The 144,179-nt window shown below is 36.1% G+C and overlaps 1 pseudogene; it reads left to right on the top strand.

Moving 5' to 3' along the window:
• The first annotated feature begins 65,711 nt into the window (after window positions 1–65,711).
• Window positions 65,712–122,483, top strand: LOC144378927 (anaphase-promoting complex subunit 11 pseudogene; annotated as a pseudogene).
• The last annotated feature ends 21,696 nt before the right edge of the window (window positions 122,484–144,179 follow it).

The raw sequence follows: 144,179 nt of genomic DNA, 5'->3' as shown, positions 1-144,179 counted from the left end.
CTTCTTCCTACTTTCTTTGTATTTGGAAAAAAAAAAAAGCTGTACTTTTCTCAATTCTTGATTTAGGCATTTTAGTCATTGAGTTTTAGCTTTCTTCTCTAAAATATAAATTAAAAGTTTCAAATTCCTATCCATGTAGGTAATAGCTGAATATTATAGGTTTTGACATCATCTTTCCTTTGTCTTTCAGTTTTGATTTACACAGTGATTTTGTATTTAGTTTATTTGTTTGCTTATTTGTTTTTAAATAATTGTTTCTTAACTGTGTAATATTTGAGAACTTTCTTGTTATTCTTATAATTGATTTCTAGCTTAATTTTTCAGTGTTCAGAAGAATATGCTATATATGAGTTCAATCCACTGAAATTTGTTGAGACTCACTTTGTAGTGCAACAGTGGTCAATTTTGGTAACTATTGCATGTACACTTGGAAAAAAAGTGCATTTTGTACTTCTAAGAGAGAGTTCTACATATGACTAAGTTTTAGTTGTGCTCAACTATTCAAATTTTCTTGATTTTTTGGAGGTTTTTCAGATAAGTTATTAAGGTTAGTATATTTAAATCTCTTGATATCATTATGGCTTTGTGTTTATTTCTCCTTTTAGTTCTATAAGTATTTCTTTTTATTTTGAAGCTATGTTAGTAAGTACCTACATATTTAGAAATGGTGTATTTTTCTGCTGCATTGTCACTTTCATCATCCCTGACATTATCATTCATAATATTTGTCTTAAGGTCTACTACTAATGTTGCTACATCAGGCTAATTTTGTTTGTTTTTTCCATCTATATACTCTCAAACATTCCACATATTTTAGATGACAGCTATTATTTTTTTAAACCTCATCTTGGAATCTTTGTCTTTTAGTTAGCATATTTATATTATTGACATGTGGGTTAATTATTTGATGTTTCACTTTACCACCTTCAGCTTTCATTTGTCCTAACTATCCTATGTATTTATTCTTTCTTTGTCCTTTTTTGGTTAAGTAACATTTTTCAAAAGATTTTTATTCATTCATTTTAGAGAGAGAGAGAGAGTGAGTGGGGAGGGGCAGAGGGAGAGGGAGAAAGAATCTGAAGCAGACTCTGCACTGAGCACAAAGCCTGATGCACGTTCTTGATCACACAACGGCAAGATCCTGATCTGAGCCAAAACTAGGAGTTGGATGCTTAACCCACTGAGCCACCCAGGCACCCAATTTTGTTGTTGTTTTTGTTATTGTTACTTTTGCTCTGTTAATAGCTTGTGATACATTATTTTACTATTTTGCAATAGTTAACCTAAAGATGATTATAGTTATCTTTTCCTTAAAGATTAAATTAAGGTAATTGACATTTGCCAATCACCAAACAAAGCTAAAAACTTAAAACATTAATTCAATTTATCCCTCCAGGTTTTTGTCCTATTTTTGTCAAGTATTTTAATTCCCTATAAGCTTAAGCACTGTAAGATATTACATTATTGTTTCATATAATCAATATTCATTTAGAGTTGCCCAAGTGTTTTTCCTAGATGTTGCTCCTTGTTCTTTTCTACATCTTTTCTATCTGGAATGATTTTTCATCTGTCTCCTTTATTTCCTTTAATACTAGTATACTACTGCCAAATTCTCTTAGATTTTATTTGTCTCAGAAGTGTCTTTCATTCACCTTAATTTTTAAAGTGACAATAACCAAGAAATTTCCAAAACAGACTAAAGCCCTTCAGCTACAGATAAAAGAAACATTAAAAACCTGAATATAACAAATATAAATAAAAACACATCTAGGCATCAAAATTGGATTGCTGAAAACCAAAACTAAACTTGCTTCTGCCTTCTTCTTTTACTCTTCTATTTCTGACCCTCAAATTAAATGTATGTTATGCCTTTTGCTATTTTCTGTATGTCTTTAATGAACCTTTCCATGTTTTTAATTTCTTAGTCCTTTTGTCCTTCAGTTTTAACATGTGGTTCTGACCTGTCTACCAGTTCCTAAATTTTGTCTTCAGTTTGTCTAATCTCTCTTAAATCTATTTGGAGAATTTTCAAATTGCTGTCATTTTAATTTTAATTTCTAGAATTTCCATTTCAGTATTTTTATAGTTTTAAATTATGTGCCAAATTTCTTTATCTGGTCATTTAAATTTCTGAACCTATTAATCAACTTATTTTGAAGCCCATGTCTGATGATTACAGTGTGCTTTATATCCTGTGTTTTTATTCTGTTTTTCCTTTTGCTGGTTTTTTTTTTTTTGTAAGTTGTTTTCTTTCTGTATGCCGGTGACACTGTGAATGAAAAATTTTAGAAATAATTCAAGGCTTTAAATAATATAGTTTTTCACAAAGATTTACATTTGATTTTAGAAGGAAGTCTATTTGGGGACAATCACCTTATTTCAGTCATGGGTGAGGTCATTCAAAATTAAATTTCTTTTGAGGAATGGTTTGTTCTGTCCTCTTGGTGAACCCTAAACTTTAATTTTTGTTTTCCCTTGCCCTTAAGGCTGCCAAAAGTTATGCTCCATTTCCTAGTTCTTTGTTTTGTCTTTTACTTTTGAAATTGGCAATCACCTTAAGGGGAAAACATTATTATACATGCTCATCTTACTCACTTATCTTCCTTCTTCAAAATCTTGACCCTATAAATTCTTACAGTCTTTGTTGCTCTCTAATACCTAAAGCCAGGTGGTTTTCCCCCATTATTTATTTATATTTTATTCAGATTTTCTAGTTTTCAGAGTAATCATAAAACAAGTCAGTCATTCTAGGAAACTGGTCTCCAATATCTGTGTTTTTAGCCAAATACTCTAGATGTTTCTGACTTAGAATTATCATTAAACCAATATATAAAACATTAAGTTCCATTTTTTAAATTTTGCATATGAAAATGGGAAATGGATTAGGTGTTGGCTTGAAGTTTGGAATATTAGTAAAAGGAACTAAATGTGTTGGCAAGATTGTGGTTGAGGAATTTAATCAACATTTAGCATGATAGCAAAAAGCCTACACACTCACACACATACACATCACATTTAAGCCAATGTGAATCTTTTAAGGTAAAAATTGTTCTCTTTTACAGATAAGGAAACTGAAATTCAGGTAGAATAAATAATGTGTCACAAATAGAATTCACTTTTTTGATGATTTTATACATTTATGCATATATATTCTAATTTACCATCATATGTTCATTTTATTCAGACAAAAATCCATGAAAATTTGTAACATATTTTAGAAAGCTTTTTTTATTATCTATTTATTTATTTATTTTTAAAAGATTTTATTTATTTATTTGTCAGAGAGAGAGAGAGCACAAGCAGGAGGAGTGGCAGGCAGAAGGAGAAACAGTGTCCCCACTGAGCAAGGAGCCTGATGTGGGACTTGATCCTAGGACCCTGGGATCATGACTTGAGCTGAAGGCAGGTGCTTAACCAACTGCACCATCCAGGTGTCCCTAGAAAGCTTTTAAAATGTTTTTTAAGGGTATTTTTTTTCTAGTAGATGTAATTCTTTAAATAATGTTTAAATTATCTAGAAAATTTATTTATGTAAGACAGGTAATTCTATAATGTAGGAAACTAAAAGAAATACCCTGCATGGCAATGTTTACAAAAAATGTACTTGTTGAAAAAAATGATGCAAAATAAATCCATCTTTCCTTTTCCATGGTAACTCAGATGCTATTATAAATTTAGTATCCTTACTTGTTTATACAATTGAGCTCTTGCAAAGTGATATTTTTTCAATTCTTTTATAAATCACATTTGCCTTGGAGATATTTAAAACACACACACACACACACACACACACACACAAGAACAACACAACCAACTAGTGATATAATTCTGTAATTTACACACATTTGTTTTACCATGATCAAATCTCATTTTTTATTAAGGGGAAATACCTAGTGAATTTTATGCTGTGGTGGCTCATGATTAAATAAGTTAGCTTTACTATATTCAAAGTCATCATAGATAATATAAGAAATATTGGATACTGCTTAAAAGTTCAAGAGTCACCAGCTTTTTTGAATTCTTTTTGTGAGTTTAACATATTTGGCTATTATGAATCTTGTTCTCTTTTTGGGTGAAAAATATTAACAGTACATGCAAACTACAGTCCTCATTGATTTTCCTTCTGGCCCATGGCATATCCCAGGAAAAGAGCCAATTTCAATAAAATAAATAAAATTGCTTTTTATAACACTTTACAAAATGTTTCTCTGTACACATTATTTACATCTCAAGGAAATTCTGAAACATAGCTATTATTATTTGAGTTTAAAAGTTGAAGAAATTGAAGTTAGAGAGGTTTAATATGCTGTCCAAGTTTTTAAAATTTGTATGTTTTTGGATAAAGTTCAGCATGTTTTGATAATACAGAACAGAACGTAAAGAGTGTGGTATAAAACTTACTAGACTCAGCCAATGACAATACAAAATGTTAATTCAGCATATCCAGGGCAACATATAAAGGTCAGAAAAATTACTGTGGAGAATCAGGTAAGGTAACAATGAGAGAACTGTGGAATGATTGCATTCTTGTAACCAAGTGAGTCAGATGAGCCAAAAAGACATTTGGAGCGTGAGCAATAGAACAGAGCCCATCTGGCTGCTAAGGCCTTTCCATGGCTTCCATTCCTGTGTCAGCCTAACCAGTAAAACTCAGAATCCTTAATAGCTAGACAATATTTGAGTAAGTAGATAACAGTCCCTATCTTTTTGTTTGTTTGTTTCACCCATTCAACACATATTTGTTAAAAGCCTATGTTGTATCAGGCACTACTCTAGATAATGGGGATATAGCAATGAACAAAACAGAAAAATTCCTGCCTTTGTGGAGCATACATCCTCAACAGAGCAATTAAATCATTTGTCTGTAAGGAGTTAGTATGTACAATGGAGGCAAAAGTAGAGCAGGGAAAAATGGGCATGGAGACGTGTGAATGGGTGACACAGCTTGAAACAGTTAAACTAACCTGCACTGAGAGGGTTTACTCTGAAGGAGATGAGCCCTCTGGCTCTCTGGGGAAGAGCATTTCAGGCTGCGTGCCAAACCATGATGTGGAAGTGTGCCTATTGTGTTGTAGGGAGAGCAAGGAGGTCAAAGTAGCTTGAGACAGAGGTGGGGGAAGGACAGCGCCTGAACTTAAACGTGTCACTGGGCAGCCGAGCCTGCTGGCCCTTTCCATTTACTGAGTGAAAGGGTGAATCTGCGGCAGCTTTTGAGAAGATGAGTAGCATAATTTTACTGATAAACTAACAGTGTCATATTAGCTGCTGTTTTGAGAATTGCCTAGGAAAGTAAGGATAGAAAAAGGGGAAACAAGTTAGAAGGCTTTGGCAAAAATCTGCATAAGAGATACCTGTGGCTTGGATGAGGATGATTGCAATAATGTTTATGAGAAGTGGTCATGGTCTAGATACATTTATGATAATAGGCCAATGAAATGGATTTTTGGACTATTATTTCTTAAAACATTTACATTCCATTTTTTGTTAAATCACTTGCATACATATTTGTTAAGGATGGTTGCATATTTTAATTTCTGTGTCAAATGGTGGTATTGTGGGTAATCTGTGAAGAACTTGTGAGATAAACTTTTGTGGTTATTTAAAGGTTAATGGAGGGCTTTTAAGAGAGATTGCAGAGGATCCACTATGATATGAATAAAGGCATAAAGCCATCAGTCTGTGATAATTCTATCTATTTTCTGATTATGGGTAGTGTGTTTATAAAATATAGAAATGGAAGCACGTGGGAGTAGTCAATAGATACAATGGATTATGGATTATGAGGCCAAAGCCTCTATGCCCATCTGAAAATTGTTCATTAATATTATGTCCTCCCTTCCCCTATGCTCCTCTGTGTCTTGTTTCTTAAATTCGTCATATCAGTGAGATCATATGATACTTGTCTTTCTCTGATTGACTTATTTTGCTTAGCATAATACCCTCTAGTTCCATCCACACTGTTGCCAATGGCAAGATTTCAGGGGTTTTTTTGATGGCTGCATAATATTCCTCTGTGTGTGTGTGTGTGTGTGTGTGTGTGTGTGTGTGTGTGTGTGTACACACCACATCTTCTTCATCCATTCATCTGTTGATGGACATCTTGGCTCTTTCCATAGTTTGGCTATTGTGGACATTGCTGCTATAAACATTGGGGTGCATGTAACCCTTTGGATCACTACATTTGTATCTTTGGGGTAAATACCCAATAGTGCAATTGCTGGGTCATAGGGTAGCTCTATTTTCAACTTTTTGAGGAACCTCCTTATGAGGAATCATAAATAATGATTGATAATATCAAAAATAATTATCATAAATTATCATAACCACAAAGTTATCTACAAGTGGCTGCACCAGCTTGCATTCCCACCAACAGTGTAAGAGGGTTCCCCTTTCTCCGCATCCTCGCCAACACTATGGCTTTTTGTAGTTTATTCCAGTTTTCCATAATCATGGGAAATTGGATAAAAAAACAAAAACAAAAACAATGAGATGTTCAACTCCATTTTGTCATTTTAAAGTCAACATTTTTTTTTTTCTGAATTAATCTTGGTATGGTCATAAAATAACTTGATATTTAAAAAAGTTATGTAATATAGGAAAAATGCAATGCTTGATAAGCTCCTCTGGATTAATAGAAATCTTTATATTGAACAACTGTGTCTACGACTTTCCATAAGGTTCCAATGGTGTCAAAACCAAGGAGTGGGTTGGGAGGGAATGCTTCCTCTTGCACATAATTTCTATCATCCCCTCCCACCCCAAGCACTAAAATGTAATCTATAAGCTTAGTAAAAACAGCTTGTCTGCTGTGCAAATATAACTTCAAAAAATGTTCCTTCTCCCAGCTTTCTAAACTAATTACCTCTCCAGCCTCCTTCTATATAGATTAGACTTCCAATAATCCTAACTTGCTATAATTCTTCTGATTTGGAAAGAATATGTCTTAGAGCTGGTCCATGACCATCTTTATTATAGGGATTTGGGGAGACTTGTCTCAGATGGTTCTTAAAAGTAATTTACAAGTGGCCTTTGATTGTTATTTCCAACAGAGGAGACCGGGTATTTCCTGCTTTAAATTAATAAGAGAAAAGGTCAGATTTGCTGTTTCAAGCTTCCCTTCTCTTCTTCTGCTTCTTTTAGAACTTTATTATCAACCATAAAGATAAAGAAAAGTACTGTAGTCTGATGACACAAGTCTGTGTAAAATCTCCACACTTTTTTTTCTGCCTGCTGAACTCTAAAGTTTAGCTCTATATTATTTAAAACCAGATGTTTCCTCTACCCTTTTTTGTAGGTGTTTTCTAGAGAACCTGATATTTTGTTCAAAACATTTTCTTTCACTTTTGTACAAAACATAGAAACATTTTAAAGCCCGAATGCCTCTATTTGACAATATATACTAACTATAAATTATTCTCTGCCCTTGTGCTAGGCACCAGAGGTTATTAATATTTAAGAAATTATTTAACATCAAAGTTCGAATAAAAGAAAATATCTTAAGGCAAAGATTCATAGAGTAAATAAGGGATACAGGCATATAGGGTAGGGGAAATCACAGGAGAAGAGTAGAATTTTCAGAGTTCAGTTTTAAATTGGCCCTAAGACCTGAGTTATCTACAAGGCAATTTCTTCATGTCAAACTCAGTGGAGGCCAAAGCCCACTCTTAATAGGAAATTTTTTTTTTATTAGTCTCATGGAGCAATAATTGATATCTATCATTGTATGAGGTAAATTATGCAATGATACTTTGATTTACATATGTTGGAAAATGATTACCACAATAGTTTCAGCCAACACCCATCTCTTCATATAGATACAACAAAAAGAAAGGAAAGAAAAAAGAAAAAAGTTCTCCTTGTCATGAGAACTCTTAGGATTTACTCTCTTGACAACTTTTCTATGTATCATATAGCAACTATAGCTACAGTCATCATGCTGGACGTCACATTCCCTAGTACAGTTGACCCTTGAACAGCATGGGTTTGAACTGTGGAAGTCCACTTACAGAAGGAGTTTTTTTATTGACAGTCCAGCACTGTAAATCTATTCTCTTCCTTATGTTTTCTTAATGACATTTTCTTCTCTCTAGCTTACTCTATTGTAAGAATACAGTATGTAATACGTATACCATACAAAATATGTGTTAATTGACTATATTATCAGTAAAACTTCTGGTGAACAATAGGCTATTAATAGTTAAGTTTTTTGGGAGTTAAAAGTTATATGCAGATGTTTGTGTGGGGGGTTGACACACCTAACCCCCACGTTGTTCAAGGGTCAACTGTACTTAATTTATCTTATAAATGGACATTTGTACCTTTTGACCACCTTCCTCCATTTCCCTGTCCCCGCATCCTCTGCCTTTGGTAACCACAAGTCTGATCTCTTTTTCTATGAGGTTGTTTCTTTTTTTTTTTTTGCATTCTATATATAAGTGAAATCATACAGTATTTGTCTTTTCTCTGTCTGACTTATGTCACTTAGCATAATGCCTTCAAGGTCTATCAATGTTGTAGCAGCATGGTAGGATTTCCTTGAGGAACCTATTTTTGATGGTCACCTAAAATTTATAATTTTGTTCTATAATTCTGTGATTTCTCCTCCTGGAGGAACAATCTATGTTCCCTTTATCATATCCATAGAAGAGACTGGGGTCAGTTTCAACCCTGCATTGCATCTCATGCATATGCTTTGAGAATATTAAATAGTTACCTTCTACAGAACATAAAAAAAAAAAAAGTTAACGCCTGCCACTTTAGTCAAAGAAACACAAACCATAGCAGTAGCTAGAATTTTATATTCCAGATGGTGATGAATCATTGATGGAACCCCTGGGGTCTAATTGTACAACTTCCCTAGATACCTATAAAACATCAATTATGCAAAACAAGTGTTTTCTCTTAATTGTTTCTCCCAGGAATTTTTAATATAAATAGAAACATTATAAAACAAGCTTTGTTTTGAATCTAAAAACTCTTTAATTGTGGCTAAATATTTGTATCTGTATCTATATATCTATAACTCTCCTCTCTCTCTTTCTTATAGACTATTTGGAATGCTGCTATAGAACTATTCAGCAAAATTGAAAATTTTGTAGCCTTAGGTTTCTACATTGTAATATTGAAAAAAATTATTACCAATTGTATATCTAGGTTATGCAATCTAGGACAAATTTAATGCTTTATAAGTTCTGCATATATATTTTATTTCATACAATGTTAGAATAAAATAATTCCTACTTGTATCAAAAGCTGTTATGATAGTCTCTTCTATATCATATCTCCTAGTGTTTCCCTGACAAAACATCGTAATGAAACATTTTAACTTTGTAGACAGTGAGAGCAAAAGCATCAAAATTAGAATCAAAAGATCTCTAAGCCCTAATAAAATATGCACACCATCCAAACTCTACATTAATTTCTTCTCTCCTCCTGTTACAGTGGAGGAAGTAACTCTGCCATTTAAGTTCAACTTTTACAAGAAGACATTCAGGAGGCATTCAGTAAACATTATTTAGATAGATAAATTATTAGGTAAATGAATGAGTGAATGAGTGAATGAATATTCTTTTATTTTAAAGAAACTTACATTATCAACTGTCCCTTAACTCTCTTGTAAGTCCATCCCTCTGTTTCTTTTTGCTCCCTTCCATTAGCATTTGTTGAATCTTTAAGATTCTAAGAGGGAAGGAAAATCAAAACCATACCGAAACAAAACAATCTTTTGTCCATGTACACATCTGTTAACAGCTCTCTTTCTTCTCCATCAAAATAAAAATTCTCAAGTGTTTTCCATGTTCTTACATTTGACTCACTTCCCAGACTATACCAATGTGGTTCCTGTCCTCAATTCTCTGTTGAAGGCATTTTTCCAAAGGTTGACAATATATAACCAAATAACAAATATAGCCAAATTAAACACTCCCTTTCACTGGTCATTATACTTGATCACTCTGCAAATATTTGACATTGATGATTTACTAAGAAATACATACTCTTATCCATGATACTACATTGTATTCAATTCTTCATCTCTTTGGCTGCTCCTTTACCACATCTTTTATTTAATCAAAACCATTAAAGGGGCACCTGGGTGGCTCAGTGTTAAGTGTCCAACTCTTGATTTCAGCTCAGGTCATAATCTTAGGTTCGTGAGACGGAGACCCGTGTAGGGCTCTGTGCTCAGCACAGAGTCTGCTTAAGATTCTTTTCCTCTTTCCCTCTGCTCCTCCCCCTGCTTGTGCTCTTGAGTGTGCTCTCTAAATCAGTCAATAAATAAAATCTTTAAAAAAATGTTAAATATGGGAAAGTCTCAGGGCTCTATCCTCGATTATCTTTCTTCTTAGACTCTGCTGTTTCTCTAGGTGAGGGTTCTCAATCTTGGCACTATTAACATTTTGAACTAGATAGTTATTTTTTTGTGGGGGGCTGTTCTGTGTATTTGAGGATGTTTAGCAGCCCTGTCTTCCCCCCTACTTGTGATAACTAAAAACATCTACTTTGTCAAATGTGTTCTCAGAGGCAAAATCACCCCAGTGGAGAACCACTGTTCTAGGTGATCTCATTGTTTCCATGGTTTCTCTTGACTTGTGTCCATCCTATATTCAATTCTCAAGACATTTAGTCAAACACCATCTCAGCCACCTTATTGGTAGGCATCATATTTAATTATTTAAAAGGTTTGAAATTAAGCTAATTACTCCCCACCATCATACTTGCTCCTCTTTATTTGTGAGCCTCACCAAAGGAGCCCATCTAAGTACTTGTGGCAGAAACATTGGATTCAATGCCTGATTAAAAAGTAATCACAACATGGATGGACCTGGTGGGTATGCTAAGTGAAATGAGTCAGGAGTCAGAATGAGAAAGCCAAACATCATATGATTTTACTTATGTGTGGAATCTAAAAAATAAAACAAATGAAAAACCAAAAAAAAAAAAAAAAAAAGGAAGGAAGGAAAGAAAGAAAGAAAGAAAAAGGAAAGAAAGGAACCAGACTCTTCCAAGAGAACAGACTGATGGGTTGCTGGAGTAGAGGTGGATAGAGGGATGGGTGAAATAGATAAAGGGGATTAAGAAGTACAAACTTCCATTTATAAAATAAATAAGTTATGGAGATTTAAAGTACAACATAGGGAATATAATCAATAATATTGTAATAACATTGTTTGGTGATAGATGATGATCACACTATTGTGGTGAGCACTGAGTAATGTATAGAACTGTTGAATCAATGGGTTGTACACTTGAAACTAATATAATATTGTATATTGATTATACCTCAGTAAAAAGATGTTCTAAATAAAAAAAAAAATACTGTTTCCTGTTGATTGTCACTCTAAAATCTCTCTCAAACCCAACCAGTTCTCTCTCTCTTTCTATTGACACCTCTCTTATCCAGGCCACTATCTTATCTAGCTTCAGACACTACAGCAGTCCCTTTAGACCTTCCTCTGCCTTTTTTATTTTTTAAAAAGATTTTATTAATTTGAGGGAGAGAGAGAGAGTGAGAAACAGCATGAGAGGGGAGAGGGTTAGAGGGAGATTTAAAGTAACTTTAAAGTTACTTACTTTAAAGAAAGTAAACTTTCTTTAAAACAGAGATCCCAGGACTCTGGGATCATGACCTGAGCTGAAGGCAGTTGCTTAACCAACTGAGCCACTCAGGTGCCCCATTCCTCTGCCTTTTAAATCCATTCTCCCTGTTAAGTCAAAACAGTCTTCTAAAAACAAATATAATTATGCCACTCTGCTGCATAAATTTATTCTTAGTTTTCCTATTATCTATAAAATAAAAATCATGAACTATTTCTAAGCCAGTAGGATGTGGTCCCTGCTAACTTCTCATCCTCATTTTCCCTACTCTCCCACTTACTGTCTGCTTGAGCTTTATTGTCCTTCTATCATTTTACTGAATGTACCATATTCTTTCTTGGCTCAGGAATATTTTCAAAAATGTCATTCTACTCCCAACTTTGAGCCAACTAATGATCTCAAGTAACTACTTGATTCACCTGTGTGGTAGGCAGACTAGGGTCTCCCCATAAGGGCCACATCCTAATTACCAAAACCTATGAATATGCTAGTATTATGGCAACAGGGAATTAAGGTTGCTAATCAGCTGACCCTAGCTAAGGAGAGTACCCTTGAGTATCCAGGTGAACCTGATGTAATCATGATCCTATAAAAGTAGAAGGAGGAAAACAGGCTCAGAGTTATTGTGAGAAGATCTCAGGCCGCCATTGCTGGGCTTGCAAAATGAAGGGAACTATAAACCAAGGAATGTAGGTAGCCCTTAGAAGATGGAGAAAGCAAGAAAAGGAGTTCTCCCTTAGAGCCTCCTGAAGGAGTGGAGTCCTGCCAACATCTTGATTTCAGCTCCTGAGATCCACAGGAGAAGTCTGACCTACAAAACTGTAAGATAACAAATTTTTATTTTTTTTAACCATTAAGTTTGTCATGATTTGTTACAAAACTACTAGGAAACAAATGCAACTTGTTTATCATAATTTGTTTTTCTTCACAGTCGCTTTATGCTTTTAGTTACATATTCATTGGACTCTGTTTTGCCAGACCGTGTGCTAGTGAAACCATTTTGTTCTTGTTCACTGATATTTCTGAAACGTTTGTGCACTTGGTGAATATTTATAGAATGAAGAAACAAATGAAGGAATAATTTGGTTTATGGCCTCATTTTGCCACTAATTCATATCATGTAAATTTCTGTCTCTTACATTTCATTGACTTATGGAAAAAAACAAAACAAAACCATGTTCTAGCTTTCTATCACTATTATTTGGAACACTTATTTTGTTCTCTGTAAAAATTAGTTTTAAGATTATTTGAAAATTGATTTAAGAAACCTATCTTTTATAAATGGGCTTTCAAGACAGGAAAATGTTAGGGCAAACTTGATTTGTATTATTTTAACAGAATTTCTGAGTTAAAAACTGTTAAGCCAGATACTGGAGAACTGAAGAGTCTAAAAGGAAAAACTCTGGTGTCTCTGAGGTAATAACTGCAGATAGCAGCTACAGCACCCAGGACTGGCAGAACAAATAGAAGTGGTTGGGATTAGAATTAAGAAACTTGGAGGAAAAGACTCCTGGAGATGACCTCCGACCCATGGGGAGGGTCTTGGGTGGTGTGGGGTCTCTCAGGTTGGAGAAGGGACTGTGGGGTTGGACCCGGACCTCTGAGGCAGGGTTGCTGAATGGCTGATGCTGATCTCTAAGGGAGCACGAGGATACTGGTTCTGGGATTGTTGGAAAACAGTGAAACTAGAGTCTGCTGCTACTGGCCCAGTTACTGTTGCCTGGGTGGGGAAGTATTTCTGGGGAGTCACTGATGGAAACAGGAAGGAGCCAGTCCCTCCCCATCTGTGTGCCACACTCCAGCTACCCATCTTGTCAGAGCCCGGCATAGAGGCTCTGTTTTTATGGCAAAATCCTGCTAGGCAGTTAACTCCAACGTCACAGAGGTTATAAAACGCTGGATCTGACAATGGCTTAATAAGCAGGAGAACAATTTCTAGGTACAAGTAAATCAGAGAACGAGTGCGATAAGATTCTAGATATTCTCTCGATGTAATTCTGATAGTTTGTTAGGGAACCTATGAAACCCTCTGCTACAACACGTACGCTCCTGTGCTGTAATGGACAGTTTGGCCAGGCATGGAGTGCTCACCACAGGTGCGCCTTTCTGAAGTCTGTGTTTACTGTTACCACGAATGCTCTGAGGCAGTGCAGCTGCCATGTTTGGCTGGGGGTTAAAAAAATTTTTTCCCCACTGTTGGTCCTAAATTTTGTCCCTTTTCTCTTTATTCCTTGAATGTTCAGTAGTAGTTTTTTTTTTTTTTAGTGGGAGAAAATAAGTATGAGAGGTTATTGATTTATTTTTTTTTTTACACTGTTTTAGTTTGGTGTCTAAAGCACTGGCTGCCATAGCAACTATTCTGAATCCAGAGTCCGCTCTTCCTACAAGATACTGGACTTTGCCTTACTGTGGGCAAATGTTCTCATTTCGTTCTCTTCAGGTTCTGTGTTTCCTTGTGGAAAATCTTAGTTAACCATATTTCAAAACTATAACTGTCCATTCTTATAACAAATATCTTTATGCTGTAAGTCTTAGCCCTTTTAAATTTATTTCCTTAGGATAAGTCTCTTAGAGCTTTAAGTTTTGTTGACCGTTTTAAAAACTTCTATACTCCTGCCATTTTAATTTTCATGTGCTTTTTCTCTTATTTTTTTCCTGTATTTGTCTTGTTTCTACCTTTTTTTTTTTCTTTGAATTTCATAGATGGGACACAGCGTATAGGGTTTTTTTTTTTTTTTTTTTTTTTACAAACAATTGTACTAAGTATGAAGGACTAAGTTGGCTGTACTCACAGGAGTAACTCCTATCCCATGACCCCCAACCCCAGAGAATAATACCCTTGCTGTCTTATTCTTTCCTTCCATGAACAGTCCTCCCTTTTTCCTGGGTGCCTCATTTCCTTTTGTTGCCTGCTCCTCACAATGCCGGAGCCACTCAATCTAGTCCCATTAGCACCTCAGGTGACCCTCATCAGAAGATTCAGCTGGACTCTTTGATCTCCTCAGTGGCATAGGGACTAATGAAGGGGTGTTCTGACTTCAAGGGAGGATGATTATGTCAAAGGTCACTATATGAGGTGAAATCACCTGTGTTCAAAATGATCCTGGAAAATTCTTCAGGAATTCAGGAAGAATTGGTAGAGATGAATTAACATATCTCCAATATAGTCATTGGTTGGTTTCTTCTGATGACAGACATCACTGTTAACTCAGTTGAACACGAGTAAAAGGATTAGGCATGAGGCATGCAGTTAGAAACCTTGCAACATTTAAAAATACTTATCTTAAACAATGGCATTGCAATCTGTATGTCAAAATGATCACACCATGAGAGCCATGCAGTGAACTGACCATTGAAATTAATTAATTAAATTCAATTAGCCAACATACAGTACATCATTAGTTTTTGATAGTGTTCAATGATTCATTAGTTGCATATAACACCCAGTGCTCGTCACATCACATGCCCTCCTTAATGCCCATCACCCAGTTACCCCACCCCTCCACCCACCTCCCCTTCCACAGCCCTCAGTTTCCGAGTCAAGAGTCTCTCATGGTTTGTCTCCCTCTCTGATTTCTTCCTATTCAGTTTTCCCTCCCTTCTACTATGATCCTCTGTGGTATTTCTTATATTCCATATGAGTGAAACCATATGATAATTGTTTTTCTCTGATTGACTTATTTCACTTAGCATAAATGAGCATATGATCCATAATAGTATGTATGAACAAAATGATATCTTCACAGTTATTTACAGTAAGGCTTGATGTCCAGTGGTCCAATATATCCAGAGGTTTTTTCATCCTTTGGAAAGGGCTATGCTAACCTCTAAATGAGATGGAGTTATCAGGTATTATGAGCCTGGGGCAGTACAGGAGTCTTTTGACAATTGAGTCACCTGCACTCCCCACCTATTCAGAGATTAAGTGGTGGGTTAGAATAGTCCTTGGCTTCCTTTGCTCCTGCTCTAGCATGGTTTTCTAATAGGCTGTTGACTTCCCAGTTACTAAGTGCAGAGAGGTAGGAGTCTGATTCCAGGATGATGGGAAATCTAGAACTTCATTAGGCAGTTACTTGGACTTCCTCAAGTTAAAAACACACACCTGAGCTCCTTAACCACCATCGGTTTCCCAAAGGGTTCTAAGGACTTTGGAGAGAAGCACAGAGCACCAAATAATTTCATCTCTCGAGGATTCTAGATAAGTCAAAAGTGCAGAGACTGCACGAACTTTGGCTGCTTTCCCTGAAGTTTGCCAGAGCCACCACCTGTGATAATCTTGAAGCAGCTGCTGTTCTTGTCTTATCCACACTGAAGTCACAGTATAGCTGATAGGGTATTTCAGTGAAAAGCTGAGACTTAGCAGCAGCTGGGGCAGGTAGATTAGTCCTGGTTTGACTTTTATTACAGAAAATCTTTTCAACACTTAGTTTTTACTCCAATCTCCTCATTGCTACCCTCCCCCACCCTGAAATCATCAATTTAAGCTGATTCTCTGGAATCAAAGACAACTGGAACTATAGATAGTCACGTTCTGAGGTTTCCAGGGAAAAGTCTCTTGGGCAGGGAAAGGGCCTCTCTAGAATGGGAAGGGGGTTTGAAACTTTAGGAAGCAAATGGGAAAGAGGAGCTATGGCTATTCAACTTCCTCACATAAACTTTTCCATGAATAAGGCCTATTAAACTGACTGGATCTTGAAAAGGCCCCTTTCACTCTTTTTTTATGGCTTCCTTTCACAAAGAGCAAATGCCACAGACAAACCAACAAAACGCTGGGTTGGTTATTACCTTTAAAGGTCATTCGAAGTAGAGTACCATATTACTCAAAACTAAAGTGACCTATTCACCTTAATGCTCCAGGGAAATGTCAAGCACAAAGAGTCAGTATACAGATACTCGAGCTATTATCTTTGCAATTTTTTAAACAACAACGTGTATTTAAAAAATAACCCATCAAGGAACAAAAAATGTAAAGTCATTCTCTACTTGGGATATAAGAATTTGGCAGTGGTGATGGCATGGTGGGGGCTGGGGAGTGGGAGGGGCCAGTAATGCTTGCTTGAAGTAATTGTAACCTTTAGGAACTTAATGTCAGATAACAGTGGGAATTGAAAGGAAATAAAAAGAACCTCACTTGGAAAAAAATTTATATATATACACACACATGTACATATGTATATATATATATAAATCTTGTAGACCTTTAAAATTATTCTTTATGTCAAGATGACTATTTACTTTATTTTAGCCGTCTGTGGACAATATCGGGGAATGAATGAGATTCATATTTGTTTTCCTCCTGTTAGCTTCTTGTTCTAGACAAGCTCTTTGGGTCATGAATTCCCCACCAAAATTTAGCTACCCGTTCCTATGAAAATGAGAAATGTAACTGGTAAGATTTCTGCACTCAAAACTTTGCCATTTCCAGTAGGATTTATAGTCAGTTATTCATGCAGTACATTAAAAATGCATGCACTTCTCAGTACTCATACGTTCATTTTTATCGATGCCATTAGGCTTCAGTAGTGTCATTAATGGCTATTGCAAATAATCCAAGACATTGTAGTTTTTACTTCTGACCTAAAGTGAAATGATGTCTTATAACCTTATACTTTTGAGGTCTAAAAAAGTGGGAAATGGAATTTCATTGGGGGGAAGAAAAAGGAGGGGGAGAAGAATTTATTCAAATGGCAATGGTTTTATAGTTAAGACAAAATGAAATAAAGACCTATAAATTTCCTCGTTTCATTTTGATGAAAGGTTAACGATTCCTATTTGATGGAAGACAATATTTGAAACAGTATGGTAGTCATATTTGAAGTTATTTATTGAGGTCTTATAGGACATCTTGCTAATGACAGTGTTAGCACCTCATTTCTTGAGCTCTTACTATGTGTCAGATGCTGCACTAAGTACTTGTGGGTTGGGCAGGTAGGCAAGGCAAGGCCCAGCCCTCACTCTAGTGTAATCAACCTTATGGTGATAAATTCTGGAGCATTGTCACTTCTATTCAGAGTAAATTAATTGACAGCTTTCGGGCTGAAGGCAAGATCTGACCTGGCTAGTGATCTCTCTCCTACAGCCCTCCTGAGGACAGCTGCCCCAGGCCTGTGACTCACAGCAATGCTCTGACTCCCCCACCCCCCACGCTGGCTTGCCTGCTCTTAGGCTCTGGCTCACTTGTGCCTGGAGGATCTCTGCTTGTCAGGTAACTGTGTACCACCTGCAGCCTGGACTAACCAGTGAAGTTATCTGCCATATGAAGGATGGTTATTATATCATCTTCAATTATGTCTGAACTTTGTCTTGTTAAATAGGGACTATCAGGGCTCCTGGGTGGCTCAGTCGTTAAGCGTCTGCCTTCGGCTCGGGTCATGATCCCAGGGTCCTGGGATCGAGTCCCACATCAGGCTCCCTGCTCGGCAGGAGACCTGCTTCTCCCTCTCCCACTCCCCCTGCTTGTGTTCCCTCTCTCGCTGTATCTTTCTCTGTCAAATAAATAAATAAAAATCTTTAAAAAAAAAAATAGGGACTATCATTCCAGTTTCCTTTTCCTTGGTTACTCTCTCTCAGCAGTAGAGTATTTGTTAGAGTTCTCTTTACGTTTTATAGAGTGCTTTATTATTGTAACTTATTTTTTATATTAAACACTTCCTGTTTATTCTTAGAGTATGCACGGGAGGGAGGGCAGCAGAGGGAGAGGGAGATGAGAATCTCAAACAGACTTCCTGCTGAGCAGGGAGCCCTAGGTGGGGTTCAGTCCCACAACCCTGAGATCATGTCCTGAGTGGAAATCAGTAGTTGGTTGCTTAACCCGCTGAGCCACACAGGCACCCCTAAACATTTCCTGTTTAGGTTGCCATGTGGTTTTTGTCTATTGTATGTAGATTGATACAGATGGCCAACAGGAAGCAAATAACGTGGTTAACAAATTATAACAATTCCACAATTTCCCATATTTCTCATCATCTACCACGTGTTACTACAGAAATATGAATGCCCTTAAATTTGACTTGTTTTTCTTTAGAAAAGTTATGAGATGTCACTTCTTCCTAAAATTTCAGTGGAATCAATTTCATATAAGAAACTAAATTCTAATAGAGAGTAAATGGATAAAAACTAGATTTCTTACATCTGTTTTTATCTTAGTTATTTTCGTGAGTGGAGACTACTTTTATAGAATGAAAAAATCATAGTGGGGTTTCCTTTTAAATAGGTAGTATGAAAAGTTGATAGACAAGTTGGTGTATAGTATAACTCAAATAGGAAATAATATAGCAGCTATTTCCATTAAGTTAAAAGCTGGATAATGAAATGCCTGGTCTCAGAAACCAAGAATTTATTTCAGTGTAGTAGAAGTGAAATCAGGATGACAGGATATGAAGCTAATTCAGGGGTTCTAGATAATTATAACAAGCTGGATTTTTTGTAGTTTGGGCAATGTTGATTTAGATATGCTTAGTAGACCTAGAAGAGGAGATTTATATAGGCAATAGATATCCAATAAAGGAATTCAACAGAAATGTCACGAATGAAGATTATAATTTGGGGTTTATTGTATACAGACAGTTTAAAGTCATGGAATTGATTGCTAAGTTACTTAGGGAGAGGGTCAAGGTATAAAAAAAATATAATAGCATGGAACAGAGCTGTGGGAAGCTCTAATTCTTAGACATCAAGCATAAGAGTTAGAACCAGCAAGGAAAAAGAAAGTGAAAGGGTGGACACAAGAGAGGAGGAAATCAGGAGAGGAAACATCTTCACGAGAAGGAAAACTTTGAGAAGGAAGAAATCAACAATGCTTATACTGTCCAGAGAAAAATAATGTGAGGTCAGAAGTGGGAACATTTTTTTCGTTGACATTTTATCACAGAAATAAGATGGTTGCTAAAGAAGAAGGTAAAAGCAAAGGGAATTTTAAATGGAAAATACTAGAATATTTGTGTAAAGTTGGGAATAATTCAGAAGAGTGGGAGAACATTGTGACTCAGAAGAAAGAGGGCAGGGCACCTGCGTGGCTCAGTCGTTAAGCGTCTGCCTTTGGCTCAGGTCGTGGTCCCCAGGTCCTGGGATCAGCCCCACATCGGGCTCCCTGCTCGGTGGGGAGTCTGCTTCTCCCTCTCCCACTCCCCCTGCTTGTGTTCCCTCTCTCGCTGTCTCTCTCTGTGAAATACATAAATAAAATCTCTAAAAGAGGGCAGAATTGATGAAGGAAATTGCTGGAAAAAATGAGAGGAAACCTGAGAAAAAGGGGAAAGCTGGCTGTTTGAGAAGATCAGGGACACTTTATTCTAACATAAGGGAAGGCAGAGGTTAAAAGCATAAGAAGGTATAGGGATATGAGACCTGCCATGTGATGGCTTCTATTATAGAAAGCAAGAGTTTTAGGGGAACACGCTAGAGGAGTTTTGTAGGAAAAAAAAAAAACAACTTGGAAACTGGGAAGCAAAAGAAAGAAGCATGAGTAAGTTTGTGTTAAAATGTGTGCATATTTTAACAATTTTAATTGCCTGAGTGGCAGTGCAGAGTAGGTGACTAGTATGTTTAACAAGATTAGATTTTGTTTTTTTTCAGATGAGTAAAATGTAGAGAGAAGGGAACAATGAAATTAAAGCTAATTTGAAGGGAGGAGTATAATGGATCTAAACTTTGTAAGGGGGAGGGTGAGGACATGTAGAGGTAAGGTCAATAAATGTGCTATCCTTGAAGATGAAGAACTGCTCAAATAGGAGTGTTCATTTGAGTGAACTAAAAAGGATAGAAGTAGCATTCCAGAAGCTAGATTCTTGAAATTAAAATGTTAGAAGTAGGTTTGGTGTTAATAAGATATGGTAATAGTGTAGTACATGACTGAACTAAGATGAAAGAAAAGCCCTTAGAAGGTGAGGAGGTCAAGAACTCAAAGGGCAATCTGCTGGATGTATTGAAAATCCTAATAAGATACAGAAACACAGTATGAATTTGTTCTATTGGGCGGGATTTTGTTTGTGTTTATGGGAAGAAGGTGGAGAATAATAGGTTTTTCAGGTGAATATAGGATAGCAGGAAGACCTTCAAGTTCAGGCACTATGAAGTAGGGAAATGACAAGAGATTCATTTATTACCACTCAATTTTTATATTGAGACAGCATACCCAGAAGTCTGCTCTAACAGTGCTCTACCCACCGTGGGAACAAATATTGATAGCTTTTCCTTCCCCACTAATTATTTTCTACCAGAGTTTTTCTGGTGGATTAATAAACACACACACAATATAAATCTTTGAAAAGTCACTTTTATAGCTCCATATAATAGTGATTGCTGTTCTTTGTTGTTAAAGGAACAATGTGTGCAACCTGAAGTAGAATAATTGGGGAGGTTGGGACCTTATTTCTACAGTTAGAGTCTTTGGCTAGTTTCCATATTAGAAGGAAATACATCAACTTCTGACTGAACATTTTCCTTAGAGATCAATAAAATAATCGGCAAACACATAGCCATTAAAAGATTGAATTTGCCATGAAAATGCAGCATGTTGACAGGCTGGCCTTCAAGTCCCTTGGCTCCAGTCGGCATATCCAGGGCACTAGCACTGCAACTAGTAACAAGATGATAAGCTGGGTTAGAGGTGGTGGTGGTGGTTGTGTTATCTCTCTCTCTGAGCTAAGGGCTGTCCTGAATGGTTTTATTTGTGTTGTTTCAAGCTTCTTTCTATATTGCTTGCAGAAACCTCTGTGAAGGGGTGGATAACAATTAGAAGAGAAATTAGTCATGTGTCAGAGTCACTGCTCTTAAACACTACAATATAATCTCTACTGCTAATTCCAGTCTAGCTTTTAGTGATTCCAGAAATTTAGTCTCACTCAGCAACTTTAATGAGTTTCTTCAACATGTCATGCCGAAGTGGCCTCATATGAATGGTCTCTGTCACTTTAACAGCATCATCTTCCATTATCTTCCTCCCCCCCCCCCCCCCCGCCCAAATTCTATGGAGTCGGCTTAGGTTTATTATACTCCTACAGCATCCTGCTTATTCCTGCCTTGGGGCTTTTGCTCAGACCATTCTGTCTGCCTGATTCCCTCATTTCTTTTACCTAATTTTTTTCTCCTCTTCATATATCATCTCGATGTCTCTCTTCCAGGGAAGCCTCCCCCATGACCAACAGAAATACACACATGCAAAGGCTGAATAAAACTCTACTCTCCTGTTTACTGTATAGAAAGGCATGCAGTGAGTTAGTTTAAAATAATCTTATGTGCTCATCTGTTAGAATCTAAGGTTGAAAAGTAACATTTATGTTTCTGAGGATACTGAACATGTTTCTTTCACTTTTTTTCTCTCACCCGAAGCCCACCAAGGTGGCACGTAGAACTCAGTGAAAAATTGGACTATATTATCTGCCACATTCTTATTTGCCTTATCTCTAATTCTTAGATTACTCCAGCCTGCACTAATTAGCAATTATTTACTCTCATAGATACAAATGTAATTCTTATTACAATTAATAACCAGTTACTGAGCTCTAATCAAATGATTAAATTAATAGCTGAGAGTATCTGAATGCTACCTGGTTTCCATAAGTAGCATTTTGATCAATAATAAAAATCAGAGACTGGAAGAAGGGAGAGAATAGTTTGAGGTGAGACCCAAAAGCAAAAATGAGCAACTATGTGCAGGGCGGCAGTACCTAGGCCATTCTATTCAGGGCAGAAATTTTGGATAGGTAAGTATAAAGATATAACTTTGGTGGGTGATAGTTGAGCCAATCTAGATGAAATACGCTTGAAAGTCCGTCAGTTCTGAATCCATTTTTCCCTAATATTTTGAACATCTTTCTAGATAATTAAAATTTGTCTATAGCAAAAGTCTCATATTTGTATTTATCTAAAGGAACAATATCTACAGAGGTCAATATATGCTGCTAAGGTCAGTCTCTGCATAAGGACTGAACGGGTCACTAGATAGTGGTGTGGTATCATCTCAGGCAATGAGCAGAAATCGTGGATGTTGGTACCAAAGATATTAGAAAAAAAGATAACGGGAAAGTGTATGAATTCTCTGGATCCTTCTTGCAGAAGGAAGGGAATTTTGCTCTAAAAATTCTGTGATGGGAATTAAAAACCTGGGGTCTTTAAAGAGGATTATGTGATATACAGTTGGCATTAAAGCTTGAGTTACAAGTTAATTAAGCATGGCTTCGATGCTGGGCTTATGTTCAAAGAAATCTCATGTAAAGTCATTAGTACAATGAAAAACCAAGACTAGCTTGTTAAATGTTGTTTCTTGTGTTAGCAAACATAATATTATAAGCTGGAAACTTTACATTCTGAAACCAGTGGACTATGAATAAATTGTGAATCAAGAGTATACACCTAGGATGCTTAAGAGGGAAATGTGACTCCATTGTTGGCAAAAATTCAGAGGAAACTATTTAACTTAAATACAGACTTGTTTTAAAAATAACATTCCTCTACTGGAGTGGGGTGAGGTGGGAGGGATGGGGTGGCTGGTGATAGACATTGGGGAGGATATGTGCTATGGTGAGCGCTGTGAATTGTGTAAGACTGTTGAATCACAGACCTGTACTTCTGAAACAAATACATTATATGTTAAAAAAAAAAAAAAAAAAGATAGCAGGAAGGGAAAAATGAAGGGGGGGAATCGGGCGGGGGACGAACCATGAGAGACTATGGACTCTGAGAAACAAACTGAGGGTTCTAGAGGGGAGGAGGATGGTAGGATGGGCTAGCCTGGTGATGGGTATTAAAGAGGGCACGTACTGAATGGAGCACCGGGTGTTATACGCAAGCAACGAGTCATGGAACACTACATCAAAAACTAATGATGTATGGTGATTAACATAACATAATAAAATTAAAAAAAACTAAAAAAAATTCCTTTAGATTTAAAAATCTTGTTGGAATTTTGATATTTTAAAAGAACACCTCCACTTTCAGTATATGATTGGATTTTTTTTCTTCCTAATACAGAAAAAAATCTGTATTAAAAGTAAGAAATGAAGCATGTGATTGATGTCTGGATTGTCTTATTTTGGGAACTATCCTGATACTGTAAATCTATTTTTGATATTGCTTCTAAGGGTGATTTTCTTCAAGTGTAAATGTTTACTGGCCATTGTATATGGTATATGCCAAGCACCTAGAATGCAGAGTCCAACAGGTCTAGATGCAAAATGTAACTTTTCTATTAAGCCATGAAATACTGGACCTTTCTCTAGGGTCTCTGAATCTTTGTCTCATCATAGAATATTTCTACCTTCTATGTACGAGATTGAATAAGTATAATGCAGAAGACTTAGGGTATCAACTGGTAAATAGTAGTTGCTTGATAAATAACTGTTATTTGTGATTTTACCACAGTAGTAATATTTATATTTAGAGAACCAGATTGTTATGTGTGAATCCAATATGTCCCTTTGAGGAAGTAGTTGAGGGGCCATTTAAAAGGGACAGAAGTATGTGTGCTACTCCAAAGAACATATAGAAGACATTGATTGGTTTTTGGCTGACTAAGATCCATGCACTCAACTTCCAATAATTCGGCAATATACCCTTCTCTCTCCCTATGTTCAGTCCATGAGGTTTGAATACATTTCTTACTGCTATTCCTGGGATATGGCATGAAATGACCCACACTTGGCCCTCTTAATATATTGCATCTTCTTTAGCTACAGTGATGGACTTAGGCTGGGCGTTTAGACCAACCTGAGCCATTGAGATGAAATTAAGCTTTTGTTGGAATTCATGGAGGAAAAACTCTTGCTCTTTCCCACAGAATTTGAAACTAGAAAGACAGGGTTAGGAGGTATTGTAGTCATCTTGTATCTACCAGAGGTTTTCTGTCTGAGATAAAGTCAGCATGGAGAAGAGTAGAGACTGGAATCAAAGACACTGGGTCCTCATGATCATTATTTGAACCACTGATCAAATCATGTGTTAAAAGTATTGTCTAGATCATAAGGAATAGATGAAGGAACCAAGGGACAGAACCGAGTTCCTAAAGTCAGAGCATAAGAAGAATAACATGTTACCCCTTTGCAAGTGGTGACTTAAGAATTATACCTTGGAAGGATTCTTCTAGTGGTGAGCCTAGCTTCTCTTCAATGATCTTATTTTATTTTTTGATGAAAAATACGTATCTCTGACTTATAATTGGAAGTTTATATCTTTTGACTCCCTTTACCCCTTTTTCCTACCCTTTAACCTCTGCCTCTGGCAATCACCAGTCTGCTCTATAATTATGAACTTTTTTTTTTTAAGATTCCACATATAAGAGATTGTATGATATTTGTCCAGTGATTTTAAAATGAGAGAATGTGCTTATTTTTTTTAAGTCAGAGTATTTAGCACACAATATTAGTTTCAAGGATATGAGCTAGTGACTGGACAAATTTATGTTGTGCTATGCTCACCACAAGTGTAGTTACTTGTCAGCTATCACCGTACAATACCATCGACTATATTCCTTATGTTGTACCTTTTATTCCCATAACTTATTCATTCCATAACAGGAAGCCTGTGTTTCACACTCCCCTTCACCCATTTTGCCATCCCTCTATTCTCCTCCCCTCTGGCAACCATCTCTGTATTTATGGGTCTATTTCTGCTTTTGGTATGTTTGGTTTGTTTTACTTTTAATAAGTGATTAAAATAGCCGATTAGGAAATAGAATGTTTATTATGTAGATTTTTCACTCATAAAAGGTTTTGCTTATGAATTTTCAAATTATGAATCTCAGATACAAAAAAAGCTTACAGAGCAAAATATAACCATTATCATCTAGCATCTATAGATGGTTTTAGCAGATACTAGTACATAGTGTCACCTTGAATAGTGGACCTAGATGTGGCCTTGCAGAACCTCAACTATTCATAAGTAGATACACTTCTCTAATAAGGTATTAACATCCAAGGTAAGAATAGGCTTTAAAAAAAGTGCTTTATTTTTTTTTTTTTTAAGGGGAAGGGGTCAAAACCATGGCTGAAAAAGTTTTCAATTCAAAATCATGGGAATAAGAAACAAGACCATACCCTTAGATAAAATAAGATGATTTTTTAAAAACTGATCAATATTTGCTAGCTATTTTCCTTAACCACTTAATTACCTAATTTTTTTGAGTAGGGAAAGAATTTGGTGATAGAATAATTTGATTCAGAACTCAATCTCTTCACTAAATTAACTTTTAAAAAGTTTAACACAATTTTCAAAGAAACAGAATTATTGAATAGCTATGTTAACAAATTTTAAAATTTTGCATTTGAAGCATAATACACAAAGAGAAATATACATAAATGTATTGCTGAATATTTACAACTGAACACATTCCTGCAGTTAACTCTCTTATGGGGTTTTGGCCATAATCTGTTTCTTAATCTCTCCTTATTCTCCATTCCACTCTCTTTGACTTCTAAAATGCAGATTAGTTTAGACTATTTCTATATTTTATCTAAGTAGAGTCCTATCATACATACTCTTCTGTGTCTGGCTTTTGCTCAACATTGTGACATCCATCCATAATGTTGGACCTTCGGCTAACACCATTAAAACCATTAGAAATAGTTTCACTATGAACATCTTTTGGTGAGCATACATATGAATTTTTGTTTGTTATTGCCTAAGAGAGAAATTTTTGGGTCATAATGAGTTGCTTGAGTCAGTATTTCAAGGCAGTTGTACCAATTTAGTTGTACCAGGAGTGCATGAGAGCTGTAGTTGTTCCACATTCTCACCAACACTTGGTATTTTCCATGGTTTAAATTTTGGCCATTTTGATGGGCATGTGCTGTACCTTAAGACTTTAATTTGCATTTTCCTGATGAGTACATCTTTGTTTATTGGTTCTTTGGTCATCTTTTGTGAAGTGTAAGTTCAAAGTCTTCTGTAGAGTGACAATGTTTTTTATAATACTTAATCTGGGAGAGGCTATAATGTTTGAAATCAGTTTTCATTTTCAAATGGAAGCTCAAAGGTCATTCAAGTTCACATATGCCTCTGTTTACCTCAAAGGGTATATTGTCTGACAAAAAAATTGATTTTTTATTTTTCTCTTCTAGGTACTAAGAGAAGGAATTTGTGTGTTCTGAGGGAAAGATTCTGATTTGAAAATTCTGATTCAAGGAAAAGTTATTCTTTTGAAATTTCTCTTAATATTGATTTAAATATTAGAAGTCCTCTGAAGTTTTCTAATTTACCTGAGAATTCTAAAACTACATTACTTTTTTTCCATCCATATAATAATGTGATGAAGTTCCTCTATTTTAAGTAGTTATCTTGTTAGAGCCAAAGTTGCCAAATGAATAATCAATTATTTCAACAATTTTTAACTTGATTTGCCATTATTCGTTTGTAGTTAATATATTTTGCTGCTCCTATTTTTTTTTTTTTTTTGGTGCTATGTTTAATCTATTACATGTATTCTCCAACTTAATATTCACAATAAATGTTGCTGACAAGACTTGGATTATCATCATTCCGGAGATAAGAAAATGGAGGCTTAGAGAAGCTATAAATTTACCCCAAATCACAGACCTCACAAGAGGTAGAGGCAGAATTCAAAGATAGCTTTAAGGTACCAAAATCAATGCTTTTAAACTATACCTTGTTATCCTGTATGACTTACATAGTTTATAGCTTCTCAGATCCTATAAACCATAAAAACACATAAGCTTTATTTGGGTCTCACTAATTCAACTTTGATCTCTACTTTGCTAGATCTAATAGACATTGTTTTGCTCTCATCTTCTTTTACATCCTAGTAACACTCAGGATTATTGACCATTTTATTTCCTTGAAATACTACCATCCTTTGGTTTCCATGAAATAGCACTCTCCACCTATTGCTCTTTTTTCTAGTGACTACTTACCCTCCCTCTATAGGATTATTTCTTTTCAGACATTCATAGCCCAGATTCCCTTATTATAAGCTTCTCTATCAGTAAGGACTTCTAATTTGGATGTTTGTGTCTATCTGGTTGAAAGACATAATTTTAGCCTCAACCTACTCTCAGTAATTTCTTTATCCTATTAACATATCTTTGTTAAATTTTCCTAATAGAACTGCCCTTGGCTGCTCTTCCTTATCCTTCTGAGGTTCTTATCCAATTTGGGTTACCTTATTCCTTGCTAGGGTCCCAAACCCTCATTTTTTAAGTGACACATCCTAGGTGTTGGCAAGCACTAGTGGTTCTGGCACCTTAGATTTGACCCCAGAAATTATTACAGTTCAGCTCAAGTATGACTTTTTTCCATAATTGATTTGATTTATGATGAGCATTTGTTTCACTTTTGTCAAACGAGAACTCCTTTATATAAAATAAAATGTTGTGTGCCAGAAGGCAAAAGGTACTCTTGGCAAATGGAAAGTTCCCTCTGTGAGCTTGCATCAGCACAAAGTATCTTTCTTTTATATTCTGTGAATATTTTTAAGATGGGCTCTTATTTAACTTCTGCAATAAACAAAGAAGTAGGAAAATGGATCAACATGAGCTAGAATGGACTTGGATTATTATAAAGTGAATAAAGAAACAGCAGAAACTAGAAATGGTTTTATATACTGAAGTGTTTTGAGATGCTAGTCATGACATCTATGTTTTTTGTTAGAGACCTTGTTAATGGTTAAATTGTTTGTTATCCTCTTACTCAGCACAAAGAATAGGAGTACCTGAAAATAGTCTGACTCATTGAAAGTAGTCTCTATTAGAAAGTGAGAACTAGAGGGTCATCTGAATCTACTGTAGCTATATTTAGAAGTATAGAGGGACGAGAACTCTAGGAAAAGTGGATAATATTAGAATGCTTTGTAATCTGAGGATGTTGTTGGAAATGCTTCCTAAGCCCTAAAGTACTCCCAGGGGAATAAGAAGGAAGATGGTGTTTTCTTTCACAAGGGTAAGTATCTGAACCAAATCTGAAAGGACATCCTGGGACTAATGCATAATCCCTGGAGGTGAATCTGCATACAAATTAAGAATGGTTGGATAAGGATATATTCCCTGTAAATATGGACACCTTCCACTGCACTGGTGCCTGCTGTAGACTAAGTATTTGTACCCCCTCCCCCCGCACCCTGAGATTGATACGTTGACATCTAATCCCCAATGTGATGGTATTAGAGTATTTGGGAGATGATTAGGTCATGAGGGTGGAGCCCTCATGAATGGAATTAATTTATGAAAATGACCCCAGCAAGCTCCCTCATCCCTTTCTGCCATGTGAGGATGTAGTGAGAAGACAGCCATCTATGAACCAGGAAGCAGACCCTCACCAAACACTGAATCTGCTGGCACATTGATCTTGAACTCCCCCAGCCTCCAGATTTGTGAGAAAGGACATTCTGTCTACAGAATTAATAGCAGCCTGAATGGACTAAAGTATGAACCTCTCCCCCTGTGCTTCTCCATGTGCCCTAAATCCTTTGCTTAATATGTAGGGTAAATTCTACCAACTTCTATATACTGGGCAGGAATCAGCCAGACTAGCCTCTACTCCGTGCCAGTATTCTTCCTCAGGCTATCACTGGGGTGACTATGTTTTCCTTGGCCAGTCATGGTTTATGCTGGAGGTCCTTCTCTATGCCCTGCCCAATTTAGCAAATGCCCTATATTTATTTTCACTTTTAAAAAAATTGAGATATATTTGAAATAACATAGTTTTAGGTGTACAACACAATGATGTTTGTATACATTGTGAAATGATTACAATAAATCTAGTTACCATCCATCCCCACAGTTAAAATTTTTCTTTTGAGGTCTTTTAAGAGTCACCATTTGCAACTTACAAATATGATACAGTATCAGCTATAGTCACCATGCTATATATTACATCCCCATAACTTACTTTATAACTGGAAATTTGTACCTTGGGTTCCAACCCTTTACCTGTTTTATCAACCCCAAAACTCCTCCCCTCTGGCAACTGCCAATATGTTCTCTAAATCCATGAGTTTGGTTTCACTTTTTATTTTTCAGATTTCATATATAAGTGAGGTCATGAAGTATTTGTCTTTCTGACTTATTTATCTTCATTTTAGAGTACTAATTAAAATACATTGGGGTGGGTTTTGTAGGCTTCTACTTTAATCTGTCAATTCTGCCATGGTCTCAGCTAGTAATACAGGCAGCAAAGTTAATGGTTTGACACCTGGTTAAATCTGAAAATAGCAGTATCCCATCTTTCTTACTGATTCTTCACAGACCACTTAAGACCTACTCAACACGGGGCACCTGGGTGGCTCAGTTGGTTAAGCGACTGCCTTCGGCTCAGGTCATGATCCTGGAGTCCCTGGATCGAGTCCCGCATCGGGCTCCCTGCTCGGCAGGGAGTCTGCTTCTCCCTCTGACCCTCCCCACTCTCATGTGCTCTCTCTCATTCTCTTTCTCTCAAATAAATAAATAAAATCTTAAAAAAAAAAAAAAGACCTACTCAACACTTTTTTTAAGGGCAGCATTCAAAGTGTCTGCTGATAAAGTTAAGTGCTTTTTGGATATTAGCAACTGAAGACTACTAGTTCTTCCTGCTCTTAGGTTGTATTAGCCAAGTATTTAAACTGCTATCTTTGCTGTTCACTAGGTATTCCAGCCAGTTACGTCATTGCCCTTGCTACTGAAAGATACACAAAGCCACTAGAAGCCAGTTGGTGGGGGTGAGTGAAAATTACATGTGCACATGTATACACATGTGTGAGCAGGAAATAGAAGCTGAGTAGTTCAATCATCAGTGTGTATGATACAGCCCAAACTTTCTTTTTAAAATGGTATTACCATTTTGGGCATAGTACAAATCTAATTGGTTGTTTGATAACACTAGTTTGTTTTGCAGTTAATACCTGACAGCAATGATTTAAAAATAGGAGTGAATATATCATGAAGTCAAATACTGAATTTGTTTTCAAGAAACTAGATATGCTTACCTTGTACAAAAGGTGGTCAGCATTCACTATCTGCTATGAGTACCATAACATTTCTTATCTTATGAAAGCACAAAGACACTAATCTGATAAAGAATCAGGATCTACCTCAAAAGTTAGGAGTTATTTTAAGAACATTGTGTTCAAAGACAACAATATTACATGTACAGCAAAACATGGTTTTTTATACCACTTTTGAAACATTTTTCACTTAAGTGAATGATTTAAACTAATTTTTCTGAGTTTTAATATAAATTTTCTTTGTAGAGAAAGTAAAACAATAGCCATTAATATATTACTCAATTAGCTGAAAAATAACTTCACAAATAGAGCATCTGATGACTGATTTAGAACTGACAACATTTCCCTATCAGTTAATTCCAAAAAGGCAGCTATTTAACTTTAGATATTCCAATTAGCAATTACAGAGACCTCATCATAAATGCCATCATAAATTAAGTAGAAGTTCAAAATTGGTAAGGTTTTTTAAACAATAATATGAACACAAATTGTTTTGGCATAATTCTGTGCTCAAAATTGTGTTCTAACTAAAACCCAGGGAGCAGAGATATACTTCATTTATGTTCATATATAATTCATAATTTAAACAAACGAATATCCTACCAATAGAAATAAAAATAGTTCTCAAGATTTAAAAATATTAGATATAAACATAATAACTAAAGTACAAAGCATTTTTGTGAAGGCTGATGTTGAAAACAAAATTTGCCTAAGGATTCCACCCCCCCATCAAGTGGATTTTAGAAATGCATGGGCCTTTGGAGTGTTACTTTCAAGATCAACCTAGGTGTACAACAAAGATTTTAAATTTGAGTCCACTATTTTATTGTATTTTGTTCAAAATCAATTTTTATAAAATTCTAATCAAAATATTCATTAATAGGGCCAGAAAAAATAATCCTATGAAGCTTATAGCTAATTGATTAAAAACAATGCTTGCAAGCAGCAAGGCATACAAATTTAATCCAGAAAAGCAAGGTTAAATTGAACAAACTAAACAGTGAAAGCTCAAATAATACACTAGACTTAATTTTGGTAATGTATTTTGAAACATCTTGAATTGTAGAATTATTTAGGATTACTATTTTTAATTGGATATATTTATATTACCCTAATAGAACACAATTGAGAACATCTAAATTTTACATCTAAATGTGTGTGTGTGTGTTGGTGTGTGTGTACACAAACATATAATAAAATACTACTCAGCCATAAAAAATCTTGCCTTTGTGACAACATGGATGGAACTTCGGTACTGTGCTAAGTTGGAGAAAGACCTATGTACAGCACGATTTCACTTATATGTGGAATCTAAAGAGTAACAAAAGAGAATCTAGACTCACAGAACAGATTAGTGGCTGCTAGAGGGGATTAGAGTTGTGGGGTAAACTGGATGAAGGGGATTAAGAAGTACAAACTTCCAATTATAAAACAAGGCATGGGGATCTAATATACAGCATGGGGAATATTAATAATTTTGTAAGGTGACACACAGTAACTAGTCTTATTGTGGTGACCATTTGGCAATATATACAAATGTCAATTCATTAAGTTATACACCTGAGACCAATGTGTCAGTTATACCTCAAATAAAACAAAAAACCTACAACCTACTTGACTTTTTCCTTTGAAATGAAACAGGAATGGATGATACATATGTTTGTGTCTGTAAACCTATACATGACTGAGAAGATGTGCTTAGACTTTCTGCTCTTATATATGGGTAGATACTGGGTAGGGTTGGAGAAGACTCAAACATTGATGCTTTGATGACAACAGGGGGCACACTTTTTACACACTAAACTATCTGCATCCCTTTTAGAGATTCTTCCCATACAGTTTGACATGTAAAAAATGTTTCATTTTAGTAGCAGAGTATCAGCGCGCGCACACACACACACCCACCCACCCACCCACCCACCCACCCACCCAGAAGGGAACTTAGAGTTGACAGCAAGTGGCAGAAATGGAAAAACAATGGTATCTAATTTCAGTTAAGTCTATTCAGTTGCCATATGCCACACAGGTTAGACCCTGTAAGTAAACACAGTGGTCATATGATTTGAGAAACACTAAGATTTTTTTTATAACCTGATCACACATGTCTTTATTCTCTCCAAACCTAGTATCACCAAATTAATCTTATAAGGAATTAAAATTTTTACTATAATGCAATCTCCTATAAGTCCCTTTACAGAAAGACTCTAACACACAACATGGTTGGTAGGGATTCTGGGAAATATTTCCCAGGCCCCCAAGCAGTTGTGAAAAGGAGAGAGCATAGATGGTTGAAAATATGAGTTGCCCATAGATAATTGCTACAGAAGCTTTCATATTTTTTTTAAAAAAATCAAATACTGTGTTATTCACAGATGCGCACACTCATTTTTAGGAAAACTCATCATGAAATGGAAAACACAATTTCAAGAGAATAGTTATCCATGAGGAGGGAGGGAGGCTTTGACTTCGTATTTCTCTAGAAATCCTAAGCTGTGAAGCAAATGTGTGAAAATGTTAACGTTTGTATAATTTAGATGGTAGCTGCATGTTTGCCTGTATTTTTCTAAATTTTTAAATACTCCATGATTTAATTTCTTGAACAAAGGACCAGCAATGCAATAAAGATAAACCAGAATAAATAAAGCAGAAGCAATAAAAATGTTAAACTCTTTGAAAGTTTTTCTTTCAAAACTTTTCTCAGTCCTAAAGATGCTTGTTGTGGGGGGGGGGGGCGGTGTTTCTCCAACCACACATGATTGTTACAATGATATAGTCTTAGCAGTCTAAGCTATAGAAACCTTCACAACACAGGAGTGGATCATATTCTTATTTTAGATCCTTGTGGCAAATATCTTTACTAAATGTCTTTGGAAAATGTTTATGGCAGGAGTTGTACAACATGGTTGAGCTTATCTTAATAATTAAAGGATAAATGGTTTTATGAATTTTTATGTCCATTATAATACCTGGTCCTAATAACACTGAAGGTAAAAAGGGAGCCATTATTATCTCTTGTTAAAGACTAGCAACCAAGTTTCCTCCTCCTTGGTCACCCTATGGGCACATTATCACACAGCTAGTATATAGTAGAACAAGTGTTAACATTCAGGTTTTCTAACTTCCAGTGATTTAACACCTTTTTAGAACATTTTGCACCTCCCCCTTATTGGATGTCTTCCAGTGCTGTAACTCTTATCAAATTACCATTTTTTTTTTTTTTAGTAAGAGTAACTATACTCATATAGTAAAGAGTTTAGTTATGTTAACATTATAATGAGATTCCTATATTAGAAGGGCTTCCAGATGAAGAGAGAGAGTCTCAAGTAGACTCTGTGCTGAGTGAGGAGCTCAATGCAGGGTTTCATCTCATGACCCTGAGATCATGACCTGAAGGAAATCAAGAGTTGTACGCTCAATGGACTGAGCCTCCCATGTGCCCTCCTTGACTTTTCTTTTATAGCATAGAGAAAGCCAATCTTCTCATATTTCTCTTAAATTTACCTTCTATGTTCTTATTTTTTTTAATGTGTATATATTTAAGGTATACAACTTGACTTGATATACACACAGTAAAATAACTACAGGCAAGCTAATTAACATACCAATCATATAATTACCATTTTTGTGTATGTCTGTGATGAGAGCACCTGAAGTCTACTCTTACCAAATTTCCAGTGTTTAATACAGTACTTCTAACTTTAGTCATCAAGCTGTACATTAGATCTCTAGACTTATTTATTCTATATAACTGCCACTTTGAACACTTTGACCAACATATCCTCATTCCTCTACCTCCCCGCCCCTGGTACTCATTGTTCTGTTCTATGTATTTGACTCTTTTAGATCCCACCTATAAATGTTATTATGCAGTTATTCCTTTCTGCGTCTGGTTTATTTCACTCAGCATAATGCCCTCCAGGTTCATCCATGTTGTTGCAAATTTGTCCATCTGCAGTAGATATGTGAAGATGTCAAAATTTTCAGTTTTGTTGTTCATGCTCTACTTTGCCCCAAGTTGCCTACATATATTTCTCCATCTCTTTCAAAATGTCGAACTTCCTTTAGTTTTTGCTGTTATTGATGTGTCATTAATATATCTCCTGGTTCTTATGCCAAGAGATAGGTCATGGGGAAATCTTCCATGAGAGGAAAAAAAAAAGCAGAGACTGAAACAAGGCTAACTTTCTTATGTTAATTGGCTCTAAAAAAATGAGTAAAAGGAGGACTGACTTATGGACTGTGGCTATATTAGCTTGAGGAAAAGCACTTAAAGACCATGAATAACGTTGTGATAACATAGGATGAATTGCAAAATCAATGCATTTGTTTTATTAGTGGTCTCTATTATTGCTTATTCTTGCAGCAAACATAACTAGAACTTGCTTTCAACTAAGCAGTTTCCTTAGATGATTACATAATCCATAGAAACAATGCTTGATTTGTCTAGCAAACAAAAATTATTTCTAATAAATTTAAGACCACAAATGCTGTTTCTAACCTTACTCAATGTACTAGGCCTCACTTCTAGTGAAAAATCAGTCAACTCTTTGTCAAGTAATTCCTACTTAATTATACAAAAAGCTATACTTTTCAAAAAAACAGAACAAAACTAGCTTCTATTCCTGACCTTTTTTACCTCATTCTCTGACCCATCTAGGTAACCATCATATTAGTTTGTTTTTTATCTTCTAAGATTTCTTTATTACATACATGACACTCAAGAAACTATTATAGAAACATCAATGACCTATTTTTTTGAAGACTTCAAAGACTTCATATGATTTTTTCATTAATATATTTTCACATAGCTTATATAGGTATATGTATACTTTTCATAAATATTTTTACAGAGTTGGTATACCTTATCAAGGAATTTGGCCTTTATAAATCAAAGTCGTCCAAACAATAAAAATCATAATTATTTAGATACTAGAAAAAACTATTTTTTTTCTGTGACTAATATGGAGCTTGACTTTAAAGAATGTAAGTTGTAGGGTAGGAACTTTGATACCTTTTTTGTTTGTGATGATATTTTAAAGGATCTAAAAATATAGTAGGAACTAAAAAATGTTTCCTTGATATGTCAGTGTTCTTTGGTGATCCTCTTCTCCCTGCTTGAGACTATGCTTTTATTGGTAGGGAAGGAGAGCTTCTATCTTAATCTTGGCATCTCTCCCTTACTATGCCCTGAGAACTTTTTTTTATTTTTAATTAGTGATTTAAATGAAGCCAGATGGGGCACTTCCAACCCTTACATTCTATTATATAGTGATGATCTCAGAGGTGGCATTTGGAATTAAGATTGATAGGTAGATAATCAGTGGTCAGAATGACAACCATATCTACGAAGAAACAGGGAAGGAGGCCTATACATGGGGGGGAAAAAGGAGCTGACACTGCAGAGAAGAATAAAGATGAAAGGGACCATGTGGCCCTGTTCATCCAGCAGAACATACTTTACCTTGGTGTTATACTAGCTGCTTGGGAAAATTAATAAACCTAACAGTTATGACCCATGTCTTCTGAGAGCTTAAGTTCACAGTGAGATGGGCACAATAGGTACATAATAAATATATATACTCATATAGTAAATACATAATAGAAATTCTCTGAAGAGCCAAGAAAGCAAAAACACTTGAAGTGTAACAAGGGGAAATATTTCAGATGGGAGGAAGTTGGGAAGGACAGAACTCTTCTGAAAAAGTGCCCTTTAAGCTAATAGAAGTGCTTAGAGAAGAACATGTACTCTGACTGCCACAGGTCTCTTGAGGGCTGTCCAGGCTCTGGTTCAGCTCCTTCACAGGGTCCAGGTGCATTCCCTGCCATTGTGTTTTGGGAGTTGCTTCTGTTACTTGAAACCAAAGAACTTTAACTAATGCAAATTGGAAAGTTGAGTTGATATGGAGATGAGTCTTTATGTGATAGTAAGCATAAGATGTCTGTCAACAGATGAATGGATAAAGAAGATGTGGTATATATACACAATGGAATATTATGCAGCCATCAAAAAAACCCACAAAATCTTGCCATTTGTGACGACATGGATGGAACTGGAGGGTATTGTGCTAAGCGAAATAAGTCACTTAGAGAAAGACATGTATCATATGATGTCACTGATATGAGGAATTCTTAATCCCAGGAAACAAACTGAGGGTTGCTGGAGTGGTGGGAGGTGGGAGGGATGGGGTGCCTGGGTGATGGACATTGAGGAGGGTATGTGCTAAGGGGAGTGCTGTGAATTGTGTAAGACTGTTGAATCACAGACCTGTACCTCTGAAAAAAATAACACATTATATGTTAAAAAAAAAAAAAATAGTAGGAAGGGAAAAATGAAGGGAAATCAGAGGGGGAGATGAGCCATGAGAGACTATGGACTCTGAGAAACTGAGGGTTCTGGAGGGGGGTGGGGGGAGAGGTTAGCCTGGTGATGGGTATTAAAGAGGGCACATATTGGATGGAGCACTGGGTGTTATACACAAACAATGAATCGGAACATTACATCAAAAACTAATGATGTAATGTATGGTGATTAACATAACATAATAAAATAAAATTTTTAAAAATGCATTGTTTTGGTCTTTGATCTTCTTGAAATTGACACAAACAGTTATGTCAATAAATTTAAACAAAAAACTGAATATGCTTATATTTTAATAGCCTTATTTCCTCAAAAATAGTTATCTGAAATGTTGATTTTTGTAATCAGTTATAAACTTGTAGAATTTCTGGAAGCAGAAAGACCTTAGGGAGGTTGTCTCAATTTAAAGATATAAAAGCAGAAAAAGATCCAGGCATGAGGTCAGACTGTAGAACTAATTTATAGCATAACCAGGATTAAGCATAGAAGTCTGACTGCCATTTTAAAGCTTTCTTCAAAAGTACTGGTCAAGTCACTCTCTAGAAACATAGATGTGCCTAAAATACTAATGACTCCTTGATCATATTCTAGCTTTTGACAGAAGAACAAATGATCCACAAATGAACATCTACTATAACAAAAAATGGTGGTGGTGGGGGGGATCTGTTGGCAGATTCCTCACAACATTGCTGGAATCTAATTTTGATTTCAATTTTCTCTACTACTATTTAGAGTCAGTTCATGCAGGACTGGGAATGCCAGCAATCATTATCTAGACCAATTTTTAAATGTGTGTACCTAGCAGCAGTGTACTTAGGACACCACAATGCATTAAAATACATCATGGATGCCCCCAGGGCCAAATGATGGTAAAAACTGATTATATCATTCTTTGGCAGTAAAAGCTGAAGGACCTTGATCACTGCAGCAATGCCCAGTGCCAAGACCTGGACCAACAACTTACTGGCCTCTTTCAATCTCTTCTAAAGGTATAACCCAAGAAAACTGGAATACCAGTTAAAATGGTTAAATATAATATTCATCATTATTGGGGGGAAAAGCCCTCAATATGCCAATTAGCAAATACTTAGTAGAATTAAAAGATTTAAGCAAATATTGTTTAAAAAACATATTCAAACAGGAAAATCTGTTTTGAATATTATAGTGTTTATGATAGGTGAAGATTTCTCATTTTTTTTTTTCTCTTAAGTATCTAAACCTGGAAGTTTTTCAACCAGCTGACTATTTATCAATTTACTACTGACTTGACCAGTAGTAGGGATCAGTAGTTTCCTTAGACACCTAAATCAGAGCAAGTTGAGGCCAGAAGTTAGTAAGAAGTAAATACAGGACTCGTTTTCTCTGGGCATAAAACTACTTCTCAGCTCCATATGTATCAAAACACTCATTTTAGTAATATTTATACTTGTGATCCCAGACTAGTGCTCTCTAATTTGAGGCGTTCAACTCCTAATCTTAGGGCTGCACAGCAGATAATTGAGTAGACCTGTTGTGACTTTGTCTTGTCTCTGTCAAACTTAATAACCTGTTTCTTCTTTCAAGTTGCAAAATAATATACATAATCACACAGAGACCTCAGGTAGAACAAAGTCTAATGTTCTCTTATAGTCTGTGCTCAGTCTCTTTATGCAGAATGCATGTGAATTTTTATATATCTGCAAAATGATCTTTCAAGCTTCTCATTTCCACATAATCAAAGCAGAATACTAGAAGATTAAAATAATTATTCTTTTAAAATATATGTGGTTCAAGGATCTTGGAAGCATCCATCACTTGCCTGACAATGTCAAAATACTTTTTTCTTGTTAGCTGTCCTAGGAATTCTGAATCACACTAGGAGTGAAGACCAGCAATCTCAGTGTTCATCTTCTAATTGAATTTTTTTTTTTTTAAAGATTTTTTTTTTTTAATTTATTTATTTGAGAGAGAGAGAATGAGAGAGAGGAAGCACATGAGAGGGGGGAGGGTCAGAGGGAGAAGCAGACTCCCTGCCGAGCAGGGAGCCCGATGCGGGACTTGATCCAGGGACTCCAGGATCATGACCTGAGCCGAAGGCAGTCGCTTAACCAACTGAGCCACCCAGGCGCCCTTCTAATTGAATTTTAAGAGCTCTTTATATATTTTGGATAACAATCCTTAATCAGATGTCTCTTAGAAATATTTTCTCCCAGTTTGTGGCTTGTTTTCCAATTTTTATATTGTCTTTCACCTAACAAAAGTTCTTAATTTTAATGAAGTCTAGTTTATCAATTCTTTTATAGATCATGTCTTTGATACTATGTCTGTAAAGGAATCACCATACCCAAGATCATCTAGTTTTCACCTATTTTTTTTCTAGTTTTCTAGTTTTTGTATCCTGTGTAATTAGGGATGAGCCACAGTTTCTACAAACAAGTTATTCCAATATGACAAATGGACTTTAACTAATTCTTCCACTATCATCAGTTTGTAGTTACTACCTGGATTGCTCTGTTGACATAGCTTCTGAAGCCAAGACTGGTGCTGGTGATACTGAGATGGAAGTAGAAAGTGGTGGTAGTATGCTTTGCTTGCACTTGCTATTCCTATGTTAGATGTGGCCCTTTTCATTGGCCTGGAGTAGACTATTAGAGCAGCTGGTGATTTCTGCCTTGATAGGGTCTAGCCCTTTCCATTTCTGCTGTTCAGACAATGGGTGTACTTTAATTGCATCCATCAACACAGTTGAGACAGCGGCAGCTCCTGGTAAAATGTAGGAAAATACTTAGGATTAGATGGTGGAAAGATTTCAAATTTCATTCGAGAGAGATTGTATGCTCCATGTATTAGACTTTCATGGGGTCTCTGTAAGAGTAGTTTTGAGTTCTTCATGAGTCTCCAAAACATCCTTTATAAATTTTGTCTAGAAGTAATAGCTACTGAGTGAGACTACCCTAAAAGATATCGGGTATGGGGTGAAGATTAGTCACATGAGTAAAAAGATAAATGGAAGAAAGCTTTTGATAGGTCTGTTAAACACAGAATAAAACGCTAGCCTATTAATTTTGGGATTGGTGGTTTTTAATGTAAGAGAAGCATTTGTAAATATTTTGCTTTTTGGTATCTGAAATGTCCAATAAACAGACAAAAATGGTTTATTTATAGATCTTTATTATAAAGGAAAACAAATGATTCAGAGAACTGAAGTAAAAAAAAAAAATTTGAAATAAGAGTGATGTGAATCAACAGATCAAGAAAGGAAGATGAGATAATCACCAGAGGTTGTGATATTCAAATACTAACCCTCCCTTCATATACACATTTTGAGTTTCCCAAGAAACTTGTCCAAACCTATCCAAACATAACTCTCCCAAAGCCACAGATAAAATGACAGGATAAAGTCAGTTCTTGTTTTTATTATTGACATGTTCTGTTCTGCACAGTCATTTGGACGGAACACTGTACCTTCTTTGCTGATTCCACATCCAGACTTCTACACTTTCACGTCATGTCATCCTTCTTGAGGTCCAGGGTTATAGCTCTCTTGGTTTTTAATAGAGTCACTTCCTAGAGGCAAATCATTTCCAGAAACCTGGCTCTACTTCATTTCCCATTTTTCCTACTTTCTAGCACTCCTTCCTTCCCAGTGGAAGATACAGGGTATTTGTTTTAGGAGAGAAACACAATTCTGCCTTACATCTTTTTCCTGGAATCAAGGTATCCTCTTCAAACCTACCTTTCCAAGGGAGATGACATTTATGTTTCCAAAGTACATTTATATCCCTGCCTATGCTGTGATAGATCTGGCCCTTTAATTGATAAGAAAAGGTTGTCCCATGGAAGGAACACACCAAAAACAGTTAATATTTCATATCAATTTCTATCCTAAGTTATAAAGGGTTTTAAAAGTCTCTTAAATATATCACTTTAACAAGGAAAACTTAGCAATTACGTAAATGCTGTTGGGAAATATGGGAACAACTTTCTGTCCTTGATATTAGTACTGAGAATTAAAATATCAGAATACATTCTTAGAAAATGAAGATTCTACATTTAAAAAAAAAAGACTTCATAATCATCTAATACTTCGAAATCTATCATTCTAGGAGCATTGCATAATTTCAAAAGCAATTACCTGAGGCAAAATTTGGAGGTAATGAGAATTTGATCTTTACGATCATTGCTCACCCTCTTTCCTTCAGAGAGGCCTCTTCATCTTCATTCCTAAGTCACACTATCCTGTGTCTCTGGGGGCTTACCCTGTGTTTTATACTCCATTTATATTGTGTCTGTGGTCTCACTTCAGTGTTCTAATGAAGTTTTCAAATGCTACCACTCTCAGGTATTAACACCCTTATGAGGTGTTTGACAAAATTTTGAGATTCAGTGAAATCACCATAAAATAGAGGACAGATGTGAGATATCTTTAGACTGCATGAAATAGCTTAGCATGAATTTCTGTGATGGGGAACAGTTGAACTCTTAAAACAAGAACAGCTCTGATTCTAAAACTTATAATACTATGTAGGTAAGGATGACAATTGTTAACTCCTCCTGCATGATTAAAAAAATTCAGTTTCAAATACAGCTATTTGTGATGAAAATGATAACACATGTTATTAGTTTATTAGCATTCACATGACAGTGAAAATGGATTTTGGCCAGAAGTTAATCTAAGTGAAGAACCTCAAATTTTAAATATACTTGGATGTTAATATAGACTTAAATCCACAAAGTTATAACCATTTATACTGTTGGAACTAAACACATTAACTGGCGGTTCTCACTATTAACTAATATTTAGTGGCCTAAAAGTAGTAACTGTTACATTCACGTAATATAGATCTTTAGATATTATTACACATAGCAGTGAAAAACTAAGAAAGATAGCAATTGTAGCTTTTTTTTTTATTTTTTGGAAAATAGCTTTTAAATTACCTTTGTCTTATGGTGAAATGTCTTTTAATTAAACTTGTAAATCACCATTTCACAATATTAAAAATAATGAAACTTGAATTCCATAAGACTTATTTATCTTAAATTCTTACCTTGAGAAATCAGTTGCATTATATAGCTTCATTGTCTGTTTATCAAGAATTACCATAATGGGATTTCTTTGGAGGGCATGAATAAACCAAATACCAACTATGAATTATAACACTATATACACATTTCATGGCTTTCTTGTTCTGATATGGAAGACACCTTGCATTAGGTTGGTGGATATCTTTTGAATAGATCCTAAAACTGCACCCCAAAATTCACAAAACTGCAATTAAAAAGGCACCCAAAACCTTGAACTTAAATTCCCTCAGGAAGAAATATTTTAAAGTTTGAAAGTCACTAAATATGTACTACCATTTCAATCTCATTTTCATTTTTGATTAGGAAGAAACACATAGAATTCCCTAAACCTAGGCATTTGTTCAAAAAACATCATATATATTGAAACTAAAAGGGGGGTTTAGTAAATTTAAGCAGAACTTAAAGAACACTCTGCCTACTCCTGTTACTTTAACCTCAGTCTCTCTCTTGCTATAACCTCACACTTAGAAGGAAGGGTGGTCTATGAAAACATGAGTCCTTTTAAACTACATAAATTAAGGAAGTTTCAAGGATGGAAGTCTGATGTCTGGTTACTAAGTGAGCACTGTCAATTTTATATCTTTATAAGTTATATTTAGGTATAAATGGGTAAACTATTAAGAATCTTTAGCCTGCTTTTAAAAACTTTATACACAAGAATGGGCATACACTAGTTATGCTGTAAAATATAGAGGTAGCCAAGGGACTAGGTGACTAACATTATTTAAAACAACAAAGCAAAAAACCCTTAGCACCTATTAAACCTTGAGACTGTTCTTCAGAAGCCAGCCTAAGCTGCAACCAGCGCTGCCACCATCTTCAAACGTCAGAGTGCCCAGAGAATAGAACCAGCAACCAGGAGTTGGCATAGACTGAAGACCCAGTTGGGGTGGGAGTGGCGCTGGAGAATGTGCTCTGTGTAAGACCTGCAGGATCCTAAGTGTCCAAGACTGAACTTTCCACCATCTCAGAGGGCTGAGGCCTTAGAATCAGATGGAGTTTGATGTAATAAAAAATAAAATATAGGGGCGCCTGGGTGGCTCAGTCAGTTAAGCGTCTGCCTTCGGCTCAGGTCATTGATCCTGGGGTCCTGGGATCGAGCCCCGCATCGGGCTCCCTGCTCCATGGGGAGCCTGCTTCTCCCTCTCCCACTCCCCCTGCTTGTGTTCCCTCTCTCGCTGTGTCTCTCTCTGTCAAATAAATAAATAAAATCTTTAAAAAAAATAAAATATACTTTCTGCACATGTGAGCGCTTTGAATATTCAAATCCTTATTTAAATATCTGTAAGTTGATTCAGATATAGAAATAGATAAAATAGGGATGGTAGATATCTGTCAATTTGGATATAAATTAAATCTAGATATATTCGCTTATCTCCTATGCCTAAGTGTCTTTAAAGGTCAGTCTTTAAAATGAAAGGAATGGCATATAGGCTGTAAGTCTTAATATTACCTATTAATGTGCATTTAATAAGCTGCTCTAGAGGCCCTGAAATTATAAAATTTAAGTGGTTGTGATTGCCCCATAAGGCTTCCCACTTAATTTTGTCCTGCTGTTTCCCTCTCATTCCAGCTGGCTTAGAGAGTATGACTAATGTGCCAAGTTTCCCTAAGAATAGCCTGTGTTTCTCTGGTTTATGTGGGACGTGGGGTCCAAAGGACATGACCCAAGAGCAAGTCCAGGCACAAACCTATGCCTCAATGACACAAGTTCTCAAGTTACCTTCCCTAGTTTTACAGGTCTCTTACTGTTATATAGAATTCTTATAAGCTGACTCTTGTTAGGTGTATAATTTCTCCTCTTTAAGCAAACTATCCCTGACTTACATTTTTTTTCTCTTTCATCCAAGTTAAATTAAAACAAATATTTTGGCCAATTTGTCTTGGAAATGGAGCCCTAGTATAGTGGAAAGTATACTAAGCAAACAGTTCTGCAATTTGTTCTTTAGCCCCAGCTCTGCTATATGCTAAATTTATGATCTTGGATAAATTACTTAGCTTTCTGAGACTCAGCTTCCAAATCAATAAACTGCCATACAAAGGTGAGTTATTATCATCATTACCTTGTATTGCCATCCATTTTCAAATATAAACTAATTCCAACCATAGATTCTTGAGTTCTGAATCTCAGGTACAAGCGTAGACTTGACATTTGTAGCTGCATCTTAACAGAGAGAACTTAAGTCTCTTTTAAAGCCTAATAATTATTTTAAATCAATTTGTAGTTTTAAAATTTCTGGTAGTGTTCTGAGGCCCACCTTGTCTTACAGATACATTGCAGCAGTGTTTTCTTATCTGCAAGAAGTGTTTTACTATATTTGTGGGGAAAAATAACACTAAATTTCATTGAGGAAGGAACAGAACAGTTATCCAACAGCCGTGCCTAAATAAAGCTAATTTGTTAACCTAAAGATATGAATATATCTTTATATATATATATATATATATACACACACACACACACACCTAGAAATGGTTCATAACCATCAAAGAAGTTTAGATCAAATAAATTGAAATGACTTTAATTTGCATGCATAAAAATGGACTTTTTTACAATTGAGATATTAAATGTTCTTAAACATCACCAAAGTTATCAAAGCCAATAGGTAAAAACTGATGAACAGGAATGGAAAAAAATTGCTCCAAAATTACATTAGGTGCATACATAGCAGTAATAGAGGCCATTATTGGCTGGTGACTGATACTATAAAAGCACTTTACAAGATGTGAAGTGATTAAAAAAAAATACATTTATTGGATAAAGGAAACCATAATGCTGAAGTTAATGAGCACCTTTGAATTACTGCTGCTCTACATAATTTTTCCTGCACTTTGCATTTGCAAATATCTAATGTGACCGTCTTCACATATAAACTTAGGTCACAACCATAGCAAACAGTACAGGAGAGTCTTTTTTGCCAACCTGGCATTGCTGAGTTATTACTTTTAGAATCCTCTCCATAATTTCTGCAGCATCTAGCGCTGCCTTGGGTAAAACTGTGTCCTATTTTACAAATGCACTCAAAATACTTTGAGTATTTTTCAAAATTACTGAAATATTCACATTAAAATTTGCACCTAAAAATGTACAGCTCATGGAATCTTCACAAACAGTGAACTAAGCACCAGATCAAAAAACAGATCATTCCCAGGCGCCTGGGTGGCTCCGATGGTTAAGCATCTGCCTTTGGCTCAGGTCATGATCCCAGAGTCCTGGGATCGAGTTCCGCATCAGGCTCCCTGCTCAGCGGGGAGCCTGCTTCTCCCTCTGCCCCTGCCGATGAATAAATAAATTAAAATCTTAAAAAAAAAAAAAAAAAATGATCCCCCACACACCAGCAGTGCTCTAGTGACCTCCTTCAGTTACTACCTAACCTAAACAAGGGTAATCAGTCTATAGACTCCTGATGTCTAGATTAGTTTTGACTGTTTTTGTACTTTATAAAACCAAAATCCTACTGTATGTCCTTCTCACTGAGTTCTTCTCATCAAAATATCTTTGATTCATCTGTATAGTTGTAAACCATATTCTCATTGTTTTATAACAGTCAACTGTATGAATAGATCACTCTATTCTGTTGAGCATTTGATTAGGTTCCAACATGGGTCTGTCTACCTAAAGCGATCTAAAAGTAACATTTGGTGAATGTACAGAAACATTTTGAGTATATGAATCATGTGAAATGGCTACTTTTGTAAATCACAACTGAATATTGAAAATGATAGAATATAATCTAGGAATAGAATTGTTGGGTCACATTGAACACGTTTTGTTTAGTAGATGTTGTCAGAGTTTGCTAAAATTGCACCAATTACCTGATTCCCATCACATTGTTGCATAATATTTCTAATTTGGTCTATTCTTTAAGTATTCCTTTTTTTTTTTTAAGATTTTATTTATCTGACAGAGATAGCGAGCTAGAGCAGGAACACAAGCAGGGGGAGTGGGAGAGGGAAAAGCAGGCCTCCCGCTGAGCAGGGAGCCGGATGTGGGGCTCAATCCCAGGACCCTGGGATCATGACCTGAGCTGAAGGCAGACGCTTAACGACTGAGCCACCCAGGTGCCCCTATTCTTTAAGTATTCTGATAGGTGTATTATAATCTCACTGAGGTTATAATTTGCATTTCATAATGAAATTAAGCCCCTTTTATGGGTTATTGACAATTTGGATATCTCCCAACCACTACCCCTGCTTTTTTACCATTTTTCATTGGGTTATCTCTTTGTTTGGATTTTTGAGTTTATGATGTAGGAGCATACATACATGTGTGTTCTAAACACACAGAGTGCTTTGTCAGAAATAAATAGGAAAAAAATACCCTCTCCAGCTGTATAAGTTGCCTTTTCAGTTGCTTAATGATGTTTAATATAGTCTTATTTATCACTTATTTTTCTCCTATGCTTAGCCTTTCCAGGTCTGACTTAGGAAGTTTTTGCCCACTCAAAAGTCACTGGATGTTCATCTATCTTTTCTTCCAATAGCTCTAATTTTGTTGACATTTAAATCTTTGATTCATGTGGAATTAATTTTTATGTATAAAATGATATAGGGGCCCATATACATTTTTTTCAATATGGATATCTAGAATCACTTATTCAGTATGGATATCTAGAATCACTCATATCCACTTATTCATTTATCTGAATTGCAGTGTTGTCTTTAACATAAACCATATATATTGGACTATCAGTGACACTTATTTTATTTTTATTTTTTATCTTTTTAAAGATTTTATTTATTTATTTGACAGAGAGACAGACAGCGAGAGAGGGAGCACAAGCAGGGGGAACGGGAGAGGGAGAAGCAGGCTTCCCGCGGAGCAGGGAGCCTGATGCGGGGCTCGATCCCAGGACCCTGGGATCATGACCTGAGCCAAAGGCATACGCTTAACGACTGAGCCACCAAAGCGCCCCTCAGTGACACTATTTTAAATGTCATAAATGGAGTGAGACTTCATTCTGTGGGAATAGACTTGGTATTTGTAAAGACTCAAATTTGTTAGTTATCTATGTCTAGGATAGGTTCCTATGAGCAAACTAGATAAAAAATAGAAATATAATTTCTTAAAGTGTCAGATTAATATAGGGTATGGTGTATAAACCTCTGAAGAAACAAATGAAGTTTCAAAATTATTCAAGTACTATGATTGTCATTGAACTAGCATGCAAAGATGACATTAGGTTGGTCTAGGATTCCGTGTTTTGCAGCTATATTATGTTGACAGCTCTCAAAGCTTTTTCTGTTTCAACATTAGTAGCAATTCAAGTAATCTATAAACCAAACTTATAGTGCTATTTGAAATAGTTCTAAGTCTATCCTATATATAGAATACTGCATTTATTAAATATTGCTCTATATTAGCTCATTTGAGTGTTGGAGACTTCTTATAATAAACATGTGTTTTTAGTTTCCTTATGTTTTACTTGCCACAGACTTGAGTCAGTCCTTGATTTTTATCTCATTCTTTACCACTAGCTGCTTTTTCATTTTTCTTTCTTACTGTAACTTTATATTCCCACACTCACCAGAAGCTCTGTGGTTGCAATCAGTAGCAATAAATAAGAATTTATGTCGGCTTAACCTCAGGGTTGACTTTTAAAGTATTGAATTTTAGAATCCTATATTTTATGAAAAGAACAGGAAAACACCTGTTCAAACATCAAAGTGGAGAGGGAGAAGGCGGGGGGGAGGGAAGAGATATATTAGGTCTTTATAAAAATTGTGTTATGAGACAGAGTTGCTAGGAAAGATTCCCCGCCCCCCACCCCGGTCTCTCACTTTCAAAACCTTTTCCACATTTCTTGAAAGTCCTGCCAAGTCCTTTCTTTGAATTGGGATATTGAAAGCCTTCATTTGCCATATTTCAACTTTCTTCCTGAATTCCATAGAGTAGTCTGAAACACTCAGGTTCAACAAGGAAAGGTTCCATACATAATGAAGAAGAAGCTTTATGAGAATAAGACAGCATGTAATCATGATAGGGCCCCTCTATAAAGAATCTGGGTTGGAGGAGGAAAGATGTTTTGAGTGTTGTAAGAAATCTAAGTGTGTTATAAAATAACAGATACTCAGACAGGCACAGAGATGTTTAAAACACATTCATCTTCACTGGCCTAAAATCTGTTCTTGCAAGGAGAATGAACATACTCAAACACTTGGAGAGACAAAAATTAGCCATTTGTTTCTCCTTCAGGCATGAAGGATCCTTCTGTATTTGGTGCACATGGGGACATGTAAGTGATACAGTTCTTTGACATTTTATGGTGATTTTCACCAGCTTCATCTTGAGAGAAACTCAATGGAATTAAAACATTGATAACATTTTTGTTTACATAATTATTTGCTCAGATAAAGAACACTCAGGATTACTGTATGTTGTGTTTTAAAGCCCTACCCAGTAACTCAAAATGAATGTATTTGGTTCAATCTTTACCTATCAACAGAGTCAATGAACTGATATGACTAGAATTAGTCCTCCCCATCCCCCTCTTCACCTGTGCAAACTTAATAGATCAAAGGAGTCCAGCTATTAGACTTAAATTATCCTCTGAATTTTATCTGCTTTTCTAATAAATTAGAAAATAAAAATAAAGTGCTAGACATTGACAATGACACAAGAAAAGGTAGTGGAGGACATTATGTTAACTGAAAAAAGCCAGACCTAGAAAGAAAACTGTACGATTTCACTACATGTGAAATCGGAAAAAAAAAAAAGGCAAATACATTGAAGCAAGAATACAATGGTGGTTACCTGGGACAGGGAGGTGGGGGAAACTGGGAGATGTTGGCCAAAGGGCACAAGTCACATCATCTAGATACCTACTGTACAACATGACTATAGTTAATACTTTATTGAAAACTAGAAATTTGCTAAGAATGTAGATTTTAGGTGTTCTTATACCACACACACACACACAAACACAAACATACACACGGTAAGTGTGAGAGGATTAATGTTTTGACTGTAATTTTTTCACCAGGTATATATCAAATCATGTGTACACATTAAAATATGACCTTTATTTAAAATATAAAGCACCAATCTCCTTTGGAGGAAAAAAAAAATCTTACCTCCCATGTTACTTTGGAAGTTTCATTGAAGACATTAAAATTGTGGAGAGAAATTACCTTGTAGTGTCATCTAAACTTAATGATAAGTATAACAAATTTAAATTTTCTAAAAATTATTATTTTTTTAAAGATTTTATTTATTTGATAGAGACACAGTGAGAGAGGGAACACAAGCAGGGGGAGTGAGAGAGGGAGAAGCAGGCTTCCCGCCGACCAGGGGGCCCGATGCGGGGCTCGATCCCAGGACCCTGGGATCATGACCTGAGCCAAAGGCAGACGCTTAACAACTGAGCCACCCAGGCGCCCCTCTAAAAATTATTAAAATTATAATTATTATGACTCTGTAATCAGAATCCAAAAGTAAGAATCAATGAAATGATAAAAAATTAATGAATTATTTATCATCATGATAAGTGTACTCTAATCCCCATCCCCTCTTTCCGCTATCCCCCCCAGCCAACCTTCCCTCTGGTAACCATCATTTTTTTCTCTATAGTTAGGAATCCATGTCTTGGTGTCTCTCATTCTTTTCCTTTCCTCCCCCCCCCTTTTTTTCCCTTAAATTCCACATGTGAGTGAGATCATATGGCATTTGTCTTTATGTGACTGACTTATTTAGCTTAGCATTTTACTTTCTAGCTCTATCCATGTTGTTGCAAATGGCAAGATTTCATTTTTTATAGATGAATAATATTTTATATATACACACACCATATCTTCATTCATCCACCAATTGACACTTGGGCTGCTTCCATAGTTTGGTTATTGTAAATAATGGTGCAATAAACGTAAGAATATATATATCCCATTGAATGTGTTTTTGTATTTTGGGGGTAAATACCCAGTAGTGTAATTCCTGGATAGTAGGGTAGTTCTATTTTTTATTTTTTGAGGAAAGCTCCATACTGTTTTCCACAGTGGCTGTACCAGTTTCCCACCAACCATGCAAGAGGGTTCCTTTTTTTCCACATACTTGTCAACACTTGTTTCTTCTGTTTTTGATTTTAGCTGTGCTCACAGGCATGGGGTGATATTTCATTGTAGTTTTGATTTGCATTTCCCTGATGATGAGTGATGTTGAGCATTTTTGCATGTGTCTGTTTTTCATCTGTATGTCGTCTTTGGGGAAATGTCTGTTCATAATCTTCTGCCCGTTTTTTAATTCATTGATTTCTGAAGGACTCGGATGAGTTTCATATCTACATCAGAACTAAAGGCCAAGGAGTGCATTTCACTTATCCTTCAAAATAGTCTTCCTCATGTTCTATATCAAACTTGAAAGGTGCCCCTTAACACAATTTTAGGATAAAATTTTTCTTACAAAAATGAAAAAAGTATACTTTAAATAGTATCTTCTTATACAAAGTCAAATTTCAACTAAATTCTTAGGCCATTTTTAGTAAATACTGGTTGGTAATATTGCAGTATTAGAAGTTGCTAAGACCTTGTCCTGGTTTCTTCTCTGCCTCTAGCTTGGTTTAATTTCATGACTTCACGACTTCTAGGGAATAAAATGAGTGAAAATAATGGATCATGATTATTTACACATTTATTAATAAAACTATTTAAACAATTTTATTTTTATCTTTGAAAGACCAAAGTAACAATAGGACCCAATTAAAATTCAGGAGCTCCACCATTATCCTCTCTGCTGCCTTCAAGGAACTTTCTGGTATACCCAAGTTTTCTGAACAATGCAGTCTGAAAGTTGATGAAGCACTGAATTGGTCTCACAAACTTTTTTTAGTAGAAAAGTTACACAGTACTAGATATAATTCAAACATTGCATTTAGATATTTTTAGCTTCAATTGATTCACTAGGACTACACTAAGAAGAAATTGTCTTATAAATGATCAAATTGAGGTCTTTTATTCACAATGTTCAGTTACCACAATGTGCCTTTTCTAGTTTCAACATAGTGGGAAGCTGTATCAATAAGTATAAGGTCTGAGAGGTGAGCATGGTTTTTTTTTTTTTTTTTTAATACTACTAGGGGCTGATCTCTAGAAAGGATGTCCCACCACCATCTATTATGTAGAGCCTCTCAGTAAGAATATATATTCTTAGGTCCCTCCTATCTGCAAAATCCTCCAGATACATGGACAAATTTTTGAAGTCTCTCTCTACCACTTTTCTAGATATCTCCCAAAGTAAATTCCTTTGTTTTTATTTGCTATTACCACTCTATTCTCCAGTATGACCCATTTCCAAATAATCAGCTCAAATTAGCAAATATTTGAATGCCTACTATATGTGTGTTTCTTTGCTGAACACTATGAAGAATTTTTAAAAGATTAATATATCATCTCTTACATCAATGAACTTAGTCACATTATAATTGTTTCAGGTAAATATGGGTCCTATTTTATTGACTTCATTTCAAAGAAATTGGAGATTCTGATAACAGCAGTAATGGTAAGGGTTGCTAGACTAATTTTTAAATATAGTTAACATATAATGTTACATTAGTTTCAGGTATACAACATAGTGACTTGACAATTCTATATGTTATACAATGCTCACTGTGGTGAGTAGTTGCCATCTGTCAGCATACATTTTAATTTAGAAAATGTTTTATTAATACTGTATTTTTATTTTTATTTATTTATTTATTTTTTAAAGATTTTATTTATTTATTTGACAGAGAGATAGCAAGAGCAGGAACACAAGCAGCGGGAGTGGGAGAAGGAGAAGCAGGCCTCCCCTTGAGGAGGGAGCCTGATATGGGACTCGATCCCAGGACCCTGGGATCATGACCTGAGCAGAAGGCAGACGCCTAATGACTGAGCCACCCAGGCGCCCAATACTGTATTTTTAGAAGAGTTTTAGATTTACAGAAATGTTGAACAGGTAGTAGAGTTTCCAAATATACCCCATACAGTTTCCTCTAATACTTTTATGATGTTTAGGACAATTAACCAATATTCATGCATTATGAGTAGCAAAAGTTTATGCTTTATTCGGATTTCCTCAATTTTTATCTAATGACCTTTTGTGTTCCAGGAATTCATCTAGGGTACTACATTTAGTAGGCATGTCTCCTTAGGCTCCTCTTGGCAGTGACAATTTTGCAGACTTTCCTTGTTTAGGATAAAGCAATATTGTAGGATGCCTATTGACATTTGTCTTTCTCATAATTATACTGGGATCATGAATTTTGAGGAAGATCACAGGTGAACTTCCAATCTCATCACATCATTTCAAGAGAGTATGGTATTAACATGACTTCTAGCCATTGTTGACCTTAATCACCTGCCTGAAGTAGTGCTTATAAAACTTTTCCCATTGTCACATTAATCTTTATTTCCTTTTCATACTATAGGCTTTGGATAGAAGTTATTATGCACCACTCACTTAAGGAGTAGGGATTTATGCTTTGCCTCTTTAAGATAGAGTATCTGTATACTTTCTTTGGAATTCTCCATTGGATATTTCCCTGCTTATTAATTTATTTGGCCATTTGTTATTAGTGTAGACATGAGGGTCATAGTTCAATACTCCTGTACTTATATTCTCAATCAAATAGCTCTAGGTTTGGCCATTGGCATCTCTTTTGGTTGGTTCCTGTGTCCCTTTGAAATACCTCACTATCGTGTGTTGTGGACTTTTTGTTTTTGTTTTTAGAATTCCTTACTTTCTGTCACTGTAAGATGCTCCAGTCTCCTCTTACATATGTCCTAATTTTCCGCCCTCGTTCTAGAATTAGCATTTCTCCAAGGACCCCTGGTTCCTTTTAATGGAAAGTGGAAATCAGGGTTTGGGTTTCAGGTAGGTTAATTGTTATTGGTGTCTCATTTTTTTTTAGGCCTGCTACCAGTTAGAGCAAAGAAATATATGTTACCCGTAATTACACACATATTTATAAATATTTCTAATTGTAATTATCTGTATGTTCAGTGACTTGAATATGAGTTCTGTTTCCAATTTACTCATTACCACATAGATCATTCTAGTCCCCTTCTCCTGGTTATCTGTAGATTCCCACTCCAACAGTGAGAAACCTTGTTCTCACTGTTCGCTAATTACTTAATTGTTCAATTCTACTATATATGAATAGCAGTATCAGAATTTTTAATCCCTTATCCCAGTGGGAAATGATGTTATCAACTAGAGTATAGTACTCATGTGCAATTATTTTTCCCTGTAGTCTTACTCCATTTTTTTTTTTCAAGTTACTTAGGTTAGCACTGTTTCCCCATCACCTTCAGGCGAGGTTTTTTCATATAATTGTGATATAGTTATATTTCCTGATTAATCTGCATTTTTTTTTTTCTGGGATCCTTCTGCCTTCCAATTATTTAAATATTTACATACTCTAAGGTTCGTTTTTTAGGTTGGAAAGTTTTATAGGTTTTGAGAAATGAATAATGTCATACATTTACTGTACAGTACCATAGAGAATAGTTGCTTTGCTGTATAAATCCCCTCTGCTTCACCTACTTCCCACTTACCTGGATTCCCTCACAACCATTCATCTATGATTTTGAGTTAATTTTGGTGAAATAGGTAAAGTCTGGGTCTGGATTGACTTTTTCCCTTGCATAAGGATACCCAGTATTTCTAGCATCATTTGTAGGAAAGCTTATCTTCACTGGATTGTCTTGGCAAAGATCAGTTAGACTATATTTGTGTGGGTGTATTTCTGAGCCCTTTATATTGTTCCACTGACAATTCTATTGTGCGTCTATTTTCTTTTGTTTTTGGTGCCTATTGTTTTGATAATACCATGATGTTTTCATTACAGTAGCTTTACAATAAGTCTTCAGATCAGATAGTGTCAGTTCTCAAACTTTGTTTTCTTCAGCATTGTGTTGGCTATTCTTGGTATTTTGCCTTTCCAAGTAAATTTTATAATCCCTTTGTCAATATCCACAAAATAATTTGATTGGGATTGTATTAAATGGATAGATAAATTTGTGAAGAATTGGTATTACAAAAATCCTGAGTCTTCCAATCCATGGACATGAAATGTCTCTTTACTTAAATCTTTAGTTTATTTCATCATATTTAGTTAGCTACATATAGGTATTACATTTATTCCTTAAATATCTCATATATTTGCAGTTAATGTATATGGTATCTTTAATTTCAAAATTACTCACTGTTGGTATATAGAAAGCAAATGACTTTTGTTTATTAACCTTGTATCCTATGACCTTGCTATAATTGCTTATGAGAACCAAGAGATTTTTGTCAATTCTTTGGGCTTTCTACATAGATAATAACGCTATATGTGAACAAAGGCAGTGTTTTTACTTCCTGCCCAATCTGTATACATTTTACCTATTGTCTTATTGCACTAGCTAGGTCTTCCAGGATGATGTTGACTAAAAGTAGTAAGATGGTGTGTTCTTGCCTCATTCCCAATGTTAGGAGAAAAACATTCAATTTCTCATTATTAACAATAAGTTTTTGGTAAGTACTCTCTATTAAGTTGAGGAAGTCCCCCGCCCCCCCATTCCTAGTTTGATAATTTTTATCATGAATGAGTGTTGAATTTTGTTAAATGATTTCTTTGCATTAATTGATAAAATCTTTTTTTTTTTTGCCAGTAGATACAGTGAATTACATTAATGGATTTTTGAATGTTGAACCAGCCTTGAAACCTGAAATCCTACTTGGTCGTGGTGTATAATTCTACTTATATATTATGGATTCTTTTCTAATACTTTGTTGAGGATTTTTACAACTGTAGTCATAGTCTGTTCTTTTTCTTTTCTTTCTTTCAATTCCTTTTTTTTTCTGGCTTTGATATCAGAGTAATTATGGCTTCCATTTTCTGCAAGATAGTGTAGAGAATTGGTATAATTTCTTCCTTAAATATTTGGTACAATTTACCAGTGAACCCAGCTGGGTATGATGTTCAGGAAGATGTTAATTATTGATTAAATTTATTTAATAAGTGTAGGACTAATATTTACTTTTTGTGTGCATTTTGGTAGTTTTTGAATTTCAAGGATTGGTCCATTTCACCCAAGTTACCAAATTTGAGTTCATAATAATTTCTTTAATGCCCATGGATTTCTGACATTAATTTGTATTTTCTGTATTTTTTATTATGACCTTTCAATTTTGTTATTTTTCTCTATTGATTTCACATTTGCGATTTGATTTCTTCTTTTATTTCATCTAACTTTTATTCCGCTTGCTTTAGGTTTAAATTGATGCTCTTTGTATCATTTCCCAAGATGGAAGCCTAGAGTATTGCTTTTAGACTTTTTTCTTTATAAATACATACCCAGTGTTATAAATTTTCCTCTAAGTACTGCTTTTGCTGTATCCTACATATGTTGTGATGTATTTTCATTTTAATTCAAAATATTTTTTTAAATGGTTAAGGCTTCTTTCTGACTCATGCATTGTTTAAAAATGTGTTTAATCTCCAAATAATTTGGGATTTTTTTCAGCTTTCAAAAATGAATTTTTATCTAAAAATTCCTCGGTTCTAATAACATTTTATATGATTTCTATTTTAAAATTATTTTAGCTGTGTTTTGTGGCCTATAATGTGGTTAATCTTGCTAAATAATCCATGTGACCTTAAGAGAAGTGCATATGCAGTTGCTGTTTGAAGAATTTTGTAAATGTCATTTAGGTCCAGTTTATTGATGGTGCTATACGGTTCAACCATATCCTTTGAGATTTTTATGCCTGTTAAAGTCTATCAATTATTTAAAGGAGGGCTTTGAATGTTCCAATAATGTTCTCTGTAATAGTGGACTTGTCTATTTCTTTTTGTAGTTTTATCAGTTTTGACATTGAGTTATTTCACAAATTGTCCATTAATACTTGTGTATTTTTAGAGAATTGGCCATTCTGTAATACAACCCTCTTTACCCCTGATAATTTTCTTTGTTCTGAAATCTGTTTTGTCTGAATTTAAAATATTACTACAGCTTTATTTTGCTTTTTTTATTTTCATGGTATATTCTTCATTCCTTCACTTTTAACCTTTGTCTTTACATTTAAAGTGAGCTTCTGGTAGACAACATAAAGTTGAGTCTTCAAAAAAAAAAATCCACTTTGTCAGTCTATCTTTTAATTGATGTATGTAGACCATTCACATTGAAGATTTTTGTTGATATAGTTAATGTCTACCATGTATGTGACTGTTTCTATTCGTTACACTTGGTTTTTGTTTATCTTCTTTCTGCTTTTTCTGGTTTTGAGACTTTTATGATTCCATTTTGTCTAAGTATATTAATCATACCTTGTTAAAAATTATGGCTGCCCTATATTTTACAATAAACATTTAAAATTAATCTAAATCCACTTTCAAACAACACTGTATGTTTTGTGGGTGGTAAAGATACCGTATTCATAACTTCTCACTCCAGTCCCTTAAAATATTGTCATTTCACTTATACATATATACACACACTACAATCATGAATAGTATTACTATTACTTTAAACAGTTACATATTTCACCAATTAATAATTTAAAAATTCATGATCAATGATCAATAAAGTAAAAAATTCTATTTTGACAAAAATAGTGATTTGGACCAGACTATGAAAATAAATATGTAGAAATGAAAAGTTACTGGGTTCACTTAGATTTCAAATGGGTAACTTGTTCTCTTTGAAGGTTTAAAAATTTTACATATTTAGGGGTGCCTGGGTGGCTCAGTCAGTTAAGTGTCTGCCTTCTGCTCAAGTCATGATCCCAGGGTCCTGGGATAGAGCCCCACATTGGGCTTCATGCTCAGTGGGGAGTCTGCTCTCTCTCCCTATACCCCTCTGTCCCACTCATGTGCACTCTCACTCACACTCTGTCTCAAATAAAATCTTTTAAAAATTTACATATTTATATTTCATTTCACATATCTTCATGTGAGGTTTTTCAATGACGAACAGGTTCTTGGCATCAGATTTAATGAAAGTATTTAAATCAAGTTTGAAGTATGTTGAGTAAAAGTCATAGGTTGTTTTCTCTATATTGACAAAACAAGTCATCACACATCATAGGAATTCAGGTTCATGAAGCTGTTACCAAGGTATTCTAGCATATCAGGCAGTATAGTATGTCTGCTACTGGAAGTATTTCAAATGCTACAATGCAGTTACAGATCAGTATAGTGTTTCACTATTATATTCAAGTAATGGCCTCTGCATAGACACAGCCTGAGACACAAAAGCCATTAAATATATCAAAGTTCATATGGTAAAACCAAATATATATGTATAAAATATGGGGCACCTGGGTAGCTCAGCCAGTTGATTGGCCGACTCTTAATTTTGGCCCAGATGATGATCTCAGGGTCTTGAGACTGAGCACCACATCAGGCTCTGTGTTTGGTGGCGAGTCTGCTTGAGATTCTCTCTCCCCTCTCCCTTTGTCCCCCCTCTACACTTGCTCTCTTTCTCTCTCACATCTTTAAAAAATACTATTTCCCTTAAATATTTCTTATCTATAATTTTCTATGCTGTAATTTTGTCTTATGAAGTGGTTAAAAAAATCCTATTTTAGTAATGTCTCTAAGTCAAGAAAAATGGAATACATAAAAATTCGATTTTTGATTTCATTCTCAGAGCTTGAAAAAGTTGTTAGGTAAAATCTAATTCAGCAATATTCAACTAGGGCTATACATTAATATTACCTGAAAAATCTCAAATAATGCTTGGTCCTTAACCTGCATCAATTATTCCAAAAATCCTTCAGGGTGGGGTCTGCATGTCACTAATTTTTTAAAGCTCCTCACATGATTCCAATGTATAGCCAGTGATGAGAACCACTTATGTAACTCAACCTTCTCAATTTACATATGAGAAAATTCAAATGTAAAGAGGTTGAGTGATTTGCCCAAAGACTCATATGATTTTTAGATCATTAATTTAGGTGGTTTTATTCTCAACTCTAAAATTGAGGTAGGGCTCTCTATTCTCATTCTAGTATGCTCCATACATAACATGGTGAGGAATGAATTCATAACAGTTATGGCTTCAGTACCATGAATTGTGAAGACCAAATGAAAGTTATATTTGTGATAACACAGTGTTTTGTTAATTGCTATACAGTTGTTATCTATTGTGTATTAGTTTCTATGAGGCAATAAGGAATTTTAGAGTGACAAAGAGGTCCAAAGTTTGTACCATGCTGTGTACACAAATGTATTTGTAGGGGTTATGTCAATACAAATCAAAATAATTCTCATATCATTGAATTCTGAAAGAAAAAATCTACCCAGTAGAACCATTGACAATGTTATTACAGAATCAGAACTCTAAACCCTATATATTCTAAAAGATACAAAATGATACTAAAATGTCATGATACAAATAATTAGTATGTTCATTGTGCCCTCCATGTATTTAATATGCTTGACTAAGAAAATATTTGAGGTCACTTGCAATCTTTGTTATTCTGTTATCCTCTGTGCTTTTCTGGGGGTTTACCAAAATGAAATTTTAGAAGAAGTTTCATTAAACTCAAAGCAAATTGTGCATTTGACATGCAGAAGCTTGGAAGGGAAAGAAAAAGTAATATCTGTTTCAGCAATAAAACAAATCATTGACTTCTTTTAACATCACTGATTTTTTTTTTTTTTTTGGTGACAGTTGGCAACAGATAACAAAGTCTCATGGAAGGCAAGATCATTTTGGATATTAAAAATATGAATCTACAGAGGGGAAAAAAGTTGCTTACAAACAGTGTAAACCAAGGGAGTTATTTCCTTTAGCAGTAAGTTATCCATTGCATCATAAGTATAGTTCATGTTTCAGTTTTTATTATCCCTATAAGAATTCAAGTTTGTTATAAAGATTCATGTGATAAAAATATATAAAACCTCCACTCTTCCATTTCTTTTCATCTAGTTCACATTAAGTAGAATCTCCAACTATACCATGGATCTTATACACTTTGGTTACCAGAAACCCCTCATTGTAACTTTGATTTCTATGTAATCCACAAAATAATTTTTGAGGAATTGGTCAAATCTGTTTGTTTTGTTTTGTTTTTGAGAGAGGAAGTAGGGAAGGGATAGAGGGAGAAAGAGAATCTTAAGCAGGCTCCATGCCCAGGGTGGAGCCTGACACAGGGCTCTATCTCACAACCCTGAGATCATGACCAGAGCTGAAATCGAGTCTGACACTTAACTGAGACATCCAGGTGCCCCACATATACTCACATTTTGAAAAAAAATATTTAGCTTTGAAAAAAAGCTTTTAAAAATCAGCTTAATATTTTATGTCATTAGCTCTGTAAAATTATTCAAAAGTTATCGTTGTAACATCTTCCCTGATATTTGTTTTCTAAGTAGCAGTATTTCCCATATTATCACCATGTATGTGAAAAAATACTTTTGTATAAGAGGCCTAGCATTAACCTGGTTAATGACTAAGGTATTAAAGGCCATATGTGTCAGTTTCTCTATTGAAGTATAGTTGACATACAATGTCATATTAGTTTCAGGTGTACAACATATTTGACAATTCTCTAAGTTACTCAGTGCTCACCATAAGTGTAGTCACTCACACAAAGTAATTACAGTACTACTGAATATATTTCCTATGCTGTACCTTCCATCTCTGTGACTTATTTTATAACTGGAAACCTGTACTTTTTAATACTTTTACCTCTTTCATCCATTCTCCTACCCTCCTTCCCTCTAGTGACCTCCAGTTCTCTGTATTTGAGTGTTTGATTTTTGTTTTGTTTTTTAGATTCCATACATAAGGTATATGGTATTTGTCTTTCTCTGACTTATTTCACTTAGCATCCATGTTGTCAAAAATGGCAAGATCTCTCTTTTCATGACTAATAGTCTATTGCATATGTATATAGATCTTTATTAATCTATTGAGGAACGTTTGGGTTGCTTCCAATATCTTGGCTATTGTAAATAATCCTACAATTAATGTAGAGGTCCTTGTATCTTTTTTTTAAATTAGTGCTTTCACTCTATTTGGGTAAATATCTAGCCATGGAATTGTTGGGTTATATGGTATTTCAATTTTTAATTTTTTTGAGGAACCTCCATACTGTTTTCCAGTGATTACACCAAATAACATTTCATCCAACAGTGCACAAGGGCTCCTGTTTCTCCACATCCTTGCAACACTCTATTTCTTGTCTTTGTTACTAGCTATTCTAACACGTGCAAGATGACATCTCATTGTGGTGGTGTTTCACATTTCTTTGATTAGTGATCAGCATCCTTTTGTGTGTGGCCATCTAAAAATGTCTATTTATGTCCTCTGCCTATTTTTTAATTGCATTTTTTCTGGTGTTAAGCTGTATAAGTTCTTTATATATTTAGGATACTAATCCTTTATCAGATATATCATTTGCAAATATTTTATCCCATTCAGTAGGTTGTGCTTTGTTCTGTTGATGTCTTCCTTTGCTGCACAAGAGCTTTGTATTTTGGTTTATTTTTGCTTTTGTTTCCCTTTTGTTGCCTGAGGAGACATATCCAAAAATATGTCGCTAAGGCTGATGCCCAAAGAGATTATTACCTATGTTTTCTTTGAGGAGTTTTATGGTTTCAGGACTTACATTTAGATCTTTAATCCACTTTGAGTTTGTTTTTGTATATGGTCTAAAAAAGTGCTCCAGTTTCATTTTTTTGTCTGTAGCTGTCTAGTTTTCCCCACACCATTCATTGAAATGACTGTTTTTCCCCATTGTATATTCTTGCTTTCTTCATCAAAGATTAATCATATAAGCATGTGTTTCTTTCTGTGCGTTCTATCCTGTTTCATTAGTTAGTCTATTTTTGGGCCACTATCATACTGTTTTGGTTACTGCAGCTTTGTAGTATATATTGAAATCTGGATTGTTTTGGCTGTTTGAGGTCTTCTGTGATTCTACACAAATTTTAGAATTACTTAATTCTAATTCTTTGGAAAAATACTACTGGTATTTTTATAGATCTATAGATCTATAGATTGCTTTGGGTAGTATAGACTTGGCAATATTCTTTCAGTCCGTGAACATAGTATACCTTTCCATTTGTTTGTGTCCTCTTTAATTTCTTTTTCTTTTTATTTTTTTTAAAGATTTTATTTATTTATCTGACACAGAGAGAGAGCACAAGCAGGGGGGAGTGGCAGGCAGAGGGAGAGAGAGAAGCAGGCTCCCCACCTAGCAGAGAGCCCAACACGGGACTTGATCCTGGGACCCTGGGATCATGACCCGAGCCAAAGGCAGACGCTTAACCGACTGAGCCACCCAGGTGCCCCTCTTTAATTTCTCTTATCTGTGTCTAATTGCTTTCAGAGTATAGGTATTTCACTTCCTTGGTTAGATTTATTCCTAGATATTACTTTGGTGTGATTGTAAATGGGATTGTTTTCTTAACTTTCCACTACTTTGTCATTAGTACATAGAAATATAACTGAAATCTGTACTTTAATTTTGTATCCTGCAACTTTACTGAATTTATTCTAATAGTTTTTTGGGGTTTTTTTTGGGGGGGTGGAGTCTTAGCATTTTCTATATATAGTATGTCATCTGCGAATAGTGACAGTTTTACTTTTCACTTACCAATTTGGATAATTTTTAATTTTTTGCAGTTAGGATTACTAGTACTATGTTCTATAAAAGTGGTGACAATCACATCCTGTCTTGTTCCTGTTCTCAGAGGAAAAGCTTTGATTTTTTTGTTCTTGTTTTTGTTGTTATTGTTTTTTCCAGTTTCTCACCATTGAGTATAATGTTAGCTGTGGTTTTTTCACATATAACCTATATCGAGGAATATTCTCTCTAAACCCACTTTGTTGAAAGTCTTTATAATGAAGGAATGTTGTATTTTGTCAATGCTTTTTCCACATCCGTTGAGATGATCACATGGTTTTTATTCCTCTTTTTTTTTTTAAGATTTTATTTATTTTAGGGATACCTTGGTGGCTCATTTGATTAAATGTCAGCCTTTGGCTCAGGTCATGATCCCAGGGTCCTGGGATCGAGTTCCACATCAGGCTCCTTGCTCAAGGGGGAGCCTGCTTCTCCCTCTCCCTCAGCCTACTGCTCCCCCTGCTTGGGAGCTCTTGCATACTCTCTCTCTGACAAAGAAATAATTTTATATATTTATATATAAATCTATATTATATATTTATATATAATTGTATTTATTTTAGAGAGAGAGCGTGCGTGCATGGGAGAGAGTAGAGGGAATGGGCAGTTGTGGGGAGGGAGAGGGAAAGAATCTCAAGCAGACTCTGCAGTGAGCATGGAACCTCATGCAGGGCTCAATTTCACAACCCTGAGATCATGATCTGAGCCAAAACCAAGAGTTGGTTGCCTAACTGACTGAGTCTCTCAGGGGCCCTTATTCCTCCTCTTCTAAATGTGGTGTATCACATTGTTTTATAAATATAGAACCACCCTTGTGATCTTGGAATAAATCTCACTCAATTGTGGTGAATGTTCCTTTTAATGTATAGTTGAATGTAGTTCGTTAATACTTTGTTGAGGGCTTTTTTGCATCTAGGTTCATCAGAAATTTTGGCCTATAGTCTTCTTTTTTTTGTGGTAGTGTCTTTGGTTTGGTATCAGTATAATGCTATCCTCCATAGAATGTATTTGGAAATTTTCTTCCTCTTATCTTTTGAATAATTTGAGGAGAATAGATATTAACTCTTTAAATGTTTGGTAGAATTCACCTGTGAATCCATCTGGTCCTGGACTTGTTTGTTGGTAGTTTTAATTACCAGTTCAATTTTGTTGCTAGTAATTGGTCTGTTCAGATTTCATATTTCTTTCTGATTCATTTTTTGAGAATTATGTTTCTAGGAATTTATCCATTTCTTTTAGTATGCCCAATTTGTTGGCATATAACTTTTTGTAGTATTCTCTTATGTTCTTTCATATTTCTGTCATTTGTTCTCTTTTGTTTCAGATTTTGAATTCTCTTTTTTCTTGAGTCTGGCTAAAGGTTTATCAATTTTGTTTATCTTTTCAAAGAATGAGCTCTTGGTTTCAATTTTTTTTCAAATTTTTTAGACTATTTCATATATTTCTGTTCGGATGTTTCTTTCCTTTCTACTAATCTTGTTTATCTAGTTCTTTTAGGTGTAAGGTTACCTCGTTTACCCAGGACTTTTCTTATTTGGGGGGGAAGACTGTATCACTAAATTTTCCTTAGAACTGCTTTTGCTGTATCCCAAATATTTTGGACCATTGGTGTTTTAATTTCCTTCTATCTCTAGGTATGTTATTTCCTCTTTGATTCCTCATTGACTCATTTGCTGTTTGGTAACATTTTGTTTAGTCTCCACGTATTTGTGTTTTTCCAGTCTTTTTTCTGTGATTGATCTCTAGTTTCATACTTTTGTGATCAGAAAAGATGCATGATATTTCTATCTTATATTTTTTGAGACTTCTTTTATAGCCTAGCATGTGGTCTGTCCTAGCAAATGTTCCATGTACACTTAAAGAATGTGCATTCTGTTGTGTTTGGATGGGATATTCTGTATATGTCAGGTCCATCTGGTCTAATGTCTCTCAAAGCCACTGTTCCTTGATTTTCTGTTTGCATGTCCTATCGAAGTAAGTGAGATGTCAAAGTCATCTACTATTATTGTATTATGGCCAGTTTTTCCCCTCTATGTCTGTTAATATTTTATATATGTAGGTGCTCCTATGTTGTGTGCAAAGATTTTTATAATTGTTCTATACTCTTGTTGAATTGACCTTTTCATGTAGTGTCCATCTTTTTCTCTTGCTACAGTCTTTGTTTTAAAATCTATTTTGTCTGATAAGTATTGTTATTTCAGTTTTTTTTTCCACTTCAATTTGCATATGTTTTTCCATCCCTTCATTTTCAGTCTGCGTTTTAGGTCTGAAATGAGTCTCTTATAGGCAGCATATAGACGGGTCTCTATCACCTTATGTCTTTTGACTGAAACATTTAGTCCATTTACATTTAAAGAAATAATTAATAGCTATGTACTGATTGATATTTTTAAAATTGTTTTCTGGTTGTCTTTGTAATTTTTTTCTTTGCTCTCTTCCCTTTTGGTTTAAATGGCATTCTTTAATGTTATGCTTGGATTGTTTTCTCTATTTTTTGTGTATCTATTATAGGTTTTTGATTCGTGGTCACCATTGGGTTTATATATAACACCCCATTATGTGTTTAGCAGTCTATATTAAGTTGATGGTTGCTTAACTTTGAACACATTCTAAAAGCAGCAAATTCTTATTCCCCTGCCATGTTTTATGTATGTCATATTTTGTCTTTATTTTGTGTCCATTGACTAATTTTTGTAGATTTTTCTTTGTGTTTTAACCTCTATACTGGCTTTATAAGTGATTATTTTTATTGAATGTTTGCTTTTATCTGTGAGATTTTTTTCTTTTCATAATTTCATAACATCTAGATATGACTTTCTCCCCCCACTTAAAGAATTCCCTTATCATTTCTTGTAATGCTGGTTTAATGATATTTTTAACTTTTGTCTGGCAAACCATCTCTCCTTTATGTAATTAAAAAAAAAAATATTTGAGAAAGAGCAAGCATGAGAGAGGGGAGGGGTAGAGGGAGAGAGCGAAGCGGACTCCCTGCTGAGCAGGGAGCCTGACATGGGGCTCGATCCCAGGACCTTGGGATCATGACCTAAGCTGAAGGCAGATGCTTAACTTACTGAGCCACCTCTCCTTTAATTCTAACTGAAGGATAATCTTGCCAGCTAGAGTATTATTGTCTATAGGTTATTTTATTTCAGCACACTGAATATATCATGCCATTTCTTCCAGTCTACAAATTTTCTGCTGAAAAATCAGCTAATAGCCTGGTGCTTTCCTTTGTATGTAACTTTTTCTTTCTCTTGCTGCTTTTAAGATTTTCTTCTTGTTACTTTCTGCCATTTTTTAGTTATTATGTGTCTTGGTGTGTAACCTCCTAGGGTTCATCTTATTAGGGCCCCTCTGTGCTTTCTGAACTTGGATGTCTGTTTCCTTTCCCAGATTAGGGAATATTTCAGCTATTATTTCTTCAAATACATTTTGTGCACCTCTTCTCTCCTTTCTCCTTCTGGGACCCCTATAATGTGAATGTTATTATACTGGATGTTGTCAGAGTTCCCTTAACCTCCTATATTCTTTCTTTCTGTTGTTCAATTTGGTTGCTTTCCATTACCCTGTCTTCCAGAGTGCTGATTGTTCTGCATCTTCTAATCTGCTGATTCCCTCTAGTATATTTTTCATTTGTTATTCTTAGTCTCTGAGTGGTTCCTTTTTATATTTTCTTTCTTTGTTGAAGTTCTCACTGAGTTCATTCACTTTTTTTGACTATTACTTAGAAGTCTCTATCAGTCATATTGCTTATCTTCATTTCACTTAGTTCTGTTGCTGCGGTTTTCTTTTATTTTGGGCATAGCCTTCTGTTTCCTCATTTTGTTTATTGCTCCCTATGTATTAGGTAGGTTAGTTATGCCTCCTGCTCTTGGAAGTAGTAGCTTTATATAGAAGAGGTACTGTGGTGCCTTGTAGTACAATCCCCACCCCTACCACCAGAGCCACATGCTCCAAGGGTGTTCTCTTTGTGGGTTGTCTGCACCTTCCTGTTGTGGCTGAGCCATCTTCACTGCCGGCACACTGGTGGGTAAAGCTGGCCTTCAGCCAGCTGGCTGCAATGACAGTTTTGCCTGCTGTTGGTGCACTGCAGGGTTTAAAAGGCCTGTTCGCAGTCAAGACACCTCCCCCCACACACACACCCACCCACTATTAAAAGGCCTGCTGTAGTCACCATGGCCTCCCTAGTGGCCTTGGTTGGCACTCAGCCTAGCTGTCTGCAAGCCTCTGCCACAGCTACAGGTGTACTGAAGAACAGGGCTTATTCCCTGTATAGCCAGCTTAGAGGCCTGGTGGAAGGAACTGCATACATACTGGTATGTAGAGTTGTCTCCCTTCTTCCCCAGGGCAGAAATCACTTTAGAGTGGTATTGGTTCTCTTCCAGACTGCCTGCTGGGTGTATTAGGGCTACTTTGGAGGGATTTCTGCCAAGGTATTTGGGTTGGGTGAAGTGAGTCTGCAGGGGAATGCTGAAGTGGGGCATAGAGTACTAGTAACATAGATTGAAAGTGTTAGAATTGGCTCCTGCAAGCATCTGGCTATCTAGGCTTGGGAGATGGCAAGAAAAAGGTCACCCAGCAGTACTTTTGTTTTTGAAGAACTTTCTGCAGATCCCTGCCCCTCCGATACATGTTTTAAAGATTAGTCAACAAATCTCCTTCACCCAGGTGCTTTTAAAACTGTTGCTTCTCTGCTATATCTTGGGCCAAGCTATTTAGTGTGCTGGCTCTTTAAGGGTGAGGATTTAATTTTCTATCATCCTCTGCCTCTCTGAGTTAAGCTGCACCGATTTCAAAGCCAGGTATTATGGAGACTCATCTTCCCATTATGGGTCCCCAGGGCTAGGGGTGCTCAGGTTTGTTCCTCTCATCTGTTTGTAATAACCCTCTTGTTTGTGCTTAGTCGCTCTGGGGATTTGGTTCCTAACCATGTCTCCACCTCTCCTATCCTTTTAGTTGTGGCTTGTCTCCACAACTAGCTGTGAAAATTTTGTTTTGCTAGACTTCAGATTATTTTCAGAGTTAGTTGTATACATGTGTTTGTTGATATGGTATGTCCGTGGGACCAGGGGAACTCAGGATCCTACTACTCTACTATCTTCCAGAAAAAGTTGTGTCAATTTCTCTGTTCTTTAACACTCCACTCCTTATATCTTCCATTATCAGGCCATAAATAATATTTTGATCAAGTAAGTGATGTTGCAAGACCTTCCAGTAACTATGATTTTGTAGAACAAATTATTTGTTTAGATGGGCTGGCTGAAGAGAAGTTATATACTTAACTATTTTAGAATTATTGGTACTTTAAAAAAAGTTAAGGCAGAATGAAAAACAGAAAATCAAAACAACAGAACTTTTTATTCAATTTGAGATTATTATAAGTGTTATAAAGCAATTAAGGATGGGACTGAGGCATATAAAAATGTTACCCTAAACACAAATGTTATGTCCTTTCTCCTACCTATATTTGTATGGCTCTCTTATCTGATTGACTCACCAATATTGGAAAGAAAATTTCAAATGATTGACAGGATAGGGATGCAAGAGAAATGTGCACATGTCTGCATGTGTACACACACAAACACAGTAGAGGAAGACCATATATGGACAGGAATAATGAAAAGGCAACTCTGGGGCGCCTGGGTGGCTCAGTTGGTTAAGCGACTGCCTTCGGCTCAGGTCATGATCCTGGAGTCCCGGGATCGAGTCCCGCATCGGGCTCCCTGCTCGGCAGGGGGTCTGCTTCTCCCTCTGCCCCTCCCCCCTCTCATGTGCTCTCTCTCTCTCATTCTCTCTGTCTCAAAATAAATAAATAAAATCTTTAAAAAAAAAAAAAAAAAAGAAAAGGCAACTCTGTATCCTTCAGCCTGTAGGCAGAAGTGGGATTTGGGTAATAAAGGAATGTGTATTGTGACTGGGTATTTGGGAAGTAGAATATGTAAATAGGAAGAAAAATGGCAGTAATGGAATGGTTTATTAGGCTTTGGGAAAAACAGGTGAAAATATGTTTGAGAATTTGAAAAGCTTTTGATAAGCTTAATGACACAGCATGTAAACTCCTTCTTGCCAAACTTTGAAAATAGCATCTAAGCTGTAAATCCTCCTTTGGATATTGGGGAGTTTAGCTGCAAATTGAGTTTGGCTTCAAGTATGAGATGAGTCTCCAAAGAATCGATGTTAACCATTTTTTTTTTTTTTTTGCTTTTTTATAGTAGAATATATCCTAGTTTCCTTCACTTTGATAGAAATTTATTTCTTAACTGAAATTAACAACATACAGAAAGGATTGTTTGGGGGAAATTTTCATTCTCTCAATGGAAACTTGATCCATCAGAAATTGCCCAATACTTCACTGGTTATGTTTTCCCACTACACAAATACTCCTTTTAACATGACGACTTGTTCTTTTTCCATATGTCTCTGCTATATGTTACAGTCTCTACTATGCTAGAAGTCAAGATTTGAGGCACTAGAACAGAGGTCATGAAGCAAAGACTTATTACCTTTTGAGGTCAGACCAACAATCAAGACAATTCAGTTTATCAGTTCATTAAATTATAGGACTTCATTCAATAGATATTACTGAGTGACTCATATGGGCCAAGTAAGGCTAGATGCTGGAAGAGCAACAGAAAATAAAATGGAAATGTTCCCATCCTTATGAGCTAAATCTTTTACCAGGGAAGTCACACAGTAATTAAAAGAGCATAACATGATTCTTAATATAACAAGTATAAGGTGTAATGGGAGGGCATAAAAAGGGGACATAACCTAATACAATGGGGAAGAAGGTGAGAAAACCTCCTGAGAGCTAAAATAGTAAGAGTGGTCAGGGAGGAGGAGGTGGATTGGGACTGGGAGTGGGTTATAGGAGTATTTCAGGTAGAATGCCATTTGTGAATGCCTTGATGGAGAAGAGATGTTGATTTAGAAGACTGAGCATGAGAGGAGTCAATCCCTCCCTGAGAAGTACTGATAGGGAGTTCCAAGAAAAGAGAGTCTATGGCAGAGCTATAAGGAACATTTTATTTAATAATATTTATATTATGAACATAAATATTTAAAAATGAGGGATGCCTGGGTGGCTCAGTCAATTAGGCGCCTGTCTTTGGCTCAGGTCATGATTCCAGGGTCCTGGGATTGAGTTCCATATCCGGCTCCTTGCTCAGTCGGGAGCCTGCTTCTCCCTCTGCCTGCTACTCCCCCTTGCTTGTGCATGCGCACTCTCTCTCTCTCTCTGACAAATAATAAAATCTTTAAATATATTTAAGATGATAAAAAGTAAGATAAAAGCAGGAAAATGTCATAATAGAAACAAAATAATGTCAGGAGCATGTGGGTGGATATGAAAAGGTAGCACAAAGGAGTTCCTTTGTGGTGATGGGACAATTCTATGTCTTGGTTTTGGTGGTAGTTATGTGAGACATGTATATGAGATAAAATTGCATAAAACTACACACACACACACACACAAATGAAGCATTTAAAATCTTAAAAAGTCTGTGGTTTAGTAAATAGTATTATTCCAGTGTCAGTTTCCTGATTTTGATATTATTGTACAATTATATAAAATGATGCCATTCACGGAAGCTCTGGGTATTGTATACAAGGGACTGTATGTCCTTTGCAACTTTCTGTAAGTCTATAATTCAAGTAAAGTTTAAAAGATGAGATGATAATGTTGGGAAGAAGGGCGTTTAACAATGTGAAGAGGAAAATAAGCTATGTTTATTGGATTGAGCCTCGAGGTTGGTCATTGGTTATCCTTTGAAAGAGTAGTTTAAGTTGTGTACTGGGCTGGAAACTACATTGGGCAAGTGGAATTCATAGTTAGAGGTGAACAAGTGTAAATAGCATGGACACACTTAAGACAGCTTTATTAAGAGATGAAGAAGACAAAATTGGAGGCTACATCTGGTGAAGGAAAGACTTCACTTTTATTTTTTTAAAGACTTGAACATATGTTTCTTCTTGGTTCCTTCATGTTCCTGTCAACATATAAGGGTGCTTTGGGGAGTATATTTTGGATATTAGACTTTTTCAAGTATAATTTTATCAACTCATTATTTTTATCAAATAAAATATTTTAGTATAAAGTCTGATAAGATTCTAGTTTCTTTTTTAGCCTCTAGCTTTAGAATTTGGTTTAGAATGTATCTTTCACACACACATAGTTCATGTAGTCTTGTTAGATTTTCTATAATACAGAAATCTAGGGTGTTGTTTTTTTTTAAATCTGTATCTCCAGATAACTTGTAAATGGGAATTTTAAAATTCACAAAGTTAGAAACCTGAGACATTGAAAAAAATTTTTTTCTATGAGTTTCTTTAGTTTACATTTAAATATTCAATATTTCTGAAACATAGTTTTGTGCTAAGATAAGTTAGTGATACTTTCAGAGTCTGAAAATTCTTATTCAACTTTCTGGCTAACTGCTTTCTTCAAGGCCTAATTTTATAATGGTGACTAGAAAGCTCACTTTCAGCAGACTTCCCTGAAGCCAGAAGAATCAAATTCTGACCAAAGACCTATAGATATATCCTAAGAAGGCACAACTTCTTTTACAAAAAATAGCAAAAGCAAAGGGAAAACCCTTTTCCTTTTTATCTTGCATGGATGACTAGAATGGCAGTAGCCATTTTGCGATCATAGGGATAATCATGTAAAGTTCCTCGGAAAACCTGGAAGAGCAGAAAACTAGCAGGAGACTGCTATGACATCCTATAACATCTATCTCAGCCTATACTACTGACTTGTAGACTTTTTGCTGTGTAAGCTGGATCAACACCTACATGTGAGTTGTTTTCTATTGCTTGTGTCCAAGAACACCCTGATACAGAGTGCAACTCTTTTTTCTTCCATACACATTAGCCTGTTGTCATAATAGTATGTTAATTACGCTTTCCTTTCCTAGATGAATAAATTAAAACACCTCCCTTAGCATAGATTACTCTCTCAAACACATTATAATCTATTCTGGGGATCTCTTTTTCTAAATTTTTCCCTTCTATTTCTAGGCTATTACCATATCTGTTTGATTTTCATACCTTTATAGTTTGTTTTTATGCCAGGTATGCAAGTTTACACATAATCTTTTTAAAAAACATTTCTGGGCTTCTTTTGGACATTTTTTTCATATGAAATTTAAATTATCTTACAACAATAAAAATAACCCATTTGGTTGTAGATCAATTTGGAATTACATTAAAATAATGTCAAGTTTGGGAGCCCTGATATTTATAATTTTATATTTGAATTGGCTTTTACAAGGTGGATATTGGGTCTTAGAACTCAAGAATGCTATCTTTCTGTTTAACTTTTTTCTTATGATCTTGGTTCTTTGAAATAAATTTTTTGTCTACTTGACATAAATTTGATGCCTTCCTTGTCAAATTCAGTATTTTAGTTTATTTTCTAACTACAATTTTTCCAATTTACATTGTAAAATGTTCATTCCATTGGTAAATATATAGATTATTAAGTGTTTGACAAATGCTATTGAATTTTACTTTTTTCAAGATTTTGTTTATGAGAGAGAGAGAGAGAGAGAGAGAACGCCTGAGCAGGGGGAGGGGCAGAGGGAGAAGCAGGCTCCCCACTGAGCAGGGAGCCCCAGTGCAGGGCTTCATCCTAGGACCCTGGGATCATGACCTGAGCCAAAAGCAAATGCTTAACTGACTGAGCTACCCAGGCACCCCTTTTTTACATACACTGTCATATGGTCAATCCAAAGCTATTTGTTTCCAATATGTGAGAGAGATTTTTACCTTAGTGTTCTCACTGGACATTCCAATACAATGTTGAATAACACCGGTGTGTATTGGCATGCTTACTTAACTCCTAATTTCAATAGAAATTAACTTTAGATTTTTAGAATAATTTTTTATTTGCTTTTAAGTACTACATTATCTAAGCTATACTTAAGACTAGGTTATGAAAGATTTTATTTATATTTTAGAATAACAGGCTGAATTTTGTCAAATCACTTTCAAATCTGATAAGAATGCATAAATATTACTCATTTTTCAATGTTATAAAAGTAAAATGACATGCATGCAAAATTTGGGAGACATTAAAAAAGCAAGTTTATACTACTTGTAACTATTTCAACAAATTTGAAACACTAAAAGACATAACTGATTTTCTAGTAAAAATGTGAATTACCATAATGTTACCCTAGAACAAATACCAAATTAAAAAAATTCCATGAGCTTATTGGAGAATATAATAATAAAGATCTCCATGTAACAAAAAAAAAAAAAAAAAGAAAGAAAGGAAAAACTCAATCAGGAAGATCATAGTAGTTCTGTCTCATTTTAAAGAACATATATTTTCATCATAGGAAAAAAATGGAAAGCTTTCTAATCATTTTATAAAACCAGGACACATTTAATATCAGAATCTGGTAAGATTGTCCAATAAATTAATAAATATTCTTATAAAAGCAGAAAAATCTAAATAAAATCGTAGCAAATAGAATCAACGTAGCAAAATGTTGTCTAGTAACACAGAAGAATCATTCTGGGAAGAAAATAATTATTCAGTCTCCAGAATACTAGCATAATTCATTATAAATTCAAATTAAAGAATCACATGTAGATTCCTGTTAATAAATATCCATGAATCGTGTAGATTTTTGTTAATAAATACCCAAGAGTCTTACTGAGTTATATCACTAGAGACTTACCTCCTCATCAGACTGACTTCCTTGTAAAGATATGCCAGTGTTCAGAAAAAAAATGTGTGGTAATTTGTGGATCAGTGCAAATATTTCTTTCAGTTGAGAATGTCCCTAAAATGAATAATTAGTGAACTTGAACCCATTTGAAGGTGCAAGATATGTTTTCAAGAAAAGTTACAACAATTCCAAAAGCAGGATATATTTTCATTTAAAGCAGCAGAGAGGGGCGCCTGGGTGGCTCTGTTGGTTTGAAGTTGGACTCTTGATTTTGGCTCAGATCATGATCTTGGGGTCGTGAGATTGAGTCCCACATCTGGCTTTGTGCTGGGTGTGGAGTCTGCTTAAGATTCTCTCTCTCTCCCCTTCTCTCTCCTCTAAATAAAGCAAGGAAGGAAGGAGGGAAGAAAGCAAGCAAGCAAAGACTAGGAGCTTGAGTGCCAGGATTTAAAATCCAGTTCCTTCATTAACAAGCTGTGTGAACCTGGACAAAATTACTCAAGCTGTCTCAGTTTCTCCATATAAAATATTAATACAGATCCCATCTCATTGGGTCATTTATAGGAGTTACATGAATTAATATATTTAAAGTTCCTAAGATAGTGCCAGGCTCATATCCAACAGGTATTACCTGTTTTTACCACTACTACCATCATTGCTACTACCACTAAACCAGTGATTCCCAACTTGCAATCAAGTTTGAGTAAATTGATATACAGAAAGAACACTCAAACTAGCGTAATGAATAGTATATCCCTTAAAATATTCAACTTTTAAATTTTCTAAAATTTCTCCATAGTAAAGAATGGATCTAGGAAATTATATCTTGCAAATAGAAAAAAAAAAAAAAACAATTGGAAGTAATAAGAGGTGATTAAACATATAACCCATTTTAATTAAATGCCTTGCTGGCATCTACATCTATAAATCTGTGCCACAAAACTGATCATTTTTGGATATCCTGCAAACATTGAACTTCTGAATCCTGCATTAGTCTCTCACATATTCTACTTACCCACAAGGCTTACACTGCAATAGCCCAACAGATTTCACTTTCACTCTGCTCTTGTCTTCATTAAAAATTGTCTGCATAAAAGGTGTACACACCTTTGATTTAAATTGAATAATTGGATTAGAGTTTCACTATAATTTGTGATTTTATAACCTTTTTAATTGCCAAATAATACTTAATATCCTTAGGGTCACTACCGTGATAATAGACATTAAATAAGAATAGCTGCTTAGACATGGGGAGACAATCTATTTCAGGACATCGAAAATTTCTAGAATCTTGAAGTCAAAAGAGATTTGTAATTTTTTTTTAAGATTTTATTTATTTTAGAGTGTGAGTAGGGATAGAGGCAGAGGATGAGGGAGAGGGAAAGAATGTCAAGCAGACTCCATGCTCATTGTGGATCCTGACGCAGAGCTCGATCTCATAACCCTGATATCATGACCTGAGTCAAAGCCAACAGTCGAATGCTCAAGTAAATGAGCCACCCAGGTGCCCCAAAAGAGATTTGTATCTTATACAATCAAGGAATTGGTTTTAGAGAACACCCAATCTCACATTTACACTGTTTCCCTCTAGGATACTAAACTGACCATCATAATATTCAAGACAAATTTACCTCAGAGTTGCATCTTGATCCCTAAATAACATATCCCCTACTCAGTGTTCCTCTTTGTCATTTCTTAATCTTTTCAGTGATCTTGCTGATGCTAACTTGTCCTTCTTTAGTTTTATACCTGTTGCTCAACTGCTCTTTATACAGTAGCTAGTCAAAATTTATTAGTTCATCTGCTCTTTTCTAGGTATATTTAGATCAATCCTCTTTAAAAAAAATAAGGGAAAGTGATTGATCCTGTTTGAATATTACCTCAGAGATTGTAAAGAAATGCAAACATGTAGGACATTCAAAGACTAAGGAGTTTTAGGATACCAAAACTTGTATCTTAGAGTACATGAATAGTTAAAAATCTCATAGGTGGATAGGCACATTGTATTCATGGATATGTTATAGATCTGTTGGCACTTTTGACATTATCAACCAGTGGAATTAGGGGAGAAAATGAATCAAATCATGGCTCTACCACTTATTACCTTTAGGATTATAGTAATGCATCTTAACCTGCCTAAGCTTCAGTTTTCTCATCAATGTAATGGAGGTAGGAACATGATTTCTTTGACTGTTCTTAGGATTAATGAAATAAGCACTTTAATTCCTTGGCATACTGGGCTGCACTATACACATCGTAGGCAGAAGCTCCTTCTGCCCTGCTTTATCAGTTTCACATCTAAAAATGATACTGAAATCTTTTAACTGCTGATACTTTAGTTGTTCTTGTTGTTGAATATTTATCCCCTTTTATTTTTTTTGTCATTATAATGGAGTCTCAGGAGGAAAAAAATGATAAATGTGTGTTCAATCTGTCATTCTAGTTAAGCTACTCAGTATAATTTAATGTTAAATATGGATTATTTTAACCTTTGCTGAATTTATGAATGGTATACATGTAATATTTATAGTAGCCCCATAAATTGAGTATTACTATTCTTATTCATACTTATGACTGAGTTTCTAGGTGGCTAAATAATTTGAATATTTAAGTGAACTAATAAATTCAAGAATGAAGATTCAAGCCTATGTCTTTAATCATGCAAAGTCCATGCTATTTCTATTCTCTCAGAGGATACATTAATAGCTTAATTGAACTGTAAGATAATTTTAGCAATTAGCCATAGCAGTAAAATATTCCCCAAAATACCACTGCATTTCTTTTTCTACTTATCATAAGAAATGCCTGTAAACATATGAAGAACTTGCACAATAATGTGTCTTTTTGTTTATTCCAGATCACCAGTGAGTTTCCCATTATAAAATCTGAGTCAATTTTCAGACCTCACATTTTTGTCCTAAATAAAACATGTGACACATCTGATTATTTCTTCCATCAAGAAATACCTTTGTTCCTTGGGTTCATGTGGCCACATTCTCATTTTCTTCCTTGCTGATATACATTCTCAGTCTTTATTAAGATTAGAGTCCGCTAGAATTCAGTCTTCCGACAACTTTTGTCTTCAGTTATAATCCCTTTAAGGGGACTCATTTAATTTCCATATATATTTGATCTCTTGCTGATAATTTAAAAATTATTTCACCAGCTTGACTTCTCCCCTGAAATCCATACTTCTTTATCCAACTACCTATTGGATAACATTTCAACTTATTTCTAACGGAAACTCTGGAGACCTCTTGACATCTCAAACTTAATGTGTTTAAAATATAACCTTATAATCTTCTGATTCTGTTTACTTGTAATTTCCCATATCAATTACTGGCAACACCATCCTCCAGTAGCTCAAGCAAAAGTCTTCCTTTATTTCACCCACATGCTACATTCTCTCTCTCTCTCTTTTTTAAGGATTTTATTTATTTATTTGACAGAGAGCAAGAGAGGGAACACAAGCAGGGGGAGTGGGAGAGGGAGAAGCAGGCTTCCCGCCGAGCAGGGAGCCGGATGCGGGGCTCGATCCCAGGACCCTGGGATCATGACCTGAGCGGAAGGCAGATGCTTAAGGACTGAGCCACCCAGGCGCCTCCTCTACATTCTCTTCATAAGCAGTTAATTTTACCTTCAAAACATATCTAGAACATCAATTATTCACCATCTCCATCACTCCTACCCTGATTGCAAGTGCTATTATTATCTCTGGCATTGACTAATGCAACAGACTCTCAACTTGTCATCCTAATCCCATCCTCGTCTCCATAGTTTATTCTCAAAATATCCCATTAAAATGTGTGGCAGATTAGCTCATACCAATCCTCAAAACCTCCAATGACACCCTATTTGGTTCATAGTAAATGGGAAATCCTGATAATGGTATTATATATTGACATAATTTACTGCCATTCTTTCCCTGCTCTCTCTGCTCTACTTTGCTGCTTCGTGAACTTACCAGGAGCACACCAGTCTTGAAACTTCACACTTGTGTTCTCTTCACTTGGAACATCTTTCCAGATGTTGGCAGGACCTACTTCCTCTGCGTCTTTAAATCTTTATTCACCTATCGCCTTCTCATGAGTCCTACCCAGGACATCCTATTTATAACTGCAGCTTCTCTCACAGTATTCCCAACACCCCTTACTTTTTTTCTAGTATTCATCATCTCCTATTGTACAATATAATGACTTTTTTTTTGTTTCTTCTCTAACCCCTTCCCCATATCACCCAATAAACATATTTTCAGTTTTTACAACATTGTCTGTTTTGTAGTAGATTCAATTAAAGAATGTTGAATGAAGGAATGAGCATCATGGTGGGACTCCTGATTTTTTTTTTTTTTAAGATTCATTTATTTTAGAGCATGGGAGGGTGGGGCAGAGGAACAGCAAAACTCAGGCAGATCCAAGCTGAACATGGAGCCTGATGCCAGGCTCCATCTCATGACCCTGAGATCATGACCTGAGCCAAAACTGAGAGTTGGATACTTAACTGATTGCACCACCCAGACATCCCTGGGACTCAAGATTTTTAATACAGTTACTGATTGGGACCTAGAACATGAAAACTTGAGATATAATGACTTAAAAGATTTTATTTTCTTTAGATAAGACTGTCCCTAAAACACAAGGATCAATACCTCTAACTTCTCATTAAAACTATTCTCAAATATGTGATGTGCCTGAATATACCAGTCCCTATGAGGGTGAGGATCCAAGAATGATCCTCTACTAAATATGTTAAAGTAGTTTCAAAAGACCTAAAGTTGAAAATGTAAAGACAAGAAGCAAAATAATGTAACCATATTTGCTGGCTTAAATTTCTGGAAAAATACTAGACATGACCAATTTTTCCCTTTTACCTAATAAAAAAATGGCTGGTGCCTTGAGAACATTTAAAAAAAAAAAATCCTCCAAAATAGGTCAACAAGTTCATTGTTCTTCAAGACCATTCTTTAGCTAATGATCTAGCCTTTAAAATTGGCTGCTCAATTTGCCACTTTAAGAATCATGAACATCTGCCTGCCTAATACCCTCTCCCATGTCCAGCGGGTGAGCCAGCCTTGCTCTAATGAACAGAAGTTATATTCCCCAAGATGTTCATTTGGCAGGGCTATTGCGCTGTCCTCAGCAATTCTCCAAACTTGCACTTCACACTTCTTATTTCTGAAGAGAAAAAAGGAAAAAACAACTTCACTGTTTTTCCAAAAGCAGAATGAAAAATGTCATAGCATTGAGTGTCTACAAAATGAATTTCTAAGGGCTCTTGCCAGCTTATTGGAAGAAATCATCCAAAAAATGTACCACTTTGAATTCCATACATGGTTAAGTACTTTCAGTTCTCTGTAATGTTTAGGCTACCTTAAAAAGTGTCCCTATTTTGGGCTTATTGTTGATTCAGAGCTATTTCAGTGAATCTGATTTTGCTTGGATGAACTCTGAGTTTGATTCACATAGAAACTAGGTGTCTTTCTGATTTCTGCTTGATGTGTTTTAGGTGAATAATTTACATATGGTCTTTAGAATTTCTGGTTCATTTAACTTACATTTCTTCCACAGTTCTTTGGAAAATGTTGAGGAATAGTGATGCTAAATTTTTGTTTGTGTTTTTGGAAAACACTGTCACTCATCAAAATTAGTCTTCATTTCTTAGTTAAATGGGTAAATTAAGAACAAGTGAGGAAGAAGTAATTAGTACAATCCAGTGTGAGAAGTTCTAAAGTAGCAGTACTGGAAAGGAGAGATGCAGAAGTTACTGCTGTGAAAGGAAAAAAAAAATGTTACCTAAATCTCTTATTAGGGAAGTTTAATAGAAAAGAGGGGCAGAACAGTTTAGGCATGTGGGAGAGCATTAACCAAAGCAGTGACACATGAAACAGCATAAGGTATTAGATTTTTCCATTGGTGAATGAATCTAGTTCTGTGACATTTCATGAGGTTAACTCATAAAATGTGCATTTTCATTATTCAAGTGTTCAGAGCTCACTTCTTTCTTCCCCTTCTTTTAAATATTTTTTTTTATTATATGAAGTTCAAATAGATGTTTTGGGTCTGTGCCATAATATTTAATAAAAACTTTAGAAATTTGCATTTGAAAACCGGTAAATTACCCAGCATTTTAGAACTGAAGAGTTTGTTTTTATATTCCAAACTATTTTTCCAAAAAATTTCCTCTGGCAATTTTGTCTTTAGTACTCTAGGAACTGTATTTTACAAATATTGTTGGAATTAAAACTACATAATTTTAAGAAGTAATTCTTTCTAATACAAAACAAAAGAATAATCTTACAACTTGAGATAATCTTCCATCTTAAGAGTTTGGGGTCCTTAATTTTTGGAATCACCTGAGAAATCCCTTAGGGTCTTTGATAAGTTAATAGAAAACAATTATAAGATTTGTTACTGAGTTAAAAAAAAAAAGTTCTTAAAATCAAGACCAGAAACTTGGCTAGCTCGGGTTAACAGAGAATCTTAAAATGATCAGTGCTCATAATTCAGTTTTTTCGATATAAATGAACTAGGTCCATCTAGCCCACTAGTCCAAATCACCATTGTGTTTGTGGTGTGTGTGTACACATGTCAGAGACAGAGATGGGTACATAATGGAGTGGAGAAGGACACTTAGAAAAAGATGAGGCAAGCTGAGAAGTATAATAAAAATTTTCGATGTTATTTCCTTTTACCTTATTCATTAATGTTATATGTTGATCTATTTACCTCTTAACTTTTGAATAAACCATACTCAAATCTAAGTAAATAAGAAATAGTCTTTTAGGTGAAATTCTTCTTCTACAAGATACCCCACCTAAAATTACAGATTTATGCTAGATTTTTTCCTAAAGAGATCAGTCTAGCTTTAGCTTTCTCAATATACCACATGCTTCAGCCATATATAAAAGAAAGACGAAGTCCTTTGACCTCAGGATAATAGCTTTATTCTTTTGTTCAATGACTTTGGAAATATTGACTCAAATGGTAGTCATGAGTGTTAAATGATAAATTGAGACGTATTAAAATTTATGAGTTTATTTGAACATACATCAGTTTGAATTGAGTATGGCTAAACCAAAAGTAGTTAGGAGTGTTCCACTGATAGGAGCTAGGGGAAAAGTTTTTATAGAGAAGATGGGGAAGCAAAACAAGGAATATTTGATTGGCTATGACTTAAGCTGTTGCTTTATTGGGAAAGACTAGTTATCTCTTTGTGACTGGTTATTCTTATTTGTTTAAATTTTAATTCCAGTATAGTTAACACAAAGTGTTATATTAGTTTCAGGTATACCATATAGTGATTTAACAGTTTTGTACATTACTCAGTGCTCATCAAGCTGAATGTACTCTTAATCTCCTTCACCTATTTCATCCATCCCCCCACCCCCCACTTACCTTCTCTCTGATAACCATCAGTTTGTTCTCTAAAGAGTCTGTTTTTTGGTTTCTTTTTTTTTCTTTTTATTTCTTAAATTGCACATACATGAATGAAATCATATGGTATTTGTCTTTCTATGACTTATTTCATCTAGCAGTATACCCTCTAGCTCCATCTGTATTATTGCAAATGGCAAGATTTCATTCTTTTGTGTGGCTGAGTAATATTCCATTTATGTATATGTATGTATGTGTATACATCTTTATTCACATCTTATCTATTCATCTATCAATGGACACTTGGGTTGCTTTCATATTTTGGCTATTGTAGATAATGTATTTTTGTATTCTTTGGGAAAATACCCAGCTTTCGTATTTTGGCTATTGTAGATAATGTATTTTTGTATTCTTTGGGAAAATACCCAGCAGTGGAGTTACTGGATCATATGGTAATTCTATATTTAACTTTTTGAGGAACATCCATACTGTTTGCATTCCCACCAAGAGTGCCCAAGGGTTCCTTTTTTTCCACATCTTCAGCAACATTTATTTCTTCTGTTGTTTATAGCCATTCTGACAAGTGTGAGGTGATGTCTTATTGTAGTTTTGATTTGCATATTCCTGGTGATGAGTGATATTGAGCTTCTTTTCATGTGTCTCTTGAACATTTGTAGGTCTTCTTGGGAGAAATGTTTGTTCATGTCTCTGGATTATTTGTTTTTTGGGTGTTGAGCTTTAAAAGTTCTTTATATGTTTTAGATACTAACCCTTTATTGGATATGTCATTTACAAGTATCTTCTCCCATTCAGTAGGTTGTCTTTTTGTTGGTTGTTTCTTTGCTATGCAGAAGCTTTTTATTTTGCTTTAGTCCCAATAGTTTATGTCTGCTTTTGTTTCCCTTGCCTCAGGAGACGTATCTAGAAAAATGTTGCTATGGCCAGTGTCAGAGAAATTACTGTCCATGCTCTCTTCTAGGATTTTTATGGTTTCATGTCTTATGTTTAGGTCTTAAATCCATTTTGAGTTTCTTTTTGTGTATAGTGTGAGAAAGTAGTCCAGGTTCATTCTTTTGCATGTTGCTTTCTAGTTTTCCCAACACCATTTGCTGAGACTTTTTCCCATTGCATATTCTTTCCTCCTTTGTTGAGGGTTAATTGACTATATAAATGTGAATTTATTTCTGGGCTCTCTATTCTGTTTCATTGATGTATGTATATATTTTTATACTAATACCATACTGTTTTGATTACTTTGGCTTTGTAGTATATCTTGACATCTGGGATTGTGATACCTCCAGTTTTGTTCTTTTTCAAGATTGCTTTGGCTATTCAGGATCTTGTGATTCTATACAAGTTTGAAGATTTTGTTCTAGTTGTGTGAAAACTGCTATTGATATTTTGATAGTGATTGCATTAAATCTGTAGATTTCTTTGGGTAATATGGACACTTTAACAACCTCTCTTTCAGTCATGAGCATGGGATGTCTTTACATTTGTGTCATCTTCAATTTCTTTCATCAATATTTAAAATAGTTTTCAGAGTACAGGCCTCTCATATCCTTGGTTGAATTTATTCCTAGGTATTTTTATTTCTGGTACAGTTGTGAATGGGATTGGTTTTCTTAATTTCTATTTCTGCTGATTTATTATTAGTGTATAGAAGTGCAACCTATTTATGTATATTAATTTTGTATCCTGCAAACTTAATTCATTTATCAATTCTAGTAGGTTTTTTTGGTGGAGTCTTTAGGGTTTTCCTTATATAGTATCATATCATGTGCAAATAGTGAAAGTTACCAATTTGGATGCCTTTTCTTGTCTGATTGCTATGGCTAGGGCTTCCAGTACTATGTTGAATAAAACTGATGAGGGTGGACATCCTTGTCTCATTCCAGATCTTAGGTGGAAAACCCTTAGGTGGTTTTTATTTACCATTGTGTATGATGTTAATGGTAAATTTTTCATATATGGCCTTTATTGAGGTATGTTCCCTCTAAACCTACTTTGTTAAGGGTTTTTATCATGAATGGATGTTGTACTTTGTCAAGTGCTTGTTCTGTATCTATTGAAATGATCCTATAGTTTTTATCCTTTCTCTTGTTGATGTGATATATCAGATTGATTTGTGAAAAATAAGCCAACTTTTTATCCCAGGAATAAATCCAACCTGATTGTGGTGAATGACCTTTTAATGTATTGCTGAATTTGGTTTGCTAGTATTTTGTTGGGGATTTTTGCAGCTATGTTTATCAAAGATATTAGCCTGTAGTTCTCCTTTTATTATAGTGTCTTAATTGGGCTTTGGGTTTTGATATAAGGGTGATGCTGTCCTCATAGAATGAATTTGGGAGATTTCCTTCATCCTTTTTTTTTCTTTTCTTTTCTGAATAGTTTGAGAAGTATAGGTATTTTTCTTTGAATGTTTGGTAGAATTTATCTGTGAAGCTTTCTGGTCCTGGACTTTTGTTTGGGATTTTTTTTTTTTTTTTTTTTGATTACTGATTCAATTTCATTGTTGGTAATTGATCTGTTCAAATTTTCTATTTCTTCCAGATTTAGTTTTGGGATGTTTGTAGGAATTTATCCATTTCTTCTAGGTTGTCTGATTTGTTGGCATATAACTTTTTTTTTTTTTTTAATTTTATTTATTTATTTATTTATTTATTAGAGAGTGAGCGGGAGAGAAACAGCATGAGAGGGGAGAGGGTCAGAGGGAGAAGCAGGCTCCCCGCTGAGCCGGGAGCCCGATGTGGGACTCGATCCCAGGACCCTGGGATCATGACCCGAGCTGAAGGCAGTTGCTTAACCAACTGAGCCACCCAGGCGCCCGGCATATAACTTTTTAATAATCTTGTAATTCTTTGTATTTCTGTGGTATCAGGTATTTCTCCTTTTGTTTCTGATTTTGAGTCCCTTGTTTTATTTTTTGTTTTTGAGCCTGGCTAAAGGTTTACAATTTTGTTGATTTTTTTTTTTTTTTTTTTTTCCAAGAACCAGTTCCTGGATTCATTCTTCTATTTTTGTTTGTTTGTTTTTATATCATTTATGTCTGCTCTAATCTTACCTTTCTTTCTTCTGGCTTTGGATTTTATTTCTTTAGCTCCTTTATGTGTAGGGTTAAGTTGTTTGGTTGAGATTTTTCTTCAGGTAGGCCTGTAGTGATACAAACTTCCTTCCTAGAACTGCTTTTGCTGCAAACCAAAGATTTTGGATGATTGTTTTCATTTTTATTTGTCTCCATGTATTCTTTGATTTCCTCTTTGATTTCCTGGTTGACCCATTTATTGTGTAGTAGCAGGTTATTTAACCTTCATGTCTTTGTGTTCTTCCCAGATTTTTTTTTTTTTTCTTGTGATTTCTAGTTTCATAATGTGGTTGGAAAAGATGCATGGTATGACTTTGATCTTTTGGAATTTGTTGAAACTTGTTTTGTGGCCTAATATGTGATCTATTCTGAAGAATGTTCCATATGCACTTTAAAGAATGAGTATTCTGCTGTTTTGGAAATTACTAGTTGTTCTTACATTTCATTTTCTTGGATTCTAGTGGATTGAATTTGTCCTAGGACTCTGTCCCATGCTTGCATAACCACTAAGGCATTAGAGCCATCTCAGTCTAATGATATCCTTACTTAATCACGTTAACTCAGACTTAATGAAGAAAAACTAATGCAGGTAGTGGCCCAAGAGTAACACCCCACTTTTGTATGTTCCTAAGAAATACAGAAGTTAACATCAGCTCATTAATACTGTGACTAATAGGCATCAACTAAGAAAGTGAATTACCATAAAATTCTCAAACGAGTGGCTTAGATTAATGGAAAACTGTATAAAACGAGATAAAAGCAACTAAAAGTGTCATTGATTAGTCACACCAAATGTTTTCTAGGACCTATTTCCCATCCTTGTTCCTTCTGAGTGCATACAGCTTCCATTTATTTTACTCTTAATACTTGTCTGTGCTACTGAACTCAGTCTGCCCTCAGGGAATGGGCTAGTTTATTGGACCACTTTTGGAGAACACTATATTAGTCCCATTGACTTACTTTGACATCTTTACCAAAAAGTCAGTTGCACATGTATATTTCGATCTGTCTGGTCTATTAATCTATATATCTATCCTTATTCACATCATATATCTTATTATAACTTTATAGTAAGTCTTGAAATTAGATAATGTGGGTCCTCTAACTTTTTTCTTTTTAATATTTTATTTATTTGACAGAGAGCACAGGCAGAGGGAGAGGGAGAAGATGACTCCCTGCTGAGCAGGGAGCCAAATGTGGGGCTCAATCCCAGGATCCTGGGATCATGACCTGAGCTGAAAGCAGTTGCTTAACTGACTGAGCCACCCAGGCACCCCTTTATCTATCTTCTAGAAAATTATTTTAGCTATTTTGGGCACATTATATTACCATGTAAATCTTAAAATCAGCTTACCAATTTCTAAAGTAAACCCATCAAATTTTAATTAGAATTGTATTAAATCTATAGATCAATTTGGGGAGAATTACCTATTACCATAATATTGACTTTCTCAAGAGTAGAATATAGTATCTCTTTATTTATGATCCTTAAACATAGTATCTCTTTCCATGCTCTTCACAGTGCTTTATAATTTTCAATTTACAGGTATTGAATTTATTTTGCTAAACTTTTCCCTAAATACTTTATTTTCTGATGCTGTTAATGGTGTTACTTTACATTTTGGGTTTCAAATGTTTGTGACTAATATGTAGAAAAATAATTGATATTTTATATGTTGAACTTTGTTTGAACTTGCCGGTACTTAATGGTGCTACTTTTTTGTAAATTCCTTAAGATTTTTCTAGATAGTCCTATCACCTGTGAATAAAGTTTTATTTCTCAGCCATATGTCTTTTAATTATTACACTAGCTAGGACATCCAGGGAAATATTGAATAAAGAGGATGAGATCATATTTTCCTATCATGTTGAAAAAGTTTCCTTCAATTAGTAATTTGCAAAAGTTTATCATGATTGTTGATGGGTCAATTGCATCTTTTTCTGCATCTATTAAAATGATCATAAGGTTCCTTTTTAAAAATTTTGTTAACATTGTAAACTACATAAACTTGATTTTTTATTTTAATGTTAAGCCAACCTTGCATTCTTGACATAAACCCCATTTGTCTATGTTGTGTCCATTTTACATACTGCTGAATTAATTTTGCTAAAATCTTAATATACATTATGGCATATGTTTATAAAGGATATTGGTTGATAGTTTCCTGTTCTTATATCTTTAAATGGTTTTGTTAGTAGAGTAGTACTGGCTTCATAAATTGAGATAGGAAATGTTCCTACTTCTTCAAGTTTCTGGAAGGTTGTATAAAATTGTCATTTCTTCCTTAAAGGCTTGATAAAATTCACCAATGAAATTATCTGGGACTAAATTCTTATGTGGGATTATTTTTAGCTAAAATATCAATTTTTTAAACATCAAAACACTCATATCATCTATTTCTTCCAGAGTGGGATTTTGTACTTTAGGGTTTTTTTTGAAAGAACTGTGTCCCTTTCTTCTAAGTTATTCAATTCATTGGCATCAAGTTGTTATAGTATTTACTTGGCTTTCTACTAAGATTTATAGGAGTGGTAATTACATTCCCTCTTTCATGTTTCTCTCCTGTTTCCTGTTTTGATGCTTTGAGAGCCAACTTTTGTTTATTTTTACCATTGTTTGTAGGTCTTCTATTTCATTTAGGCTTCTGCTCTTTATTTTCTTCATAGACTTATTTGAGGTTATAGTTAATTTGCTCTTTTCTGGTTACTTTTTTTTTTCCTTTTTAATTATTGTTATTATGTTATGTTAATCACCATACATTACATCATTAGTTTTTGATGTAGTGTTCCATGATTCATTGTTTGCATATAACATCCAGTGCTCCATTCAGTACATGCCCTCTTTAATACCCATCACCAGGTTAACCCATCCTCCCACCCCCCTCCACTCTAGAACCCTCAGTTTGTTTCTCAGAGTCCATAGTCTCTCATGGTTCATCTCCCCCTCTGATTTCCCCCCTTTCATTTTTCCCTTCCTACTATATTCTTCTTTTTTTTAACATATAATGTATTATTTGTTTCAGAGGTACAGGTCTGTGATTCAACAGTCTTACACAATTCACAGCGCTCACCATAGCACATACTCTCCCCAATGTCTATCACCCAGCCACCCCATACCTCCCACCCCCCACCACACCAGCAACCCTCAGTTTGTTTCCTGAGGTTAAGAATTCCTCATATCAGTGAGATCATATGATACCTGTCTTTCTCTGATTGACTTATTTTGCTTAGCATAATACCCTCCAGTTCCATCCACATTGTTGCAAATGGCAAGATTTCATTTTTTGATGGCTGCATAATATTCCATTGTGTATATATACCACATCTTTATCCATTCATCTGTCAATGGACATCTTGACTCTTTCCATAGTTAGGCTACTGTGGACATTGCTGCTATAAACATTGGGGTTCACATACCCGTTTGGATCACTACATTTGTATCTTTGGGTAAATACCCAGTAGTGCAATGGCTGGGTCATAGGGTAGCTCTATTTTCAACTTTTTGAGGAACCTCCATACCGTTTTCCAGAGTGGCTGCACCAGCTTGCATTCCCACCAAGTGTAGGAGGGTTCCCCTTTCTCCGCATCCCCACTAACATCTGTCATTTCTTGACTTGTTAATTTTAGCCATTCTGACTGGTGTGAGGTGGTATCTCATTGAGGTTTTGATTTGGATTTCCCTGATGCCGAGTGATGTTGAGCACTTTTTCATTTGTCTGTTGGCCATTTGGATGTCTTCTTTGGAAAAATGTCTGTTCATGTCTTCTGCCCATTTCTTGATTAGATCATTTGTTCTTTGGGTGTTGAGTTTGATAAGTTCCTTATAGATTTTGGATACTAGCCCTTGATCTGATATGTCATTTGTAAATATCTTCTCTCATTCTGTCAGTTGTCTTTTGGTGTTGTTGACTGTTTCTTTTGCTGTGCAAAAGCTTTTTATCTTGATGAGGTCCCAATAGTTCATTTTTGCCCTTGCTTCCCTTTCCTATGGCGATGTTTCTAGGAAGAAGTTGCTGTGGCTGAGGTTGAAGAGATTGCTGCCTGTGTTCTCCTCTAGGATCTTGATGGACTCCTGTCTCACATTGAGGTCTTTCAACCATTTGGAGTCTATTTTTGTGTGTGGTGTAAGTAAATGGTCCAGTTTAATTCTTCTGCATGTGGCTGTCCAGTTTTCCAAACACCATTTGTTGAAGAGACTGTCTTTTTTCCACTGGACATTCTTTCCTGCTTTGTTGATGATTAGTTGACCATAGAGGTGAGGGACCATTTCTGGGCTCTCTATTCTGTTCCATTGATCTATGTGTCTGTTTTTGTGCCAGTACCATACTGTCTTGATGATTACAGCTTTGTCCTTTCTTGATCAAAACTCTTCAGAGTAGGGGCGCCTGGGTGGCTCAGTCATTAGGCATCTGCCTTTGGCTCAGGTCATGATCCTGGGGTCCTGGGATCGAGCCCCGTGTCGGGCTCCCTGCTCAGTGGGGAGCCTGTTTCTCCCTCTTCCACTCCCCCTGCTGTGTTCCCTCTCTTGCTGTCTCTCTCTCTGTCAAGTAAATAAATGAAATCTTTAAAAACAAACAAACAAAAATAACAAAAAGAAATACTCTTCAGAGTATAGGGATAGAGGGTATATACCTCAATATCATAAAAGCCATCTATGAAAAACCCACAGTGGATATCATTCTCAATGGGGAAAAACTGAGAGCTTTCCACCTAAGGTCAGGAACACGGCAGGGATGTCCACTATCACCACTGCTATTCAGCACAGTACTAGAAGTCCTAGCCACAGCAATAGACAACAAAAAGAAATAAAAGGCATCCGAATCAGCAAAGAAGTCAAACTCTCACTCTTTGCAGATGATATGATACTTTATGCGGAAACCCAAAAGACTCCACCCCAAAACTGCTAGAACTCATACAGGAATTCAGTAAAGTGGCAGGATATAAAATCAATGCACAGAAATCAGTGGCATTCCTATACACCAACAAGACAGAAGAAAGAGTAATTAAGGAGTTGATCCCATTGACAATTGCACCCAAAACCATAAGATACCTAGGAATAAATCTAACCAAAGAGGCAAAGAATCTGGACTCAGAAAACTGTAAAATACTCATGAAAGAAATTGAGGAAGACACAAAGAAATGGAAAAACGTTCCATGCTCATGGATTGGAAGAGCAAATATTATGAATATGTCAATGCTACCTAGAGCAATCTACACATTTAATGCAATCCCTATCAAAATACCATCCACCTTTTTCAAAGAAATGGAACAAATAATCCTAAAATTTGTATGGAACCAGAAAAGACCCTGAATAGCCAGAAGAATGTTGAAAAAGGAAAGCAAAGCTGGTGGCATCACAATTCTTTTCTGGTTTCTTAAAGTAAATGCATAGATTTTTGAGATCTTTCATTGTGTCTAATATAAATATTCAGTGCTAGAAATTCATTGAATCTGTTAATCCAATTCAGTGTGCTTTTAATTTCAGATATTACACTTTTTAAACTCTAGGAATCTAATTTGTGTCTTCTGTTTCTTTTGTGTCTGTGCTTGTGTTTCTTTCACCTTCTTGAATACATAGAGCATATTTATAAAGGTTCTGTAATTGTCCTTGTCTGTTCTGGGAATGTTTCTATTTAATTTTTTTTCGATCTATAGGTCATATTTTCTGACATCATTGAATACCTGGTAATTTTAAATTGGATGCTGATTTGTGAATTTGCATTTTTGGTTATTAGATGTTCTGTTGGAATGAAGTTAGTTGGAATAAGTTTTATATCTATAGAATTACTTCTAAATTTTGTTATGATTGGTCCAGAACAGACTTTAATCTAGGGTTACTTTAGTTATGCTATTAAGGCAATACACTTCTGGGGATCTTACCTGATATCCCATATCTTAAAGTGTCTTTCCATTCCATCTGGTGGTGAACTAAATTCTCCAAAGCCCTTGGAGAAGTCCATGACCTATATTGTCTACATCTTTCATGTGGTTCTTTCCCTGACCTTGGGTGTTATTTATATATGCTTAGATAGGCAGTCAAAAACCCAAGAGAAATCCTATTCAGATCTCTGGAACTCTGTGTGCATTTATGTCTTTGCTGGTATGCAATTTCTAGCCTCATCAAATTCTGATCTCCTTTTCCTCAACTTAATGAGACTGCAAGTTTCTGTATTCCCCCTCCCTGTGCTGAAACCTTAAATTCTTTCAGGGAATTATGCTGGTGAATTTTTAGGATTCACCTTATTTTCCTGCTCCCAGGAATCACATCCCAATGAATGAACTATGTGGTTTCATATATTACCCAAGTTTTTTAGTTATTGAAGAGAGGAGAGAAAATACAGTCCCTGTTACTTCATTTGGGACTGAAGCAGTGGTATTCAAAGATGATATTTTTATCACCATCTCCCTGATCCTTTTGCCTAATGACTCAAAAAATTTTCAGAAGTGAGAAATATGAGTGCTGTTTATTTGGTCTCATTCAAAGAACTCAGTGATGTCCCCCAAATTTGGAAAAATAAACACTAGATAGTTTGAGAAAATAAAATTTTCATCATTAATTAAAAATAAGAGCATTAGTCACACTATGAATTTCAAAATTTGTAATAACCGAAACTTACCCAGAAGATAACATTCTTTGTTTTCCCTTAAGTTAAAGAAGATATTTTATGGCTCAATTTGTTTCAAGAAATTCTTTCCAAAAATAAAATTTGGATTGAGAAAAATATTCTAAAGAAGCCTAGATATCAATAAGTGAAAGTATAACAAATAAAAGACACTAGAGTTTCTTAAGGAATGATACTGCCTGTGTCTTGGTAACATGGGTTGGACTCTGCTGGGCTTATACTCAGATCATATGTGAGGATGGCTCAGGAATGCTTGGTTGAGTAGGACTTCAGATAGGAAACTTAGTCTCTTTTCCATGTGGTTTTTTCATCTTACCTAGTTTGGTATTGTTTACATGGAGAAATTGTTTCCAAAAATAGCAAAAGAGAACTCCAATGTGCAAACTCTTTTCAGTCCTTTGCTTCTGTCAATTTTTCTGATGTTGCATTGCCCAAAAAAGTTACATGGCCAACCTCAGAGTTGGAGCAGGAAGCAAATATTCTATATAACCTTAGGAAAACTTCAAAGTTTTGTGCTCTTTTTTGTAATCTATCCATGGATCATTCTATTGTCTTTCTCTTTAAAATCCTTAGTGACTTATCACCTCCCGGATGAAGACTAACTTTAACATGACTTTCAAGACTATCTATGTCCTTGACACTGATATCTGATCTCTCTCCTATGGACTAGACTCCAGTTCATTATTTTATCAGATAAACCAGGAAGCATCCATTTTCTTAGAGACTACACATGTCCTTGGGGTGAATAATGTCCTAACTCATCTAGCCATCTTTACCAAGACATGTGGAGTGTAATTTATGATGATTCATTTAGCAGTATTCATCAGACCTCAACATGGGGGTACTTTAAATGGTGGGGTATACAATAAAGAAAATGTTTTCTTCTAATTTTAGAAGCAAATCATTTCTGCATATGTGTGATTGCTCTTAGATCTGTCTACATATCATGTGGAGTTGGCCTAACCTGGACTATGGATATTTAAAACTCAAAATAAGAAAATAAAGAACATTTTTTTTTTTTACATAATATCCATTGCTACAATTATTTGAACATTCATAATATGACAAACATTGTGCTTAATATACCACCTGCATTAGTTCATTGATGCCTATAACAATTACTGAGTATAAGTATTGTATGCTTGTTTTACAAATGAAGACACCGAGGATAGGAGACAATATATCAAGTCTTATAAATACCAAATTAGGGATGCTGGGGATGGATCCTAGACCTCATTCTAGAGCCTATGCTCATAACCACTAAGTTATATTACCTTTGCTTGTCCCTTAGGCTGTATTAATTTTCTGTTGTTGTGTAACAAGTTACCATAAACTGTTTCTCCTGGATTAGAAGACTGGGTACAGGTTAGCTTAGTTCTCTGCGTATGGTCTCACAAGATCATAATTAGTGTATTGATTAAGGTCATCTCATCTTCATTTCAGGGTCTTCTTTCAAGCTTATTCAGGTTATTAATAGAATTCAGGTCCTTGAAACTAATAGGACTGAAGTCAACATTTTCTTGCTGGCTATCAGCTCTCAGTAACTTGAGCCCTTCCTCAGATATTACCCATGTGAGCACTCATGGTCAAAGTATATGGCATGGTCTAGTTATCAAATGGTAAAATAAATGTATAGCTAGAATAGAAGTACAATGTAAAGACCATAAATAACCTCCTATTCATTTTGATTAGGCTTTCCCCTCAAATGGTTTTGGACCAAACTTTTTCTTTTTAAAAATATGGATAAGGACTTATGGACCTCTTAATATGAATTGATTTACCTTCTTTGTGGGAAAATTTGGTAATGTTTGTTTACCTGTGTTTACCTACCCCTTCTAGGAAATTTTCTTACAGATGTACTCACATATGTGTATAAATATGTATAAAATATTTTTCCTTGCATCATGATTAATGGCAAAAACTAGAAAAACCTAAATATGGTTAAAAGGTAATGTTTAAATTTATAGTACATTTATACAATGGCATATTATACACTCATTGAAAATGGGTCAATATGTGCTAGTATAAAAAACTATACATTGTAAATTGTTAGAAAAGAAAACCCATAGCATATAACAGTGTCTACTCCGTATTTTTTTTAAATTTTATTTTATTATGTTAATCACCATACATTACATCATTAGTTTTTGATGTAGTGTTCCATGATTCATTGTTTGCATATAACACCCAGGGCTCCATTCAATACTTGCCCTCTTTAATACCCATCACCAGGTTAACCCGTCCCCCTTCCCCCCCTCCCCTCTAGAACCCTCAGTTTGTTTCTCAGAGTCCATAGTCTCTCATGGTTCATCTCCCCCTCCAATTCCCCCCCCTTCATTTTTCCCTTCCTACTATCTTCTTTTCTTTTTTTTTTTTAACATTTAATGTATGTTTTTGAAAAGGATACATATGTAAAGAAAAAACATACATTTGTATATGTAATAGAATTTCTTGGAAGTATAAATAAACTATTAATAGTAGTTGTTGCTTCTGTGGAGGTAATTTGAAGAGATGCCTAAATTTTACTATATATGTTTTCATTCTGTTTATATTCTTTACCAAGTATATTTTACTTTTCAAATAAAAGTCATAATACAAAACTTCAAAATAAAATATCTGTCCCAAGTGTATTCAACAGTGCATGTAGTGGTAAAGAAGGGGAGAGTAATTCAAAATATCTCTGCTACAAAAGAGCCAATAATACTTGACATAAAAAAATGTATAATTGATTCATAATGGGGTTTCAGAGAAGGTAGAAATCATCATCTTAGTGGGGAATGAGAGCTTTCAGAAGATGACTTTTTAAGTGGGTCTTCATGTTAGAAGAGCAGGCCAGGAAGTGAAAATAGTAAGAGTTTGAATGATGGAAAGACCTAGAGATGTGAAGCATGAAGTTACGGATTAGGTTGCAAAATCCCAGGCTATAATGTTTCCTACTCTTCACAAACTTTCCTTTATAATGATTAATATAGTAATGATCTTTAGATTAGATTGGTGGAGAATATCAGAGACAAGAGGAAATTTAGGAAACTATTAAGACTGAAGTCAACATTTTCTTGCTGGCTCACTAGCTGGTAAATAAGCCTTTTGCTGAACAGGACAGATACCTAGGGTTAGGTGAGACTTTAAAATAGATGAGAGGAGCACATGAGAAGGATCTATAATCAATTTTTTTCTACGTTAAAACCTTGACCTTGGGTTCAGAGTTAGTCCATCTCAACCATTTGGTTGGTGGTCCCAGTGCCAGCCTTCTGAGACTAGAATGAGAGGAAAAATGTAGACCTCCATATGGAGCCTACGCAGGGACTGCTGCTCTTCTGTTGGTTCAATAGTCAGAGAAAATTGGCAATCAGTGGAAGTGTCCCAAGGCTACCAATGCAGTTGTTTTCTACTCAATCTGCTGACTCTGAGACTGTTATCTTTGTTCAAATTGTGCTTTTGGGAGTGCTAAGACAAACACAGCAGCCCCTGGAATTCATTGCAATCCAAGTAAGCACACAGATGCTGAACACATTCCTGTATAACACAGGTAAATGGAAGACCGAGTCTATGACTTACTCTAAAGCTACAAATAAGATCAGCTCCAACAGTAAACCTGAGAAGAAGCTTTACTCCTACGGAGGTTGGTTTTGCTAACTATTAACTGGGAAATTGTAGGGGATAGGATGATTCTACGCTGCTAATTCAGCAAAAGAGACTTTTCTTGAAAATGACATCTTTAAGCATACACTCAATAACGTATAGTTAAAACATGAGGCTATACTCGTTTCCAGACATGATGAAAGTCTTTATGGGAAGTTTTGCAAATATTTTAGGTCACTTGTTTTCATGTAATTTTGTCAAAGGGTAACTCACTACATGATATGTCAAGGTATGAACTTAACTCTAGTTGACCCCTGAACAATGTGAGGGTTAAGGGCACTGACCCCCTCTGCACAGTGGAAATCCATGTGTCTTTGACTCCCCAAGAAGTTAACTGCTGATAGCCTACTATTGACTGGAAACCTCACTGACAATATACAGTCAATTAACCATATTTTGTATGTTATATGTGTTATAGACTATATTCTTACAATAAAATAGAGAAAAATGTTAAGAAAATCATAAGAGAAAATATATTTATAGTACGATATTGTATTTATTAAAACCATGTATAAGTGGACCCACAAAGTTCAAACCTGTGTTCAACTGAACATTTCAAAGTTCCAACAGTTATAAGTATGGTAAATCTTGGCTAAATTTCCATCTATTTTCAAAATTCTGTTTGTTTAGTCTCTGACCACCTTCTCCTCCCTCAGGAGGAGGGAAACTAAACTAAGATTTAGTTTCCTGCCTTTTAAGAGAAGAGGCCTGAATGCAATGAAAACTTCACAGCTCTCTTAAAACTGCTTAGAAACATTGACTCAAGTACAAGCTCTAATATCACAACTCTGGTAGGATAAAGATGGCTATAAATACTTTGCTACTTCTTACATTAAGAAATAGAGTCTAATTCTCCTTTCTTTCTTTCTTTCTTTCTTTTTTTTTTGTATTTGGCCTGACTTAGTGACATGTTTGACTAATACTATGACAGAAATAACATTCTGGTACTGCCAACGTCAGGTTTTAAGAGTTTTCAAGTTCCACCCAGGCCTCTAGGATTACTATCTCTAGAACCCTGAAAGCACCATGTTAAGCCAAAAACAGGGTTTTTAGCTGGCAGTCGTCATTTAGTGCAGCCTTGTAGCCATCTTCATCAAGATCTCAGAGATTTGGACTCAAGCCAAGATGTTAACCAGCTGAATAGCACAAAGTGACTTCAACTGGTACAGAAGAATCACCTGAGCTACATGCTGCCTGAATTCTTAACCCACAAACTCTTGAGATATAACACAATTATTGTTTGAAGCCACTGAGTTTTGGGATAGTTTGTTACACAGCAATAGATAATGTAGATAATACTTAAAATGTTTGTATGGGCTTACAGCTAGGAATTCAGCTATAATATTCTGCCAATATGTGAAAGTGATATTACTGATCAGGTTTCTGGGGAAAAATGATAAAGTGACATAGACTTAACTGTATGTGTTCTTCTCTGATTTTTCGATGCCCCCACCTTTCAGGTACTAAGTATGTTCATAATATTTACCCTGATTGAAGTCTCTAATATCAGATAATTCCCTAATATAAGGTTTTTGAGCTTTTTCTATCAAAAGCATTCCCCTTTTGAATTTAGCTTTAATTTAGGGATAAGTCATTGCTTCTCAAGAAGGAAACTTTAAGAATTGGCTGAAAGAATTCAAGGGAAAGATCTACTCAATAATTATGAAAGTGCTTTTGTGTATACATCCTATTCCGTGACACATTTCCTATTCAGTTGCAATTCGGAGAGGGTTAAATTCATCTGTGCTGCTGATGTCTCCTGCTTCAGATTGCATCATCCATCTTTTCTCACTTTGCCTCAGGGGCTTTTCTGATACCAAGGAATATCGCTGCCCCTACATACTAGAAAATTCCGGAGTGTGGGGTTGTTAATGCTTCCAAACATGATTCTTGAGCAGTTGAGTATCAGAAATGGGATAAATCTTAGAGCCTTCCCTCCATAAGGTTAACAATTCTTGGTGGCATTCTATACAATTTTTAAGAGGTCCTGGAAGAATTGAGGACTCCTTACAGCAGAAACCTTGTTAATACACCCCTTCTCTTTCTCTCTCTTTCTCTTTCTGTCTCTGTCTGTCTCTTTCTCTGGCTCTCTCTTCTCTGTCTTTCTCATGCGTGCATGTGCTCTCATTTTCTCTCTCTCCCTCCCTCCCTCCCTTCCTCTCATGCATACTTCTTGGAATCACATAGCAAATAACCTTCCTGCACCCAAGTCTTTACCTCTGTGATGTTATGGGGGAAATTCAAACTAAATGCCCTGACATGACCTTGCTTAGAAGATCTTCTACTCCATTTTGTCTGGTTCTCCTACTGATCCAGTATTCACAGGGCTTAAAGGGGAAACATTTTCAAATAAAAATTAGAGATTTTTTTTTTTTAAATGTTTTATTTATTTATTCATGAGAGTCAGAGAGAGAGAGAGAGGCAGAGGCAGAGGGAGAAGCAGGCTCTCCGCCTAGCAGGGAGCCCGATGCGGGACTCGATCCCAGGACCCTGGGATCATGACCTGAGCCGAAGGCAGATGCTTAACCATCTGAGCCACCCAGGCGCCCCCAAAATTAGAGATTTTTCATGTGGTTATTAATAATTTTTACTCTAAATGACAAGACACCTGCATTTTGAGTTTCTGGCTAAGGTTGACAGTAATATATAAAGTTGGATTTCAGTTGACTAAATCTAAGATATCAACCTCATTAACATCTTTAAGCCTGAATATATACCTCATACTGTGTGGTTTTAGGTGTAGTATGTTGGCTAGGGCTACCACTAAATTTCATACCAATTAGCTAGCAGTGCCATTCCAATGTAAGAATGGACTTTGGGAATGTAATGTTCAATCAGTGTTACCTAATGTTATTTTTTAAAATAATAAATGAAGTATTACATAATTATATCAACATGCACACTAAAAACTGGGTTCCAATTAATTCAATTTTAAAGATTTCATTTGAGCCACAAGATTAATAAGATTATATTCAGTCTAAGACCAAATTAAACCACTTCCTCCCTCATGGTTACTATACTAACTTAATGGCAAGAAAAATCAGAACAGTTATTCTAACCAAGAAAAATAAGCCCACCCAAACTATGAATTTTATAACATGCATCAACTTAATTAAAAATAGTAAAAATATGGCAAATATGTCTCTTTCTGACAAAGAATAGACAAATGCCAACAAGGATAGCCTGCAACTGACCCACTAACAGAAAACTCCCTATTTACACTCCTAAGTATAAGTATTTTCAAACATGAAGGAAAACATAAAAATATATCAGAGCTTTCTGTAAAAGTAAAAATTCTGTTCTGAATTAGGGTCACAGGTAGCTCTGAATTATCTCTGAAATGTAACTTGCCTGGAACCACAGATTCATTTAGTTTAATAAGTAGCTTCACCTGAGTGTCTCAAAGATGAACTGTGGAAACCATAAACTCATATTAAAATTCCACTGGACTTCAAGGGGAAATAAGGAACTCAGGCCATAGTTCCAGAAGTTGAAGTGTTTTTATGAACTGTTGACTTTACTGTGCTATACAAAAAATAACCTCTCACAAGAGCAAAATATCTCATGATTTTCTCTGAGAAACAACTGTAGAAAATGGGGAAAAATGTATTTTTGCCTGTGTAAGTATTTGTGGTAAATGGAAGAGATGGGGAGTAGGCTGAGAGAAAGTAGTTAAAAACATAACTATTACAAGGTCACAAGAACATTATAGTCATTATCCAGATTTATCAAAACCACACTGACATAGGGGCATCTGGGAGGCCCAGTCAGTTGAGCGGCTGACTTCGGGTCAGGTCATGATCCCAGGGTCCTGGGATTGAGCCGCATGTCAGGCTCCCTGCTCAATGGGGAGTCTGCTTCTCCCTCTGCCCCTTCCCCTGCTTTTGCTCACTCTCTCTCTCAAATAAGTCTTCAAACATACATAAGTACACAGTGATATGGTTATTACTCTCAGTTTTAAGGTGAGGTTTAGAAACAAAAGTCAGAGTTGGTACATTATTGAAGCAAGATTCAAACTTGAATGTCTTCTAGATTCTAAGTTCTTTCTTATTCTATGGCACACTACCTCTACTGAATTAAGGCAAATCAGTTTCCACATGACAGATATTTTCAGCTGCATGGCACCATTTCCATAAGGCAAATATTTTTAGCTGAGCTGTAATTCTTTATAAGTTAATAGGCACTATCTATATTCTGAGGAAGTATATGGAAAATTAAACTGAGAGGAGGGCAAGAAGTCCTCTTTTTATTCTACATTATAACATTTCACATCTGTCTAATGAGGAAATTTTGCAAGAAGAAAATGAACAAAGCAAGAAATAAGTGACAAGATTTGAGAGAATATGGACAGGAGATAGTGTCTGGTCTTACCTTGATTAAATTGTAAGTTCTCCAAGGGTCTCTCGATTCTTTGTTAAGTGCTAGGGAACTTAAGCCATGTTCACCAAGCTCTTTGCTATTGTTTACAGATGATAGAGAACATTTGCTGAGCAATGTTAAGATGCTCCACCTAGCAACAACTTGCTAGTAACTTAAATTTCTCTTTGCATTTCTCTTCCAATTTACTTCATTTACTACATGACATGTGAATGTACATGTACATTTACTATAGGATTTTTTTTTAAAAGATTTTATTTATTTATTTGAAGAGAGAGTCACAGCGAGAGAGGGAACACAAGCAGGGGGAGTGGGAAAGGGGGAAGCAGGTTTCCCTCTGAGCAGGGAGGCCGCTGAGGGGCTCGATCCCAGGATTCTGGGATCATGACCCGAGCCGAAGGCAGACGCTTAAAGACTGAGCCACCCAGTCGCCCCTATAGGACCTTTTTTCATATGAGCTTTTATCAACACTCATCTACATACTTCTGGGTTGTTTGCTTTGCTCAGTCTTGAGAGTGAGATTCTAATATCTGTCCTTTCTCCTCCAACCAGCCCAGGTCGGTTAGTTATCTACCTCTATAAAACAAATGATTGTGAACTTTGCAGCTTAAAATAAATATTTGTTATATTCGTTTCTGTGGGTCAGGAATCCAGCTATGGCTGAGTCCTCTGCTTCAGGATTTTACAAGGCTGCAATAAAGGTGTTGGCCACAGATGAGGTCCCATCTGAATACTTAACTGGGGAGAATACACTTCCAACTTCATATGCTTTTTGGCAGAATTCAGGCCCTCAAGAGTTGAACTGAGGGCTCCTCAGTACTTAGCTAGCTTTTGTCTAAGGCTGATCTCCATTCCTTGCCATGTAGGCCTCTGTGACATAGCAGTTTTTTTCATCAAAGTCTTCAAGCTGAGAAAAGTATAGAGTCTAACAAGATGATATAAGACAGGATGTGATAATCACCAAATGGGTGGAAGATACACATTGACATGTGTGTGAACATCCATGTACACACACTGTATCAGTCCTAAGATTGGGGAGATCACAAGGGCTGAGGCATTCAGAGAATGGTTTAAACAGCAGGTGGGGTGTCAAACTGACCATAGAAAGGAAAATATGTACTCAACCAGAGGAACTGGCAAAGGTAAAAGTATAGTTGTGTGAATTCAAATGGCATGTCTTAAGGAAAAGGAGAACACTGGGCTACTGGAAGTAGAGAAAATGTTTTGGGAGGGAATAATTATTATATTTATATTATATATATAACTATATATATACATAATTTTTTAGTAATATATATATTTAATAGTAATCAAGTCCTTTATTGGATTATGACTTTGGGGGATAATTTTTAAGAGTTAAAATATTCTATCATGATAATTTTTTGTCCAGCAGATATTTAGTATTAGTCTTCCCATGTCCCTATGCTAGGTGCTGAGGGTACAAAGATAATTAAAGGTATTGTGACAAGTCCAGTCTAACTGGGGAAAAAGAGGCAAACAGGTGGATTCAGCACAGGGTGGGGCCTAGGAATGGAGTGCAGGGGGTGCACGGTGCAAGGGTACCCCTCCTGCTTTGGGGACTAGGCCAGGGCATGCCTCTCTTCTGTAGGACAGACACTGTTTTAAATACTTACATGAATTCATTTAAGCCTCACAATAATCTTTGAGATAGACAATATTATTCCCAGACTGTAAATGAGGAAAGATAGCTCTGAGAGTTTAAGTGGCTTGACAAGTTTACACAGCAAATAACTGACAGAAATTGGATTCAACCAAGGGGTTATGGTTCTATAACTCAAATTTATAAAGTAAATTAAAACTGGTTTAGGTAGTTCTATGAATGCATAATCTCAGTAAATCCCCCACCAACTTTGCAAGTCACCCAAACTATAGACTTTAATTTCTTCTTCATATTATTTTACGGTTCCTCTAAGTCTGAAATTTCTATGTTTTAAATGGATTTTAACCTACACACGTCAGGGAATCAACTTTTCAGAATAGTCATGTTCCAAGGAATATTTTAGGGCATTATTTTGGCAGGAAGTTCTACATAGACTGGATTGGAGGAAGAATATAATTAAAGGAGAATTGGAGACCATTGCTTTAGGCCAAGCATTCACAGTCTGCCAATGTGGTAGTCAGAGATCGAAAAGTGCTATGTGAGGGGCGTTACAGAGGACAAAGTTACAGGGTTCAGTGGAAGGTAGTGGTGGTGCAGTAGGAATCTCATTACCATGGCAGCCACATCTGGATTATTTCCTGCTTCAGTTACTAACCGATCCGGGTAAGGTTACTTATATTTTGTAAGCTTTGGTAAGAGGGGGTTAGCAAGATGTGTTAGGTTGGTGTGCCTATGTTGAAGGAATAAGCAGGGCTTATATAGCAGTAACTTCATATAATAAAATATTATGCTCAAAATTTGCTCAGGTTCTAGCTAACTGTCCAGAGCACTTGGCCTCTATATGGTGATTAGTGATCCAGGCTAGTTTGATCCATGACTCCATTTCCACCATAAGGTCTCCTGGGAACAACAGCAGAGGAAGGAAGCAGGTTTTTCGAGGGCTTTTTACTGCCTCATCTTGTTAGGCATTTCCTCTCACTGTGCATTGGCCAGAAACATAATCCTGCCTAATCTGAGAGCCTAAATTGTATGGTCTTTATGTCCAAAAAGGAAAGGGGAACAGATAATGGTGATCACTAGTGATGTCTATAGAAAACATCCAATTTATCTTAGGATAGTAACATTCCTAGCACATCTTAGGTGTCCTTGGCAAGTGATTCCTTTTAACTCTTGACAGAATTGGGTGTGGTAGGAGTGGAGAATGGAGGGAAAGTTCAAAAATGCTCACACTATCTTTAAAATACTCCCAAATCTTTAAAAGTATATCTTTATACTTTTCAGTCTCTGTCACTCTCTTTCTCTTTCTGTCCCTTTCATGTACACATGCCCGTGTGCACGCACACATACCACAGCTGAATTGGGGAGCAGTTTTATCCTAAGTAAATCAAATCAACTTAGGTTCTCAATTTTCAGCTAAATATCTTTGGATCTAGTTATTAAGATTTGTGGAAGCAATAAATCCAGTTGGGCTTCTTAGGCTGTCCCTCAGTTATTCCTTTGATTCTTTTTTTCTTGTATTTTGAGGGGTCACAAAATCTGAATTTAGATCTAGGTCCACTAAACTTCTTTCATTCCATATCTATGATTTCCAACTAGGCGGTGGTTGGCATTTTAGGCAAGAGAGTTCCTTGTTGAGCAGGGATGTCTTGTGCATTTTAGCATAGTTTACCTCCGAACACTGCCTGTGAATTCAAGATCTGCAATCACTAAGACAAATTTTCTCTACATATTTTCAAATGTCCCTGGTTTTAGAGTACTCTCCTGTTTGAGAAGCACTGTCTAAGACTAAGGATTAGATTCTTCATACCTCTGATACTCTGATGATAGAGTGGATAGTCTAGGTGTAGGGAAGAGAACGAGTACAGAAGATATATTAGATGCTATGGTCTTCATACTCGGAACCCTTTTAAGTTTTAACTAAGATGAGAGACTTCCCTTACAGTCAAGAATCTGCAATGATTGGGGGGCGCCTGGGTGGCTCAGTCGTTAAGTGTCTGCCTTCGGCTCAGGTCATGATCCCAGGGTCCTGGGATCGAGCCCCACATCGGGCTCCCCGCTCCGTGGGAAGCCTGCTTCTCCCTCTCCCACTCCCCCTGCTTGTGTTCCCTCTCTCACTATGTCTCTCTGTCAAATAAATAAATAAAATCTTTAAAAAAAAAAAGAATCTGCAATGATTGGAACATATGCCATCTTTTAGAAATACAGACATTTTAAGCCTGGACATAATTAATTCATTCATTCAACAAATACTTATTAGCACTTTTATAGTTGCTGAGTAACTAAGATGAAAAACTTAGTCATCCACAATACTATGAAAGCTTCCTTTGAACACAGAGATCATCTGAAAAAAGTGGTGATTTTGAACAATTAAAATATTGTGTAAATTACTGAATTTGTGTGAGTTACCTGAAAGTGATGTTTATTATATTTTATTCCCTTTCCATGGCATTATCAGTATTTTTTTTATTATGTTACGTTAATCACCATACATTACATCATTAGTTTTTGATGTAGTGTTCCATGATTCATTGTTTGTATATAACAACCAGTGCGCCATGCAGAACGTGCCCTCTTTAATACCCATCACCAGGCTAACCCATCTTCCCACCCCCCTCCCCTCTAGAACCCTCAGTTTGTTTTTCAGAGTCCATAGGCTCATGGTTTGTCTCCCCTTCCGATTTCCCCCCCTTCATTCTTCCCCTCCTGCTGTCGTCTTCTTTTTTTTTAACATATAATGTATTATTTGCTTCAGAGGTTCAGATCTGTGATTCAACAGTTGCACACTTCACAGCGCTTACCATAGCACATACCCTCCCCAAGGTCTATCACCCAGCCACCCCATCCCTCCCACCCTCCACCACTCCAGCAACCCTCAGTTTGTTTCCTGAGATTAAGAATTCTTCATATCATGAGGTCATATGATACATGTCTTTCTCTGATTGACTTATTTTGCTCAGCATAATACCCTCCAGTTCCATCCACGTTGTTGCAAATGGCAAGATTTCATTCTTTTTGATGGCTGCATAATATTCCATTGCCTATATATACCACATCTTCTTTATCCATTCATCTGTCGATGGACATCTTGGCTCTTTCCACAGTTTGGCTATTGTGGACATTGCTGCTATAAACATCGGGGCGCACATACCCCTTCAGATCCCTACATTTGTGCCTTTGGGGTAAATACCCAGTAGTGCAATTGCTGGATCATATGGTAGCTCTATTTTCAACTTTTTGAGGAACCTCCATACTGTTTTCCAGAGTGGCTGCAACAGCTTGCATTCCCAGCAACAGTATAGGAAGGTTCCCCTTTCTCTGCATCCTCGCCAACATCTGTCGTTTCCTGACTTCTTAATTTTAGCCATTCTGACTGGTGTGAGGTGGTATCTCATTGAGGTTTGGATTTCCCTGATGCCGAGCGATGTTGAGCACTTTTTCATGTGTCTGTTGGCCATTTGGATGTCTTCTTTTGAAAAATGTCTGTTCATGTCTTCTGCCCATTTCTTGATTGGATCCTTTGTTCTTTGGGTGTTGACTTTAAGAAGTTCTTTATAGATTTTGGATACTAGCCCTTTATCTGATATGTCATTTGCAAATATCTTCTCCCATTATGCCAATTGTCTTTTGGTTTTGTTGACTGTTTCCTTTGCTGTGCAAAAGCTTTTTATCTTGATGAGGTCCCGATAGTTCATTTTTGCCCTTGCTTCCCTTGCCTTTGGCGATGTTTCTAGGAAGAAGTTGCTGCGGCTGAGGTCGAAGAGGTTGCTGCCTGTGTTCTCCTCTAGGATCTTGATGGACTCCTGTCTCACACTGAGGTCTTTCAACCATTTGGAGTCTATTTTTGTGTGTGCTGTAAGGAAATGGTCCAGTTTCATTCTCTGCATATGGCTGTCCAATTTTCCCAACACCATTTGTTGAAGAGACTGTCTTTTTTCCATTGGACATTCTTTCCTGCTTTGTCAAAGATTAGTTGACCATACAGTTGAGGGTCCATTTCTGGGCTCTCTATTCTGTTCCATTAATCAATGTGTCTGTTTTTGTGCCAGTACCATACTGTCTTGATGATGACAGCTTTGTAATAGAGCTGGAAGTCTGGAATTGTGATGCCACCAGCTTTGCTTTTCTTTTTCAACATTCCTCTGGCTATTCGAGGTCTTTTCTGGTTCCATACAAATTTTAGGATTATTTGTTCCATTTCTTTGAAAAAAGTGGATGCTATTTTGATGGGGATTGCATTGAATGTATGGATAGCTCTAGGTAGCACTGACATCTTCACAATATTTGTTCTTCCAATCCATGAGCATGGGACGTTTTTCCATTTGTTTGTGTCTTCCTCAATATCTTTCATGAGTATTTTATAGTTTTCTGAGTCCAGATTCTTTGCCTCTTTGGTTAGATTTATTCCTAGGTATCTTATGGTTTTGGGTGCAATTGTCAATGGGATCGACTCCTTAATTTCTCTTTCTTCTGTCTTGTTGTTCGTGTATAGGAATGCCACTGATTTCTGTGCATTGATTTTATATCCTGCCACTTTACTGAATTCCTGTATGAGTTCTAGCAGTTTTGGGGTGAAGTCTTTTGGGTTTTCCACATAAAGTATCATATCATCTGCAAAGAGTGAGAGTTTGACTTCTTCTTTGCCAATTCGGATGCCTTTTATTTCTTTTTGTTGTCTGACTGCTGTGGCTAGGACTTCTAATACTATGTTGAATGGCAGTGGTGATAGTGGACATCCCTGCCGCGTTCCTGACCTTAGGGGGAAAGCTTTCAGTTTTTGCCCATTGAGAATGATATTTGCTGTGGGTTTTTCATAGATGGCTGTTATGATATTGAGGTGTGCTCCCTCTGTCTCTATACTCTGAAGAGTTTTGTTCAAGAAAGGATGCTGTCTTTGTCAAATGCTTTTTCTGCATCTATTGAGAGGATCATATGGTTCTTGTTCTTTCTTTTATTAATGTATTGTATTACATTGATTTGTGGATGTTGAACAAATCTTGCAGCCCATGGATAAATCCCACTTGGTCGTGGTGAATAATCCTTTTAATGTACTGTTGGATCCTATTGGCTAGTATTTTGGTGAGAATTTTTGCATCCATGTTCATCAAGGATATTGGTCTGTAATTCTCCTTTTTGATGGGGTCTTTGTCTGGTTTGGGGATCAAGGTAATGGTGGCCTCATAAAACGAGTTTGGAAGTTTTCCTTCCATTTCTATTTTTTGGAACTGTTTCAGAAGAATAGGTATTAATTCTTCTTGAAATGTTTGGTAGAATTCCCCTGGGAAGCCATCTGGCCCTGGGATTTTGTTTGTTGGGAGAGTTTTGATGACTGCATCAGTGTCCTTAATGGTTATAGGTCTGTTCAGGTTTTCTATTTCTTCCTGGTTCAGTTTTGGTAGTTGATACATCTCTAGGAATGCATCCATTTCTTCCAGATTATCTAATTTGCTGGCATAGAGCTGCTCATAATATGTTTTTATAATTGTTTGTATTTCTTTGGTGTTGGTTGTGATCTCTCCTCTTTCATGATTTTGTTTATTTGGGTCATTTCTCTTTTCATTTTGATAAGTCTGGCCAGGGGTTTATCAATCTTGTTAATTCTTTCAAAGAACCAGCTCCTCATTTCGTTGATCTGTTCTACTGTTCTTTTGGTTTCTATTTCATTGATTTCTGCTCTGATCTTTATTATTTCTCTTCTCCTGCTGGGTTTAGGCTTTATTTGCTGTGCTTTCTCCAGCTCCTTTAGGTGTAGGGTTAGGTTGTGTACTTGAGACCTTACTTGTTTCTTGAGAAAGGCTTGTATTGCTGTATCCTTTCCTGCTAGGACTGCCTTTGCTGCATCCCAAAGATTTTGAACAGTTGTGTTTTCATTTTCATTTGTTTCCATGAATTTTTTAATTCTTCTTTAATTTCCTGGTTGACCCATTCATTCTTTAGTTGGATGCTCTTTAGCCTCCATGTATTTGAGTCCTTACCGACTTTCCTCTTGTGATTGTGTTCTAGTTTCAAAGCATTGTGGTCGTAAAATATGCAGGGAATGATCCCAATCTTCTGGTACCAGTTGAGACCTGACTTGTGACCTAGGATGTGATCTATTCTGGAGAATGTTCCATGGGCACTAGAGAAGAATGTGTATTCCGTTGCTTTGGGATGGAATGTTCTGAATATGTCTGTGAAGTCCATTTGGTCCAGTGTGTCATTTAAAGTCTTTATTTCGTTGTTGATCTTTTGCTTAGATGATCTGTCCATTTCAGTGAGGGGGGTGTGAAAGTCCCCCACTGTTATTGTATTGTTGTCAATGTGTTTCTTTGCTTTTGTTATCAATTGCCTTATATAATTGGCTGCTCCCATGTTAGGGGCATAGATATTTACAATTGTTAGATCTTCTTGTTGGATAGACCCTTTAAGTAGGATATAGTGTCCTTCCTCATCTCTTATTACAGTCTTTGGTTTAAAATCTAATTTGTCTGATACAGGGATTGCCACCCCAGCCTTCTTTTGGTGTCCATTAGCATGGTAAATGATTTTCCACCCCCTCACTTTCAATCTGGAGGTGTCTTTGGCTCTAAAATGAGTCTCTTGCAGACAGCATATCAATGGGTCTTGTTTTTTTATCCAATCCGATAGCCTGTGTCTTTTGATTGGAGCATTTAGCCCATTTACATTCAGGGTAACTATTGAAAGATATGAATTTATTGCCACTGTATTGCCTGCAAGGTGACTGTTACTGTATATTGTCTGTGTTCCTTTCTGGACTGTGTTGATTTTAGGCTCTCTCTTGCTTAGAGGACCCCTTTCAAGATTTCTTGTAGGGCTGGTTTCGTGTTTGCAAATTCCTTTAGTTTTTGTTTGTCCTGGAAGCTTTTTATCTCTCCTTCTATTTTCAATGACAGCCTAGCTGGATATAGTATTCTTGGACTCATATTTTTCTCATTTAGTGCTCTGAATATATCCTGCCAGTCCTTTCTGGCCTGCCAGGTCTCTGTGGATAGGTCTTTTGCCAATCTAATGTTTCTACCATTGTAGGTTACAGATCTCTTGTCCCGGGCTGCTTTCAGGATTTTCTCTTTGTATCTGAGATTCGTAAGTTTTACTATTAGATGTCGGGGTGTTGACCTATTTTTATTGATTTTGAGAGGGGTTCTCTGTGCCTCCTGGATTTTGATGCCTGTTTCCTTCCCCAAGTTAGGGAAGTTCTCTGCTATAATTTGCTCCAATATACCTTCTGCCCCTCTCTCTCTTTCTTCTTCTGGAATCCCAATTATTCTAATGTTGTTTTGTCTTAATGTATCGCTTATGTCTCAAATTCTGCCCTCGTGATCCAGTAGTTGTTTATTTCTCTTTTTCTCAGCTTCTTTACTTTCCATCATTTGGTCTTCTATATCACTAATATTCTCTTCTGTCTCATTTATCCTAGTGGTTACAGTCCCCATTTTTGATTGCACCTCATTTATAGCCTTTTTGATTTTGACTTGGTTAGATTTTTGTTCTTTTATTTCTCCAGAAAGGGTTTCTCTAATATCTTCCATGCTTTTTTCAAGCCCAGCTAGTATCTTTAAAATCATCATTCTGAACTCTAGTTCTGACATCATACTAATGTCTGTATTGAGTAGGTCCCTGGCAGTCGGTACTGCCTCTTGTTCTTTTTGTTGAGGTGATTTTTTTCCATCTTGTCATTTTGTCCAGAGGAGAATAGATGAATGAGAGAACAAAATGCTAACAGGCTAACAACTTCCCCAGAAAATATACTCTAAGCAAATCAGAAAAGACCTGAAACCGGGGAAAAAGAAAGGGAAAGAAAGAAAAAAGAAAAAGAAAAAAGAAAGAAAAAGAAAAATATAAAAACAAACAAAAACAGAACAAAATGAAAAAAACAATATGATCAGATATGATCAGGCTAGTGCATAGATCAGTGCCACACACTAGATTTTGGGTGTATTTTGCTCTGTTAGAAGAAAGTGCCTCCCAAAATTTTAAAGAAAGGAAAGCTTATATATGTACAAAAATAAGGTTAATACAATGAAGGGATGGAATATGACTGTAAAGATGAAGATTATAAAGGATTTTATAAAAGGAATTGATAAGATAAGTTGTTTGAAAAAGAAAGAAGAGGATTTAAAAAAGAAAAGAAAAAAAAAAGGGAGAGAATGTGATCAGGCAGGAGACTAGAACAAAGCCATACACTAGAGATTTAGGGTATATTTTGATCTGTTAGAAGAAACTGTATCTCAAAATTTTAAAGAGAGAACAACTTATATATATATATATATATATATGCCAAAAATAAGGATAACTACTATGAATGGATAGACTATGACTCTAAAAATGAAAAATAAAAATGTTTTTTAAAAAAGGGATTGATAAGATTTTGGTTGAAAAAGGGAAAAAGAAAAATTCAAAAAAAAAAGTTAAAAAAAAATTAACTTCAAAAGACTAAAGAATCATGGTAAAAAAGCCATGGATTCTATGTGCATTATTCCCCTAGCGCTGGAGTTCTGCCATTCTCACTGATCGGTAAACCTGGTCTTGGCTGGCTGTTCTCGCTGATCTTCTGGGGGAGGGGCCTGTTGCCGTGGTTCCCAAATGTCTTTGCCAGAGGCGAAATTGCCCCGCCCTTGCCGGTCCAGGCTAAGTAATCTGCTCGGGTTTGCTCTTTGGAGCTTTTGTTCTCTGCAAGCTTTCCGTTGGGCTTTGGAGGCCGAGAGTGAAAATGGAGGCCTCCCAGTCTCCGCCCCGGAGGAGCCGAGAACTCGGGGTCCCGCTCCTCAGTGAACCCCCAGAGAAAAGCAGTCAATCACTCCCGTCTCCCCGGTCTCCGGCCGCCCTCGGTGCTCACCCGGCCTGTGACCGAGCGTTTCTATCTCTGGCACCCCACCCTGTGTGGAGTCTCCAAACCCAGCAGATCCCTGTGGTGCACTCCCATGCCGCTCCTCCCGGGGAAGGAAGGGGAGTCTCCCCGGATCTGCCGCTTGTTGGGTCCCTGCTGGAGGAGCAGTGGCCCGACTGTGCCGCGGATGACAGTTTATGGCAACCCCGAGCTGAGAGCCCGCGCCTCGGCTCCGTCTCTGCAGCCGGCTTCCCCGCTCTGATACCTGGGAGCTCCACCGCGCTCAGGCACCCCCGTCTTTCTGTGACCCCGAGGGTCCTGAGACCACACTGTCCCGCGAGGATTCCACCCCCCACTTAGCCACTGGAGCGACGTCCCTCAGCGGAGCCAACTTCTAAAAGTTCCGATTTTGTGCTCCGTGGCTCTATCACTTGCCAGAAGCGGCCGACAGAGGCCCCCTTCCCCGCCGTCTATCCTCCCGAATATCACCTCGGATTCACTTCTCCGCATGTCCTACCTTCCAGAAAGTGGTCGCTTTTCTGTTCAGAGAGTTGTTGCTATTCTTTTCTTCGATTTCTTGTTGAGTTCGTAGGTGTTCAGGATGGTTTGATCCCTATCTAGCTGAATTCCTGGGACCAGATGAAATCCAGGTTTCCTACTCCTCCATCTTGCTCCCTATCTTGGCATTATCAGTATTTTGATTCTGTGCTCCTCAAGCAACCCTCTGATTCTTAGGCTTCCCCTGAAAACTGCTTAGAGGGTAGAATGAAAAAGGTAGATTGGTGAGTATTTAAAGTACTTAATCATTACTTTCTATTTTAGTAACTTTATACAGTTATATTCCTTTTTTATACATTGGTTTCCTTGAAATTTTATTAGTGTGAGTCAGTACACTTTAGTCCCATTAATTCTGGGATCCTGAATAAATAATTTCCCAGGGTCTATGATACTGAGAACCAGATATCAGACTGTGATGAATCCAGAAGAGATGCTACTTGTGAACTGGGCTACTTGGGAAGCCATGGCTGCCTGCAGGATATTTTTCCTTTTATTGCTCCATTAGTTCAGATTTATCAGAGGACTATGGAACAATGTATCCAACAGCTCACTACACTAGCTGATAGGACATCCATTTGTGCCAAAACACCAGTCCAAAATTGACTCCTCTTTTTTCCAAACTTGTTTCTATTGTTCCCCTAATTAGACTCCATATTCTATCAAGCTATCTAAGGCAGACAGTTGGGAATCAGCCTAGTCACCTCATTCTAAGTACCCGATATCTACTCAATCAATTCACTAAAGATGTGTTGCTGACTTTATTCATAAATATATTTTGAATATATCTCTTTACATCTTTGCTGCCAGTGCTATAATTCAAGCTGTCACTATTGTGATAGCCACCCGACTTGATTCTCTCTACTTTACCCTCCTCACAGAAGGTAACATAATTTTTTAAAACCAAAATAAGACCATGTTATTTTCCATCTTATAATATCTCAGTGATCCTCAAAGTATCAACAAAACAAACATTTTAGCTTAGTACTTGAGTACTTGAGGCCCTTCAAAATCTGACCACTGCCTTCCATTATCCTCTCAGTTTCTGCCACCTCCCCACCCCTACACACAACACAACTGATTTTCCCCCTGCCAGGTTGCCATATCCATATCCTGTGTTGATGGGTCTCATCTTGTCAATGGCCTTCATCTCCACAGCCCTTGTCTAGTCCATGATCCTTTTTATTTTCCTACCTTTCCTAACTGTAGGACATCTTGGAGACCACCAACAAACTTTTAGACATCTCCTGGTGATGATTATGGGAATTCTCACCTCTGTCTTCCACATGTTGGAGTATATGGCACAGATCGTCCCCAACTTACCGTGGTTTGACTTTACAGTAATGTGAAAGTCATATGCATTCAATAGAAACTGTATTTCAATTTTGAACTCTAATCTTTCTGAGGCTAACAATACGTGGTATAATACTTTCTCAGGATGCTGGGCAGTAGTAGTGAGCCATAGTTCCCAGTCAGCCAACAGATCATGAAGATAAACAAATGATACACTTACAACCATTTTGTACCCACACAACCATTTTGTTTTTCACTTTCAGTGCAGTATTAAATAAATGACATAAGATATTCAACACTTAATTATAAAATAGGCTTTGTTTTAGTGATTTTGTCCAATTGTAGGCTGATGTAAGTGTTCTGAGCATGATTAAAGTAGGCTAAGCTAAGCTATGATATTCAGTAGATTATGTGTATTAAATACATTTTGACTTATGATATTTTCAACTTATGGTGGGTTTATTGGGACATAACCCCGTCATAAATCAAGGAAGATCTATGCTCTGTGAGGCTGCCCTCAGGCAGTCATTGACATCTTCTGGATTGAGAGATCAAGAGGTCAATTGAATGTCTCGTTCAAAATAGCATAAGAGATTTCATATTAGATTATGAACTCTGCAAAAACTAAAAATAAAATGCATTAAAAGATGAAATCAACTAATTTCTAGCATATTTGTTTTGACTAGATAAAAACATAACTTTTATATTTTAAGAAACTCTTTAAAAATGTCAGTTTCTTTAATAATTGCCTGATTCTTTCATGGCATCTTTCAGTATATAGAGTCCTATACTGAGAGAATATAAAGAGTGCAGTATATATGCCCTCTTAAATAGTATAAATATGATTTTTACCAAAATTTTTATAATCTACAGTGTCTAAAATCCTGGACTTTTTTTCTCATAATGGTAGATGAACATTGTCTGGAAATAAACTTTTTAAAAGAAAACTAGGTAGTCTTACAAATGGCATAAATCCTCTTAACTGTAGAGAAATTGCTAGTGGGTTTTGTGTAATTAATATAGGTATGCAGACCCACTTTTAGTATATTTGCTCAGTGGGAGAAACACAGGTTTTGGTTTTGGGTTCAAATTCAGACTCAGCAACTTACCAGTTGAATGACATTGTGATTTGAATGCTATTAGCCTTCTTAACTACACTTCTTTTTACCTGTTGAATTATTTTACTTGCATGGAAACTCCCCGGCTGAGACTTTTTGTGATGTTCACTGATTATTCTAGACTAGTGTCTGACTTACAGTGGGTGCTCAATAAATATTTCCTGAATAAATGTAGGAATTACAAGCTAAATTTCCATTATTTTTTTAATTTTTAAAAAAAGATTTTAAGAGCACGATCAAGTGTGAGCAGGGGGAGGGCAGCAGGAGAGAGAGAGAATTGCAAGCAGACCCTCAGCTGAGTGTGGACCCTGACTTGGGGCTCAATCTCACGACCCCGAGATCATGACCTGAGTTGAAACCAAGAGTCAGAGGCTTAACCAGCTGAGCCACCCAAGCACCCCTAAATTTCAGTTTTAAAGGATATATGTAGTAGGCCCTCAAACTGTGTATTGTGCAGTGTTGGTCACCTGGAAGTTTCTTTTGGGTTTTCTCTTCATGGAGAATACTTCAGTTTTTATGAAGGAATTAGATTTCCTGGATAACTGCCTGCATCTCACAGTGAACTTTTTTGTGGCTCTTCTCTTAGAAAAGGAAGCAGCTAAACTCTTGAAAATCATGGCCATAGTTCAGTGAAGTTGAATGGAAATGCCTTTGTAGTGTGAATATTTCTGAAGGCTTTTGGGTTTATTCCTGATTGATACGCTTTTTGTGTGCACTGACCAGTCTTGGTGGTTCTAGCCTCTGGTCATCTCTAGCTAATGGCTCAACTTTCTATCCTGATAAATTTGCGCCATGCACTGTAGCCACAGTCGGGTCTCGCCCAGGATTTTGAGCAATTATGCTTGGATATTGCCTAAAGTTCAACAGAATGACCTCCACAGAAATATTTTTCACAGAGCCATTACTAACGATGATTGAGAATCAAGGCTAATGTCACTACTTTTCTGTCTGGGAGAAACTTCTGCCCTATGATGATGGGAGCATCTTCACAGATGTGACCTTCAGTCTACTCTCCCTAGAAAGTCCCTCAAGAGCAAACAGTGGCAGGTCTTTTTTTCTAAAATAGCCAGGACTACTTGACCACTCTGATTGTCCCTCAGCCCATAAGGTACTGGTACCACATTAAACAAATTAAGTAAAATTACCATAATAGAAGAAGAAAAGAGAAGAAAACTTATTGAACATATATAGAGCCAATATGGCAGCTAGTAAACAGATTCTGGAAGACATGCAAAGGAGGACATGTATTGGTTAGGAGAAACATTACTTGCCTACTATTTCCAAAATGTTTTTAAAATTAACAGGCACTGCATGTTCCTAGCCATCTGCTATATATAAACATAAACACACCCATTAAAGGGCCTCTGGAGAACTTTAAAAACAACTATTTTAGATTCTAATTATCTGCCTTTTATTTTTATGGTACTGTTTTAATTCATTATCCAGCTTTTGGTTTTCAGCTACTTTTTATTCACTCAATTAGGGATGGTAGGTACACTGTTCTGTAGATGTTTGTGCTTTTGTGTGTGACCGTAAAAATGAAAATGCTTATCTGCTAAAGACATATTTGTTCCACTATGTTCTGACCCAGAAAAGAGGAGATAGTGTCCTACACAGTTGTGATCCACAGAGATGCTCAGAATATATGCTGAAAAAGGTAGCATGCCCCTTCTGCTGGCAAGGAACTACTGCAAGGAAAAGACAGATAAGTCAAAAAATGGCATGCTGTATTTGCCTGATATACACATTTATGAATTCAGCCAACATCCTTCTCCAGTAGCGGCAAGCTGGTGACTAAGACAAGAAGCCCCGCCACAGAGGAGTAGCTTTTTGTTACAGGCTTTTTTGGGGACAGTTTTTATTAGGACAATTAGGACTTGACTATTCTTAAAGACGGTATTTAGTATAACTGTGGTTGAGTCAAATTGGCTGCAATATGGAATTAAGACCCAAAGAAAGAAGGATTTCTATTTGTTTCTCGGAGAGCTAAAGGAAGAAATCTGTCAGAGTAAAGAATAGTAAAAAAAAAAAGACAGAAAACTTAATTGTGTACCAACCTAAGTTTTCTGGCAATTTCCCAAACTAGGGTAATGTTTATGGAACAGTAATGCTCAGTAGGAACAATTTAGGAGCTGAAAATTTCTGAAAATCCTATTGAATTCCGTGTTCTTTATTTACATAAAGCAGACTGTGCTGAGTAAACTAGACTTGAAAATATCCCTCAAGGTTTACTGCAGATCAAAATGTTTGTTTTTTTTTTTAATTATCCCCTGGTTCTTGGACCTTAATCCCGAATTCTTATTCAGTTTTAGAAATAAAGAATCCCTAGTAATTGGCACCTAGGTATATCTGGGAAATACAGAAAGGGAATAGGCTTTAACACTCTCAAAGTATAAATCTTCAGGTATGATAGAGGAGCAGACACTGATGAAAATTTAATGGGAAGGAAACCTGCTTCTCATTTATCCATAGGACAATAAGTATAATTAAAGTTGGTATGGAACTCTGTGTTTACATAGTTCCTGCCCTAACAAGTTACACGATCCTCCCGATAAACTTGTAAGGTAAAAAGGACAGGTTTTATTATCTTTGGGACCTGGGGTTCAGAGGCCCTATATAACTTGCTTAAGGCACAAATTGTGTATAATGAAACTAATATTTGAACCCAGTTTGTTCTCATCCAACATCTGTGATCTTCCACCACCCTCACTGATGTGGAGTTTTGGACAGATATTTATTGCATCAGGCTAAATGCCTTAGCCAACTTTCAAAGGAAATACCACTCACTGTGTCAGGAAATGCCCTGAGCAAAGCCAACCTGTCTCTCCTATATCAAGCATCTAGGTGGGTCCCTTCAGGGAGTATCTGGCATCAAAATTGCATTTGCAGTAACTGCTTGCTTGTGGTAAACTCAAGTCACTACTGCAGCTAAATTATCCACACTATGTTGAGATAGTACTGAATAGAAAGGAGATACTGTTTTAGCACTTATCAACAATACCTTTCATAACAAGTTTGATAGTTAAGACCTATACGGTGGGGGAGACGAACCATGAGAGACTATGGACTCTGAGAAACAAATGGAGGGTTCTAGAGGGGAGGGGGGTGGGGGGATGGGTTAGCCTGGTGATGGGTATTAAAGAGGGCATGTACTGCATGGAGCACTGGGTGTTATACACAAACAATGAATCCTGGAACAGCACATCAAAAACTAATGATGTAATGTATGGTGATTAACATAACATAATAAAATTAAATTTAAAAAAAATAATAAAATCTCTAAAGGACAGAGTACATCCTTCCTAAGTACTGAATTGCCTTGCTCAATGCTGAGCACATGAAGGTTACAAATAGATTTTTGTTTTTAAATTATTTTCAGGTTTTTACCTATTTATGGTATATACATCTTAGGACTGTGCCCAACATGGAGGTTGTTTAATGTTTACTCTTTGAATTATCTCTTCTCACTATAAGAACATTCACTGTAGGGGTGCCTGGGTGGCTCAGATGGTTAAGCGTCTGCCTTCGGCTCAGGTCATGATCCCAGGGTCCTGGGATCGAGCCCCGCATTGGGCTCCCTGCTCAGCGGGAAGCCTGCTTCTCCCCCTCCCCTGCTTCTCCCCCTGCTCATATTCTTTCTCTCTCTCTGTATCTCTGTGTCTCGAATGAATAAATAAACCTTTAAAAAAAAAAAAAAGAACATTCACTGTAATACATTAAATATATCTTTTCCAATTGCTTAATATGTGTTTCATGATATTTAGTCAGCTGCTTAGAGTCTTCATATAGATCTATTAAATTTCACTATACATGTTTTATATAGTATGAAAATCTCTATGGGGGAAAAGTTTTAATTTAATCTTGGTGTGATAATACAAATCACCAGATCAAGCTGATTAAGTATTAATTTTTCTCTCACTAGAGTGTGGGATAGTGGTACATTCATACTGTCTTTTTTAAATACTTCTTTCTTTCCAATTACACAAGTTATATTGTTGTATTCTCATGATTATTTAAGATCTAGCAGGAAAAACAATACCGTATTCACTTATAATTAAAAAAAATAAACATATGTTTCTTGTCTCTGCTGCTTTAGCCATGAAATGATGCTGAATCACAGAAAACAGAGTCCAACAAAGCCCATTAGCACAGTCTTATCTCCTTTGTCACTATAAGAACATATAAGGACTATAATACATTCTCTAATGTGATGAGGAAATGAGTCCGCACTCTTCCAAGAGGGAAATGTCCCAAGTTTGCTTTTCTTGTTGATTTACTGTCAACTTCTATTTGAATTAGACTTTGGTCTGAATACAAACAGAACCATATTCATCCCCCTAACGATCATTTCCTGGATCTCAGGCTGGCTGCTTACTGCTCAGGGCAAGAAAAGACAGGTTAAACAAAGAATGGCAGAAAGGATCCTTTAACACACACAGATACGTGCGCTCTCACACAAACACACACACATGTGCACTTGCACACAGAGACACGGGCACTACTCACACAAACAGAAAGGCACCCTTACACACTCCAAAGCCTGAAGATTCTAGAGATGTGATGACTGATTTTAGAGGGTGCAAAGTACAGAAGAATTGAATGATACAAAGAGAAATTTTTGCAAGTGTGGTTCTGTTCCTAGGCTATAATGAATACTTTCTTGCTGCCCACTCTCTCACTGCCCTTCAACATAGGAAGTAGAACAAAACCAAGTGTGGCAGATTTTATTTTCCAAAGATGGCCAAATGCTCTTTTAGATCTGCCCATCTCCTGAAGTAAATGAAATCTATTTCTTTCTCCCTTAAATGCAGACAAGATTTTTAACTGTTTCAACAACTAAAAAGCAGCTGAAATGACACTAATTCTTAAAGCTATATCATAAAATGGGATAGGACTTTCCCCTAGAGTGCCTTTCCTCTCTTCCCTCCTATTCTCTGCACACGCACACACACACACACACACACACACCCCTTTAGAGTTCAGACAGCAAGCTGTGAGGAAGTTCAAAATGGCCCATGTGGAGAGGAACAGAGGCCCCATGCAAAAGACATCAATTGTCTGACATGAGGGGATAAGCCTACAAAGAATTCTAACTTTCAGCCTTAAAATTTTCAGCTGGTAACAGGAAAGAGAAACACTCTCTCTACTGAGTTCCACATTTTGAAGTAATTAGCACAGCCAATAGTTAAGTGGAGACGGGTGGGTATATTTTGCATGTTGAAGGGATGGAGATTGTTGGGACAGATGGTAGATGGTGGCAGGTTGTATTTGCAAAAATGATCACAGCAATATTCCAGGGCCAAATTATCTTCCAGAATTTTGTCATACCCCATCAAGAAGTAGTTTATTTTTGCTTCTGGCTTCAATTAATGGAATGTGACAGAAATGATACTATGTGATTTCTGAGGTTAGGTCATAATAGGTGATAGGAGTCTGCCTGCTCTTTGCTTTCTTGTCTTTGGACTCCAGCTGTCATAGTCCATTTAAAAAACCATGAGGAGGGGCACCTGGGTGGTTCAGTCTGTTAAGCATCTGCCTTCAGCTCAAGTCATGATTCCAGATTCTGGGATCAAGCCCCACATCGGGCTCCCTGCTCAGCCAGGAGCCTGCTTCTACCTCTTCCTCTGCCATGTCCCTTGCTCGTGCTCTCTTGCATGCGCTCTCTCTCTCTGTCTCTCTCAAATAAATTAATAAAATCTTAAAAAAAAAAAAAACATGTGGAGAGTAACTGAGGCTGCTGACCATCAGTCAGAGTAGACCTCTAGATACATGAGGGAATGAGCTTTTGGATCATTCTAGGAACGAGGTTTTGCATCATTTATCTGAAGCCCCAAATGTAGTGGGACAGGGAGAACCTGTCTCTGCTGTGCCTTGTCCAAATTCCTATCCTACAGAATCCCTGAGTATGATAAATGATTTTCTGTGACACTAAGGTTTGAGGCAGTTTGTTACAAAGAAATTATATCTAGAACACTAAAGAATCTAAGATCCCTTATAACTCATCCATCCGTGGAGGGCATGTAAGAAGTGAGGATCCAAAATCCAATGTGTCCATGGTCTTTAATATTTATGGATTATCACAAACTGAGACAGATTTCCAACACTTGCTATTGTCATAAGACTCTTGGATACCCTTGATTTGTACTCAAATTTAGAAATTGTTATAAAATATGACTAGATTGTGGACCCAGCTACTATACTTTCTTAGTAAAAGAATTTTCCTCTGGAAGAGGATATGACAGCATTTATTATTTGAATACTAAAAATAGAAGTCAAAAATTTCAGTTAAAGATAGTGAAGTAATTGCATAAGGTAAGTTTCCAGTTTGTAACCACTCCACAGCCTGCTTATTCTAAAGTGAAGTCTGGCAGACTATGCACACAGTGCTTGCAGTCAGCCACCCAATTTAGGAACAAGAACTTTTGGGAGTGAAGGGATAGGTTAATGCATTTTCAGAGGAAACCTCCAACATCTGTATTTACCAGTATAGTATTTTATTCATTAATATGTATTGACCAGGAAAGATCACTAGACTTTTGAGAAAGGCAGGTAATCCAAAGAGAACGGTCAAGAAGAACAAATAAAAACTAACACCTGAGGAAAATGATAATGTAAAAGAAGAAAAACATAAAAAATATCTAGTTAGTATCCTTAGAGACATTTGAGTGAACAGTGACTCCATAAGCTAGAAGGAATGCTTTGGGAAAAACAAAGGATTGGGAAAGTAAGAACATATGAAATATAAAAATGTGTTAATGGCAAAACTAAAAGAAATGGAAAATACAAGGAAAAAAAAGTAGAGGACCCATATAATAGGCCTTTTAGAAAGAGGATAGAAAAAAAATTATAAAAGATTTACATTTGGAAATACTGTCATAAAATTTCTATATTCTAGAATGAAAACAAAGATTCCATGGTTTCTGAGGGAGAGGACCAAGGCATAGGATACCATTACAGGGATTGGGTGACCATTTAATGAAAATACTTAATTGGTACCAAACTTGCCTGAAGATAGCACTGATGTTGGAAAACAACGTAGCAATGACTTTAACCCTGGAATGCACTATCCAGTAAAAGTACCAAATGTTAACAAGAGAAATAGATCTTGGCAGGCAAGTATTAAAAAGAATTCCTCTTGAACATTATCTTGAAAAAAATAACTGTATATCCTAGCCATTAAAATACTCTGGAAAGGATGATGTCATGCTACTCTGGAAATAGTAGATCTCATTTATGAAATAAACCAAAGAAGCTCCAGGATGACAAATGGATATATAAGACCACCAGTTTGATTAACGTTAGAAAATCCCGAGATTCTAACATTAAGAAACTGGAGGAGGCTTATCCTCATGTTAAAAATATATTTTAAAAAGGTATAAAAACTCCAGAGAAAACAAGAATTGAATAAAATATCTGTGGTTCAAATATGAAGGGAAAAAACACACATGCAGCATGAATTTTTTTTAAAGATTTTATTTATTTGACAGAGAGAGCGCACAAGCAGGGGGAGCGGCAGGCAGAGGGAGAGGGAGAAGCAGGTTCCCCGCTGAGCAGAGAGCCCGATGCAATGCAGGGCGCTATCCCAGGACCCTGGAATTATGACCTGAGCTGAAGGCAGACACTTAACCATCTGAGCCACCCAGGCACCCCATGCAGCATGATTTTAATCACTTAATAAAACGTGAGAAATTTAAATTTTATTTTGGATGCTGGAACTATTCTGAATTAAAAGGATTATTTGGAGATAGAGAAAAGCATATGCTTATCTATAGCTCCAATCTCCATTTCTACAATACAGTTATTCTACAAAAATGTTTACACAGTTATAATCTTATTATAGAATTACATATTTTGGGAAGCCTTGTAAGATGAAGTCAGATTTTATTTTAGTTTATGTAACAAAATTAAAATGTGATTTTATTTTGCTTGTACAGGTCATGCTATACTTGGTATAAATAGGAAAGTTAGGGAAACTATGCAGAAGTACGTATAGATCCTAATATTCTCATTTTTATAGTATGAATCAATTGGTAGTCTGTAAATTTGATAGTTTTGTTTTTTTAAGATTTTATTCAATTGACAGAGAATCAGAGAGCACAAGCAGAGGGAGTGGGAGAGGGAGAAGCAGTCTCCCCACTGAGCAGGGACCCTGATGTGGGGCTCCATCCCGGACTCCAGTATCATGACCTGAGCTGAAGGCAGATGCTTAACTGACTGAACCACCCTGGCACCCCAATAAAGAGAGTTTTAATATACTTAATAGGGAAACCATTAAAAGTCAAATAACAAAAAATTTGATGACAAGGGAAAGAATTCTTATGTGTACTAAATTTCTCTCTTTATAGGGTAAAGTCAGTCGACTCTTTAAATTATATAGGTCAAGAAAGAGATATGTACTGAAAGTAATAAAAGTAAACTTTTTTTTTTTTTTTTTTTTTTTGGTAAGGGCATGTTATTGGCCCTTAATATATGATGATAAAGTAGTTATAAAAATAAATAGTAAAAGGGTTCCCCTTTCTCCACATCCTTGCCAACATTTGTTATTAGCTGTCTTGTTAACTTTAGCCATTCTAACTAATGATGTACTATATGTTGGCTAATTGAACATAATAAAAATAAATAGGAAATATGTCTTTATCTAAACATCATCATGTTTACTAAGTAAAGCATCAAAAATCTTGGAGTCTATTGCTTACTAAATGTATAGACTGTTTTGAATACTTTGATAGGAATTTTTGCTCAAAGGAATCATATTCTTTATGTAAATAGCATAGAATGAGATATATTGGATAAACTTACTGTAGCTGGACATGTAAGCAAATCATATGTGAAGAATGTGTACAATTTACAAAGTAATATGTATGTGTTTTCTGAATTAGAAAATGCATTATCAAATTTTTATCTTAATATAATTATTACATTATTCACACATTCAGATGAGAAAAGTGATGATTAGACAGAAAGAAATAGAAAACTGAACAGACTAATCACTAGTACGGAGATTAAATTGGCTAAAAACCTTACAATGAAGAAAAACCGAGGACCAGATGGCTTCACTGTTGAATTTTATCAAATATTTCAATAAAAATTAGCACCAATCTTCCTCAAATTCTTCCAAGAAAAATCAAAGAGTAGGGAACACTCCCAAAGTCATTTTATGAAGATATCAAAACCAGAAACCAGGCCAACATCCCTGATGAACATAGATGCAAAAATTCTCAATAAAATGCAAACCAAATTCAACAGAATTTTTTTTTTTTAAAGATTTTATTTATTTATTTGACAGAGAGACAGCGAGAGAGGGAACACAAGCAGGGGGAGTGGGAGAGGGAGAAGCAGGCTTCCCGCTGAGCAGGGAGCCCGATGCGGGGCTCGATCCTAGGACCCTGGGACCATGACCTGAGCCTAAGGCAGACGCTTAACGACTGAGCCACCCAGGCGCCCCTCAACAGAATTTTAATAGGATTATCCACTGTGATCAAATGGGATTTATCACTGCACTGCAAGGATGATTCACCATATGCAAATCAATGTGATACATCACATTAATAGAATGAAAGAAAATAATTATATGATCTTAATATGTACAGCAAAAGCACTTGACAAAATTCAATAGCTATTCATGACAAAAACTTTTTCATGATAAGAACTCTTAAGTTTGGCATAGAAGGAAATATCTCAATGTAATAAAGATCCTATAGGACAGACCCACAGCTAACATCATACTTGATGGTGAAAGACTGAAAACTTTTCCTATAAGATCAGGAACAAAAGAAGGGTGCCCACTCTTACCATTCCTATTAACATTGCACTATCTAGTACTCCAGGAAAGAAAAAGCAGTGGTATCAGAATTGGAAAGGAAGAAGTCAAAGTATCTATATTTTCAGATGACATAATTTGAAATAGAAAATTCTAAAGACTCGCAAAACAACCTGTTGTAATCAATGAATTAAGTGTAGTTGCAGGATACAACATTACCATACAAAAATCAATAGCATTTTTATATACAGTGAATTCTCTGAAAAATCTTATTTACAATAGCATCAAAAATAATAGAAATTAAAGGAAGTGAAATATCTCTACTCTAAAAACTATAAGACAATGATTAAAGAAATGGAAGAAGACACATGGAAAAACATCCCATATTCATGGATTAGATAAATTAATATAAAATATCAATACTACCAGTAGTCATCTATAGATTCAAAGCAATCCCTGTCAGGATTCTAATGGCATTTTTCAAAGGAGGAAAAAAACACTCTTAAAATTTATATGGAATCACAAAAGACCCTAAATTGCCAAAGAAATCCTGAGAAAGAACCAAAGCAGGACTCCTCATCACACACTTCCTGATTTCAAGCTACACTATAAGATATAGTCATCAAAGCCATATGTTACTAGTGTAAAAGGAGTCCAGTAGACCAATGAAACAGAATCAAGAGCCCAGAAAATAAACCCAAGCATATAAGGTCCATTAATATTTGACAAAGGAACCAAGAATATTCAATGGAGAAAAGACAGTGTTTTCAATAAAAGGTGCCAGATAACTGGATATTCACATGTAAAAGAAACTAAACCCATATGTTACATCAGTCAGAAAAATTAACTCAAAATGTGACTTAGACTTAACTCCTAAATGTAGGACCTGAAACAATGAAAATTGTAGAAGAAAACCTAGAAATAAAGCTCCGTGACAGGGTCTTGGTAATAATTTTTTGGATAGGACACCTAAGGCATAAACAACAAAATAAAAATAAACAAGCGAGACTACATCAACTAAAAAGCTCCTATACAACAAGAGAAACCAACAGAGTGAAAAGACAACTTATAGGAAAACATATTTGCAAATGGTATATCTGATAAGGGGTTAACATACAAAACCTATAAAGAATGCATATAACTCAGTAGCAAAACAAAACACAATTAACAAATGAGCAAAGGACCTAAATTGATATTCTCCAAAGATACAGGAAAGGCCAACAGGTACATGAAAAAATGTTCAATATCACTAGTCATTAGGGAAATGTAAATTAAAACCACAATGAGAGGGCGCCTGGGTGGCTCAGTCATCAAGCATCTGCCTTCGGCTTGGGTCATGATCTCAGGGTCATGGGATGGGGCCCCACATCAGGCTCCCTGCTCAGTGGGAAGCCTGCTTCTCCCTTTCCCACTCCCCCTGCTTGTGTTCCCTCTCTCGCTGTGTCTCTCTCTGTCAAATAAATAAATCTTAAAAAAAAAACCAAAAACACAATGAAATATCACCTTATACCTGTTAGAATGGCCATCAAAAAGACAAAAGATAACAAACGCTAAGGAAATTTTGTACACTGTTTGTGGGAATGTGAATTGGTATAGCTATAATGGAAAACAGTATGGAAGATCCTCAAAGAAAAAATTAAACATAGAACTAACTTATGATCTAGCAATTCTATTTCTGGGAATATATTTAAAAAATGAAAACACTAAAACAGAAGGTGGGCAGGGCAGCACGTGGTTAGGGAGGCTCCACTACCTTGAAGGTAAAGATTAAGTACTGGAAGGGTGTGGCCACTTGGCTCTGGGTAGCCCAGGAGGAGGACTCAGCATCTCTGAGATGGACTTTAATGGCTGCTGCCAGGAAGGCAAGGTGCCCATGGGTGTGGGGTCAGTGCTCCCATTGCTACCACATGCACTGTATTCTCAAGTGGCTCAATGCACAGCAGGTGTAGCAGCTTTGCCCCATGTTCTGCAAAGAGTGGAAGTTCAAGGAGTAAGGCAACCCTGTGGCTGTTCACATTTCCCCCAACTGCAGCACTGGCCAGCTATACTCTCCCCTGGGGAATGGTCCCCTTTGGGCTGTGACAGGGTTGAAATGAGGACTGGAGCTACATCTGTTTTTCCATCAAATGATACTTTTATATGATAAGTAAAATTCATAATCTAATTAAAGAAACATATTTTTTTTAATAAAACTTGCAGATTCTTTAAAAAAAAGTAAAATTCATTAAACTGCCGAGCCTAAACAAACAAAATCATTCACTTGAAAAGATCTCTGCATTCCAGTATTCATAGCATCATTATTTATAATCCAATTTAGAACTCAGTCTTGTACTAAAAAGTTTATATTTTCAGATAAACATCTGGGCACTTTTAAGTCAACATTTTCTGATTTGACATTGAACCACAGCATTTGCTGTGACACTGAGAAGAGAATTGATACAATATCTCAACAGAAGAGGGCAAAATAATGTGTATTTCCCAAATTAGATTAGCCTACACATATTTTATTGTGATTACTAAGCACATGTAAACAAATATATAAACCAACTACTGACTTAATGTCCCTTCAATCATAATATTGGAGCCACAAACTTAAAATCTTAAATATTATTTATTAAAAAAAATAAGTTAAAGGTTTTGAAGAAGTAGGATTGTCGTAAGTCAATAGTTCTGACTTTGAAATTTATGCCAAACTAATAGTAACTCACAAAACCCACAACCTATTAAATCATTCTTATTTTGTTGTATGAGACTATAGCTACTAAACTGGTCTTAAAAATCTAATTTTATTCTGTTTATACTTTTCTATTTATGACTGAAAAGAATAATATAACTTGAGAGATAAGCTGAAGTAGTTGACATTTTCCTGCCCTGCCTAATGTCCCAGTAATTTTAAAAGGTTATGTAGACAATGCGTTAAGTGTAAAAATACTTTGCTTTTATAAGGAGATCCCTAATTATACTTCAATTGAAATTCAATTGGAATACAGAAATTAGCAAGCAATTTTTCTGAACCTGCATAATTCTTAAGATCCTGTTTCTGTTCTGTGATATTTGAATTTCCTTCTTAAGGAGTAAGAAAAATGTGAACTCAGGAGATAAAATAATTCAACTTATTTAGTAAATTTTCCTTTATCTCTGAGCATCTAGCTAAATGTCCCCCACCATCCATGTATATAGTAAAGTTTCTCCTGACCGTAAAACTTATTGGGCTACTTGTTTGATGCCCAGGGCAGTGCCCGAGGTGGTCTCTAAGGTCCAAGCACTAAGGCATTAGCTGGAATTTTCACAATAAGTACAATGCTTACGGCTTACCTCTCACTCTGTCTTTGCTGAGTGACGTTGTCAGAACTGTAAGCTAAGAGTTTTATATATTTATAGTCTTCACCATAACTCTGACAAGTAGTTATGATTTCCCTCATTTTGTCACTGATGCAAATGAGACTCCAACTGGTTATTAACTGGTCCCAGAATATTTGTTACTTGGTCCTCTTTTACTAGTTAAGATTCAAACTGGAGAAATCGGAGGGGGAGAAGAACCATGAGAGACAATGGACTCTGAAAAACAAACTGAGGGTTCTAGAGGGGAGGGGGTCGGGAGGATGGATTAGCCTGGTGATGGGTATTGAGGAGGGCACGTTCTGCATGGAGCACTGGGTGTTATGCACAAACAATGAATCATGGAACACTATATCTAAAACTAATGATGTAATGTATGGGGATTAACATAACAATAAAAAAATTAAAAAAAAAAAAGATTCAAACTGGAATCCATCTGACTTTCAAGTCCATGTACTTTAAAATACAGTAAGTTGCTTCTTTTAATAAAATAAATCACGTGTTTTTTAAAAAAAATGCTTTGTAAATCATAATATCCCACATGAGTTTAAGAAAATCCCCTCAAAGTTCTTTTTATTTTTATGATGTGACTTATTGTTTCTTTATCTCTGAGTATCATTCTTTCTTTTGTTGTACTGAAGTTGTTCTGGATAAATGTCCTCTATTTCTAGGGATAGAAAGTGTGCATGGTGGAATAATACATACGTGCAAATTTCTTTATATATGCATACATATGCATATATATTCATCTTAAAGGGACATAGCCAGTTTGACGTACGTGCCATGGTGTAGCCCAAACTTTTTATAGCTTTTGCCAAATTTTGATCAACGAATGAAATGTGCTTTTGTTACAATTCAGGATATATATATTTTTATAACAAGTCCGGTCATAAAAATCATCTTGCTGAGTGAGGCATAGGACATGCTGCAGCCCAGGTACTACTTGTGAACCTGAGAATTAAGACATATGCCATCAAGTTGACAGCAAAGAAATATGTTGAAGAACTTTATCTCCTGATTATATAGGAGAAAACAATGACAGTGGGATTTCACAGATTTTAGGATTAGCCAGTTGTAGAACAGGATGGCTTAATAGGATTGCAAGTACTCCAGTATTTTATGTCAGGTAATTTTTCCAAGTACGACCCCAGGTTTTTTAAATACTAAAATGTGGCCAAAAAATAGGCTGAAAATCATTGTTTCATCTGTGTACCCTTTATAACACTATGGGCAACTCTCCCTTCCTAGTTCTATCATTTAAAAATCCAGGATACTTACCTGTCCTCTGTAGGAATGATCACAACATTCTTCCATTCTTCAGGGAGCATAGCAAATGTTTGCAGATGGGGATACAAAATATAGTGACCTCAATGGTACATTCTATGCTTAGAGTTGTAAGTAGCTGTCATTGTGTGCTCTAGGTTTCTAGATAGCACAAGCCAATCTTCCTTAAATTTTGCTTTCTTCATACGTCTTTGGGTCATTTTTCTTTTCAAAAGTCTGAAATGATTTCCTATTTCTTACAAGAAAACTGTATTACTATATAATAAAATATTTACCCACATAAAGATGAATAGTAATGAAAGTTAAACCAATGGTTAATTTTCTTTTTATTAATTATCTGAATTTTCACAATAAAATTATTTGAATTTCTCATTCTTCCTAATTTTGCCTGTCATGTCACAGAGCTGTTAATACCTTGGAAAGAGCTATAAAACAATCTCATTATTATAAATGTGATGATCAATCAAATCATGATGTGTAGGAGGAAAATAAGGTAGATTTTTTAAAATTTCCTGTTTATTTTTTCTGTTTAGATGATCTGTCCATTGAGGTAAGTGGGGTATTGATATTCCTATATTTCATTAACTATCAATTAGTTTCTTCATGTGTGTTTTTTATTAATTGTTTTATATATTTGGCACTTCCATGTTGGGTGCACAAATATTACAATTGTTCTATCTTCTTGTTGGATTCTTCCCTTTATGATTATATAATGCCTTTCTTTGTCTCTTTTTCTGCTCTTCCTTTTAAAGTCTAGTTTGTCCACTATAAGTATTGCTACCCTGGCTTTCTTTTGACATCTGTTCATGTGATAAATATTTCTCCACACCTTCACTTCCAGTCTGCAGGTGTCTTTAGGTCTAAAGTGAATCTCTTGTCGGTAGTATATAGATGGGTCTTTTTTTTTTTTTTAATCCCTTCTGACAACATACGTCTTTTGATTAGAGCATTTAGTCCATTTACATTCAAAATAACTATCGATAGATATGTATTTAGTGTCATTTTATTGCTTGTATTGCCATTGTTTCTGGAGATTTTCTCTGATCCTTTTTTTTTTTAATTTTATTATGTTATGTTAATCACCATACATTACATCATTAGTTTTTGATGTAGTGTTCCATGATTCATTGTTTGCATATAACACAGTGCTCCATTCAGTACATGCCCTCTTTAATACCCATCACCAGGCTAACCCATCCCCTCACCTCCCTCCACTCTAGAACCCTCAGTTTGTTTCTCAGAGTCCATAGTCTCTCTGATCCTTTCTTGTCTTTGTAACATTTGGTCTCTCCTTTGCACTCAGAGTCTCTTTTAATATTTCCTGCAGGGCTGGTTTAGTGGTCATGTATTCCTTTTGTGTTTGTCTGGGAAATTTTTATCTTCTATTTTGAATGTTAGCTTCGCTGGGTAGATCTGCTTGGTTGCAGATTTTTCCCATTCAGCACTTTGAATATATCATGCCACTCCCTTCTGGCTTGCCAGGTTTCCATTAAGAAATCTCCAGCTAGCCTTAAGGGTTTTTCCTTTTAAGTTAAGGATTTCTTTTATCTTGCTGCTTTTAAGATTTCTTCATTATCACTGTAATTTGAAAATTAAAATATGCCTTGGTATTGGCCTGCTTTGTTGATTTTGATGGGAGTTCTCTGTGCCTTCTGGATCTGAATGTCTGTTTCTTTCCCCAGATTAGGGAGGTTTTCTGCTATTTCTTCAAATAAATTTTCTATCACCTTTTCTCTTTTCTTCTTCTGGGATGCCTATAATACAAACGTTATTACATTTGATGAAGTCAGAACATTACATCCTAAAAAAAAACAGAATATGCATTCTTTTCAAGAGCACATAGAGTATCCTTCAGAATAGACCACATATTAGGTCACAAAACAGATCTCAACAAATATAAAAAAGATTGAAATCATACCATGTAACTTTTCTGACAACAGCACTATAAAACTAGAAGTCAACCACAGATACCTGGAGGTTAAACAACATGCTATTAAACATTGAATGGGTCAACCAGGAAGTCAAAGAAGAAATTTAAAAATACATGGAAACAAATAAAAATAAAAACACAACGGGGGTGCCTTGGTGGTTCAGTCAGTTAAGTACCTGACTCTTGATTTCAGCTCAGGTCATGATCTCAGGGTGTGGGATCAAGCCCCGCATCAGGCTCTGCACTGGTCATGGAGCCTGCTTAAGATTCTCTTTCTCCCTCTCCTTCTGCCCCTCCCTCTCTCTTTTATAAACAAAATTGAAAACACAATGGTCCAAAACCTTTGGGATGTAACAAAAACAGTCCTAAGAGGGAAGTGTATAGTAATACAGGCCTACCACAAAAAGCAAGAAAAATCCTTAACAACCTAACCTTACATCTAAAGGAGCTAGAAAAATAAAAACTAAGCCTAAAGCGAGAAGAAGGAAGGAAATAATATAGATTAGAGCAGAAATATATGACATAGAAACTAAAAATACAATAGAACATGTCGATGAAACCAGGAGCTGGCTTTTTGAAAAAATTGATAAAATGGATAAATCTCTAGCCATACTTATAAAAAATAAAAGCTAAAGGACTTAAATAATAAAATAAAAATGAGAGAGAAGAAATAACCAACATACAGAAATACAAAAAATTATAAGAGAATATTATGACAAACTGTATGCCAATGAACTGGGCAACCTGGAAGAAATGGATAAATTCCTACAAACATATAAACTATGAAAACTGAAATAGGAAGAAATATGAAACTTGAACAGACTCATAAGCAGCAAAGAAATTTAATTAATAATCAAAACCACCCAACAGAAGTCCAGGGCCAGATGGCTTCACAGGTGAATTCTACCAAATATTTATAGAATTAACACCAGTTCTTCTCAAACTATTCCAAAACATAGAAAAGGAAAGAAAACTTCCAAATTTATTCTATGAGGCAAATATTACCCTGATATCAAAACCAGATAAAGCTCCCACTAAAGAGAATTACAGGCCAATTTCCCAGATGAACATAGATGGAAAAAATTCTCAATAAAATACTAGCGAACTGAATCCAACAATACATTTCACCATGATCCAGTGAGATTTATTCCTGGGTTGCAAGGGTGGTTCAATATTCATAAACAAATCAATGTGATATACCATATTAATAAAGAAAAGGGAAAAATATATATGACCATTGCAACAGATGCAGAAAAACATTTGACAAAGTACATCCATTTATGATAAAACCCCCAACAAAGTAGGGATAGAGGGAACACACCTCAACATCATAAAGGCCGTATATGAACAACCCACAGCTAATATCATCCTAAATGGAGTAAAATGGAGAGATTTTCCTCTATGGTCAGGAATAAGACAGGGATGTCTATTCAACACAGTTATGTAACACAGTACTGCAAGTCCTAGCAAGAGCAATCAGACAACAAAAAGAAATAAAAGTCATCTAAATCATCAAGGAAGAAATAAAACTTTTACTGTTTGCAGATGACATGATACCATACAAAGAAAACCTGAAAGACTCCACCCAAAAACTGCTAGAACTGATAAACAAATTTAGCAAAGTCTCAGGATACAAAATCAATATACAGAAATCTGTTGCAGTTCTATACACCAATAATAAAGCAGCAGGAAGAGAAATTAAGTAATCCCATTTAAAATTGCACCAAAAGCAATAAGATACCTAGGAATAAACTAAACCAAAGAGGTAAAAGACTTATACTCTGAAAATTCTAAAACACTAATGAAAGAAATTGAATATGACAGACAGAAATGGAAAAACATCCCATGCTCATGGATTAGAAGAACAAATACTGGTAAAAATGTCTATATTACCCAAAGAAATCTGTACATTTAATACAATACCTATTAAAATATCACCAGGATTTCTCACAGAGCCAGAACAAACAATCCTAAAATTTGTATGGAATCACAAAAGATCCTGAATAATCAAGGCAATCTTGAAAAAGAAAAACAAAGCTGGAGGCATCACAATTCCAGACTTCAGGATGTATTACAAAACTGTAGTCATCAAGACAGTATGGTACTGGAATAAAAACAGATCAGTGGAACAGAAGAGAAAATCCAGAAATGAATCCACAACTATATGGTCAGTTAATTGTGGACAAAACAGGAAAAAATATCCAATGGGAAAAAGACAGTCTCTTAAGGAATTTGGAAAAATGGACAGCAACATACAAAAGAATGAAATTGGACTACTGTCTTACACCATACTCAAAAATAAATTATAGCAGCATTATTTTTTTGTTTCAAGTTTATTAAATTCTATTTAGTTAACATAAAGTGTAATATTGGTTTCAGAAGTAGAATTTAGTGATTCATCACTTACATATAACATCAAGTGCTTATCACAAGTGCCCTCCTTAATATCCATCACCCATTTAGCCCATCCCCTGCCCACTTCCCCTCCAGCAACCCTCACATTGTTCTCTATAGTTAAGAGTCTCTTATGGTTTATTTCCCTCTTTTTTTTTTTTCTTCCCCATGTTCATCTGTTTTGTTTCTTAAATTCCATATCTGAATGAAATAATATTGTATTGGTCTTTCTCTGACTTATTTTGCTTAGCATAATACAATCTAGCTCCATCCATTTTATTGTAAATGACAAAGTTTTCCATTCTTTTTGATTGCTAATTAATATTCTATATTATATATATACCTCTCTATATATACACCTCTCTTTATATATATACATATATATGTGTGTGTATACACACACACACACACACACCTCTTCTTCTCTATCCATTCATCAGCTGATGGACATTTGGGCTGTTTCCATAATTTGGCTATTGTGATAATGCTGCTGTAAACATAAGGGTGCATGTTTCCCTTCAAATAAGTATTTTTATATCCTTTGGGTAAATACCTAGTTGTATTTAACTGGGTTGAAGGGTAGGTCTATTTTTAACTTTTTAAGGAACCTCCATACTGTTTTCCAAAGTGGCTGCACCAGTTTGCATTCCCACCAACAGTATAAGAGGGTTCCCTTTCTCCACATCCTTGCCAAAATCTGCTGTTTCCTGTGGTGTTGATTTTAGCCATTCTGACAGATGTGAGGTATCTCATTGTAGTTTTGATTTGTATTTCCCTGTTGATAAGAGATGTTGAGAATCTTTTCATATGTCTGTTAGCCATCTGGATGTCTTCTTTGGGAAAGTGCCTATTCATGTCTTTTGCCCATTTCTTAACTGCATTGTTATTATTTTTTTTGGTTAAGTTTAAGTTCTTTACAGATTTTGGATACTGACCTTTTGTCAGATATGTCATCTGTAAATATCTTCTCCTATTCCAAGTGTTGCCTTTTAGTTCTGCTGATTGTTTCTTTTGCTGTGCAGAAGCTTTTAATGTTGATGAAGTCCCAGTAGTTCATTTTTGCTTTTATTTCCCTTGCCTCCTGAGATATGTCTAGTAAGAATTTGCTACAGCTGATTTCAAAGGGGTTGCTGCCTCTGTTCTCCCCTATGATTTTGATGGTTTCCTGTCTCACATTTAGGTCTTTGATCCATTTTGAGTATATTTTTGTTTATGGTAAGAAAGTGGTCCAGTTCCATTCTTCTACATGATGCTATCCAGTTTTCCCAACACCATTTGTTGAAAAGATTGTCTTTTTTCCATTGGATATTCCTTCCTGCTTTGTCAAAAAGTAGTTGACCATATAGTTGTGTCCATTTCTGGGTTTTCTATTCTGTTCCATTGATCTGTGTGTCTGTTTTTGTGCCATTGCCATACTGTTTTCTTCAATCAATACAACTTTGTAATATAACTTGAAGTTTAGAATTGTGATGCCTCCAGCTTTGCTTTTCTTTTTCAAGATTGCTTTGGCTATTCAGGGTCTTTTGTGATTGCATGCAAATTTTAGGATTGTTTGTTCTGACTCTGAAAAATGCTGGTAATATTTTGATAGGTATTGCATTAAATGTATAGATTGCTTTGGATAATATAAACATTTTTACCACTATTCTTTCAATCCATGAGCATGGAATGTTTTTCCATTTCTTTTGTCATGTTTGATTTCTTTCATCAGTGCTCTATAGTTTTCAGAGTACAGATGTTTTACCTGTTTGGTTAGGTTTAATCCTAGGTATCTTATGGATTTGAGCACAATTGTAAATGGGATTGATTCCTTGATTTCTCTTTCTGCTGCTTCATTATTGGTGTATAGAAGTGCAACAGATTTCTATATGTTGATTTTCTATCCTGTAACTTTGCTGAATTTGTGTATCAGTTCTAGCAGTTTTTGGGTGGAGTCTTTCAGGTTTTCTAAATAAAGTATCATGTCATCTGTGAATAATGAAAATCTGACATCTTCCCTTCCTATTTGGATGACTTTTATTTCTTTTTGTTGTCTGACTGCTCTGGCTAGGACTTCCAGTACTATGTGAAGTAACAATGGTGAGAGTGGACATTCCTGTCTTGTTCATGACCTTAGGGAAAAAGCTCTCAGTTTTTCCCCCATTGAGGATATTAGATGTGAGTCTTTTGTATATGGCCTTAATGATGTTGAAGTATGTTCCTTCTATTCCTACTTTCTTGAGGGTTTTTATTAAGAAAGGATGCTGTATTTGTCAAATGCTTTTTCTGCATTTATTGAGAGGCTCACGGGGTTCTTTTATTAATGTAGTATATCATGTTGATTGATTTGTGGATATTGACTTTCACTTGCAGAACAGGAATAAATCCAACTTGCTTTTGGTGAATAATTCTTTTAATGTGCTGTTGGAATTGATTTGCTAGTATCTTGTTGAGAATTTTTGCATCCATGTTCATCAGAGATATTGGTCTGCAATTCTCCTTGTTAGTGGGGTCTTTATCTGTTTTTGGATTCAAGGTAATGCTGGTCTCATAGAATGAGTTTGGAAGTCTTTGTAATGTTTCTATTTTTTTTTTTTTTTTAATAGTTTGAGAAGAATAGGTTTTAACTCTTCTTTAAATGTCTGGTAGAATTCCCCTGGGAAGCCATCTGGCTGTGGACTTTGTTGGGAAATATTTGATTACTGATTCAATTTCTTTGCTGGTTATGGGTCTGTTCAAGTTTCCTGTTTCTTCCTGTTTCAGTTTCTGTGGTTTGTATGTTTCTAGGAATTTATCCATTTCTTGAGATTGACCAATTTGTTGACATATAATTTTTTATAATATTTTCTTACAATTGTTTGTATTTCTGTGATAGTGGTTGTGATCTCTCCTCTTTCATTCCTGATTTTATTTATTTGGGTCCTTTCTCTTTTTCATAAGTCTGCGGTTTATCAATTTTGATAAGTTAGGGGTTTATAAATTTTATTCTTTCAGCTCCTAGTTTCACTGATCTGTTCTATTGTTTTGTTTGTTTTTGTATCATTTGTTTCTGTTCTAATCTTTATTTTTTCCCTTCATCTGTTGGCTTTAAAGGTTCATTTGCTCTTCCTTTTCTAGTTCCTTTAGATGTAAGGTTAGGTTTGAGATTTTTCTTTCTTTTTGAGGTAGGCCTATATTGCTATATACTTCCCTCTCATGACCACTTTTGTTGCATCCCAAGGTTTTGGACTGTTGTGTTTTCATTTTTGTTTGCTTCCATGTATTTTTTATTTCTTCTTTAATTTCCTGGTTAACCCATTCATTCTTTGGCAGGATGTTCTTTAACCTCCCTGTATTCATGGTCTTTCCAAATTTGTTCATGTTTGACTTCAAATTTCATAGCATTGTGGTCTGAGAACATGCATAGTATGATCTCAATCGTTTTGTATTTGTTGAGGCCTGATATGTGACCCAGTATGTGATCTATTATAGAGAATGTTTCATGTGCACTTGAAAAGAATGTGTATTCTGCTTTAGGATGAAATGCTCTGAATATGTCAGTTAAGTCCATCTGGTCCAGTGTGTCATTCAAAGTCATTGTTTCCTTGTTGATTTGCTGTTTAGATGATCTGTCCATTGTTGTAAATGGGATGTTAAAGTACCCTATTTTATTGTATTATTATCAATGAGTTTCTTTAAAATTGTTATTGATTTATATTTTTAGGTGCTCCCACATTGGGGGCATAAATATTTATAATTGTTAGATCTTCTTGTTGGATAGACCCCTTTATTAGGATGTAGTGCCCTTGTTCATCTCTTATTACCATGTTTGCTTTAAAATCTAGTTTGTTTGATAAAAGGATTGCTATCCCAGCTTGTTTTGATGTCCATTAGTGTAATAAATGGTTCTCCATCCCCTCACTTTCAGTCTGTAGGTGTCTTTAGGTCTAAAGTGAATCTTGTAGGCAGCATATGATGGATCTTGTTTTTTTTTTTTATCCATTCTGATAACCTATGTCTTTTGATTGGTGCTTTTAATCCTTTTACATTCAGAGTGATTATTGATAGATATGTATTTAGTGCCATTGTATGACCTGTAAAGTCATTTCTGGAGATTTTCTCTGATACTTTCTACTCTGTGTTGCTTTTGGTGTCTTTTTCCCAAAGAGTTCCCTTTAACATTTCTTGCAGGGCTGGTTTAGTGTTCAGTTATGCCTTTAGTGTTTGTTTGGGAAACTCTTTATCTCTCCTATTCTAAACGTCTTGCTGTCATTCTTGGCTACATATTTTCCTCATTCAGATCATTGACTGTGTCGTGCCACTTTCTTCTGGCCAGTTTCTGTGGATAGATCTGCTAACCTTTTTGTCTTCCCTTGTAAGTGAGGTATTTCTTTTCCCTTGCTGTTTTCAGGATTTTTTTCTTATATCTGTATTTTTCAAATTTTACTACAATATGTCTTGGTATTGTCCTGCTTTTGTTGATTTTGATGGGAATCCTCTGTGCATTCTGGATATGGAATCTGTTTCCTTCCTGAGATTAGGGAATTTTTCATCTATAATTTGCTCAAATAAACCTTCTGCCCCTTTTACCTTCTCTTCTTCTGGGACTCCTATGATATGAATGTTATTATGTTTTATGGAGTTGCTGAGTTCCCTGAGTCTGCATTCATGATCCAATATTTTTATTTCCTTCTTCTTTTCAGCTTCATTATTTTCCATAATTTTATCTTCTACATCATTTATTCATTCCCCTGTTTCTTCCATCCTTGTGATCATTACATCCAGTCAGTTTTCATATCAGTTATAGACTTCTTTAATTTTGGCCTGCCTATCTTTTAGGTCTTTTTCCTCTGTGGTAAGGGACTCCTGGTATCTTCTATGCTTTTCTCAAGCCCAAGTAGTATCCTTATGATTGTTGTTTTAAATTCTAGTTTAGGTAAATTACTTCTATCTCATTTGATTAGATCCTGGGGGCGACCTTTTCTTGTACTTTCTTTAGGGATGAATTCCTCCAGCTTGGCATTTTGTCTATGTTTCTGTCTTCTCTGTATTAGGAAAGCCAGCTTTGTTTCCTGATCCTGAAGTGAAGGCTATATTAAGAAGATCATATACTGTCCAGGGCCTAGCACTTTAGGACATGTTTCTGGTATATGCTCCATACACTCCACTATTGTGTTTTGACTGCTCTTTCCTCAGGTTAGTCCTCTGCAGAGTTTTTCCTTGACTACAGTGGGAAGTTTTTGGACTTTGTCTAGTGTGTGGTGAGTTTTAACTAGGTGCATTTTGGTCTGCTCGTTAAAAGAGGCTAGATCCTATTTCCACTAAAGCTCAAGATTTGCCGCACTCTATGGTCAGTAGACTTAGTATATATGGGGGATTTGTGCTGGTCTTCTGTGGGGGGCACTACTCTTCTGGCTCTCAGGCACACTTGTGCTAGTGAAAAAGCACCTGCAGGTGTGGGGGTTGGGGCTTGGTGTAAGTGGCTCAAGCCTCCACTGTGGCCACTGTGCTGCTCACTGAAGTCTGTTTGTGCTGATGGGTGGGGGATGGAGGGAGAAATGACATCAGCCGCCTCTCTAGTCCCTGAAAAGAGGAGTTTGTGCCTGCTGCTAGTCAGGAAGCCCTCAGAGAAGAGTGAAACATCTCCCCTCATGTGTCCCAGACATCCCTCAGATCCCTGCCTTCACCTTGTCTGTCTCTGAACATCCCTCAGATCCCTGCCTTCACCTTGTCTGTCTCTGCTACTACAGTATAAGCATAACTACATTATGCTTTGTTCATCACAAATATGGCTACAATCTGTTAATATAAAAGTCTGTTACAATACCTTTGACTATATTCATGATGCTCTACTTTGCATCACTGTGACTTATTCCTTCCATAACTGGAAGCCTGTACCTTCTATTTCCTTTCACTCCTTTGTCCATCCCCTCACCACTCCCTTCCCTCTAGCAACCATCAGTTCTCTGCATTTATGGCTCTGGTTCTAGTTTATTTCTTGCCTGGTTTGTTTAGATTCTACATATAAGTGAAATCAATTCTAGAGGAAGGGGGGCAAGATGGCAGAAGAGTAGGGGACCTCATTTCATCTGGTCCCTCAAATTTAGCTTGATATCTATCAAACCATTCTGAACACCCACGAATTCAGCCTGAGAGGTAAGAAAATATATGTAGAAATCTATAAGCAGAAAAAGGACTGCATTTTGCGAGGTAGGAGGTGCGGAGTTGTGAATCTGTGGGAAAATATTGGAAGATAAATGGAGGGGGGAGGGAGCCACCATAAGCTGGCTACTGAAAAGTGACAACACACTGGAGTACAAAATTGGAACCCTTAGAAATCTGCTCCTGTGACAGACATCCCTTTCTGAAAGGAGCTCAGGGGATGGAAAAGGCAGAATTCTATGTGGGTCAATGTGGTCTCAGGATCCCAGGAGACACAAAAAGAATGGGGGTGCCTGAACCAATAGCGTTCACAGCAGTGGAGTGGGGAAACTGGTTATGGTCAGCTAGCCCAGGAGGGACTCTCAGCTCTGGTCTCCATAAACCTCCAGCCCACCGATAGTGAGACTGCTCTTTGCCTGAGCACATGGAAAAAGACTGGAACGTGCGGGCCAGTTACCAACCCCTTGGAGAGTCGAAACAGCTGTGTCCATGACCAGGCAACAGCTCTCAGGGTGGCAGTGGCCCTGGAAAGGACAGTAGGGCAGCATCCAGCCATGACCTGGGAGCAGCGGAGCAGGGTGTGCACACGAACCCACAAATGCTTGTAGTCTTCAAGATACAAAATGCAGAGACACTCAAGGGTCCCTAAGAACCCACCAGGAGAATTGCAGTGGGCATGACCCATGGGTTTCTGCAGAGTTTGGTGCACACAGAAGTGGAGATGGTTTGACCTGGAGAGTTTATTAAAGAGGGGGACCTTGGGGCGCCTGGGTGGCTCAGTCGTTAAGTGTCTGCCTTCGGCTCAGGTCATGATCCCAGGGTCCTGGGATCGAGCCCCGCATCGGGCTCCCTGCTCAGCGGGAAGCCTGCTTCTCCCTCTCCAACTCCCCCTGCTGGTGTTCCTTCTCTCGCTGTGTCTCTGTCAAATAAATAAATAAAATCTTAAAAAAAAAAAAAAAAAAGAGGGGGACCTTGAACTTGTGGCTCTGGACAGGAGATCCAGTCATGGCCATTTTTGCTCTGACCATCTGAAGAGCCATGGAAAGCTGCCAGGGAACAAAAGCCACACAGAAGACCAGCTTAGATTAAGCCCATCCCCTTGACCAGGTGTGGGGCAACTCTGCCCAGGCAAAGGTACCTGAGAAGCAGCACAGCTGACCCCTCCCCCAGAAGACAGACTGCAAGAACCAGTGAATGACAAGCTTATGGATCCCAGGAGACTGTAAAACTCCAGCACCAGAGGAAAACAGTATATTGAGCTACAGCTGTTTCCTCACAACTCATTTATCCTTCAGTCTAAAATTTTCCATTTTTTTTTCTTTACCTTTTTCCTGTTACAACTAGATTCCTGTTTTACCAGCATATATATATATATTTAAAAGATTTTATTTATTATTTTTTTATTTATTTGACAGAGAGATAGCACAAGTAGGCAGAGCGGCAGGCAGAGGGAGAGGGAGAAGCAGGCTCTCCACTGAGCAGGGAGCCCAATGCGGGGCTTGATCCCAGGACCCTGGGATCATGACATGAGCCAAAGGCAGATGCTTAACTGACTGAGCCACCCAGGTGCCCCACCAGCTTATATTTTTAAGTCACCTTTTAACTTTTATTTTTTTCACATCTCATTTTAAAGTACATGCTTTATTCTAGTCCTTTTTTCTCTCTATTAAATTTTATTTTTATATAAATATAAATGTTGCTTTCTTTACAATTTTGGGATGTAGTGTCCTTTTTTTTTCTTTTAATTATTATGTTAATCACCATACATTACATCATTAGTTTTTGATGTAGTGTTCCATGATTCATTGTTTGTGTATAATACCCAGTGCTTCATGCAGAACGTGGCCTCTTTAATACCCATCACCAGGCTAACCCATCCCCCCACCTCTTCCCCTCTAGAACCCTCAGTTTGTTTTTCAGAGTCCATAGTCTCTCATGGTTTATCTCCCCCTCTGATGTAGTGTCTTCTAACACACAGACCAAAATTCAATCAGGAACAAGTGGACCACCCTGCTTTGTCCACCTTGTGAGATTATAGTCTTTCTTTTCCCGCCCCCTTTTTTAATATATAGTTTTGTGGCATTTTGGCTTTGTGTGCTTTTATGTGGTGGTTTCCAACCACTTCAGACTTTTTCTAAGGGGCATTTTGCTTGGGTTGTGGTTGATATTTTAGACTCAGTTCATTCATTTACCCATCCTTCCATGGGCAGAATGACTAGAAGGAGGAACTCACTACAAAGAAAAGAACCAGAGACAATGTTCTCTGCCACAGAACTAAGCAGAATGGATATAAGTAAGATGTCAGAGATGGAATTCAGGCTAGCAATTATAAAGTAAAGGTAATAGCTAAGCTTGAAAAAAGTATAAATGACAATACAGAATCCCTAAGGGCAGAAATGAGATCTAATCAGGCCAAACTTAAAAATGCTATGAATGAGATGCAGTCTAAATTGGATGCTCTAACAGCTAGGGTCAATGAGGTGGAAGAGAGAATAAGTGATCTAGAGGACAGGCTGATGTAAAGGAAGGAAGCAGAGGAAAGGAGAGAAGGACAACTAGTAGCCCATGAAGAAAGGCTTTGAGAATTTAATGATGCCTTGAAATGAACCAGTGTCTGTATTATCAGGATCACAGAGGGGGTGGAGAGAGAGAGAGGACTAGAAGGTATATTTGAACAAATCATGGCTGAGAACTTCCCTAATCTGGGGAAGGAAGCAAGCATCCATGTCCAACAGGCAGAGAACCACTCCCAAAATCAATAAAAATAGATCAACACCCTGACATATAATAGGGAAGTTTGCAAATCTTAGAGCCAAAGAAATAATTCTGGAGCAACTAGGGAAAGGAGGTTCCTTATGTATGGAGGGAGAAACATCAGAATAACATCAGACCTATTCACAGAAACCTGGCAAGCCAGAAAGGGCTGGCAAGATATATTCAGGTTACTAAATGAGAAGAACATGAAGCCAAGAATACTTTATACAACAAGGCTGTCATTCAGAATGGAAGGAGAGATAAAGAGCTTCTAGGACAGACAGAACCTGAAAGAATATGTGACCACCAAGCCAGCCCTGTAAGAATATTAAGGGGGATTCTGTAAGCAAAGAGAGACCCCAAGAGTAACATAGACCAGAAAGTAACAGAGACAATCTACAGAAGCAGGGACTTTACAGGCATTACAATGGCATTAAATTAATCTTTCAATAGTTACTCTGAATGTAAATGGGCTGAATGCTCAAACCAAAGACACGGGGTATCAGATTGGATACAAAAGCAAGAGCCATCCATATGCTATCTACAGGAGACTAATTTTAGAACTGAAGACACCTCCAGATTGAAAGTGAAGGTGGGAAGAACCATTTACCATGCTAATGGACCTCAAAAAAAGAAAAAAAAAAAAAAAGACTGGGGTAGCAATCCTCATATCAGACAAATTAGATTTTAAACCAAAGACTGTAGTAAGAGATGTCAGAATCTCTTCTGACAGAAGATCAACAAAGAAACAAAGACTTTGAATGACACACTGGACCAGATGGACTTCACAGATATATACAGACCATTCCATCCTAAATCAACAGAATACTAATTATTCTCAAGTGCACGTGGAACTTTCTGTAGAATAGATCACATACTGGGTCACAAATCAGGTCTCAACCAATGCCAAAAGATTGAGATTATTCCCTGCATATTTTCAGACCACAGTGTTTTGAAACTGTAACTCAATCACAAGAAGAAATTTGGAAGGAACTCAAACACTTGGAGGTTAAAGAGCATCCTGCTAAAGAATAAATGGGTCAACCAGGAAATTAAAGAACTTAAACAATTCATGTAAACTAACAAAAATGAAAATACATAAGTCCAAAACCTATGCGATAAAGTCCTAAGAGGGAAGTACATAGCAATCCAAGCCTCTCTCAAAAAATTTGAAAAATCACAAATACACAAACTAACCTTACACCTAAAGGACCTGGAGAAAGAACAGAAAATAAAGCCTAACCCAAGCAGGAAAAGAGAAATAATGATTGGAGCAGAAATCAATGAAATAGAAACCAGAAGAACAGTAGAACAAATCAATGAAACTAGAAGCTGGTTCTTTGAAAGAATAAGATCAGTAAACCTCTGGCGCAACTTATCTGTAAAGAAAAGAGAAAGGATCCAAATTAGTAAAATCATGAAAGGAGAGAGATCATGACCAATACCAAGGAAATACAGACAATTGTTGGAACATATTGTGAGCAACTATATGCCAAAAAATTAGGCAGTCTGGAGGAAATGGATGCATTCCTGGAAACTTATAAACTATGAAGACTGAAATAGGAAGAGATAGAAAAATCTGAACAGACCAATAACCAGTGAGGAAACTGAAGCAATAATCAAAAACCTCCCAAAGAACAAGAGTCCAGGCAGATGGCTTCCCAGGGGAATTCTACCAAACAATTAAAGAAGAAATACTACCTATTCTACTGAAGCTGTTTGAAAAAATAGAAATGGAAGGAAAACTTCCAAACTTGTTCTATGAGGCCAGCATTACCTTGATCCCAAAACCAAAGGCCCCACCAAAAAGGAGAATTACAGACCGATGTCCCTGATGAACATGAATGCCAAAATACTCACCAAGATACTAGTCAATAGGATCCAACTGTACATTAAAAGGATTATTCACCATGACCAGGTGGGGTTTATTCCTGGGCTGCAAGGGTAGTTCAACATTCGCAAATCAATCAATGTGATAGATCACATTAATAAAGACAAGAACCATATGATCCTCTCAATAGATGCAGAAAAAGCATTTGACAAAATATAGCATTCTTTCCTGGTTCAAACTCTGCAAAGTATAGGAATAGAGGGAGCACACCTCAATATCATAAAAGCCATCTATGAAAAGCCCACAGTGAATATCATTCTCAATGGGGAAAAACCAAGAGCTTTTCCTTTAAGGTCAGGAACATGACAGGGATGCCCACTCTCATGACTGTTGTCAAGATAGTATTAAGAAGTCCTAGCCTCAGTAATAAGACAACAAAAAGAAATAAAATGCATTCGAATTGGCAAAGAAGAAGTCAAACTCTCTCTGAAGATGACATGATACTTTATGTGGAAAACCCAAAAGACTTTTCCCCAAAATTGCTAGAACTCATACAGCAATTCAGCAACATCGCAGGATACAAAATCAATGCACAGACATCAATTGCATTTCTATACACTAACAATGTGACTGAAGAAAGAGAAATTAAGGAGTAGATCCCATTGACAATTGCACCCAAAACCATAAGATACCTAGGAATAAACCTAACCAAAGAGGTAAAGGATCTGTACTCTAAAACTACAGAACACTTATGAAAGAAATTGAGGAAGAGGGCGCCTGGGTGGCTCAGTTGGTTAAGCACCTGCCTTCGGCTCAGGTCATGATTCCGGAGTCCTGGGATCGAGTCCCACATTGGGCTCCCGGCTCAGCGGGGAGCCTGCTTCTCCCTCTGACCCTCTCCCCTCTCATGCTGTTTCTCTGTCTCTCTCTCTTTCTCTCAAATAAATAAATAAAATCTTAAAAAAAAAAAAAAAAAGAAATTGAGAAAGACACAAAGAGTTGGAAAAACATTCCATGCTCATGGATTGGAAGAACAAACATTTTTAAAATGTCTATGCTGCCCAGAGCAATTTACACATCCAATGCAATCCCTATCAAAATACCATCGACATTTTTCACAGAGCTGTAACAAACAATCCTAAAATTTATACGGAACCAGAAAAGAGACCAAATCACCAGGGGAATGTTGAAAAAGAAAATCAAAGCTGGTGGCATCACAATGCCTGACTTCAAGCTATATTACAAGGCTGCGATCATCATGACAGCATGGTACTGGCACAAACACAGACACCTAGATCAATGGAACAGAATAGAGAGCCCAGAAATGGACCCTCAACTTTATGGTCAACTAATCTCAACAAAGCAGGAATGAATATCCAATGGAAAAAAGACAGTCTCTTCAATAAATGTTGTTGGGAAAATTGGACAGCCACATACAGAAGAATGAAACTAGACCATTCTCTCACACCATACACAAAGATAAACTCAAAATGTATGAAAGACCTTAATGTGAGACAGGAATTCATCAAAATCCTAGAGGAGAACATAGGCAGCAATCTCTTTGACCGTGGCCACAGCAACTTCTTGCCAGAAACATTTCTAAAGGCAAAGGAAACGAAAGCAAAAATGAACTATTGGGACTTAATCAATATTAAAACTTCTGGACAGCAAAGGACACAGTCAACAAAACTAAAAGGCAACCTATGGAATGGGAGAAGATATTTGCAAATGACAAAACAGATAAAGGCTGGTATACAAGATCTATAAAGAACTTGCCAAACTCAATACCCAAAAAACAAATAATCCATCAAGGAATGGGCAGAAGACATGAATAGACATTTTTCCAAGGAAGACATCTAGATAACTAACCTACACAGGAAAAAATGTTCCACATCATTTGGCATCAGGGAGATACAAATCAAAACCACAATGAGATACCACCTTACACCAGTTAGAATGGCTGAAATTAACAAGACAGTGAACAACAAATGTTGGTGAGGATATGGAGAAAGGGGAATCCTCTTACACTTTTGGTGGGAATGCAAGTTAGTACAGCCACTCTGGAAAACAGTATGGAGGTTCCTCAAGATGTTAAAAATAGAGCTACCCTATGACCCAGCAATTGTGCTACTGGGTGTTTACCCCAAAGATGCAGATGTAGTGAAAAGAAGGGACACATGCACCCTCATGTTCATAGCAGCAATGTCCACAACAGCCAAACACTGGAAGGAGCTGAGATGTCCTTCAAGAGATGAATGGATAAAAAAAGATGTGGTTCATATATACAATGGAATATTACTCAGCCATCAGAAAGGATGATTACCTATCATTTACATCGACATGGATGGAATTGGAGGGTATTATGCTAAGTGAAATCATCAATCAGAGAAAGACAGTATCATATGGTTTCACTCATATATGGAATATAAAAAAATAGTGCAGAGGACAATAGGGGATGGGCGGAAAAACTAAATGGGAAGAAATCAGAGAGGGAGACAAATCATGAGAGACTCTTGACTCCATGAAACAAACTGAGGGTTGAGGATAGGGAGGAGGGTGGGGGATTGGGTAACTGGGTGGTGGGAATTAAGGAGGGCATGTGATTTAATGAGCACTGGGTGTTATACGCAACTAATGGATCATTGAACATTATATCAAAACTAATGATGTACTATATATTGACTAATTGAATTTAAATTAAAAAAATGTTGATGCTAAAGCCCTAAAAAAAAGTGAAATCATATGATATTTGTCTTTCTCTGACTTATTTCACTTAATATAATACCCTGTAAGTCCATCCATGCTGTTGTAAAAGGTAGGATCTCATTCTTTTCTATGGCTAATATTCCATTATATATATATGTATATAATATGTCTTCTTTATCCATTTATCTGTTGACAGGTTATTTCCATATCTTGGCTATTGTGTATAATGCTGCAATAAACAGGGATGCATATAGCTTTTCAAATTACTGCTTTTTTTTCTTTGGGTAAATGCCCAGTAATGGAATTACTGGATCATATGGTATTTATATTTTTAATTTTTTGAAGAACCTCTGTTTTCCATAGTGGATGCACCAATTTACATTCCCACCAATGTGCACCAGCATTCCCTTTTCTCTACAATCTTGTTGACACTTGTTATTTCTTGTCTTTTTGATTCTAGCCATTCTGACTGGTATGAGTGGATATCTTATTGTGGTTTTGATTTGCATTTTCCTGATGAATAGTGATGTTGAGAATTTCTTCACGTATCTGTTGACCACCTGTGTCTTGTTTGGAAAAATGTCTATGCAGGTCTTCTGCCCATGTTTTCATTGGATTATTTGTTTTCTTTTTGGTTTTGAGTTGTAAAATTTCTTTATGTATTTCGGATATTAACCCCTTATCAAATATATCATTTGCAGATTTCCTCCCGTTCAGTAGATTGCATATATATTCTGTTGATTGTTTCCCTGCTCTGAAAAACTTTTTATTTTGGTGTAGTCCCAATAGTTTACTTTTGCTTTTATTTCCTTTGCTTGAGGAGGTATGTCTAGAACAAATGTTGCTAAGGTCAAGGTCCAAGTATTACTACCTATGTTTTTTTTCCCCCCTAGGACTTTTATGGCTTCGGGTCTCACATTTAGCTCTTTAATCCATTTTAGTTTATTTCTGTGTATGGCGTAAGAAAGTGGTCCAGTTTTAGTCTTTGTATGTAGCTGTCCAATTTTCCCAACAATTGAGACTGTTGAGAAGACTATTTTCTGCATTGTATATTCTTGCCTCCTTTTTTTGATTGACCATGTAAGCATGGGTTTATTTCTGGGTTCTCTATCCTGTTCCATTTATCTATGGGTTTTTGTGCCAGTAACATGCCATATTCTTTACTTCAGTTTTGTAGTGTATCTTAAAATCTAGAATTATGATAACTTCAGTCTTGTTTTCCTTTGTCAAGACTGCTTTGATTATTGCAGATTTTCTGTGATTCATACAAATCTCACGATTATTTGTTCTAGTACTCTGAAAATGGTCGCTGGTGTTTTGATAGGGATTGCA

Source organism: Halichoerus grypus, chromosome 9 (assembly GCF_964656455.1).
Source record: "Halichoerus grypus chromosome 9, mHalGry1.hap1.1, whole genome shotgun sequence".
Classification (NCBI taxonomy): domain Eukaryota; kingdom Metazoa; phylum Chordata; class Mammalia; order Carnivora; family Phocidae; genus Halichoerus; species Halichoerus grypus.
The sequence above is the reverse complement of the archived record's forward strand: the minus strand, read 5'-3'. Positions and strand labels throughout refer to the sequence as shown.